The following is a 131,331-nucleotide window of genomic DNA, read 5'->3' as shown; positions in this document are numbered from 1 at the left end:
AAAATCTCCCTTGCTCTCCACACTATTCTACTTAATAAAGCAATCCTGGTGGCAGCTAAATTTGCAAAAGGAGGGGGGGGGGAAAGTTGTGTAAAAATAGCACAGATGAAATCTGAATGTATAGTTGAAGCCTGAGATCTACAGACAGGACTGGAATTGCTTCAGAACATCCTCGTCCAAGGCTATCAAAATAAAGTTGCCAATCTTCAGGCAAAATAGTAAAAAGTCCAGTAGCATCTTTAAGACTAGCCAACCTTATTGAGGCATAAGCTTTTGAGAACTACAGCTCTGCTCGTCAGATGTGTCTAACGAAGAGAGCTGTGATTCCCAAAAGCTTATGCTTCACTAAGGTTGGTTAGTCTTAAAGGTGCTACTGGACTTTTTACTATTTTGCAACTACAGACTAACATGGCTAACTCCTCTGAATCTTGAGGCAGGAGCTGGAGTTCTCCTGGAATCACAATTGATCTCCAGAGTCCAGATATCAGTTTGCCTGGAGGAAATGACAGCTTCTATGAAATCAGTAAGCTCCCTCCCTCCATTCGGGAATTTCTCAATTTGGAGTTGGTAATCCTAGAAGGGATACCATAGTTGATGGTCTTGAAAGTTGCTGAGAAGTAAACAATACTCTGCCTGTTTGCTTTCTTGCAAAGATCTTCTGCTAGGGTAACCAAAGCTCTTTCTGTCCCAAATTAGGGCGGGAGCCAATCTGGAAAAGAATTTAGATAATCTAGGTTATTATTACGGTGGTTGTTCCAGGTTGAGAAATTCCTGGAGATTCTGGGGGTTGGATTCTGCATAGGGCAGGGTTTGGGGAGGGACCCCAGTGGGGTATAATGCCATAGAGTCCACCCACCAAAGCAGCCATTTTCTCAAGGGGAACTGATCTCTATAGCTCAGAGATCAGTTGTAGTTCTGGGAGATCACCAGCTACCACCTGGAGGTTGGCAACTAGACATGGGCATGAATGGGGAAAAAAACCCCAAACAGGCTGTTTGGTGTTCATTCCCGACGACGAACACAAACAGCCGACCGGACCCGAACATGTCCCGTTACCGAACATGTTTGGTGTTCGTCGGTGCCAGAGCAGCCCCCTTAGCACGTAGAGAGCCCATATTCACTGGGAATGTGCAGCAGGCTCTTCTCCAGCCACCACACAAGTTTGGTCAAGATTGCAGTATGGATCTTGGAGTTATACATTCCCGGAGGGAGGGGGTAGAGCCCTAGCCCAACACTCCCAGAGACCTGACCAGATCAGGCACTACTAATCAGGGTGAGCCCGCAGCCAAGGTGCCCACTGAGCTTGGCCCTGGGGCCTGGCAGCAGCCCTGGAACCAGAGAGGATAGCTCCCTATCCCACCCACCACACACAGAAAAAAGCTCAGCTCCAATGCACTCTCCCTCTCTCTCTCCCAAAAGGCTATTCAGAGCTTTGTCCACTGCGGCTGAAAATGAAACCAGAACTGGGAGCGCAGTGCCCTTTTATAAGCTGAGGACTGATTGAGAAACGCAGGAGGCCTGTGATTGGCAGTCAGAACTGCCTAACAGGGTTTGCAGGGATGAGATTGGAGTTCCCATGGTGACAGAACACTCCCCTCCTCCCTCCCTCCCCCCTGGTGTCTGCTCCCACGTTACCAATTGTAACCGATTTGCAGCTCCACGCTTGGGAGGAAGACCTGCCCATCAAGCTAAGTTGGGCCTTGATTGGGGTGTCTGGGGCGACCGAGGGAGTGCAGACAGAGTTCAGGCACTCCCCCACTCCGTTGCCGAGGCAGTTGATTGAAGGCACCTGAGTGTCTAGCTTCCTGAATGGCGGCCAAGCGCAACGAACGAGGCTTGCGCCGACCGCCTGTTAGGATGGAATGGTGCATCACAAACAACCCGTTCGCGAGAAGCTGAGCGGCCTGTTCGTGGTTTTTTTCCATGCGTAATGCTGTTCGTGCCCATGTCTATTGGCAACACTAGTTATTATATTTATTCCCAGCAAATGCTTGTGCCAAAGGGCTTCCACAGGAATTTTCAATTTACAGGCAATTTAAATCAAATTAAAGCAGGACTGAAACTCCCAGCATCCAAAACAGTGGCCAGCCTCCAGACCCATTGCTTTTTAAGTAGGCTCTTGTAAAGTGGGGGATGGGCTATCTTATTGGGATTATGGCCCAATAAAAGGCCTCCAGAGGCTGAAGGCATAAGCTCTGTGGCCTTGCCTTCACATTTCTTCTTGATCTAATCCAACACAACATGTCTTCCATATTGGATGCATCATTAAAACTATTTTAATTTTTTTTTTAACCATTCTTGTATCCTAACATTCCTCCATGATTGCAGACATGAGGTTTGCTCCTCATCAGACACCCATGAGCTGGTTGAGAAAAAGTGACTTGCTTTTCACTGTCACATACAGAACCCAGCTTTATCTATCCCATGCCCCACACATGAGAGTATGGTTACCACCAGCTGGCAACAGGTAGGAGTCCAGCAGCAGGAACATGGGGAAAACCTGGACATAATGTCACACCTCTCTAGGGATCATTAAAACTTTATGGCTTTCCAAAGCAGCATGACATCTCCTATGGGTTCCTCCCAGAAGTGGTATAAAGCTGTTGCCCAATGGCAATTTCCAATTCTTTTTCCTCCTGCCAGTTGCCAGAGTTCCAATGAGCAATGCAAGCTGGGGGTTGGGAAATCTTGAGCCCCAAGAGGGCAAATGGTAAGCCTAGAGAAGAGGAATGCAACCCCTCAAGACACTTAACAAACTGTTTCTCAGTTAAAGCATTGTGATGGTTTGTATTTATGTGAGAGAGAGGACTTGGGCCTATGTGGATCTGCTGACTGTGGGCCGAAATACACAATATGTGTAACACTTGTCAGGTCAGAGGCACATAGCCCACTTGTAGTTACATGTATGACCAGAGGAACTCACCTTTAAAGCGTTCTGTTGCTCTGTGCAACAGTTGGGACATTCCCTGCATATACACTTGAAGGTACATCAAAGTTTCATGCTCATCTGGTTAGACCCCTTGCAGCTGTTGAATGTGTTGATACCACTGACTATTAGCTAAGAGGGCACAGCAGTCTTGTTCAACTTCTCCAACTACACTCTCTTCCCCTTTCCACCCCCTCCAACGCCATGCCATGAGGCAGCCTTCTGGAGAAGCAGCCCGCAAGCGTCCTTCCCTCTTTCCTCCTCCTTGCCCAGTCCAATTAAGCCTGGTGCAGTGTTCGAGTCTCAGCTGCCCACCAGAGAGGATGGGAAAGGGGAGAATGAGGATGCATTCAGAAAAGGCACAGCTGGGGGGTGTTGAATTATTATCATCAATTCCTTCCAAACCTCTCAGCCCTCTTGGAAACCCTTTTCCTCTTGAAGAAAGAGACTGCCTGGCGCTGGGGACAGAGGCAAGAAGAATCCGTTCAAAAATCTAAGAAGCTGCTGAAGTCTTCAGATCTACTGGTCCATTTTGACCCTACAAAGGAATCGATCTTGTCTTGTGATGCTTCGTCTTATGGCATAGAGGCTGTATTGTCACACAACATGGGAAATAACAAAGAACAGTCTCTAGCACTCAATAAAGCAGAGTGAGATTATTCTCAAGGGGAAAAAGAGGACCTAGCCATTATCTTTCGTGTAAAAAAAATCCCATCCTCGTTGCCAATTTTGTAATCACTCTGTGGTAATACAATAAATCGGTGTATTCACAGGAGCTGCTAAATGTCACATTGCTTTATTCTCAACTCACAGTGAATTAACACAAAAAAGGAAAGTAAGTAAGAGAACAGTCTTAGGGGTGGCGTTTTCTTCCATCCCATAATCAGGTTCCAGTTAACTCTACTATCCATTTTACTGCAGTGGTGGTGAGTGACACGGATCTCTCGACTGCTGCTGATGTATGTACTACATTCAATGGCAGTGACAGGTCTAGCTTGAATCAGAAGGACAGGATGCTGAAATGTGGATGTAACCATAGGCAGGGCTTTTTTTCTGGGAAAAGAGGTGGTGGAACTCAGTGGGTTGCCCTCGGAGAAAATGGTCACATGGCCGGTGGCCCTGCCCCCTGATCTCCAGACAGAGGGGAGTTTAGATTGCCCTCCGCACCATTTTCAAGAGGTTCCGGGACTCCGTTCCACCACGTTCCATCTGAAAAAAAGCCTGACCATAGGTGACAGGATGCTGTTACCCATGGTTAATACTCACGGCGGCTTTATTACATGGGAGTCCCAGGTCAGGGAGGCCTTCTCTCCAAGGAGTAGGAGAGAATTCAGCTTGACTTATCTTTGGGAAAGATCTAGTCCTCATGGACAGACTCACAGGCATGTGGGACGGCGTCATCAGAGACCAATGACAGGACATTTAGATCACCTCTCATCTCTTTGGGCTTTTCAATGAAGCCTATCTGCACATTCAGCAGCACAGCATTATGGGTAGAGAATTCAAGTAAGGGCAATCCTATGGGAAGTCAGTGTTGTCTAAAACCATTGAAATTGATGGCTTTAGACCAAAGTAACTGTGCAAAGGTTTGCACTAAGTCATATATATGTATGTATGTTAAAGTTGCCCTGGCAACTGGTGTGTGTGTGTGGGGGGGGGGGTGGTACTTAACCATGCCAGTTTGGTGTAGTGGTTAAGAGCAGCAGGACTGCAGTCTGGAGAACCGGGTTTGATTCCCCGCTCCTCCACTTGAAGCCAGCTGGGTGACCTTGGGTTAGTCACAGCTTCTAGGAGCTCTCTCAGCTCCACCCACCTCACAGGGTGTTTGTTGTGGGGATAATAATAAAATACTTTGTAAACCGCTCGGAGTTGACATTAAGTTGTCCTGAAGGGTGGTATAAAAATCGAATGTTATTATTATTATTACGCATTATCCTCTGTGCGCGCATGAAGCACATGAGTGCTCCCAGCTGGCATGCAATGTCACTTCCGGAAGTGATGTCATCATGCTGGCTGGCAGTGCTTGCACCGTCTGTGTGCCCAGGTTGCCAGCCAGTGGTGGGCAATCACTGGGCACCTTGCCAGCAATTGGTGGGCAGAGAGAAAGCCACCAGGAATTTACCCACCACCAGTGGGCACCTAGCCTACCAGTGGGCACTTAATGCGTCTATAAGACAGCACAAGGTCTTGGGGGTTAGCAGCCCACTGTGTGACAGGACCTAGAGAACGACTCATCTTTATTTCCTTTGTTCATTACTGGCTATTTATTTGTGGTTTCTTATTTAGTGTTGTTAATGCTGGTATGTTTCTCTAGTTTGGATTGAGTTTGGCTCTTGATTTGCATACTTTTTGGTTGGTGGCTGTGCTTTCTCAAGGCCTAGATTGACTTGACTCCCTGCTGTCCTGTTGTGGTGCCAACCAAAACATGGAGATAAGAGATGTGTCCGGGGCAGTGGCCTCACTTCCATACTTCCCTACTCCAGAGGAGTCTCTGACAAGGGTAGGGATGCCAGTCCCCCAGTGGGGATGGGGGATCCCTCGCTCCCAGCCTCCGCACCCCGCCATCACTCACCTGGCTGGTAGGGAGGGAAAGACCCTGGGGGGTGGACCCAGGAGGCAAAAAAATCTTCTGGACCAGCACACGGTACGCGTGCTCTCACGGTGGCAACACTTCCGGGAGTGTCATCATCATGCCTAGCAACAGGCATTGTGCCTGCTGTGAACGCACATTTGCTTTGCGCACATGCAACAAGACCAAGAAGGTAGGTACCAGGTCCCACTCCCTCCCATCAGGAGGGTAAGGGGACCTGGCAACTCTAGGCAAGGGACAGCCTTGCCCGGGCACCATTGAGGCAGGTAGCTCAACCAGGGGCTGTGGAGAAAGGAGCAAGGACAAGGCCACACCCAGAGGCACACCAGCAGAGGCCTCAAAACTTTGCAGGCCCTGCCTACAACTCAGGGGTGAGGGAGGGAGGGTTCAGGAGCAGAGGGTACCTGGGAGCAGGCCAAAGGAGGAGATGCACAGCACCTGGGGCCTGGGCAGGCAGAAAACCTCTGAGGAGGGTGGGGCAGGAGAAGGGCAAGCCCAGCCCTGGAGGCTATTGGCCCAGATTCCCATCACTCACTTTGGGCTATTGGCTCAGATTCCCATCACTCACTTTGACGAGAGGGTGTTAGGAGAGTCTTGGGTCAGCCCACTCCCAGGCAATCCTTTATTAGGCCAGCCCAGGGTGGCTGTCGGAGAAAAGGCCAGGCTACTCGCAAGGAGCTTTGGTAGAGGCAGTTGGTAAGACAAGGAGCAGAAGTGGGTGGACAGGCAGGGGGCGGCTGCTGCCACCACCGCTGCCACTGCCGCTGCAATAACCCCCCTCCTCTCCAGATTTTGAGGCTCCTCCATGGTTGGACTAGGAAAAGGGGGTGCTGGAAGGTGCTACAGCCCCGGACTCTGACCCAGCGTAGGGGGAGGCTGACAAGATGCAACTGAAACACGCAGGCACACAAAACAGCTTTCTCTCTCTGTGCATACGCACACATACGTGCAATGCGTGTGTATACTGCATTGTCGCTAATTAGCCAACAGAGCACTTTATAGAGAGATTTAAATGTTTTCTGGATTTCTGGATACCTGGATTAATATTGCACGTGTCATATCTCTAGTCCAGGGGTCCATGACCTTTTTGAGCAATTGGGCACCTTTGGCATTTTGAGGGAGGATGGCGAGTGGCACTGCAAAATGCTGCCACAGGAGGCAGAGCCAAGCACACACACATACACGGGGAAAGGGAATAGAAACATGCACACATAAAGAGAAGTCCAAAACACACACAGATGATGACCAATAGGGGAACGAAGGATAAAACATACACAGAGAGAAGATGCCCAAGCGGGGAAAGGGGCGCTCCACTGCTCTCTAGAACGTACTGCCCCATAGCTAAGCCATGGGTCCTGTTTACAGGAGAAGAAAATAGAGGGGTCAAGTGACAATCTAAATTGTAAAATATATTCCAAGAAGATATTTATTGTGGATGTGCCCAAAATGTAGGTTAAAAACAAGTTAAAAACATAAGGCCAGAATGGCAGGCTACAAGAATATGTTAAACATTGTAACACGTTCTCCATACGCAGATGATGATACAGTCCAAAGAGCAACACAAAGACAGACCAGACGCGTTTCAGCACTAAGGCCTTCCTCAGTGGTCAGTTGTACAATATTTGTAATCAAACACACCCACACATTCAGAAACCAATATAGAAATGCTCCTGATGCTTTATCTCTTGTATTGTGTGGTATAATACAAACAGGGCTTTTTTCAGCTGGAACGCGGTGGAATGGAGTTCCGGAACCGCTTGAAAATGGTCATGTGGCTGGTGGCCCCGCCCCCTGATCTCCAGACAGAGGGGAGTTGAGATTGCCTCGGGGCAATCTCAACTCCCCTCTGTCTGGAGATCAGGGGGCGGGGCCACCAGCCATGTGACCATTTTCTCCAAGGGCAACCCACTGAGTTCCACCACCTTTTGTCCCAGAAAAAAAGCCCTGAATACAAATGTTGCTGTAGGCCAAGGACTGCACTCACACAGTGCTGTGTTCCAATGTATATGGGTATGATTCATCAATCTGCAGCTGAAATAAAATGGCCTTTATTTCACCACATTGGAGAATCCTGCTCTGTGTATTCACGTGCTGGACTAGGGAAGAGCTACGAGTGTTTGCTTCTTGTCAAGTTTTCTATCTTTATCAATATAGGTTATAACATTGACAGGGAGGAGTTCTGTTGTATGTACATCAGAAGCTGTGAGCTCTGCACCAGAATATGCACAACATTCAAAGTAATTAAAATATGGGAGAATAATAGGTCAGCAGGTGTTGATCTTTTATTCTGAAAAAAAATTTCAAGGGTTTCTGGGTGGCCTCACTTTGAATATCACTCCAAAGAACAAATTAATACACATTCTTATAACTTCATTACATTACCTTGACTTTACTGATCTGGCCACCTGGATCCATGCCAGGGTAACATCAAGACTAGATTACTGTAACGTTCTACATGGGTCTCCCCTCAAAGTCATCTTGGAGGCTCCCGTTGGTGCAGAATGCTGCAGCTCGGTTATTACTTTAAATGTTTTTATTTATTGTGATATTTATTGTGGTTTTAAATGATGTGATCTGTCCTGAGCCTGCTTGCGGAGAGGGCAGAATAAAAGTCCAAAATAATAAATAAATAATAAATTATGAGGAGCTAGGTGGTGTGATGGTGCTGTCAAGTCATAGCTAATTTATGGTGATCTCTGGTGAGGTTTTTGTGGCAAGAGACTAACAGAGGTGGTTTGCCTGCCTCTGCAACCCTGGTCTTCATTGGGGGTCTCCCATCCAATTATTAACCAAGGCTGACCCTGCTTAGCTTCTGAGATCTGACGAGATTGGAGCATGCCAGTTGCTCCCATTCTGCAGTTGTTCCATCAGTTTGCAAGGGACAGCTCCAGGCATTTGGCATCACATAAATGCCCTTCATGGCCTTGGACAACTAACTCTAATTGCAAGGGCATTAGTTGCTCTATTGGTAGCTGCATGTGTAGGGCAGAAGCCCCTTCTCACTGTGGTGCTGATCTGAATTGGGGCCCCACAACCTTGAGAATAGAGTTCAAGCTGAGGGACACAAAAATCTCAATGGCAGCGAGGTATAAAATATTGCTTATAGTTAATTGAACTTTTCAATTTTTGTAAAAGACACTGTTTAATAGCTATTTGGAATTCTTTTATGTATGTTTAGATTTGCAAATAGTGTTTTTATAGCCAGCACTGTTTCTTTTATTCTCTCCTGTTTGCTTTTTCATTTTTGTGTTCTTGCACTAATAAAATTAATTATATAATCCAGCTTCTCAATTCTACCCTGAAACCTCTTATTTTATTTATTTACTTCGTTTACACTCTACCTTTCTCACTCAGACTCGAGGTGGATTACAAAGGCACACTAATCAAGATCAACAAATGACTCATAATACGATCAGAACCGAATCACTTTCCCCCATATTGCAGATATAGAACTTCTCATTACTGTCTGTGGTAACTATCACACATGTAAATTAGAGATGAGTGGCAACAGTTGGTATAAAAGCTAAGTTTTAAGTTAGCACATGGTTGATTGTCATTTTATGTTTATGCAGGGCTTTTTTCCAGCTGGAACGTGGTGGAACGGAGTTCCGGAAACTCTTGAAAATGGTCACATGGCTGGTGGCCCCGCCCCCTGACCTTCAGACAGGGGAGTTGAGATTGCCCTCTGTCTGGAGATCAGGGGGCAGGGCCACCAGCCATGTGACCATCTTCTTCGAGGACAACCCACCGAGTCCCACCACCTCTTTTCCCAGAAAAAAGCGCTCTGTTTATGTTTTAGTCTGATAAATAGCTTGTGCTTTGGGGGAGGAGGAGGGATGTGCCAGAACTCTTGCAAGTGTGATGGTGGGCGCAGGTATGCCACTTTGCCTTGCAGGGTAGTTGGGGTGGGGGAATCACAGTACAGGTGCTTCCTACCCTACACAGTGATCTTATGATCTTTCACCATCTGCAGGTGTGCAAGCAGAGCCCCATCCAGCATGCCTCACCTGGGGGATTTTGATGACAATGTCTGAGGAGGAGGTTAGAGTTTGGGAAGGATGTGATGTCATGTCTGGTGACACTCTAGGAATGTCTCCATATTTCACAGTAAAGACCATAAAGACATGGGGAAATTTCTTGAGCATCATTATGGAGGACATTTTCTGGCCATTATTACTTCTGCTCCTCACCTAATTGGGGTAGGGAATTGGGTCTGAGTTCAAGGGGTTACCTGCTGTGGGTGGGCAAATGGCAAGCCTAGGCAGAGCCACAGGCCTGGCCAATGCATGTGCCAGTAAGTTACCAGGCCCAGCCAGCCACCAGTCTGACAACCAGTGGGATACTGGAGGGTAGCTGTCACTGATGACATGACACCACTTCCATGAAAACCCGGAAGTGATATCATGCCTCTCTAGGAATTGCTAGAAACTCTGTGGTGAGTCTTAGAGAGGAGAGGCATCACTTCTTGGGTTCCCTGGAAGTGACATCAGGCCATCAGCCCAACAGCCATTTTTTTCTCCTTGTAGTTACAATAAACAACTGTTTTATGAAACAAGGAAACAAAGAGAGACTTTCCTCCTCAGACAAGAATTTGGGTGGCTGTGGGTAACAGTGGAAGCTTAGACAGGCTTTTTTAGCTTTTAGTTGAGATTTGAGGTCAGTGACATAAACAAGCACTCTGTGAAGGGCTCTTCCAGTCTAGTTTTCTGTGTACAGTTTCTATGACACAGAGGTCAAAGAGCAGCCTCTAGCCCAAGTAGTAAGCCCAGGGCTTTTTTTCAGCTGGAACGCGGTGGAACGGAGTTCCGGAACCTCTTGAAAATGGTCACATGGCTGGTGGCCCCGCCCCCTGATCTCCAGACAGAGGGGAGTTGAGATTGTCCTCCACGCCATGCGGCGTGGAGGGCAATCTACACTCCCCTCTGTCTGGAGATCAGGGGCGGGGCCACCAGCCATGTGACCATTTTCAATGAGGGCAACCCACTGAGTTCCACCACCTCTTTTCCCAGAAAAAAGCCTTGAGTAAGCCTGTCAGCTGTGGTGAAGTAGAGCTGAACCTTGAATGCTGAGCAACTGTCTCTGAGAAAAAGGAACAAAATCTCCCTTCAGTGTTTGGGTTTGGTAACTGAGACATCATTTTAATGCATTAACCCCCAATGGAAACTTCAACCTCTGGAGAGTGAATTTGAGAGCAGTTATACATTCCACACCAATTATGCCACATGAAACCTTTACCTTGCTTTACATCTTATTTTCTGTAAATAAATGTTTGTTGTTCATCTGCGTCTGGGTTATCAAGTCAAAATAGCTGTGAAAAGGGGGTTTATACTTACCTCACCATTATTCTTTTGGGGGAGGGGGTCACAAATAAGAACACTTTAGGGAACATAAAGCTCACATGCTACCAACCAGTTAAATAAGGATCTAGTTACCTATGCAATAAACTTGTGGGTGGTTAGGGAAGACCAACTCTACTTGTTAAATGAGTGATTGCATTCACCTTCAGAATGGTTTGAAGGAAGGGAAAAGGGCCCGTGTGTGTGTGTGTGTGTGTGTGTGTGCGCGTGCGTGAGCGTGCGCGCGCGCTCAGAGATCGCTCCTCAGAGGATTTGTTAATTTCATCTTTGTCACTGGAAAGCTCTGTCAATTTCACCTCTATAAAACTGCGTGAGATGGCAACCAGAGGGCAGTGACGAATGGAAATGGACCGGAGCTGCCTTCCAGACAGGGCTTGGACCTGAAGAAGTTATAATAGGCTGAAGTTTCCCTTCTGGCATTTCACAGCCCCTTCACACAGCTTTAGTGTATAGCAAAGTTTTTGCCCTGCTGCCGGCTCTGTCTTTTTAAACTACCCTTCCCTGCTACCATTGCATCTCCCAACACATGTTCTTCACGTGTCAGATGTCTTGGAGAGAGACTCTCATTGTTTACTCAGAATACAACTCTTAGGGGTTCCTTCCTTCTCTTTCTCTCCTCCTAAGTGCCATGAGGGCAAGATCTATTTTCTGCAATCTCTCTCCATCCAGCATTGATATGTAGCTTGAATGTTTTTCTCTATTTTTTTCTATCCGGTATGGAATTCCTTTACAGTAAAGCAACAAGCCATGTGTGAACTTTATTCCTAAAGCAGCACCCCCCTTCTATAGCACAAACCAAGCTGTATATCCCAACATTTGGGAGGATAGATGTGCCAAGAGGAGAGATGGGCACAAAACAGAACACGAACCCTAAAGAACCACGAACCGGCCTGGTTCATGGATCTCGAACTGGCGGTTCGTGGAAGCTCCTTTCCACAAACTTCCGAACTGATATGCTGGTTTGTTTAGTTTGTTTTAAAAAGAAATTCCCCTTTCCGTGCCACTGCAAAGCAGCACAGAAAGGGGCATTTAAACCCGTGGATCAGCTGCTTGTCGAGGAGATCCCTGACAAACAGCTGATCATCTAAATAGTGGGACTTGCTGCCCCACCTGCAGTTTAAATGGCCATTTCCCCGCTGCTCCCAGCTGGCCAGCCAAGCCCCACCTGCAGTTTAATGAATGAATTTATTTGCGGTCAGAGACCATTTCCTTGCTGTTTAAATGATCAGCTGCTTATCGGGGTACTCCCTGATAAGCAGCTGATCCACGGGTTTAAATGTTCCTTTGCTGCTGCTAAGCGGCATGGAAAGAAGCATTTAAACCCCACGAACTACGAACCACGAACCAGTTCACGAACTTTCCCCAGTTCGGGGAAGTCCGTGGTTCGTGAAAACGCACGAACCACAAACTGCAGTTTGTTTTTTTCGCTGTTTGTGCCCACCCCTAGCCAAGAGTAATCCTGAAACTGCAAAGGCTCTACACAGGTGTAGAGTGCTTTCCTCTCTCTACACAGTAACCCCTCAAACTACATAATTGATACTGGGGATAATATCTAGGTTTGAAGAAGTCATTTGCAGGCAGGTATAACTCAGAACTCTCCAATTTTAGTAATTTACAGAGCAATCCTAATTGGTTCTACTTAGAATCCTACTATGGTCTATTCAATGGAACCTACTCCCTGGAAAGTTTGTTTAAAAATACACTTTAAGGCACTAATTAATTGCTGTCTCCCTGATCCACACACTTGCCTCAAACACAGTTTTGAATCCTACCATGCAGTTTTATGCCCTTCTTAAGAGAACAATGTAAGTACACTATACTAATTAACTGTGTTTCAAGTCCAGTGGCACCTTGTTGACCAACAAGGTTTTCAGGGAATAAGCCTTTGGGAATTAAAGCTTCCTTTGTCAGAAAATCTCGTTGGTCTTTGAGGTGCTACTGGGCTTGAATCTTGCCTGTTCTACTGCAAACCGACATGACTACCCATCTGAAACTACACTAATTAACAGTAAAGAGGCCAGTAGCACTTTTAAGACTAACCAACTTTATTGTAGCATAAGCTTTCGAGAACCACAGCTCTCTTCGTCAGATGCATCTGACGAAGAGACCTGTGGTTCTTGAAAGCTTATGCTACAATAAAGTTGGTTAGCCTTAAAGGTGCTACAGGACTCATCACTATTTTGCAACTACAAACTAACACCACTAACTCCTCTTTATCTACACTAATTAAGTCAGCAAAAATTACACAGGAACCACACACACATCTCCACGGAATTGGATGGTGGTGCTGGTAATTTCAGGTTGGAGGAACTGAATTGCAGGCAGTTGCAACTTAGAATCCTCCCATGCTCATACCTGTGAATTGGAGACGGAAGGCAATGGCAATAATACCAGCTAAAGTATAGTTAATTTTAAGGATGTAATCCATTCTAAAGTCACAGCCCCTGCACACACACCTTCTCTCCCCTCAGTAGCATCTGGTGGGATACAACCATGACATCTCTCTGTCCAGCTGAGGAATGGCATTGGGCACTGCTCCACTGATATCCAGAGGTGGTGAGGGTCCTGGCCACCCCGCTGAAGAGTGACGGGCTCCCTAGGGGGTTGTTGTGCATCATCCTTTCACCTGCATGGTTCCCCAGCAGGATGGACGGAGCCTTCCCACCTTATCGTCTTGTCAGATGGCACCTTGACACCAGGGCTCCGTTTCTTGCAAAATGCATTGGAATGAACCAGAGATTGTTTATTGAGGAGAATCAGGAGTATAGACAGACAGAGCAACATAGTTCAGTACATTCCAGCGCAAAATACCACACTCTCGCCATATCAGTACTGAGGGTTGCTAGCCCCCTGCTACCTGGCCAGCAAGTGGAAATGGACAGGAAATGAGGGGAGGCAAGTCAGGATGCAGGCCAGGGATATGGGTACATGTGCACCCGTGTCCGGGTCCCATGATGTCATTAAGGATGCCACCTGGAAGCTATGGGTCATGCTAGAACCGATTCAGTAAAAATTGGAACCCAAACACTATGTTTTGGGTTGATACTTACTGAGTTACCCCTGGCACAACCTATTGCTTCCAGGCATAAGCTTTCAGGAACCACAGCTCTCTTCGTCAGATGTCATTCTCTCTCCAAGGCATCATCAGTTAGAAGCTCTGGTCATAGGTGCTGAGAAAGACCTCTCTGAACCTGAGACCCTGGATTGCTACTGCTGATCAGAGTAGACAGTGCTAAACTAGATTAACCAGTGGCCTGTGTGTAAGGCAGCTTCATATGTTCAGTTGTAAAATGTATGATTGTATGCCCCTCTGGAGGGGTTCCATACTCCACCCCAGGGTCAGGGTCTGACAATGGTCAGGTTTGGGGGGAAAGCCCCCTGTCATTGTGATGGGGCCCAAGATGAGTTATTTATTTATTAGGTAAAAGGTAAAGGTAGTCCCCTGTGCAAGCACTGAGTCATTACTGATCCATGGGGGATGTCGCATCACGATGTTTTCTTGGCAGACTATTTACAGGGTGGTTTGCCATCTATATTTTACCCCCAAGAAACTGGGTACTCATTTTACCGACCTCAGAAGGATGGAAGGCTGAGTCAACCTTGAGCTGGCTACCTGAACTCAGCTTCCGCCAGGATCGAACTCAGGTCGTGAGCAGAGCTTGGGCTGCAGTACTGTCACTTACCACTCTGCGCCACATCCAGTAGCAGTCATGAATTCCAGAGAGCAGAGCATCAAGAGATCTGCCAGACATTAGCTGGAACCTCTCCCAGAACCTTCTGGAAATTATTTATATACATTAGCCTCTGAGGGCAGGCCAAGCAAATTGGCCTTCTGCCCCAGCAGAGATTCTGAGTCACTGTTAGTGTTATAGAGACCACATTTGCCACAAATGTGTCCCATACTGCCTCCAAAGAACTGAGGAAATTATGCATTCACCCCATGTTGCCTGACAATAACTTTGTTGGGTAGTGAAACCCAAGGCCGCTCTGTGACGTTTATGGAGCTTGAACTCACCTGGGAATCCACATCCAACTCAATAGCTACACGCAGGGCTTTTTTTCAGCTGGAATGTGCTGGAACGGAGTTCCAGAACCTCTTGAAAATGGTCACATGGCTGGTGGCCCCGCCCCCTTATCTCCAGACAGAGGGGAGTTGAGATTGCCCTCCACGCTGCTGTGCGGCACGGAGGGCAATCTAAACTCCCCTCTGTCTGGAGATCAGGGGGCGGGGCCACCAGCCATGTGACCATTTTCTCCAAGGGCAACCCACTGAGTTCCACCACCTCTTTTTCCACAAAAAAAGCCCTGGCTACACGGAAGCATGATATAAAGGTAAATGCTCTCAGAATGGGATACGGATGCCACACTAGCCGCTATGATGTCAGTTACCTTCAAGAGAAGCTTCCTGGTCCCGTGTGAGAAATGTTGTCTCTTGACCGAACTGAGATTCCAGTCTTGGTAACTGGACACTTCCCGGATGGAGTGAAGTCACGCCCATTCCTGTGGCTGACGTGAAAAGGCTATTGGTCCTTTATACACAAGGCCCACTTCCCTGAGGGCTGAGAAGTGCTGAGAGAAGCACTTAACTGGGTTGGTTGCCTTTGGAGGAGAGCACTGAAGACCTCTGTCATTTTCTAGTATTTGCTGTTTTTACAAAGGGACCTACAAGGAATTTGTGTGGGAGGGGAAATCTCACCCCCCTGCTCACCCCCACTTCACCTTGCTCCATTCCTTGTCCCTTCCAGCATCTGAACTGCACTTTCTTTCTAGAGAGGGCAAGTCACGTCTTCCTATCCTTGATGGGTGCTCAGACAGCACCATCTCCTCACACTAAGGCCCATTGAGAAGATACAAGTGATCCTTCAGACACATGAGCATTCCTTTCGTCATGTAGGATAGACCGAGCGATAATGATCAGAATCCAACAATATTTCAGCAATAAAGTGTCTTGAATTGAACTGAAATGTTCTGTGTATCTATTTACATGTATTTCTTTATAGTCCCCCTTTCTCACTGAGTCTCAAGGCAGATTTCTCAGTGCAAGTCAATAGCTAGGACATTCAATGAACAAAACAAGGTTTGAGAAATTTAAAAACAAGTATAAATCAGAGATGAAACATTACTGAAACAAAGCACAAGTAATTAAACATGACATATTTAATGATGTGGAAACTACCCAGTAGGAGCGTATCTACATCAGCAGACCCAGTACTATAGTCTACGGTCCTTTATCAAAGGATCTCTCTGAATCATTTCATACAGCACAGCCCTGTTGTATGTGCCATCAAGTCGCCTCCAACCTATGGCAATTCTATGAATGAAAGACCTCCAAAATGTCCTGTCATTAACAGACTTGCTCAGATCCTACAAACTGGAGGACGTGGCTTCTTTTATTGAGTCCAACCATCTTGTTTTAGGTCTTCCTCTTTTCCTACTGCCTTCTACTTTTCCTAGCATTATTGACTTTTCCAGAGAATCTTCGCTTCTCATGATGTGACCAAAGTATGATAGCCTCAGTTTTGTCATTTTAGCTTCTAGGGAGAATTCAGGTTTGATTTGATCTGGTACCCACTTACTAGCTCTGTTACTTGAGTAAAAAAGCCCTCTTGAATCATTTGATTTTGCAGTTTGGGAAAATCCAGAGAGTGGGAACATTCCTGACCTTTTCAGGCAGGCCATAATATGGGAGCCAACCTGGAAGACTGGCATGTAAAGTGTGGACCTTGTCCTTTACATGTGCAATTTATGTGTGAATTGCAATTAGAACAAAGAAATCTATGTACTGTGAGCTTCCATTTTATTTGTTGTGGGAAAACAAAAACAAGGACACATTTACATGGTTTGGAGCATGTAAGTGTGTCTAAAGTCTTTTGGGAGTGTGAATACATAAACCAAAAAGACTAGTACATGAAACCATCACCTTATGAGGAGCCATCAGAGATAGTAGAGCAATTCTTCATACCAGTTTCCAGATAGATCTGAAAGGCTTCTTCACCATGTTTACAACTGCTTTACTGAGTACAGAGGGAGAAAAGAAAGTAACCAGATACTCTGACATGTCTGGACCTGAATCTCACCAAAAAAAGCCTCCCTTGGTACATCTTTATATTTTAATTGACATCTTTTATTGCTTTATACTTGACCCAAGCTTTTGGCTAAAAAGCCAGTAAAATACAGCAACCAAAATTATGTATTATGTTAGGAAAAAATACAACTCTGAAATTTCATTTCCACATGCATGAGCTATTATTTCTTGCACCGCCACATTATCCATACAAGGCAATTCCCCCACATACATTCCCAAACATTCTAATAACATGTAGAATTCAGTTGGTCAACACACCCCAGAATTACTTAGTGATAGTTTGTTCAGATGCCTTCCAGAGGCAGAAAGGTTAATAGAAGCAGAACAAGAAGGCCAAAGGTAGGACACATTTGGGCACACGGCCCAAAAGGCTGTGATTACTTTTCCAACTGAGCACTAAACCTCCCCACTTTTAACCCATGTAATATCAAAGCCATTCTTGTTCTTACCAGAGCCTGCATTCTAACAGTTTCAGGTGAGTTGCCGTGTTGGTCTGTAGTCAAAGAGCAAGATTTGGATCCAATAGCACTTTAAAGAGGAACTAGATTTCCAGGGTATGAGCTTTTGAGAATCAAAGCTCCCTTCATCAGATACCTTTGTTTGACGAAGAGAGATTTGACTCTTGAAAGCTCATTCCTTGGAAATCTAATTGATCTTTTAAGGTGCTACTAAACCCAAATTGTGTTCTTCAGTCTAACACACTGACTTCTTACGAACTGGACCAGGGAGACCCTGGCGTGCTGTCCCCCTCAGCTCCAAGTTCCTTTCCTCAGGACTCAACCTCATCTTCAGTTGCCCCCACTGACCCCTCCTCCAGGAGCCACTTGGGGCAGAACAGCAACCAAATATGTGTGTGTGGTGCCCTCAAGTCACTGCTGACTTATGGCAACCCCTGGCAGAGTTTTTATGGCAAGAGGCTATCAGAGGTGGTTTGCCAATGCCTGCCTCTGCAATCCTGGTCTTCCTTGGAGGTCTCCTAGCCAGTTACTAACCAAGGCTGACCCTGCTTAGCTTCTGAGTTCTGACCAGCTCAGGCTCACCTGGGCTACCCAGGTCAGGGCCGGCCACCCATATTAGGGCTTTTATTTTGCAATAAAAGCGGGAGACTTTATTCTTTAACCATTTGGAATTTTGTTTTTCATCTCTGTGACAAAACAGATCAAACGTGGGGCCTTCCTTCAGATTTGCCCATCCCAGGTGGGAGGCCTTGCCTGGCCCCGCGGTGTGGATTTTAAAATCTGCACTGGGGCCATGAGAGGCCAGAGGTGTCTCTGGTCGCTTTACTGCCCGAGGAGCCCACGGAGGAGCGGAGCGGATGACAGGAGCTCAGCCGCTCTGGGCGAATGACCTTCCTCCGCCCGGCGAGAGCCCTCAAGGGCTAGAGGGGAAGGCAGGCGGCGGGAGCGGGGGACGCGGCCTCTGCCCAGAAGCTGGGCCGCCTCCTCCTCCGCCACCGCCGCGGCGCCTCCCGGCCTCCCCCGTGGGGGCTCTGCGCTCGGGCCGGCCCAGCACCGGGCCCCTCTCCGTCATTTTTCCGGAGTCACCCCGGGCGGGAGGCCGAAGGTTTGAGAGGAAAGCCCCACAAAATGGCAACTCGGGAGGCTTTCTATGGGATGGAGGCTGCTCGGGAAACAGCCCTCCGCGCCCTGTGACTGACGCGCGCTCCGTCCAATCACGCGCCTGCTGCGGAAGGCTTTGGGACGGGGTGGAAAGACAGGTGGACTCTCGGAGGTGGGCCTTATTGATAACAGGCACACCTTTCTTCCAATCAAGACGCCCAGCACTGAGGCGGGGGAGTCTGTTCTCGCTGACCGAGACCTTTGCTCGGAAAGTGAGGAAGGCGGGCACGAAAGCAGTGGCACCCAATCGCATGTCGCCAAGAGGAGCACATCCCGATTGACGCGTGCTCTGCACTATGAAACACAAGAATGTCTTGATGGGCAGTTCTTCTGGCCATTCGAGCACCTCAGCTCTGTAACTCGCGCTTGATTGACACAGCAGCTGCCTAATGATCTCGAAGGAGTTTCAGGAAGCGAGCGTACAAGCCCTACGGTGGTGGGCGGGCAGTCTAAACCGCCTTAGCGTGTGCTCTCATAGCATCTTGCTGCAGGGAGGGTGAAGGAGCGCGTGACGAGAGCCCAGACTGACGGGCGCGTCGCCCAATCGCGCCCGGCCATCCGAGCGGCTTAGCCAATGGAAGCGGCGGAACGGGTTAGCGAGGGCATCGCCGCGGCCGTGGGTCAGGTAGGGTGTGAGAAGTTAGTGGCGCTGCTGCTACTGCTGCTGCTGCTGTGAGGGGACGGAGACGGCGCTTCCCCCTCCCTCCCTCCCTCCGCCCGCGGCCTCCGCTCGGATCAGCGCGCGATGCTCACGGACGGCGCGGCCGCCCCGACCCCCCGCCGGCGATGAGGAGATAGACCTGGTGACGCCCCGCGCTGCCCCGGCCGCCGCCGAGGCCTCCACGGCCGGGCCTAACCCGCTGGGCTTGCGGGCCGTGCGCCTCTTCGGGGAGGCCGGGCCTTGCGGGCCGGCGGGGCCGGCGACGACTTCGGGAGAGGCCGGCGCTGCCGCCGCCGCCGCCGCCGCCCTCGACTTCAAGCTGGCTGCCGCCGTGCTGAGGAGCGGAGGCGGCGGCGGGTCCGGCAGCGACGAGGACGAGGTGTCTGAGGTGAGCGGCAGCGACGAGGGAGGCGGGCGGGCGGGCGGGCAGAGGCGGAGGGCCGCCGTCGCGCTCCCTCCCTCCCCCCCCCCCCCCCCGCGGCCGGAGAGCGGCCCCGCCCGTGGGCTCGGAGCCTCCGCTCGGGACATAAAGGAGGGCGGAGGCCCACCCAGGCGCCCCCCCCCCCCAGCCCGGCCCGGCCGCCTCGGGGCCGCGGAGGGCCTGCCCGGCTCGGCCGCGGGAGCGCCCGGAGGCATCCCGAGTGCGGGGCCCTGCAGCGCCCCCCCCCCCCCCGCGCCCGGCTCCGTCCGGGTGATGGCGGAAGCGCCGCTCGCTGCCTGCCGGGCCTTGCCGCCGCCTCCGCCTGCCGGCCCTGCCTCGCCCGCGCTGAATGAACCCCCCGGCCCAGCGCCAGAGACACGCGCGGCGGGCGGGCGGGCGGGCGGGCGGGGGGCGACGAGCCATTCGAGGCCCTTTGACAGCTCTCGCGCGGCCTTCCTTTTGTTTTGCTGCGGGAGGCAGGCAGGCAAGGCAAGGCAAGGCAAGGCAGGCCGGCCGGGGTGGAGGTCGGGATGGGGAGGGCGGCCCTGCACGGCGCTTCCGCGGTGGCGCAAGTCAGCTGGCGCTCGGAACGAGGGCAAGGCTCGGTGTGGGAGACGCATCTGCAAGATGCCCAAGAAGTTCTGTGGGGAGGCCACCTGCCAGCTGGTCGGTTTCAGCAAAGGTGTCGCTTTCTGATTTCAAATTTAAATGGGTACCAGTGGCACTGCATCCCAATTCTTTAATTTCGGTATGGGTGTAATATATATTCATATTCTCAATGTTTTCTCAATTCCTAAACTCTTTATCTTTGACAACATCATTTGTTTACAGTAGGTGTCTAAAATATACCTTTTCCTGATCTTCTGTAAGAAATTCCTTCAGCTTTGTGGGCAAAATACTGTGCAGGATTTTTTTTAAAAAATCACTTATGATCATGTGGGCAGGTAGGCAAATAAAATATCATTGTGGACTTATTTGCAATTCTGACTTAACAGGTTTTCTGTAAACTCACTATTGATGTACTCTTAATATATACTGTGTTTTTGCATGTTGACATGTTATCTTGACATTTTTTGAAGAAGTTTATTTTAGCAACCATTATTTTTTAAAAAAATAAGAACATTATTTTATATAAGTTGAGTTTAAATGTGGATAGTTTTAAAATAGCATAAAAAGCTGCATAACTTAGCCTATAGGATGTTATTAGAATGTTGAGACTCCAGTTTTCATGGGAGGGAAAAGCACATGTAGATGTGTTTGGGAAAAAAAGATATATTTATAATTTATTTTATTCCAGGGACTTACGGCAATTAAGTTTTGAAAATATCAATCACAGTTTCAGAAGAGTGGATAATCTAACTAGTGGGTTATATGATAGAAAAACGTAATATAAACCTCAAAACTAAAACTGATCCTCCTTTATTGTAACACTTCTGCAAGACGTCAGGTCTGTTGTTCGCCATCTTTATTTTCTGGCAAGGCAAAGCTGTCTCTTAACCTGGTGTCTTTCAAAACTTCTACTTTCAGGGAATCCTTTCCATGCTGGCATGTCTGCTGAGATGCCACAGAATACAGCTGTGTTGCAGAGGATTCTGGGGGCCTGCTCTGGCACATATCAATGGCTTAACAAGATGGCCAGGCATCTTGTGCTTCATTGTGGCCCTGCGGGATCCAAAATAGAGATGAGAGTGTCAGATCTGTTTACTTAATTCTGGGTCTGTACCCATCACATAAAGTGAGTGTACGATTCTTAGAAGAGCGAGACAGTGAGGGAAATGAAACCCGCTCTACTCCCCGCAATTGCCTTTCTCCCAGTTATGCTTTTTTTTTTTTTTTTTTTTTTTTAGTATCAGCTTTTGGCTTAGGAGCCAAGGGGTAGGGAAGTGGGTTGGTCTGCCATCCTCCTGTATAGTTGGGCTGCTAAAATAAGTTTTAGAATACATCCATAGTACGCTGGGAGCCTCTTGCAGGGGGAAATTGCTAATGATGGGCGTGCTGTCTTCCAGGGATGTTTGTCTGCTGTTATTGAGCATTTCAAGGAACTCTTGTTCTCCATAAGACTTTGAAAAGTTGCTTTAAGTGTTTCCCCCCCATTCTTGCCCTTTAAGTTCATCTCCTTCCAAACAGGCTGATCCCGCAGTCTTGGTAATAAAAATACTGATCCATCAATTGCACCAAGTCTTTTGACTGACGTTAAGCATCTGCTCTAAATCAAAATACTAAGAAAACATGACTTGAATGTTAATTACATTTTAGTACACATTTGATGCTTAATGTTGAACAAATTACTCAATGCTGATCTAAAGATTTCTGTAGGTAAAGGTGCTGTGTAATGATAAGGCCAGAAAAACATGCTGGGCCTGAGGTTTTGTAAATTCAACTTTTCCAGAATATGGTAGAAGAACTACTTCTCATACAGATCGAAAGTACTTTCCTTAGAAATGTTTTTTTTTCTTCACAGCATATAGACCGAAGTATTGCCTGCATTGGGACCATATGGCAATTAAGAAACTTTGCAAAATACTTTGTCATCTGTATTAAATCACGTGGAGAAAAATTGTCTCAGGGAGAATGGAATAATTTTTTCCTTAGTCTTGAAACTTGGATTGGATAGCAAAAGTAGAATTAAAAACAGTTCAGATAATAAAGTGGTAGTGATGTGGAATAGGTAAGAACTAATTTAGGGGCATGTGTGCATATGGAGAAAAAGAGGATGCTATGAAAGGTCTTTACAGTCAGATTTATCTTAGTGAAGCTCCTGTTGCAGCATGGTGAGGGGGAGCCAAAGGAAGTTGTATATTGTAGGGACTGTGGGTCTCTGTCAGGGGAAACTGGGCTGTATACTGTTGGGGGTGGGAGTGCCACACTGTCCTTTTTTCCAGCAGGGGTGAAGATCAGGCATCCACTTGGGAGAAAGTAAAAGTGTACTTAGAAAGATGATTAATGTGAGGGGCACAACCTGCCACTGCATGTCAGGGTAGGTGTTGCCTCTGAATTTTTTTCCAGTTGTAGCTTGTTTGATGATCCGTGGTTCTCACTGAGGTTTGGGGTAAAGTGGATCTCTGTAAATGGAGCTGGTAGATCATAGGATAAATATCTGTTAACTATCCCAAATTATGATTTGGGGTACTGCTGTACTGCCTATAAATAGATCTTGACTGTGGAATTTTAGGTCTTCATATCCTAGATTTTCCTCTTGTTGCGAACATAACACTGTGATCAGTGGAGTGGATGAGCATTGCCATGGCCCTTTCAGAAATGGTCTTTTTGGTTGTAACAATAACAGCTATGATGGAAAAGTTAGGTCAAGTTGAATTTAAAAGGCATTCTAGTCTCCCACGGCTCTGTTGTTCAGTTATTTTACTGCAGTTTGCTTTCACCCCGTCATTAATGGATTAATCATTTTTAAATAGATGAGAGTCCACTTCTTTGAGCTGGGAAATACTTGCAAAAGTTCAGTGTATTTAGGTCAAGCCTGAGTTATATTCTATAGTTCTGCCAGGATCCAGCAACTAAGGCAGTGACTGTTGTTGATAGTTCTTTTGTAGCTGTCCATCAGGTTTCATCCAACTTAGATTCATAGCATTAGGATGTTCTTGGTCTGGTGTCATCTGTTACGAAGGCTGCAGCCTTTTTGATGTCTTTAAGGATAGATTACTGAAGTGCACTGAATATGAGAATGGCCCTTGAATACTCGGGTAGCTATGCACATGTAAAAGGTAGTAACTTAACTCCTGGGGCAGTAAATGATAGGAGCATGATTGGTCTTAGCGCTTGTATATCCAGTTCAAGATGTCATTTTTGACTTACCAAGCATAAGTCTGTATAATTGAAAATACATAGGTAATCTGTGAACAACAGATTTTAAAGAATCCCATAGATTAGGCAACTTGAATTATTTCAGTCCATGTGACCTGCATGTTTGAGATGCCCCACTCTCCTTTTTTGTTGTTGCTCTGATGTGTCTCCAGTTAAAGGGTCTATGAGTAGCAAGTGCTGAGAGAGACTATCCTCTGCCTGAAATCCTAGAGAGTTTCTGTCTGGGGCAGCTTCCTATGATCATACATACATCAAATGTCATCCCCTGCTCGAGGGGCATATGGAGAATGACTGTTATTCCAGCACTGCTTGGATGGTTTTCCAAGTTTCTCCTCCCCCCAGTTATGCTGGGAATGAATTTGTGGATCTTAAAATAACTCTTGAGATTTTTCTAAAAATTTAACGCAAACTTGTGTACAGAGGAGAATGCACTGAAGTAATACACAGTATGTAAGATATACTGTCAAATGCGTATAACAGAACGGTCAACCTGGTGGTCTGTGTGTATGGGAAGTTTAAATAAAAAAAGCTTCCCAATATAAATACATTTATTGATTTACATTATTTATAGTCTTCCTTTCTCACTGAGACTCAAGGCGGATTAAGTTAAAGCAATATCCTCAACAGCTGGGACATTCAGTAAACAATACCATAGAGTACAGATTGCAGAGATTTGAAAATCAGCAGAAATCTAATACAGAGCTGAAACAATGTTGAAACATAAGCAATTTGACATGACATAATAAATTATCGTGATAGACAGCGCACAGTAGTATAGTCTGCAGTTCCTATCCCTTTATTGAAGCATCTCTTTGAAGCCTGTTATAAAAGTAGTCACCTTTTTAAATAATAGTAGCTGTGAAGCCTAGCTTTGACTAAAGTGCTTTCTTCCTAGTCGCTAGAGAGAACAATATTAGTTGCCAATAGAAAGTTTCCTTCTATTATCCAGTCTTCAGACAGACTTCATTTATCCTTAAAATTCAGTTAACAAAAAATTCTTTTAACTGTGTCAAACTAATAAGGACCAATTTTGTACATATTTGGTGGTTTTGTAATTACACTGCATCAGCAAAATTTTCTTTATTACCTCAGAGTTTATGTTAGGAGCTTTAAAGCTGATGCTGATTTGAATATTTCATCCCAGTAATACATTTCCAGTACTTTGAAGGTGTTGCTGGTGAAGTCCATGTTTCTTAATCTGTTGCCATTATCAGAGACAACATATCCTGATGAACCAGTCTACCTTTGGATACAATCGTTAGCTCCAGTCCGTTTCAGAGATGCTTCTGGAATGTAAATACTGGAGAAAGTGCTGTTTTTTCTTCTAATAGATAACTTGATGAACAGCTACAAAAAACCCCTGCATTAGTAAGTCTTCAGCTGAATAATTTTGCATTTATTGTGGTAAAATGTAGGCAGTTGGGAAGATTGGTAAAAAGAATAGCGTTGCCCACATAGTACTGGGGATTGCCTCACTATGGTTAAGCCATTGGCTCAGGTTCCTTTCTTCTGGAACACAAATTCTACATAACCCTCCCCCACCTTAACCTCATTTAAGTATCCTTAACAGCAACCTTAAACTCAGCTGCCCTCAGAGCTGCAGTAAGAGGGAATCCTGTTGAGCCTTACCTTTGGCATTATAAGTAGGGCCAACTTAGTAGGAGAAGAGGTGAGGGAATATGCACTGTGAGGAGGGAGTACATTATTTCTTAGTAAGTTCCTGGTTGCATAACCATGGTTAAGCCAATTGGCATTTTTTGTCTATATTGGTTTAGAATATTCCTTTAATTATCCCACTATTATCAGTGATATTGTAGTTGTTTTTCTTTCCTCAAGTCTTATGTAAGGATTTGCCATATTGGAATGAAATGCAAGTTCTCTGGTTCAAATGCATAGCAAAATGCTAAGCTATCTGGCTGAGACTTTCAAAAACATTTATATATTCATTTCTATTTATTAAAGCATTTATACCCTGCCTTTCCAAGTAGTTCAGGGCCATGTGGTATAAAATATTTGGCTCTACCATCCTGAAGATCTTCTGCTCTTGTGGCATAATACTGAAGGCTTCAAGGTACATTAACTACCATTTTTTGGTCATTTCTGGTGACTAATTTTCATCCAGGTGTCATTTTTTGAAATAAAGGGGGGGGAATTGCCCCAAAATAAAAGAATAGCCTTGTATAACCCCCAAAATGCAATCAAAAGTACACCTTGGCAAAGTAAAGAATAAAATTGTGCCAAGTAGAAATATCGCTGATACTAAGCATGTGGTAAAGGTCATGGTAGACACTAAATAAAAACATATTCTGTGCTTTGAAACCTGCCAAATCAGTGATGTGGGGTGGAAAACTTTCCAGAAAATTTTCAAATGCTGTATTTTTCTGTGGAAAACCTTTCACTCCATGTATATAAATATAATCTATATAGTTATCGGGGCTGTTGTGCTGCAGATCAAACATGTTTGATGGACTAAATATAGAATATGAAGCCTGGGCCAGCCGCATGGATGTGGTCTAGGCGTACACTGGTATATTTGCCTTCTTTTGCTAACATTTAAATGATTAAATTGTTTATTTAAATTGGATTCTAATTTTCCTAGAAAACCCACACCACTAATAAATATCCTCTAATTCTCCTCCTCCTGCTGCAGCCCATAATACAGGGGACCACCAGGAATAGCAGTGAGGGAGGCATTGGCACCCCCCAGAGGCATGGAAATGATTGGCAGGATCCAACCCATTGTTCATATGTATTTGCCTGCATCATGCAGTCGCTAATGAATTGTATACATTCAGCAACAAAAAATAGTAAATGTTCTTACTGCATGACATTTATTGGTTAAACACATTTGTATAAGAACAATATATTTAAGCAAATATTGGGTTGTCTTGTAATCTGCATCACTGATATCTGCTGTCTCATTTTTATCTTTCTCTTCCTCCAAAATCTCAAAAGAAAAAACACTGCTTGTTTTGTTGCCTGGGGTCTTTGGCATAGGAAATACAACATTTTAAAAAGCCAGTAATAGTGGCATTACTTTTTCTTATTATCCCATAACACCTCAGGGGCACCCAGTGAAGTTGTTGCAAAATAGGATCAGGACAGACAAAAGGAAATACTTATTTACTCAGTGAGCAATTAAACAAGTTCACTGCCAGTGGAGGTAGTGATGCCACTATGAGCTTTAAAAGGGGGTTTGCACCAATTCATGCAGGAGAGGTCTATCAATGGTTGCTAGCCATGGTGACTGAAGGGAGTCTTCATCCACAGGCAGCAAACCTCTGATTGCCAGTGCAGGAGGCTGCCCTGTTTGTTTCGCCCTCTGGGGCACCTAGTTGGCCGCTGTGTGAGACAGGATGCTGTATTAATGGACCAGCAGTCTGATCCAGCAGGCCTTACTTAGGATGCTATGTACTGGCTCCTCAAAGCATGTGAAACAGTTCCACACATGTGGCTTATTCTAATCCTGCTGCCTGTTTCAGCTTTCCCCACCCCTCCATTCTGAGGCTGTTTCAAGTGAAGAGTGATTACGTGGGGGGGGGGGGGGAGGCAAATTCTTTATCTGTTCTGCTAGAATGTAGCCTTCTGTTAACGAGCCTGTTAATCTCCTGATTTCCATAGGAGTGGCTTTAAAAAAAAAGCAGACTTCAACAGTAATTGAGGTATTGTTGGGACACTATCAATGTTTAGCTTGCTTCATGTTGTGAAAATGACTCAACAATATCTACCCAATAATGGTGGTGGGGGGGAGTCATTGAAATCCAGTTCCCTTTTGTGTGTGTGTACATTATCACAGATTGTATTTTCAAATGTAGACTCCTCCAGTCAAAGGATCGTAAGGTAACAGCAGCCCCAGTTTTCAGTTAATTTTCCAGCTGTCAGTGTGTAAAACCCCAAACTCACTGCTTGAATCTGTTGAGGTAGAAAATTCGAAAAGTGCCCTTTTCAGATTCATCTGGTAATCTAGGTGCTTTTGGGGTACACATACCATATTTCAGAATTGTATCTCACAGTCAGGTGTATTAAAAAGTATCATGCTCAGATGGTGAGCGTTAACTTTCTGACATGCTTAATAGTAAAGTGGGTGGCTCGTACTAATCACAAAAACAATGAAATGAGGGCCCTCGGAGACCATGTATCATTTCTTTGTGCTTGCTCTCCCCAGATAGGTAGAAAAATGTGGCTTCCAAATCCCCCCCCCCCCCCAATAAAGGCTGACTATACTCGAGGAAGCACATACTTCTGGCAGCCAATTTTTTCCAATGACCTGAATAGAACATGATCTAATTTAAAATTTATTTTGATGCATATTTAATAAACAAAAGCCAAATTTTAAAGCGCCTTATGTCCCAACTCTAGCAAATACTTGAGCTGAAATACTTGATTAGAAAAATGTGGTTTAAATTTCATATTGAAACAAACTCAAAGCTTTATGTGGAAATGATTTTTTACCAGAATAGTACCTGCAAATTTTCAGATTTAAAAGGGGTAAACAGCTATGAAAACTGTTTACCCAAGAATTATATCACACCCAAAGAACTGTGCATGATATCTTACGGACATATTGCCCACATCTATCTCAGCGGAGTGCAACTTTCCCCCAAGGTCACTGGGTCACCTCAGTTTCATTGTCACTCTCCACGATTACTTGTGAGTTCCGTATTAGACTGGTGATTACACTAGATAAGAGGAGCCATATAAGTAACAATTATACTGTCAGATTTGATTTAACCTGCACAGCCAATTAGGTAAATGACTTTTTAAATATACTCTCACACACAGTTCCTGGCAATAGTCACTTGAAAAATATTAATTACAATTTTGAAACTGCCAAGCTTGCCTACTATTGTATTGACAATGAAATCACTGGTGATTGTTTGGAAATAGAAAATTTTCTGTGGAAAAATTTTGTGCCATCCAAATCGCTGCAGAGAACGCTTGGCCATTGAAAGTGAAGAAATCTGCTGGGGAAGGGAAATTGCCTTGCTCACGCTCTTGAAATTTTATTGGATCCTTGAGGGGAAAATATCTGAATTGTTACAGTTTCCCCATTGCTTCTGTGTGGCCCCCAGTTTGTATCATGTTTTCAATTGTATATTTAGTTCTGTAATTTCCTTTTCTTACCTACGTTCCTTATAAGCCTATGATTTGGATGGTTGGATCTCTTACAGTGCAATCCTATGGAGAGTTACTCCAGTCTAAGGCCAGTGACTTCAGTGAGCTTAGACTGGTGTAACTTACCATAGGATTGCGCTGTTAATGTGGTGGTCTCCATGTTCTGCTTTTGCTTACTCTGGCATCACTTGTAGTACAGAGAGGGTGGAACTTAAATGGGCATGGGGGGGAGTTAATCTGGTCTTTCCCGACCCAGCTTTTTTTCCTAAGCCCATTCCGAATTAAGCATGCTGGGAGTGAGGATGGAGGCAAGCCACCCACAGTTAACTTACTCTGTTGAAAGGGGATTCTTCAGGCTACTAGCACTCAGTTATGTGGGGTGAAAATTTTTCCACTGCTATATTTTTCCATGGAAAAATTTCTGCCTGTTGTCAGGGTTGTGCTGTAAATCAGTCATGTCAAATGGGCTAAGTGTGGGACATGAAGCACAGATAAACCCCCAATGCTTGTCCATGGTGAATTTGCCCCCTTTTGCTGTCTCTCTCTCTCAGTAACAATGAATAATGTAAAATGTATTACGTAAGATGCTCTTGCTTAAATTTCCAAAGCTTCTGATGAGAAATATACACTTTTAGCACACTAGTAAGTTCATGTCACGGTGTATATGGAAAGTACAGTGTGTGCTTTCCATATATTCTGGGGATGCCTGTGATACGCCTGCACAGAGTCAAATTGCAGCACCATGCTGGTCTTGACAATGGGCTATCCTCATAGTTTTTTAGGATAGAGACTACTATTTTGCTGTCTCCAACTTTATATAAGCTCACTTCTCTGCTCCATTTTTCCATGTATTTGCACTCTTCTATCCCTGGACATGTAAAATGTTTACTACTAATTGTAGCACTAAAGTGGCAGTTGCTACTAGTAGCAGCCGCCACTTTAGTGCTACAAGAGCATGAGGAGAGATAACTCCAAGCTGTTTCAGCCATGAACATCTCTCCATGGTACTGGCCAACCTATATAGACCACTGTAAGTATTAATGAGAACAGGTCTTGACATATTTTCTTTGACCCTAGGAGCCAGACTCGTTTTTCAGCCAGCAGGGTTTTGTATTTTAATTATCATAGGTTCTAGTTTTTGCTATAGATGTAAAATTTCCAGACATTTTGAAGCTGCAGGAAAAATTTGTGTTTTCTCTCCATTCCTTCAGGGAGGGGGAGGAAATTTCAGGGGGGGGACACCCTTAAACTTTTAAATCCTTTAACGTCTTCTAGATGCTTTTAACAGCACAAGTACGTAATTTATAACTCAGAATATAAAATTGTACTGCTTGGTGTATTTATGGTATTTGAAATTATAAATGTAATGGTCTTAAGCAAAATTGCAAATGTGTTTGAGCTGCAGACTGTTTGTACCCTATGCCGTGTTAGCATTTGTTATTTTAATTTTGTCATGTGAGTGACAAGAAAAAAATAAAAATTTAAAGTATGAAACAGAAAATGAATTCAGTAGTAAATGAAGGAAAGGGTATTTGAACAGTTACATGCATACAGAGACAATAGGTTGGGCTACCAGTTTTTCATAATTTCATTGTTTGTTTTAAATGCTTAACTTCCTTGAATATTGGAGCAACTTGTAAAGACATTGTCAACATATAAAACATCCCAATTAAAAGAACTTCATGCACATGAATTTTTGTGTCATATAACAAAACCTTCTGACATGAAATAAGTTTTATACTTCTAATGAGGATTTCCAAGAAACACTGTCATAAGATCATTGCAGAAAATACTAGGTGCCATGATCACCTAGTACCTGGAATTTGTCAAGTCCTGACTGAAATAATGCATGAGAAGTAACAATGTTTAAAAACATTTAACACATGTCCTTTGTAAGAGCCCCGTGGCGCAGAGTGGTAAGCTGCAGTACTGCAGCCCAAGCTCTGTTCACGACATGAGTTCGATCCTGGCGGAAGCCGGGTTCAGGTAGCCAGTTCAAGGTTGATTCAGCCTTCCATCCTTCCAAGGTCAGTAAAATGAGTACCCAGTTTCCTGGGGGTAAAGTGTAGATTACTGGGGAAGGCAATGGCAAACCACCCCGTAACAAAAAGTCTGCCAAGAAAATGTCGTGATGCGAAGTCCCCCCATGGGTCAGTAATGACTGGGTGCTTGCACAGCAGACTGCCTTTTCCTTTTATCTTTGTAATGTATTTCTGTACTTAGCCAAAGTCCAGTTGAAAAACAAAAAATGTTTTGAACCTTAGATATTAGGTAACTAACACAGACTTCCATGAATTTTAAAGACAAGCATCTAAGAACATCTAAAAACAATAATTTTTAGAATTCTGAATTTTTTGGTATATTTTCTATCCCAAGAACGTACCTTTGATGTGAGGTAAATATTAGAAATGGTCATCAGTTGTTGTATAGGGCTGTATGTCTCCAGAACATCTTTAAAGGCTTTTCTGAAGTGGTGTTTCATGGGGGGGGGGGGGTAATATTCCCTATCCCAGTTCATAAACTATATTAAAAACTACCTCATTAGCCAAATGCATAAATTCCCGGGATTGTTTTCTACTGTTTCTTCTACTGTTTAGTAGAAGAAAACTGTAAGTAATAACTTGTACTTTGGGGGCATTGTTTCCTACTATACAGGTGACTGTCCTAAGGAGAAAACATTTCAGAGCCACTTTACTCTGTATTCTGGTATTTTAGCAAAATATAGTTGAGATTAGAGATGGGCATGAACTGGAAAAACAACCAGACCATGCGGTTCATGGTTCGTTGGATTCCATGAACCTGCTCCGGTTCATGAACCAGTTCATTTGGTTCGTGAAAATGTCACATACTGGTCAGTAAATCATCACTTCCGGGTCAGCAGAAAGCCTGCAGGAAGTTCATGGTTCACGAATCAGCGGTTCGCCAGAGCCTATTTCTGATGAACCGCCACGAACTTTAGGCTGGTTTGTTTTTTGGTTTGTCACTGCAGACAGCCTGGCGCCGATCAAACAGTTGCCTAGGAAATTTATAAGCAAAAACCTGTATGTACCCAAACTATAAATGTAGGCACCTTATCCCTTGGTGATTTCTGTTCACTTAATGTTTGTTTAATAACATAACATTTGATTTATATACCGCCCTTCAGGATAAGTTAACGCCCTCTCAGAGTGGTTTGCAAAGTGTATTATTATCCTCACAGCAATCAACCTGTGATGTGGGTGGGGCTGAGAGCACCGAAGAGCTGTGACTGACCCAAGGTCACCTACCTGGCTTCAAGCGGAGGAGTGGGGAATCAAACCCGGTTCTCCACATTAGAGTCCTGCCGCTCTTCACTACTGCACCAAAATGGCTCTAAAAAAAAATCTCCATCAAAAATCTCTTGCAGTTTCTAAAAAAAGATACCTTTCAATTGCCTCCAGTTAAAAATCCTCACAGTTCTTGATGGAAGCCCCCTTACCAATGAACTTACATGAAACTGCTTTATACTGAATCAGACTATCAGTCCATCAAGGTCAGCATTGCCTACTCAGACCGGCATCGTCTCTCCAGGGTATTGGGCTGAGATCTTTCACCTCATCTACTGTCTGGTCCTTTCAACTGGAGATGTCAGGGATTGAACCTGGGACTCTGGGACCTTCTGCATGCAAAGCAAAGGCTATTCCATTGAGCCACGGCCCCTCTCCAATGCTTGTAATGCTGTCTCTGAAACCATCATTGCCATCATTTTGACGGAAACTGTTCCACAAGGGAGAAAGACTTTTAAACTGTCTTCTCCAAAATACTAGTTATCATCTAAGAACATTGTTCAAAGATAACATCTGAAGAAAACCTGTTTTCTCCCTCCATGCTTATCTGCCTCTTCTCTAAAGTGATAGTGGAAGCAGTCTGTTCTCTAAATTCATTTATGATACGTCCTGTCTCAAAGTGGCAGCACCCCTAAGTGGCCTTTTCTGATTCTGAAACATTTGATTACGTTGTGTTAGTTGCTATAGACCTTGCATTCTGTCAAGACATATTTAATATTTAGATTGGAGAGTCTGTTGAACTTCAGCTGTGCAACTTATCTCCAAGATTGCTCAAACATGTAATATTTATGGTTTAAAATCTATTTCTCATTATTGGATGGATGCTCTGGACTTGGAAATATTAATTCGGTGCCTGATAACCTTGCTAAAAATGCATCATTAGCTCTAAGAAAGTTTGTTTTTTCACCCCTGGGATGTAAGTAAAAAACACGATTTCTCTGCAGATTAGTTTTCCTTAGCCTGGAGTATGAGATGTAGTTGGGATCCAGACCATTTGTGCTCATGATGATAGCACGTATGATACCAGTGGGAAGAGTTCATGGGACCTGCATCTCCAAACAGCGCCAGTCATTGGCAAGTTCAAAGGGTTGTAGGTGATGTGAATTTTGTCTGCAATACTGGTGTAGAATGGCATGCTTTATGTTGTTCAATCTGACTGTAATCGTATTCAACTAATAGCTGGATCTGAAGTCTCATGCTTTAATATTTATCCTGAAAATTAAACCCATGAAATAGCTCTCAGATATGTAGTCCTTAGCACAACACCTCCAAATCCACCACACAGTTTTAGAATAAATTGTTAAAATTCATCAGAAATAATTAATAACGTATTTCTCTGTATAATTAATAACTTGTATTTCTCTGTATAGGTTGAGTCATTTATTTTGGACCAAGAAGATCTGGATAACCCAGTGCTCAAAACAACATCAGAGATTTTTTTGTCAAGTGCTGCTGAAGGAGCGGACCTACGAACAGTGGATCCAGAAACTCAAGCAAGACTAGAAGCCTTGCTGGAAGCAGCAGGTAGTCTTTTTCTTTTTAATTATATGATCTCTTTGAAGGGAGAGCTATTACTTAGAAGAAATATTACCACATTATGTGGTCACGCAGGAACTGGAAGCTAAAAATTGGAACAGATGGTGTTGTATCCAAGGTTCCTTGCCATCAGTGGAAAGGGTGCTTCTGCTAGTGGGGAGAGGTGGCCTGATAAATATTGTTCTTTAAATTGCCCGAAACTGGACAATTTGCCATGAAACACGTTTCTTAAAGGTAAACTTGAGTTTGTCTTATAAACGTGATAAAAGTTTTTAGAATGGTAGTATGAATAGAACATAAGAAGGTTGACATGCAACTTCATGTCTAGGTAGAAGTGACTCATAGTTGGTGGTAATATTAAGATCATGAATTGGTGTAGATAATTGGAGAAAATATACAGCATGCAAGCCAAAAATTGGAACATTTGGGAAGAGAAAAGGGAATAGAAGGGAACATGGTGCATGGAAACGTCTTAATTTCAGTTGTTGCTTTGCTTTCCATGGTTGGTGTTGTTGTTTTTCAAGCTTATTCTTCAAATTTGCCCTTAGCACAACACCTCCAACTTCACCACTCAGTTTTAGAATAAATAGTTAAAATTAATCAGAAATAATGAATTACTTGTATTTCTCTACTGTTTCCCCCTTGGAGCAGATATACTAGTTTAGAAGTTGTTTACATAATTTATACTCAGCTTGTTCTCCCTGAAACTTTTTTACATATTATTTGTGTATTAACTGTTGAAAAAATTATTCACATTTAAATAACAGACATATTTTAAAAGATGCACATTTGAACGAGTAAAACCTTGTCTTAAAAAAGCATTTCATTCATTCCAAAAAAAAAATATTCCATGGGAATTTTTTTAGTGCTACCTGCAATTTCTCATTAGAAAAAAGTCTGGGGGTGAATTTTTCTGGCCCTTCACCCCAGGCTTTCGCTTCTCTAGCTAGAGCACAGTCATTAGATGCATTTAAGGGGTGGATCCAAACTTGTTTTCTGTTGGTATAGGGCATTTTTGCCGGTGGCAGAAGGGGAGATTCACTCTCCCTTTGTCTCTAGGAGCTTAGAGGCTGTTGGGTGGAGGGGAGAGGCTTCCTTTAGTTAGCAGAGCTGTGTTGACAGTACTTTGGATCCAACTGTGGTGGCAATGAGGAGGGGATGGGGGAAGGAGATGATAGAGACTTCTGGTGCAACCGTCCTGTGGACGTATAGCTGTCCCCACACTCTGGCTTCTCCTTTTTGGTTGTTTAAACCCCTCTCACCTGCCCACAGTAAAAAGGGACCCAGGAGGAGGTGGCGATGAGGGGCAAAAGTGACTTGGGCAGGAGTGACAGCCCCTGAGAAGGAGCTGGGGAACATGGCGGCAAACGGGCCGACAGACTTCAGCTCCTGGCTGCCTGAGCCTCTGCCCAGCAGCTGCAGGAAACTGCACCAGCACTCCACTGGTCCTGTGGTGGCTGGAATGCAGCCACACCTGTCTCCACCACAGGAGAGTGGGAAGAGTGTGGAGCCCAGCACCTCCTGATGAAGCCTCAGTGGATGCAGGACGAGGAGGGGTTGGAGAGGCATGAGTGACAGACCGGCAGTCTGTTGCCTTTTTTTGTTCCCCAGGCTGGAGGGTAAGAGGGGGCTAGAAGCTACGGGGGATTGGCTGCCCTCATGGTGGGAGTATGCCAGGGGTGCAATAAAAGGGAGGCATCTCAGTCAGGCTGGGAAAGAGAAGGCTAGCATGGACTGACAGGCAGTGTGCCACTTTCCAGCAGGCTAAAAGAGAAACAAGGTGGAGCAATCCTCTTTTCTGCCCAATTTTGAGGCTGGGGGAAGCACTCCCTGAGAATCCAGCAAGATAGTGGAGGGGCAGCAAGATGGGATAGTAAAAGTGGCAGCTCACATGCACCAATTTGGGGGGGGGCGCATTTTTCAGATTCAGGTATCAGGAATCCAGTAAATATCAGTATTCTACATATTTGGGTCCAAAAATACTGATGTAGTATTTGAATCCAGGTTTTTGGAAATTTGAATATATCTACCACGTATGAGAGAATTGTCATTATTGGACAGAGTTGCCCCTCCCCTTTCCTCAAGCCCCACCCCCACCCCCGCAAAGCAAAGGAAAATTGTGCCTTGCCTTCCTCCTGCTGCCAGGTTGATTCTGCTGTGATTCTCTGGTTCTGTTGGGTTTTGTTAATTATTTTTGGAAACCTTGTTACTCTTCTTGTGTTTATCTTGACTTCTTTGCCCTGGAGACAGCATTGGATTTTCCCCAGCACCAGGCTTCCAAGCCGGGGGGGGGGGGGCTGTTCAGAGGCCCTTAGAATTGGACCCGTTGATCCAATCTTTTTGAAACTTGAGGGGTCTTGAGAGGACAGCCAGCCTTCACTGTGCTGCAGTTTTGGTGTTTGCTTAAAAATGGCTAGCCCCCTGGAAAGATTCCCCCATAGGGAATAATAGACCTCGATATTTCCAAATATATTCAGAATTAATGGGAAGCTAGTACCAGTCTGTGTGAGAATCCTGGATTTGATTAGGATTCCTGAATATACCCTAAAAATTAAAAAAACCCACCTGTTTAAGCTTACGCAGTTATTCACAGCCACCAAATCCCTGTCTGAGCAGGAAAGTATTCCTTTCCGTTTCTTGAGATGTGGCTGGGTCACCCCCTCCTCACCAGTGGAGTTCCAGGGGCTCTGTCTGACAGTGGAATTTACATGAGGCTTAAATCACCAGGATGGGTTTAGAGCCCTGGGGGATAGGCAGGACTTTGGGGACACCATTTATGGTGTCTTCTTTTTTGTGTTTGCTGCAACAAACTCTTTTCCTAATCAGGTGCAAAATTCAGTAAGCTAATTAAAATAATTACATAAAAGAAGACTTAAAATTCGTCCACCAATGTATTCTAACCTTCCTTTCAGATTAACATAAAATAGGCCTTGTGTGATGATTTAGTACCTATATTTCTTTTAATTTGCTTAGCTCTTCTAAGGAATTTAAATTTCCTTCTCTAGCATAATTTGGAAGCTTCACAGATATTACTGCGCCCCGTGGCGCAGAGTAGTAAGCTGCACTACTGTAGCCCAAGCTCTGCTCACGACCTGAGTTCGATCCTGGTGGAAGCCGGGTTCAGGTACCCGGCTCAAGGTTGACTCAGCCTTCCATCCTTCTGAGGTCGGTAAAATGAGTACCCAGTTTCCTGGGGGTAAAGTGTAGATGACTGGGGAAGGCAATGGCAAACCACCCCATAAAAAGTCTGCCAAGAAAACGTCGTGGTGCGACGTCCCCCCATGGGTCAGTAATGACTTGGTGCTTGCACAGGGGACTACCTTTACCTTTACTCTACCAGAATTTGTTAGAAATTAAATAATGTTTTGTCTGTATTTCATTGCAAGCAGTTGTGTGGCTGCGGTTAAACTTCTTGCTGCAGTAGTTCCTGCCTGTTGAATAAAAGTATGTTTTCAGTTGAAGTGCATCAGATCTGCGTGACCAGGGGAATACAGCGGTTGGAGCAAAATTCTAGCAGTGTGCATGGTGTTTCTGTGAACAAGTGTCCTTTAAGTCAAGTTCATATGGTAGTCTTCAGATGAGATTGTGTAAAAATATAATCTAACAAAGGAAACATTTTTTTATGCTCTCATGGCATTGTCATAAAAAAAAATTCTGGGAAATTGCACTAGAATTAAGGAAACCTATGCTGTAACATTTTGTTTTGACTGTTAGACATTTAGCTTTCAAGGGTAAATGTCTCTCACCTGTCAGTTTGCATCCAGTGAATTTGTCTGTTTCTCTCAGTTTCTGTTCTATGATTTAAGGCTTACATTAGATTTTAATGTTCCTTTATCTGAGATGGAACACTGCACTGCAGTAGGGAGAGCTTGTAGAGAGCCCAATTTCCCCTTCTTTTAACAGGACACCCTTCCCCCCTACTGATACCTCCTTGCAATTTGTTTTTTTTTTCTTCTTCCTTATTTCAAAAGTGCCTTTCCTTGTAGCATGTGGAAAGGGCTGGGGATGGGAGGAAATGTAGTGCTCAGCTCTGCTCTCCTTCCTAGATGAGCTGTGGGCAGCACGTCTGCAGGGGTACTCTTCCTGCAACCAGTGTAATGAGCTAGCTGGTTTAAGAAGCTTTTTCCTCATTGGGGGAAAATATGGGAAACACATGCAGGAATTGGGCATGGTGTCAAGGGAATGCTCTTCCAAACAAATGAGGACATCTTATTGACCACATAGGGGGAAATCCCTGTGGGGAAGCAGCCTGGGTTTGCATTTTTGTCTATGTTGCAAAGCTCTTATTTAGGTTAGAATATTTTTAATTACATTAGCTGTCTTGAAGGGAAGGATAAAATTAAACAACATAGTAAACAAGCACTTCCACTGTCCAGAAACATCAGTGTCAGAAAATGCATTTTCCTGATCCCAAGTGCCCTCTGAAGTCTTCAGGTATGGATGGAGACCAAGAATGAGGAAACAAGGCATACCTCTTGGAGGAGCGAATTTCAGAGCTTAGGTGCAATGACAGCAAAAGCCCCGTTCTGCTTTCTCACCTATCTCACACCTGTCAGCATGAACACAGACCTTGGATTACAAATACGGATGAAAGTCCTTCAGATACCCTGGTCTGGACCAGCACAATGAGTTGAGCTGAGAAATATATTGGAAGTCAATGAAGATGGTATGCATATTCTCCATTGTGGCAGCTTTGGTGCTACAGTCTGTGTCTGTTGCAGTTCCTGCCCTGTTTTTAAAGTCAGTCCCTCAAAGAGTATATTATAGCAGTCCAATCTGTATGTCCCTGTGGCATGTGGAAGAGGGCATGTCAGCCCTCCAGAAACAGGACACTTGCTGAAGAACTCGCTGAAACTGGAGAAGTCACCTTTAGCTATCTTTTGTACCTGGGTGTCCAAGGGCAAGAATCACTCCCCAGCTATACTGTTACTATTATTATCATCTATCTCTAAAATGAGGAAATACTAGCCTCTGTTGTGAGAAGTTACACTTACCTATCTACATCTTTTTTCCCTTGCACAGATTTAAACTTGAAAGGTTCATGACACAATGAACCTCTGCCTTACTCCTCTGCCCCTTAATTAATAATCCCAGTTTGATCTCTGTATGTCTGAAGAGAGGAAGAAAATTGATTCATTTGAAATGTAGTGCTGGAGGAGGGTTTTGCGGATACCATGGACAGCCAAAAAGACAAATAAGTGGGTTCTAGATCAAATCAAGCCTGAATTGTCCCTAGAAGCTAGTGACAAAATTGAGGGTATCGTACTTTGGTTGCATCATGAGAAGACAAGCTAGGAGAAGACAGCTAGGAAAAGCTGAAGGCAGTAGGAAAAGAGGAAGACTTAAAATGAGATGGCTGGACTCCATAAAAGAAGCCACGTCCTCCAGGACATTTTGGAGGTCTCTCATTCATAGGATCGCCATAGGTCAGAGGTGACTCGACGGCACATGACACACACGTGTCTGAAGAAGTGAATGTGACTCATGAAAGCTTGTAAGAATTAATATTGTTAGTCTTTAATGTTCCACTGAAGATGTAAAATTCCCAGAAATTCCAGGAACCCTCCCCCCCCCCCCGAAATATGGGGAAAGATTCAAACATGCAGTACTTTATTTAGGATATTTCTGTGCTGCCTCTTCAGAGTCCTGCTTGACATGCTTACAGTGAAAATCACCTGAATATGAAAAAGAAGCTATTAAAAAGTATTTTCCTGTCAGACCTATTTAGTTGAACAGCAAAAGGCATCATTTATAACTTAGCATATAAATTTATATAAACTTGGCACATTTATGGAACTTAAAATTATAAATATCTTCTATTTTCTATTAGAAAAATTGCAAGTATACTCAATACCTGAGAAAGAGTTGTAATCTGCTGCATTCTTTGTTACTGTATACCTTTAATTATTGCTATCTGAGAGGTAATAAAAATAAAACTGAAGGTAGAAGAAAAATTCTGTAATAAAGAAAAACATTAAATTGGACAGAAGCTTTCTCATAGTCACAGGACATAAGACTGCCAGCATGTAACTTCATGAAGACGCTGAGCTCTTTAACAATACGCTATCATTTAACATATATTTATAGTGCATTAATTGTTGCCAAAATTACTACATTTAAACAAAAAATCTTGAAACCATCATATGTCTAGAGTATGAGCGGTTTTTTTTTTAGTGTTCCCTCTAATTTCTCAGTTTTTCCATTGGAAAAATAGAAAGTCCTCAAACTTTTTCATGTTATACATTTAGAGTGTGAAGACCATTGCCTTAAGGATTCTACTTGTTTCTGAAAAAGGAGTTTCTCATCTCAGAGCAGTTTCTTTTCATTGCTCCTTAAATTTACTCTTTGGGAGAAAAAGGCTTTGGAGGGGGGATGCATATATTTTTCCTATTTCTCTTTTTTTTTGGCTCCTCACATATTTAATAGCCACTGGACTTTTATTTTGGTAGAGTAGGCTCACCTCAACTCATTCTCTGGCTTAGCTGAAAAGGAAAAATAGGGTCAGATGTTGTCAACATGCTGTTGAATCTGCATTCAGAATGGTCAGATGACCTCTTCTGGTAGCTTTATGTAGATACTTTTAATGACATGAAGGAGGAAAATGAACGATGAGAAACTTCATAAGACAAGTTCAACAAAGAAAACCAAGAGTTTCCTGTTGCTATTATCTGGTATCTTCCAACTAATAAGGACTGGAATTACTGCGAAGCATCGCTTCCCAATTCTAGTCAAGGAGCTTCAGCAGAATGCTGTGGTCACTGGTATCTGATTTTACTGAGAGATCCAACAGCACATTAATTTGTCTCTCTCCTGGCAGCAGTTACCAATCAGGGTAACCAAAGTCTCCATCCAAAAAGTGGGTCTGATAGCTATTTGAAATGGATTTAGGTAATCAGTTTCATCAAGTTGTCTAAGGGTGATCTTCCTCCCTCTCGAGCTCTTGCTTGAAAGAGGGAAATTGGAGACTGGCCTGTTTTCTAGGGGAATTAGATCCAATATAGGTTTTATAGGTCTGATATGGCCACTTAGGGTAAATTCTAAACTTGTCAAATTGCATGCTGCACTTCTAGTAATGATTGATGTTGATAGGGCAGGAAGATCTCCTAAACTTGTCTTGAAAGAAGAGAATAACAATTACATGATCAAATAGAGAGCAGGGTGTTTAAAAGTGAAACATTTTCACAGTTTTATGATGATTTCTCTCCACTCCAGTGACTGAAAAATAGGTGCATGTAGTAACGTAAGTTGAGGACTTGAATGATAAATTGTTTTCCAGAAGACGGGGGTAAATTAAAAACAAGGTTTGTAATAAGGTTTGAGTTGAAAAGCACTTTGAATTTTTTAAAAAAATTCTTCTATGACAATTACAAATGTCCTGGGTGAATGGGTTTAAATTACCAAACAAAAAGGCTTTATGTAAATCAAACTTCAATTTTTATATACTTAAGAAAATGCATGCTAACTGGTTTTATAGTTATAGCTATAAAATCAATTGATTTAGAACTAAATGAAGCTTTTATTCAGTCTTGGAGGGGTCACCATGCGTTTCTTAAACACTTAATAATTTTACTGTTTTAAAAACAATATGCAGTGTGTTGTTTACTTTTACGTAACTTAATGCTAATGAGCCCAAGTAAAATCTCTCTTTCATCCCATAGCCATGACAGGTTTTGTAGGCATGTGCATGCTGGAGTCAGTACTAAGTGGAGCAGCTTCTTTCCATAGTTTCTTCCTGTTTGAGTTGGTCATAACTGCCCAGCCCTTGCCCCATAAAAAAGTAATTAATTTCTGCTAGAAGCCAGGGTGGTTGTAGTTGCTGGACAGAACAGTGTTCTCCATGAGATGGAAGAGAAATGTCAGTGTTCTTTTCCTGACTGAGAGGTAACCCTAAACATTTATAGTTAGGATGCCAACACAAATTGCAGGGATGAGAAGTTAAAAGCATAAAATAGTAAAAAGTCTGCCTTGTATATCAGTGAACAGTCTGTGGTGGCTCATCCTTCCCCTCTATGAAGCCTCAATAGAAGTACATGAAATATTTGTGCTGTGTGATGGTTGGCAAAGATACTTTCTGCACAGTTTTTTCTTTGGAAAGAAAAGTAGGTGTTCATAAAGGAACATAAATTCTGTTAAGAGATTCAATAGAAATTCTAAGTTTAGCTTGGTTATCTTGATGCTGACCATCTGCTATGACTGCAAGCATCTCCAGGCAGGGAAGACTGGCCTGCTCCTATTTAACATAAATGTTTTTTAAACCAGTGTTTAAAAATAGTTGCTGTTTCATGCCATTAAAATAGTTTTGAAATGTTTTTAGAAAAATGCATAAAAATACCCCATCTAGGAAATATATAATAACTATATATGTATGTATATATAAGAAAACAGACATTAAATAACTAATTGATCTACACACAACCCTCTTTGTACAGACACTTCTTGCTTAACATTCTCTTAAGTAAATCTAACTCCAGTAAGAAATTAATAGATATCATTTGCTTTCAAATTCTTCTTGTTCTTTAATTTTCTTTCCCACAGAGGCTTATACATAGCAATCTTGTTCATCATAATCTGTGTAGCCAGATATCAGTCCCAAGTAGGTAGTCTTGCTTCTAAAACCTGGCCATTAAATTTCTGGCTAAAATTAGCAAATTTTAAACTACATATTTAGTTGTCCTTAACTGTTCTTGTGAATTTTCTAATAGGAACATAATTACATTGAGTCAAAAATCCAGTTTTATTTCAGATTGTGTGTCGTTTTCTGAATGTTTTTGCCATGGTATATTGCCAGCAAATTTGAAAAAAAGATCCAGGAGCATTTTACATCTGCAGGGTAAAATAGAACTTCCCCAATATTTTTTTTAACCTCAAGGAGTGTAATGCTGTCTGTATGAAGGGGGGGGGGGGATCTCCACTGAAGCAACAGCAAGCAAAATAGCACGAGGTTCCCAAAGAGGAGTCACAATATTGATCAATGGGTCATTTTCCTGTTTGATTTGATAGACTGTATCTAAACCAAATGTTGTGCTAATGGAAGAAGAGGGGCAGTTCCTGCCATTTCCCTCTTCTCACGGCAAGCCCCCTTTATGTCATTTTGTGGAAGATGAGTGGGTTGCCAAGAGAGGAGAGAGGAAAGTTCCTTCTCACTGTCAGAAAATTTTGTTTGGCTCCATGTATGAGTGTCCTCTGAGAAGATATCTTGTTACCAGAGGTTCCCTCAACCATTGCTCATATTTTATTACTTCCTAAATAAATTAACAGAGTAATGAGCGGACTGAACGTATATATATCTTTTATCTGGTGACACTAACAGAGAGACTTGGGATGTATTTTTGAACAATTTTTTTGACTGTAGACTTGTGTTGCTCTTCCGTGCAAAAGCTGAAGAAAACTGTTCACTCTGTTAATACATTTATAGAAGCCTTGCCTACATGCCTCTTATAACGGGGCACCAGCTCAGAACAGTTTATACTTAAGGTTTCAGGATTTAGTAAGATGCTTATAAGACTTTATTGCTACAATAACATGGCTATCCCTCTGGAATTTGTCCAAGTTACAGTAATTCATTATAATTGTTGTTAGAGTTGATGACATCAAGTCATAATGTTGCAGTATTTGAAATTAACAAAATATCAGATCTGCTGATTAAAAAAGATTTCATTTTAATAAAATTAATGCTTTAAAAATACTTGACGAAACCTTTTTTTGACTGATCAAATAACCAGCCTTAAGGGGAATATGGTAGAATAGATTTTTACATGTTTGAATTCATGTTTTCTGGGCACAATCTAAGGTGCTGTTTGTGATTTCAAGTTAAAAGCTCTCCTAAATTACTATTAACCATGGGTAATGTGAACATATAGTTCCCTGACAGCTAGACCCTAACTAAAGTTAGCGGAAACATCAGTGCAAACGTAACCCTAACTGCAATGACGTCCAGAGGTGGATAAATGGAAGGGAACCTCTGTGGGGAGAGTTTTGTGGGTTGAACTTTTGGGGATAGGTCCAGAGGCCAAGAGTACACATTTGAAAGGAGCGTTATAGTTGCCTTCTTGTTGCAGTCGCAACCACTTGAAACTAGATTGTCTTCTCCCCTATTGTGAAACAAACATGACATCACTCACATTACAATAGATGCGCTGAATTGATACTGATGGAACAAGTTTTGGCCTTGGATTCCTGAAGGTGTCTGGGGATTCCTAATATGTTTTCCTTCATCTAGGTGTATGCAACAGAATTAGCCTGAAGAAGTGATCCCTTCTATATGTGCTGCCCTTAATTATTCGGATTTCTCATTGCTTAGGTACAAAGCCAAATCATTTTCTTTGCTAGGGTGTGAGCAGCCTAATCTCTCTGGCAGACATTGGCAGATTGGCAGTTGTTGCAACTAAGCAAATTAGTTTCAAAGGATCAATACTGCAAATAACTAGTACAGTGGGCATTGAAGCTGTTTAGGTGCTAACTCGTACACACAGAAAATGAGGCTTTAAACTTTGGATTTTACAAACCACTGGTGTTTGACACATCTTTGGTAGTTTGTGGCCAAATGAGGATTTTTCGTCAAAACATTTGTGGTAATAATAATAACAATAACATTCGATTTATATGCTGCCCTTCAAGACAACTTAACACCCACTCAGAACAGTTTACAAAGTGTGTTGTTATTATCCGCATAATGATCACCCTGTGAGGTGGATGGGGCTGAGAGAGTTCCTAGAAGCTGTGACTGACCCAAGGTCACCCAGCTGGCTTCAGGTGGAGGAGTGGGGAATCAAACCCGGCTCTCCAGATTAGAGTCCTGCTGCTCTTAACCACTGTACCAAGCTGGCTCTCAGAGCAAAGTGTCAGACTCTATATTCTGAACGCATCTTTACCATGGTTATGCCCTTTTGTCTTATTCTTTCTTTTACTCTTCTTTCCCCTTCCTGTCAGTTCTCACCAAGCACATAGTATTAATTTTGTACCTTTCAGATTCAAACTTATTTGTAGGATATTCTTAAGAGTAGTGTGATAGGTGGCTTGGGGAATTTCAAGTTCAGAGCACTGCTGAACTGTGAAACTTGTAGGGTAGTCCTGGAATCACTATCTTTGATCCCCTTCTCGGTTTTCCTGATGTGGTTAAAATATTAGAAGGAGGTCTTGGACTAGCATGTCTCATGTGGTTGGTTGGCTTCATAGGCAGCTCTAATCCTTCCATATTCATTCATTTAAATAGATATTTCTTGTCCTTTCCCCAAAAGGTTCAAGGCAATTCACTGAAGAACATCAATTTTTAACCATAACAATAAAAATACTTTTTAAAAAACCATAACCTAATAACATTTCCTAATCCATCCCAGAAATCCAGTCCCACACTACTATACACTACAAACTCTAGTTTTCAGTGTTGGGAAAAGACCTTGGGAAAAGTGTTGGTAAACTGTCTTGCGTTTCTTTCTACAGATCAGCTAAAGATCAGCTCTTTTCCTCCTCTGATAAGCTATTCCACAGTAGCGGTGTTACAGCCAAGAAAGTGCAGACTTGTGCAGAGGGGGATCAGGTGGGAGTGTATCGGGTGGGAGTGGGGGAAAATGGTAGTTGGCTGATTAGAGGAATGTAACTGGTATATGGTTCATATAGGGAGAGACAATCCTTCAGTATGCGGGCCCTAGGTCATGAAAGGTTTTCAAAGGTAAGAACAAGCAGCTTAAACAAAGCTTGGAAACAAATGGGCAATCACTGTAGTTGCTTCAACTCAAGTATAGTATGGGTGTGGTTGCCAGCTGACCCCAGACTGTAATCAGATAGCAGAAACTGGTTTCTCAGTTGTCTTTAAGGGCAGCCCTGTATGGAGCATGCTAAAGTAATGTGGATCAACGCATCCAGGTTGAGAGCTCTCAAGATGCTACCGAGGGAATGAAACAGCTCTAACCTGCTTTTCTGCAATCTGGTTCTAAATGCATCAGGAGTTTACTCCGGTCTTTTCCATGTGGTCTACTTACAGATCATTTCCTTCTAAAACATCAGCCTGACTAGGCAGTGTCACCTCCATTTTGTCGTTAAGTTTCAGCTTGTTCTGTTCTAGCCACTTGACCAGATCCTTGAAGTGCCCATTCAGAACTGAGGCAGTTACTAAATCAGTTTCCAAAAGTGGAGCTGAATGTTATCATTACAGTTACATCAGGAAACTAATGATTGTTTGGTTATTTTGATTATCAGGTGGAGAGTGCCCTCAAGTCATAGTTGACTTGTGGCAACCCCCGGTGGGGTTTCCATGGCAAGAAACTAACAGAGGTGGTTTGCCATTGCCTGCCTCTGCAACCTTGGTGTTCGCTGGAGGTCTCCCATCCAATTACTAACCAAGGCCAACCCTGCTTAATTTCTGAGATCTGATGAGATCAGGCTCACCTGGGCTGTCCAGGTTAGGGTATATTTAGATAATTATGAAATCATTGTGAGGTGAACTATCTCCAGTTTAATAGGTTAATCATTCATATTTGGACAGTTTTTTACTCTACTTTATTAGAAGGAGAAAAAATTGTTTGTTTCGATTTTTATTCCACCCTCCTGCACTGGCAGGCTCAGGGCGGATTACATTACAATAAAACTTACATTTAATGATTTAAAACAACAATATCAAATAGTACAATGTAAATATTAAAAAGGTACAAGAAAGCAGTACAGAAATATTCAATCAATCTGCCACCCAACTGTCACTTAAAAAGTTACTTTAAAAGGTAGATGGTGGATGCCTCTAGTAGGGAGGGATACGTTCTCCTCTATTTGGCCAGTGGGGGCCCAGGACCAAAAAGGCAGGCCTCTCTGGGGCCAGGGACCACTAATAGTTGTTTGTCACTTGATTGGAGCATCCTCTGGGGCACATATAGGGATAGGTGGTCCCGCAGATATGCTGGTCCCAGTCCGCATAGGGCTTTATAGGTGAGTACCAAAACCTTGAATTTGACTTCGTACTCTACTGGCAACCAATACAGCTGGCGCAATACTGGTGTTATATGTGCACTACTAGGCACTTCAGTGATGACACGTGCCGCTGCATTTTGGATCAGCTGCAACCGCCGGATCAGACTCAAGGGAAGCCCCGCATAGAGTGTGTTACAGTAATCTAACCTAAAGGTGACCATTGCCTGAATCACTGTCATTAAATCGTGGGTCGAAAGATAAGGGGCAAGCAGCCTGGTCTGTCAAAGATGGAAAAAAGAAGACCTGGCAACTGCTGCAACCTGAGCCTCCATTTTCAAGGAGGCATCTAGGATCACCCTCAGGCTCCTGACTCTCGGAACTGCCGTGAGCAATGCCCCATCGAGAGCTGGAAATCTGGAGCCCCGAATCCACGCACCTGCAACTCACGTACAGAATCTCTGTCTTCATGCGGTTTAATTTCAGCCGACTCTGCTTCAACCATCCAGTCATGTCTTCAAAAGCACGTTCCAGGACATCTGGGGCCGAGCCAGGCCAGCCGTCCATCAACAAATATAACTGGGTGTCATCAGCATATTGGTGACACCCAAGTCTGAAACTCCGCACCAGCTGGGTGAGGGGGTGCATATAGATATTAAACAATAATGGGGAGAGTATTGCCCCCTGCAACACACTACATACCAGTGGGTGACAGGATGACAACTTCTCCCCCAGTGCCACCCTTTGTCCCCAGCTGTGGAGAAAGAAGATGAGCCACTGTAGTGCTGTCTCTTGTATCCCCACATCGGTGAGGTGCTGGGTCAAAAGATCATAATCGACTGTATTGAACGCTGCCGAAAGATCCAACTGAGTCTTCAGGATTGTGTGGTCTGACTACGGTACTAACTCTATTGCATCCAGAACCACATTCATCCCCATCCTGAAGATCTAATCCAGCTTGTGGCTTGCTTTATGTGTAGGGGCCGATACAAATTGGGAAAGTCCCAGTGCTGCCATGGCCCAACACCAGGTCCGCAGCCTGCCCAGAGGCGACATCATCGACGTGGACATGGAAATCCTCCAGGATGATCAGCCTGGGGTACTCCAATGCCCACTCCACCACCACCTCTAGCAGGCGTGACAAGATATCTGCTGGTGCGCTAAGCAGTTGGTACATCAAACAGATAGCCAGATTTTCCTCGGCACTCCACACTAGTACCACACAATCAATGCTAGAGTTCTCAGGGACTGGGAACGGCCTGAAGGAGAAAGCCTCTCGAGTAAGGATTGCCACCCCTCCCCCCTGGCCTCCCGTTTGGGACTGATGGAGGACTGAGTACCCCGGGGGTGGTCAGTTCTCACAAGGCGACCATTTCGCCTTCCCTCATCCAGGTCTTGGTCATGGATGTGTCTCGGGGTGGGACGTAGGTTAGAAGGGCACTGAGCCTCTCCATATCTCTGTGACCATCTCATCTTAGACCACATCCCACCGCTATATCTCCTTTATCCCCAGAGGACTGGATCCCTGGCCTCATCCTGACAAACCTCCCTGAATCCACCATCATCCTATTACAGCATCCCACCAGCAACAGGAAATAACACCAGCTCTAATCTGATATATTCCATATGATGACATCTACAAAATATTATCCACACCGTATAATAGGCGACTTATAAATCCAAGGGTAATTTTAGTTCCCATAGTCCAAATGGCTTGATTCCCAGTCAGTACAAATTGCCCCAATCACCCCACCCCCTTCCACTCCAATTTAATCCCCAGTTCCAATGTTATAATTCAATTTTATAATACTTCAATTTTCAGCAAAAATTCATTTTTATTTTATGTTCCTATATCCATTTATTTTAGGTGAATTTCTCTAGAGATTGTCTATATTTAAGGCCACAACTAGAACTAACAATTGGTACAATCAGCAACCCTCTAATTCCGGGAGCAATAAATCAATTCCTTCATAAGCTGTCAATTCATAAATAAATCAACTCTCACCAGTTCATCAGTAACATCTCCAATGTATAAACATCCCAAATCCTATTCCCTTATTTACATTAATTTACAATCAAATATTAAATATCCAAATAAAGTGAGCCAATTCCAAAGGTCTGATGACTCTAAGACCCCTAATATTGTCACCTGGTTATACTGTAGGCCCAGGAGACATTAACAATATAGCATATGTATTCTTGTATTTGCTTAAACTTCCATGTTTGTTAACTAACATGATGAAACAAAATATCTTTCTAAAAAACTTAGACTGACTATATCAGCCAAGTCCACATGACAAACTTAGAATACGGTCCATCTTCATTTTGGGAAAAGAAAAACGTTCCTGCTTTATCAGGTCCCAAACTATTTTTTCAATTTAGAATGGATGAGCCCAAAGGAAGAGAATATTCTTTTTATGCCAGCAGAAGACGTTACTGCTGTTAAAAGTGAAGTTATTACTTCAACAATCTCTAAATCCAAGTGCCTAAGTGACTTCTACCAGTTCACTGGTGTGACTTTCTTTAAAACATCATCAGAAAACATATTTTTCTTGAATGGTTCCCCCTTAGCTCTGAATTTTTTTTATAGTTGGTATTAGGGATAGATGATTGCTGGATACCCATGTCATAGCTAACTTCTCTTCTTGAGCACTTGAGGTTTGACCCTGGTACTGGATATTGACAATATTTATGAGAAAATGAGCTGGAGATAGTGCTTGTCTCATTCTTTTTTTAATACTTGCGATTTGATTCGGTTATTGCACAGTTCTGTTTTTAAGGGGTCACTCAATTCCTTCCAAATTTCTACAGTATCAGCATTAAACCGCTTTTTTCTGTATGTTGTGTAAAGTTTCAGACATGGGTTTCAGGCTACTTAGTGTATGTTTAGCATTTCTCTTCAGCTGAATGTTGCTGTGACAGAGCCATCTATTTTCTCTTGGTTTTGTTCACATACTGTCATCAGAATAGGCCAGATCTTGATATACTTCTCAAAGGAGTCCACTACAGAGTTCCATCTAACATCTTGTGAATGAGTTTGCTTAGTTCTACCCGTTCTTTTCAGAGCAGCTGCTGCAGAATGATTGTTATGGAAGTATTTAACAATTTTAACATTAGCCTTTATTTCTGGAATGCTGAAGTCTTTGGCTAGGAGGTTCATCACATCAGCACTGCAATCATACTGTTACTAGCTTGGTATTCGCTTCATTTTTTTTTCATCTTGGATACATTTTACATCGCAGAATACTTACAAGAAGCGGTAGCAAAAGCTATAATAAAATGTGAACAAAAATTCAAATGGCTAGTATGCAGCTTGGTCACAGACAATGTTCCAGTCGGTACTGATGAAGACTGGATTGTATCAATGGGCTGTCCTGTCGCAGCAGATGGCTTCGCTGCCGGTTTTCTGGGACCTTTAAGGACTTTTTCCTATAAAGACGCCTACAGTCAGGCTGCCCTGTCCAACCTTGCCTTGTGAGTAAATATTTGACAGTGTTGGCAGGCAGATACATTATGCCCCTCTCCGAGGCACAAAAGGCAAAGATCATGTTCATCAGTGTGAGTCATCTTGGTCTCACATTGAGAGCACTTCTTGAATAACGATTTTGACGAAGAAGACGACGTAACTGGAACACTCCTAACTACTAAGACAAAGCTACACTAGAACCTCCCTCGACCACAGCTTTTGGGTAGAGCGGCAGCAGATGCAGCACTTTTCTTGCCATTTGCAAACAGCAAGAAGAGTGCTGCTTTGAGCTTCATGAGTATTTTTACCCAATGGGAGGGGGAAGGAGGGGGTTGTAGTGACTCACTACCCCCCCCCCAATCGAGTAAAAACAGACGGGAAGCTCAAAAAAGCAGCACTTATCATTTGAAAATGGCAGGAAAAGTGCTGCTTTCAAGTTTCCCACTGCCTTTCTTTACTCAATGGGAAGAGGAGGGAACCCCCTCCTCCCCCCTCCCATTGGTTAAAAACAGGTGGCGGGGAAGCTCAAAGCAGCACTTTTCTTGGTCGGCTTTGAGCTTCAGTGTGCTCCATAAAGATTCAGGTTTTTTACTACTACTACTACTATTACTATTATTATTATTATTATCCCGCCCTCCCCGCAAGCGGGCTCAGGGTGGGTTACAACAGAAGATAAAATATACAAGACATACAATGGGAAGGGGGAGGAGTAAAAACCTCGAATCTTTATGGAGCGCACCAAAGTGGTTTAAATACCCTGGATTCAGGTTATTTCGGATTGTTTTCCTGCTTCAGCTTTACTGAAGTGGGAAACCCGAATCTTTCTCGGGAACACACCCCTACTTATTTCATGATAAAAATGTTGGGCTATAATATATCTTAAATAGAAAACTTATCTCTAGATAGATTTTATTTATTTTAATTGTGATTTTTATCTTCCTTGTGTTCACATCTCTCTTCTGGACAGTTCCACAGCTGCTATGTTTTTGTGTATATATGAACTCTGCTATTTCAGAGAAAGTTATGAATCATATTAGAGATTGGTAAATGCCTTGGAATATTTTTCCATGCTGAAGGACAGATTGGAATTCAGCATATGCAATTGAAATGAGCAGAGATCCACAAACTTGGCTTGGCCTTTGTAGATGGCCAAAATTTGTTGTCAGTACTGATCTTGTCCCCCCCCCCCCCCAAAAGGAGAAATGAAGTCATGCCCCTGACACCATGCTGAGCTTGGGAGGTGCTTGGAATGCCTCCAAGGTTCAGTACAGTGCTGGGAGTAAGCTGACATTTCTTCCCTAGCTTTGAGCTGAGGGATATCTTTAGTATTGAACCTTGAAAAGACATCTTGCTTCCTTCAGTTCCCTTCCAAGTCTGCATGAGGTGCAAGATTATCTCCCCTTCTCCTGGCTCACGGGAGGGGGACAGGGTCTTGCCAGAGTGGTTGGCTCAGTGTTCTTATAAATTGAGGTATAAGAGATCTGAACAAAAGTTGTGATAATCTAAGACAGGTTTTAGGGCTGTTATATATGTTTAAGTTAAAGTCTTATGTGTCTTAGATGCTAATTTTAAATCACTAAAAGAATATCTGCTACTTGCTGGCTTATTTGTGGTTGAATTTTAATAGCTGTATCATGATAAAAAGTGGGTTTACATGCCTGTTTGCTTTCGCTCTGATTTCAGTGTATATAACTATGCTTGAGTTACCTGCTTCTGAAATAGACAAATCTAAGGCCAAATGATATAGAGGGGGGAAAAATTGCACATATGGGAAATTGATTTCCCTGCTGCCATTCCTCTCCCCTCTTGAAGTCCCTTTTTACCCTAGAAAGTTAATTACTGGGCTCTAAGGTTCTGTGTAGATGAATAGCCAGACAGGTCTGGGCAGTTTTCAGGAGGAGAGGGAAGTGAGATTACCCTCCCCCTTTTGAGACACCCTACTGATGGAACAGAGAGGTGGATGCGATTTTAGCCTCCCCCCGCTCCGTACTGCAGCATCTTCTTGATCTGTGCAGCTGTTTACCTTAGGAACCATCTTTCCCGTGATCAAGAGACTACAAGTGGGACTCCTATTGGCAGCTCCTTGGATACAAGACATTAGCTAGAAAATTTTGGTACACATCTCCTTAATAGGAAAGTTAGGATGGTGCATCCGTGGCATTGCATAAACAAATATCAAGTCTATTTTTCTTTTAAAAAGAGACGTTGGGGTAAATGTCAAGCTGTATCAAGTAGTGCAGTACAGATTTTAGAGTGGTGTTTTAACTTAATGCACGATAGAGTATCTAGAATTTATCTGAGTATATTAAGCTGTTGCAACATAGCATAATTTAGATAGCATGTGAACAGCGCGTACTGTCCCTGGCATCTAAATCTACATCTGATTCCAATTTGTTTTTCAAATTTGTCTGTAAATTGATGCCATCTTTAACTAAAACAATTGAAGCCTCAAAGGTTCATTCCAATTAACCTTTTCATCCTTGTATTTCCTACTTCAGGATGATTTTTACAAAAAAATAAAAATAGAGGAGTTGGAATTAAGGGCATGTAATAAAAATTGTTAAGACCTAAAGCTAGCTTTGCTTTTTCAGTGTTACAATTAAACTTCTTGTAGAGACAAAGGTGCTTCTAATTTCATGGCATGTTTGCGACTGACTACTTTTAACTAATATTGCATGTGGCTGAATTTTAAAATAGTCTCTTTGCATTTTTTGTGTGGTTTTCGTACTAACCTCAACATACGCTGAAGGAATTGGTAAATTGTCCACTGCCGATGGTAAAGCCTTCGCAGATCCTGAAGTGCTCCGAAGATTGACTTCTTCCGTCAGCTGTGCATTGGATGAAGCTGCTGCTGCGTTGACGCGGATGAGAGCAGAGAACAATCACAATGCGGGACAAGTGGACAAGTATGTATTGAGTTTGTGTGTGTACCTTGCTTTGGTTATATCTACTTGAAAAGCTGGACACGAGGGCTAAATATTTTGAGTACCTCTTGTGACTGGTGCTCTTAATTTCAGTGGTTCATAAAGCACCATTGGCAGTCCTAGGTCTTTATTTCAGAAGTATAGTCCAGAAGTATAAACGGCTGACCACTTGTGGCCATGCTGACCACTGAATGAAACTTTAATAAAATGTTTAATAATAAAGATGAAGATTTGAGTGGGCCATTCAGTGCCATAACCTGGAAATTATTTCATAGTTCCTAAAAGTGCTCCTGAATGATGATGTGTTCATATTATGAATATTATGTTGCTGTTAACACGTGGCTGTGAAATAAAGCAACTTGGGCCACGCACTGTGCTCTGATAGGTGCAATAAAAGTGGGCATTGTACAGTCAATATTGTACTGTGTAGTTGTACCAAAAGCTTGGGCCCAGTTCATCAAAGATGGTGTGATGACGTAGAACATTCACGAACATTCCAACAATTTGGGTAGGTTTTCAACAACAAAACTCACAGATCACTGAGGGAAAAGAAAGTTCAGCTGGGATGAAACCTTCATACAGATCTTAGCGACAGGAAGACTGAGTCAGAAACAATCCAGAAAGTAAGAGAAGGTGAGAGACCAGAAAACGACAGGCAGTGGTGGTTGAAGAAGAGAGATGGAGACAAGCAATGTGCTGATAAAGGGGAACCAGAAGGAAAGGAGCAAGTGGAGGACCCCATTAAACAATGAAGCATTTCTTGCCACTGACCAACTTGTCAGAAAAAGCAACAAAATGCTGTTAAAGGGTCCTAGGGCATGGAGCCAGCGGGGTATGATGGCAGGGCCTGAATTTCATGTGTCGCTTGGAACTGATGAACCAGTCATTTGGCTGCAGGCTTCCAGTATAGAAAACTGCTTGAATAACAGACAAATGAGTTACTAGTGCTGGTCTTGTTATATAGTGACTTTTAGTAGTTTTCTCAGTAAAGAATGGGAAAAAATACAGTTTTCCTATGCTATGAATTTCCAGTGTGCCAGATTAGGGAATGCTTTTTATTGCCCAGTATATTTTCCTACCCTTCTGGGCACTGTTCTATCTCTTTGCCATACCTAGGTTTTCATCCTCTCTATTATTCTCAGTTCTTACTTGTATACTGATTGGTAGGAAGAACATGAGGCCAGGCTTTATTTTATAAACTGCTTAAATACTCTGTTGGACTACTTTACAATTCAGGAGTTATATAGCAGATGCATATCTAGTGAGCATTAACATTTAACTTGGTTACAGCTACTATATTCATAGCCACAGATGAGATTTGAATCTCGATCGAAAGCTAAACTTTAAAGACTTTGAATATCAAGACCTGTGTGTCATGTTTTATAAGCATCTACCATTCTTCACAATAATGGAAAAAATGCACGTCATCGGTTGGCATACAGGGAAGAAATATTCTCTCTCTAAATTCTAGCAGATTTCTCTTTATATTGTAGTTACTTAGAAGATATCAATCCTTGAGTCGTTATTAAATTCTCTCCTCATTCCTGCATGTGCAGTAATCTGGAAAATATTTTCCATCTCTTGCAGCATTTGAATAAAATGTTAATTTAAAAAAATGCTTCCCATGACTCCAGGAATATCATTGTACCAAACCTACATCATTTTAAAACCTTGATCCTACCCTCTTCACTTGTAGTGCAATCACGGCTTCATTATGCCTCTACCTTCACCACAAGTTTTTTCACTCCCTCTGTCATCTATTTATCATCCACCTCTCTCTCTACCTCTGCCCCTCTCTACCCGCTCTTTCTCTCTCTGTCCTGGGAGCTACCACATAGCTATATAGAAATCAAGCTCAAAACCCTCCTTATTTCTTCTCCGAATGGAAACTTTTTTAAGGCTTTATAGCTCTTCAGTTTTGTCACTTGGAATGGCAGGTTCTCCAGATGATCCTACTTGAATTCTTCAAATAAATGCCACATTTCCTGGTTCAAGCATTCTCTTCCTGTCAAAAGGGAGCAAGGAAGGAGCATGCAGGTCGGTTGGCCTCTCCTTAGAAAGAACCTAAGTAGGAAAATACTGTCTGAGCAGGTCCAGAATTTTACATTGCAGATTTTTCCCTCTTTGTATGCCTTGTATAGAGCAGCATTCTTTTTCATGAACCCCTTTATTAAGGACACTGTCCTTTTAAGTTTAAAAGTTGTATGCAAGTAATAGTTTTTAGTTAATGGCAAGTTGTAATAATAACATTCCATTTATATACTGCCCTTCAGGACTACTTAATGCCCACTCAGAGCAGTTTACAAAGTATGTTATCATTAGCCTCACAACAGCAATCACCCTGAGAGAGCTCCAAGAAGCTATGACTGACCCAAGGTCACCCAGCTGGCTCCAAGCGGAGGAATGGGGCATCAAACCCTGTTCTCCAGATTAGAGTCCCATCGTTCTTAACCGCTACAGCAAACTGGCTCTCATTTGTGGTACTTCTGTCAAATGTTTTCCATATGCATTTATTGTATGTCTTTTCTTCCAGTCGCAGTTTGGCAGAAGCATGCTCAGACGGGGATGTAAATGCAGTCCGGAAACTACTGGATGAAGGAAGAAGTGTAAATGAACACACGGAGGAAGGGGAGAGTCTCCTTTGTTTGGCGTGTTCAGCTGGCTATTATGAGTTGGCACAAGTGAGTGGGCGGGCAGTAGTCAGCTAAAATGTTCCTCTGCGCTCTGGAAACGAGAGGCCTTTTACATATAAATCATTTTAGCTCTTTTACTTTTTCTGTGCAAAGGGAAAACTTAGGTTTGCCTGTAGGCATAATACAAATATGTGGCATCCCTAAAACATCCATATTGGTACTCTCAAGTTGAAATTTGTAGCAAGTCCAGAAGTAACTTTCATGCTGACAACGGACAATTCATTTAAAGTATCGAAACAAACTATTACAGTTTATTCTGCTTAGGTTTTTTAAAAGGCTTTATTTGGACAATATCGAACTGTAAAAGTAAAGTTGTGAAGGACACGCACCAAACTGAAGGTTTGGTTTATATTAATGTTTGAATTCTTGCAGCATCACTGAATGAAGATCAATTTTTGATGGCTGTTTGCTAGAGCTAATTTTGCATGATGTTAGCTCGATACCTGCGATTGGGATGGAAATTGTTAAGATGCACCCAAGCTTGCCTTGGGTTCCTCCCACTGGACAATTCAGTGCTATTTGGCAGGGAGGGTTTGTCCTACTCAACGTGTGTCTTTGTCTTCTGAGTGATGTCAGATGGGAGTGATGTCATCGCACAGGCCGCAGGAGTGTTCCTGCACTTCACATTGGGCTGATTCTTAAAGAGTTGGCCTGGGGCTCAGATCAGCCTGGTGCAAAGCATGGGATCACTTCTGCAGTCTGTGCGATGACATCACTTCTGGAAGTGACATCACACCACGCTGGGAACAGGCCCTGGGCGACCCATTCCCCGGTCTTTTCCTCTTGAGTTGTGGCAGGGGGTGGAGGGTGGGATAAAGGGATCTCGTGCCCCCACCGAGGGACTGGCAACCCTAGCTGGCAGGATACAAAATTGGCTTCCCAGTGGAACTGACCTTAAGAATAATGGTTTTACTGGTTTTTACAGAAGTGAATTGGCTCTGTTTATGGGAATGCAAATTACCACCTGTGTGGTGGATGCCATTTTGCTGTTCTCCTACCTGCCCACCCCGAGGCTGGCTCTTGTTCCCTCAGCTGGCTCCACTGCACAGAGAGGTCTGCAGTGGTTTTCTAGAGGCAGCAGCAGTTCTCAAGAACGAACTTACCATTTCTGTTTAGCTTCTTCTCCTGCTTGCATAAATATGCTCTAATTTTGGTCATGTTATGCAGCTCTTACAAGAATTCTAAGGGCCTCTTTAAATATTGGAGCAACAAAATCTGGGAAAATAAGTGTTAAAACTTGATTCTGCATCTGTTTTGTGCCAAAGATGGTTATGGGCAGTGAGTTGGAGGCAAATGATTGTTTAAATTATTGTAGAAACCTAGCAATTTGGAAGAAATTCTGGTTGAAAAAATGAGCTGGGAATGAGCTATGTAAATATGGATCATCCGAGTTATAATACTTGCTTCTGTATTTGGTAATCAACATTTTTAGTAGTAATAGTAATAACAGTAATAGCAACAACAACAACAAGTATTATTAAGAAGTAATAATAAGTATTATTCCACCTGGTGGGAGCCAGGTTCTGGTAACCGGCTCAAGGTTGACTCAGCCTTCCATCCTTCTGAGGTCGGCCAAACGAGTACCCAGCTTCCTGGGGGTAAAGTGTAGATGACTGGGGAAGGCAATGGCAAACCACCCCGTAACAAAGTCTGCCAAGAAAACGTTGTGATGCGATGTCCCCCCATGGGTCAGTAATGACTTGGTGCTTGCACAGGGGACTACCTTTACCTTTAAGTAATCAAGTCAGCCTTCACTGTTGCCTCTCACATAAGTGTGACAGTGGTATTCCTTGCTAATCTCTTCATAAGGGGGGGGGCTGCTTCTTGGAGCCTTCTTTCCTCCATTGATAAGGCTTGAAAGAGAGAGGGCAGTGAGGACAAACAAGTGCGGCAAGTTCAGGAGGTGGGTGTTTCAGAAGAGAGATCTTGGCTGAAGACCTGGACTGGGAGACACTTTCCTCTTCCTTCCTAGAATTTGTCCTTCTCCTCTTTAAGAGGTAGCCTGGTTAACTGGATTAAACTAGTTCAGGCCACGTTTGCCTTTGTTTGTAGGAGAGACTAAAGATAGAAGGAGAAGCTGATGTGCTTGAACTGACTAGATTTTCTCACATGCACTTATTGAATCTTGAGATTAGCCACCTCTTGTTGCCATAGCACAGCATTGTTGTGGTTTCTAGCCCCTCCCCCTCTTGGTGTGAAGGCTGAGAGATGGGGGCAAAGAAGATAGATGGGTGCAAATGCAGTTCCCACAATGCTCTGCTTTTCCTCCCTTGGACTTGGTGTGGAAGTGGCAGGAGGGCGCAGGCAGATGCAGTTTGCTACTCGTCTGCTAGCTGGGGCAGTTTCTGCACACCCCACACAGGTGGCCAATTGAACAGCTGTAAGTTTTCCACATAGCTTTGGGTTAATGATCTCCCCCTATTTCACTGTCACATTGTTTTCAACGTTGGTATCCCCTCTCCTTTGTCATAGATAGTCTTGTCATTGCGTCCTCTGCCTCCCTTCCAACTTCTGTGTTTTGTAAGCCTTTTGAGCAGGGATCGTGTTCTGTTCAGTGCCTACCACTAGGCATTGCACAGAACACAGAAAAATAATATTTTTGTTTGAATCTCTTGATTCTTTGCCTTCACTGGGAGAATTACTAAGGTGACTCTTTTAAAGGTAAAAGATCAGTAAAGGCGAATGATAACCTTAAATCTTAAGTGAGATGCTGTTATATTTACGCAGGTGTTGCTTGCCATGCATGCCAATGTTGAAGACCGAGGGAATAAAGGAGACATAACCCCACTCATGGCAGCAGCCAGTGGTGGCTACGTGGACATTGTGAAATTGCTGCTTGTTCATTGTGCTGATGTCAATGCCCAGTCTTCCACAGGTAAGTACACTTAAAGGCAATGAAAATATGTGGATGCAAATTGTAAGCATTTTGAGAAACGATGGACTCTTGTGAGAAATAAATACAGATCAATTGCATTAGGTTGGCGTATGTGGCTTTCCCTTAAGCAAATGCTTGGATGAACCTAGGTAGAGAGACAGGGTTAGTGTTAATGTCCCCTTTAAAAAAAAAAAAGCATTTAATGCCTCCTTATAACTGTTGGATGGAAATGAACTATCTGAGCATTAACTTAAGCTGCTGCAAAAGCTATTTTGTGTGTTAAAAATATTTTTTGAAATAATCACCCATTAAATAGCTTACTGAGATAACAGTTCACTAATTTTCAAGTATTTTAACATGTTTTCCACATTTGAAGATGCCGAGAAAATGCTGTCTGTAGAAGCTAGATTAATAGGGTTCTTAAGCTGGTTTGGCAGGTAGAGTTGGTACATAAACTATTAGCTCAGGTGCCAGTCCGCCGAGCCATATCTAAAAGCATGGGCGAGTAACAGAGCGCACTGAGGTCTGTGTCCTCCTGTTGCATGGAAGAAGCATAAGAGGAAGGGGCTCAGTGAATCTGCTAGAACTGGGAGCAGAATGACAGAAGTGTTCTGGGGGCAAGTTTCAAAGTATATTAATTTGCTAGTATCTTGAACAAGCAAGTTCAAGCAAGCCCTTATCTCCTGAGAAAGTATGTTCTGGAAGAGTATATGTCGAAGATAAGATTCTTGGACCTCAAGAAACTAAGTTCCTTTGCTTCCTTTGCTTCAACCATAAGGATCAACTGTGATTTTGAGCTTTGCCGCTTAATGTTTACCAGTATTTATTAAAATCGTAGTGATGCTGGCTCTTAACAATAGCTCTTCAAATGTACACATCTTGTATGGAGTGAAGGGTTGTAAATACATCCACTTGCCCTGTGTTGTCCTAGCCTGGTGAGACTTTTTGTTTGGCCCTTGTGTAGGTCCCGTCTGTGTGATCTGTACCCCTCAATATTATGGTGTGCAGATTGCCCAGGCAATTCAAAGGCGTGTTGGGTTCTGTGCTCTTTGTAAACTTTGTGAGGAGTAAACTGGCTGACCCCTGTGCAGATGCTGTGGGGGTATTCCTACAGGCAGGGTAGTTTACTTAATGTACTTGGGAAGCTCCCCGAGAGCAGAAAAACATGACTCTGTAAAACAATTGAAAGGAGTGGTGGGGGAGCTTATTGTATCCTGGAGGGGATGTTTTTGAGGGTAGAGTGGGGATTCCTAAGTATTTCTCCCCACTACTTGTGAAAACAAGTCAAGGCATAGGTCAGGAGATGAACTGGTGGAAACTCATTTCCCCATGGTCAGGAGGGCATGAAAATTTAAGCTAGGGTAAACACTTATTAGTGTTTAAGGTACTTCAAGGCTCTTGTGTGTTTTTGTTGAAATATGGCTGTTAGTCTAATTTCACAGTGCTACTGTAACCAGTTTGGTGTAGTGGTTAAGAGCACAGGAATCTAATCAGGAGAACCAGGTTTGATTCCCCACTCCTCCGCTTGAAGCCAGCTGGGTGACCTTGGGTCAGTCATAGCTTCTTGGAGCTCTCTCAGCCCCACCCACCTCACAGGGTGATTATTGTTGTGGGGATAATAACACCATACTTTGTAAAGTGCTCTGAGTGGGCATTAAGTTGTCCTGAAGGGTGGCATGTAAATGGAATGTTGTTGTTGTTGTTAAATGGCACCTCAGTTTTACCTGTCAGGTGGGGTGACACCAGTAAGAATTACAGTATAAAATTGATAATCCTGATGATCAAGTGACAGAGGTTAGAAAATGGGTGAACATTTGGATCCTGCATTAATGTGTTTAAGCCTCTGCTTTGTTCGAGTGAGACAGGACTGCAGAAGTAACCATTGCATATTTTCTCCTTTTAGGCAACACGGCACTCACTTATGCCTGCGCTGGGGGATTTGTTGACATTGTCAAAGTGCTGTTGAAAGCAGGAGCTAATATTGAAGATCATAATGAAAATGGACATACACCTTTAATGGAGGCAGCCAGTGCTGGTCATGTAGAGGTTGCAAGAGTGCTTCTGGAATACGGGGCAGGAATCAACACTCACTCCAATGAGTTCAAGGAAAGTGCCCTGACACTGGCATGTTATAAAGGTAAGGCCCGTGGAGTGATTACAGGGAAGGCATGTGACCGCATAGAATGCTGGTCACACTGCAGAACATTACATGGCATGTAATTATTTCCATACTAATGTCTATGGAAATTCGTACCTGAACAGATGTAAAAAATAACAACGAATAAACTACGCAAGAGGAGCAGTTAATATGTGCATTGGCTTGGTGGGGGGAATTTATCCAGGTTCTGTTCTTTTTTTATTGAAGGTATACATGGCCTTGACTATAATTGCAGAGCAAATAATTGAACTCGTATTTTGGAGTAAAAAGTGTTGTTGGTCTCTTTGGTACTTTAGTATGATTACAACTTCAGTCTTACAACTGATAACAGGACAATAGTATTTTGATACCCTGAAGGAATTTATCAGAGTAAAATTCACCAGCTGAATATTTGAGATGCTTATTTCTGCAGTGGCAAAATATTTGATAAAGCAAAACCAGGTATTTTAGTAATGGTAGACAAAAAGTTAGCCCTTATCTGGATAATCCAGACAAGCCTGATCTCAGAAGTTAAGCAGGGTCGGTCTTGGTTAGACCTGCAAAGAAGACCAGGGTTGCTGTGCAGACACAGGCAATGACAAACCACCTTTGTTAGTCTCTTGCTGTAACAACTCCAGCAGGGGTTGTCATAAGTCGCCTACAACTTAACAGCACTTTCCACTACCACCAGACAAAAGGCCACCTTAAGTTCTCGGCTGAAACCTTACATTTTCTAGCCCCTGCTCTAGCCTAAGAAGGCTTGCATGCAACTTGTGATGAAGAAAACAAAAACCATCACTAATAATAAGTGAATGACACAGCCATAAAACCAGAAAAAACAATAAAACAGCAGATTAAACTGTTAACTTGGCATAATAGTATAAAAGGAAGAGAAAAGCAAAATCCAAAAATAAAAAAAATGTGGAGAAGTGTATTGAGTAAAAGTGCAAGAGAATAGAAATGTGTTCACCTGAATCTCTTTAGGGAAGGAAATCCACTGATGTGGTGCTAACTACACAGGTGTCCCTTACTGTCAGAGGAGAATGGCCGCTCTAGAAGATCTTAACTGACTAGGAAGCATGTATAAGAACAATTGATTCTTTAAGTATTCTGGGCTGTATAGGGGTTTAAAAGCAGTAATAAGCTCTTTTGACCCTAGTAACAAAACTGCAGCCAGTGTAGGTTTTTTATTACTGGCAGCATGTGTCATCTAGCACCATCCAGCAATCATATTGCTTGTGATTGGGAGCTTCTGTTAGTGCAGTATAGTCTTCAAGGACAGCCTCACATAAAACATACTGCATTCGTTCAAATGGGTTGTGGTCAGGGAATGGTTAATTGTGGCTAAATCTTGCCTGTGTGGAGGAAAGGCAGCTGATAGTCTACCCAGGTCTGGGCAGTGGTAATGCAAGTCATCGAAAGACTTGAGCCTTATCTTTACCATCTGGTGTATCTTTAAAATTCTGAAAGATTTAACAGGTCTTTATGCAAATCTCCCATGGAAAATATTTCAGGTCGTATGCTTTCTAGATGTAAATTTTATTATTGCAAATGCATCATAATAACCTATCCCGGCTAGATCTGATAATAAGGTATTCAGCCGTATTTTGGGGGATCCTTACACTTGGCTCTTTGTATGCAAGAGGTTCTCTTTGCTTCTGTGGAGGGAAACAACTCTATACTGTAGTTGCAGCTGCATTTTGCCTTTGCAGTTTCCATTGACTGTGTAATCTCTGTACATCAGAGTGTGCTAAAGCTATCCATGAAAGCCATTGATTCACTCCTTTCAAATCACAAGGCACCATAATGGTGATGATGTTTTAAAATTTTAGTAGTGTGACAATGTGGGTCAGGTTTAGTGGTTTTCTTAAGTGCCTTGCAACTGACCATGGGAAAGATCCCCGAAATATTTCCACTCGCTGGTTGTATGATTCAGATGCCACCCCTAGCTGTATGGGAGTTGTTCTCATACAATTTCAGGGATATCTAAAGACCAACAAATTAGAGAATATGAGGAAAATTTAATTTACTTAAAAAATTAGCAGTACATACATTAAGCTGTTTGGGTGTTGGGATTGCTCATTAGGCTTTAATCTGTTTGTTTTAAAGGTCACTTAGATATGGTTCGTTTCCTGCTTGAAGCTGGAGCTGATCAAGAGCACAAAACAGATGAGATGCACACAGCTTTAATGGAGGCTTGCATGGTAAGTGACCACTGGAACAGATGTGTGTTCAGAGATTTGGGGAAGAAATTTTCCACTTCAGAATGGAAAACTTTCTTTAAAGAATAAGAATTAATAAAATTAATAATAATGAATGGATGTTTTTGCCAGTACAATATTAAGTAAGCTTGGCAGTTTCAAAATTGTAATTAGTGTTTGCCAGGTGATGATCTCTGAGAATTGTGTTGGAGGAGAGTACCTGAATGTTTTAATTTTTTGTAAACTAGGAGATGGGGAGATAAAACCACAAATACGTATAATAATCCAAATGAAAGATGAATCCACATGATTGGTGATTACAATATCTCTTCCTCCATATGAGAGAAACATAAATAAGAATTTTAGGTTTGAATTGATCTGCTCAGCTAATCAGATATGGAACCTAAGAAGTAAGGCTTGGGTGAGGTGCTCCAGTGATCCCTCTTGATGGAAGTTAAATTCTGTTCAAGTAGACTGGGGGTCCCCTGCCTTTTTGAGCCTGTGGTCACCTTTAGACATCTGACTCTGTACGGTGGTCATAGCCACAAAATGGCTCCCACAGGAGGCAAAACCAGCAACAAAAATACTTGCTGCAGCTTACCTTCGGTCACGCAGTGAAGATTCCTGTATTGTAGTGGATGCAGCTGCCAAAGCAGCGTTTTTTTCAAATCTGCACAGCCAGCCAGTATTCCAGTGGCTGTGCAAAAGCCCCATCTGCCTCCATCCACTTTCTAAAAACTCGTGGGAGGTGCCAGGAAAGGTGTTGGTGGGTGTTGTGGTGCCCCTAGGCACTAACAGAAATAGACAAATGGACAGCCATGTCCACTGCATATCATGAAAAGTTCTTTGAGTGTACTAAAATTAGTGCATCAGTAGTTTTCAGTACTTTCAGTGTTTTATTAAAAATGTAAACTATGGTTGGGAAGCTGATGATACATTGCCTTTAAATTTTTGCAAGTGTTATTCCAGTAAAATAATATCTAAGTAATGAGTCTAAAAGCTGTATTGAAGTAGTTCTGAAGAGATTGGGACTTCATTCTTGTAGTTCCATGTTAATTAGAAACAAGTAGCAGTTGGCTTATATTCTGAGCTAGCAAAAATACCTGTTCTTGTGATGGTGAGAGGCCTCTACAGGGGAGGATTTTTATTGCAGGGTCCTCCTGGGATGAGATACAAATGCCCACCTGAATCGGTGATGGACTGGATTCCCAGTGTTGAGGAGCTGTGTTAGTCTCGAAGGTGCCACAAGGCAAAATAATGTGTTGTATGTGTGAATTGATATAATAACCCATCTAATAAAAATTTTAAATTAAAAAAAAAAGGTGCCACAAGGCTTTTGTTTAGTTTTGGCAGATCAGAGTAACACAGCTGCCCCTCTAAATGCTTTCTGTCTGAGTTATATTCAAACAGTGGTTCAAACAGTAGTACAATGAAAACGAAAGGTTTAGAGAACTCAATTTTATTGCATTTTAATCTGAACATATCCTAGTTTTTAATTTTCTAATGGTGCTGAGTTCCTTTTGAATATTTGTGCCATTTCCTTCATTAGCTGTGCTTTTCTTTAATAGGATGGGCATGTAGAAGTAGCTCGTTTGTTGTTGGATAGTGGTGCTCAAGTAAACATGCCTGCTGATTCATTTGAATCTCCACTGACGCTTGCTGCTTGTGGTGGACATGTGGAGCTCGCAGCTCTGTTGATAGAAAGGGGAGCAAATCTTGAGGAAGTTAATGATGAAGGCTACACTCCACTGATGGAAGCAGCTCGGGAAGGCCACGAGGAGATGGTGGCTTTGCTACTGGCACAAGGTAAGAGAACAGTTTTGCTTCTGTTGTAACTTACGGCATTAATCTTGTCCTTTTGCTACCTCCCATTTTAACTGCCCATCCCTTGGCAGGGGAGATGGAATTTTTTGTTCACCAGCTTTCTCCTGTGGATCTGTATGCTAGTGTCTTCTTGGAGCTGTGTGGCTGAGGCAGTCAACTGAGAGGGGAAGTGGTTGTGTGTCTCATCACCCATGGTCTGGCAAGGAAACATCTGTGGCAATCCAGATAGGTCGTAAAGCTGCTACTTCTGCACAGATGACTTCTGTATGCTAGCAGTGCTGCTTAGGGCCATGTCCTGTGGTATGGAATACTAGTTTCTTGGTGTTCTGATTTGTCAGCTTTGTTTGGTTTGGTTTAGAGTCCAAGTGTAGTGGCAGACAAGGGTCTGGGGGACTCAAGTTCAAATTTCTGCCCTGCCATTGAAGCTTGCCGTGGGACCTTGGGCCAGCCATGTACTCTTGGGGTTGTGAGGAGAGGAAAATAATGTTAAGCCAATTTGGGTCCCCATTGGGGGAAAGGTGAGGTATAAACACAGTATAAATGAAGTAAATAAATTATAGGCAGGTTGGCTGAGAGCAGGGAAGAGAGAGATGGTTATTATGATGTTGGCTGATTGGAATAAAGCATTTACAGTTCTCTGTAGGATCTGCTGTGGGATCGTGCATGGCTTGTAAGAGATCTGGCTTTGTTGATGTGGTGCACAGGCATGGGAGGTGTGGTGGTGGGAGGAATGTTAATTTTGAGCAGTGAAGGGTGTGATATTCTGGCGCTCATCATTTGTACAGACTCCAGCCCTCCCGGAGAGGTGCAGTTGCAAGATAAACCACTGATATCTGCACCTCACTATTGATGTTGTACAGTGTCAGTTTTTTCACAAAAGGGACAAAAATCTTCTACAATTCATGACTTGCTTCTGGAAGACTTTGTTGACCTTTTATGACTACTCAGGACTTTTTTTCTGGGAAAAGAGGTGGGGGAACTCAGTGGGTTGCCCTCAGAGAAAATGGTCACATGGCTGGTGGCCCCGCCCCCTGATCTCCAGACAGAGGGGAGTTGAGATTGCCAGCACAGAGGGCAATCTCAACTCCCCTCTGTCTGGAGATCAGGGGGCGGGGCCACCAGCCATGTGACCATTTTCAAGAGGTTCCAGAACTCTGTTCCACCGCGTTTCAGCTGAAAAAAAGCCCTGTGACTACCTGGCTGGAGGAGACTGGTAATACCGTCTTATCTCAGTTAACCCCAGCTGAATATGTGGTCCTTCAACTTTAAACTGTTGGGTGGGTGATGGTCGCTATCACCCTTTGTGAGTTTTTCTTTTTGCACAGAATCCTGATGCAAACACAGTGACTGGCATTGATTTATGTACCTCAGTTTGGATCCAAGGAATAGGTTATTTATTTAGAAGATTTATATCCCGCTTTTCATTACAGTCAGGGCCACCAAGGCAGCTAACAGCTAAAAACAGAATAGTATAAAAACACATCATGGAAGAAACTAAAAACTATAACTAAAACACACACATACACAGAAATATACGTTCACAAATACAAGCACACACTCACACAGAGAGAGACATCAATTAAAACCATAGGGCAGAGTGGAGAGATTATTGAGGGAACTCCAGGCAAAATTTAAAAAGGCTTCGCCCTTTGGCTGAAGGGGACAGACAAATCTATCTAGGGAAGGAGTTCCACGTTCTCGATGCCATGACTGAATAGCTCCCTGCTTAACAAAAGAAGGCGGAGATACCTGAAGCAGGGCCTCAGAAGATGATCATAGCAGTCAGGTGGGTTTGAATGGGAGTAGGCAGGGGGGAAATTTGGGGTGGGGGGTGGGGAGATGGACAGAATTTGGTTCTGTGTCCCATGACTCCCTTGCACGTGCAGAACTCTGGAGATCATGGGAAGCAGAATGGAATCTGAACTGCTGGGAAATGACCGTGCGGAAAGGCCAATGTATTCTGCTGTACTCTGTTAGATCAACTGGAAAGTGGAGTGGGTGTGAAGGAGTGGTTCTCCTTATCTGTATGTTGCTGGAGTGTCTGAATTGATTCCCTGGGAGTTACAGAGTGCTCCAGAAGTCTGTCCTTTCCCTGTGTCATTTGGCCACTTAATGCGATCATTCCTAGCTTTGGTGTTTGTCAACAACATGCTGAATGAGACCACACCCTCTGTTTTATTAAATAAGTCTCCAGAACTAACTGTGACTGGCATAGCCTGTTACTCCAGTGCTGCGTTCCCATTTAAGAAAGAACAAACTGAAGCTTGAATCCAGGCAAGAGAGAGCTGATAAAAAGTTGATAGTTTAAAGGAAGGGATATTGCCAACTTTGGATGGAGCAGCTCTGCAATCAGTAGATCACGTAAAGATTTTAGGGGTGTTAGGTTTCTGGACTGAGCTGTAGGTTGTTGTTTCCTTGGTAGCAGTTGGTACGCTCTGTAGCAGAACAGCCCCACTGACCCACAGGCACTGCTCCATCCCATCCTCCAAGGTGCCTGGGCACCACTGGCCATCTGAGTCTCCACCTGACAACACACCATTTCCCCATCTTTTCCAACCCTTGGAGGGGTTCCCTCTCCCTCTATCAGTACCACTGCCACCAGTCAGCCTTTGTAGGAATTGCCCACTCAGAGAACCAGTGCTTCCAGCTTCCATTCCCTGCGCTGCTGTTCAGAGGCCCTCCCTCATGCATGCGCCTCCTGCTAACCAGCGTCTCGTTACCACAGGGACAGTTTACTGCACTTGTGCACCACTGAAGGATTAGAGCCAGAGGAGTAGTGGTCTGTACTTTTGGTCTGTAGTACCAAAAGTAGTAATTTGCTAACTGACTGCCCTCCTTCTCTTGGCACCTGTTTTAAATAGTGTGTTTGAATGGTGGAGGTCTGTGTGGTACAGAAAACAACTGCTAGCATTCAAAATTGTAATGCATTTATTAAGAAGAAAATGTCCACATGCCCAGAAACACATTGAGCAAGGAATCCAAATAAAAAGTGTAAACTTGTAATTCCTCTGTCCCTCACTCTGTATATGCCCTCTCTGGTCTTATCATAAGGCAATCTCTTTAACTTAGAATTTACTGTGTTCTAAAAGCTTCCCATTACTTGGGGTCTTTGTCTAGGCTGGCAGCCCTCTTTGGAATCAGGCAAAGAGACCCTCCCCCTCCATGCCAAGGGCTTTCATCTTCTCTGTTTGCTCCACACACCCCATGAGTCAAAGAAGCCTTTCCTGAAATCTTTAGGAAGATATCTTTCTCATCTTAAATCTCCCAAGCTCTGTCCTCTTCTAGATATAAACATCGAACTGGAGGTATGAGCTGACCAATTTGTTGTCTTTGGCCAAGGAGCTCATCAGCATTTCTAAAGCATCACTGAATGAAGCTGGAGAAAACTAACTTCCCCCCTTCTGCTTTTCCTTTGCTAAGAAAAAGAAAATTTTTTTAAATTTTTATTTTATTTATTTATATTTCGATTTATATGCCGCCCATCCCAGGGGCTCTGGGCGGTGAACAGTTAAAATTGATAAAAACAAGAACTAAAATCAATATACAAACAATAAAACAAATTAACAAAGTGCAGTGGTGGGGAGAACCCTCCCCCACCACAAAGGTGGGAGGCCGACATGGCACCGCCCCCTTCAACCACCGAAGGCCTGGCGGAACAGCTCTGTCTTACAGGCCCGGCAGAACGATAATATGTCCCTCTGGGCCCGGGTTTCCATTGACAGAGCGTTCCACCAGGCTGGGGCCAGGACTGAAAAGGCCCTGGCACTGGTTGAAGCGAGGCGGGCTTCCTTAGGGCCGGGGACTACAAGTAAATATTTATTCGCTGATCGAAGCGATCTCCAGGGAACGTACAGGGAGAGGCGGTCCCGAAGATATGCCGGTCCCAACCCGCTGACTAAATTTAAAGGTGAAGGTTTCATACAGCCCAAATCTCCAGATGAAAACACATTTCTCAATGTTCCTTATATTATGGGGGGCAGTGTATAAATAAATATGATTGTGGTATTAACTTTGCTCACAAAATAGTCCAGCATTGCTAATTCTAGTAACCTTTGTATTGGAGATAATTATCCAGATTTCAAGATGAGTATGTTTCACATTGGTTAAATGAAGTTACAAGTGAAGATGTCAGTCTTTAGGAAGATAACTTCCTCATCATGAAGTTGAAGCCTATAAGGATGCTAGTAATTTTATTTAATCTTCTCATTTGTTTTGTAGGTGCTAATATCAATGCACAGACAGAAGAGACACAAGAGACTGCACTAACTTTGGCGTGTTGTGGAGGTTTTTCAGAAGTAGCTGACTTCCTCATTAAAGCAGGAGCCGACATAGAACTTGGCTGTTCTACACCTTTGATGGAAGCAGCACAGGAGGGCCACTTAGAGCTGGTGAAATACTTACTAGCTGCAGGTATGTTTATTAGCTGTAAGGGATGGCTGGTTACAGAAGATGTACAATTTATAGCTGGAGAAGCAAGTGGAGTCCGCAAGGCTCAGATTTCTAGCCTGTATGGCTGGTGGGGTAAGCTTAAATGGTGATGGTAGTTTCTGTGTGTGTCTGATAGAGCAAAACAAAATTTGAGGGTTTTATAAAATTAAGTGTTGAGGGTAATTATAAAAATCTTACATATTTAAATATATGGTCTCTATCTTCCCCTTTCCTTTTTTTAATTGCACCAAATATAATGCATACCTGCTTATCACTCAAAATGTTGGTGAAGCCTCTACAAATATCTGTCAGATTTACAAAGGCAGTTTGACGTAGTGGTTAATCTGGAGAACCGGGTTTGATTCCCCACTCCTCCACTTGTAGCCAGCTGGGTGACCTTAGATCAGTCACAGCTCTCTTGGAGCTCTCTCAGCCCCACCCACCTCACAGGATGATTGTTGTTGTGGGGATAATGATAACATGCTTTGTAAACCGCTCAAAGTGGGTGTGAAGTCATATTTGGCTGAGTGCCAGCAGGTGTCGTCCTTCTTCCATCTAAGACCACCACTTCTTCTGGGGCTGCCCTCAGCCATCTGCTATGCCCATATACGGACTCCCAATATTTGTTTAAATAGCCTGTTCCTGGACTATTTTAATGACTTTTAAAAATTATTATTGATTTTATGGGTTTTTTTTACTTTTAATGCATTTTTTAATGTTGTTAGCCACCCTGAGCCCATCTGTGGGAGGGTGGGGTATAAATCAAATAAATAAATATAATAAATAAATCTTGAAGGGTGGTGTATAAATTGAATGTTGTTGTTGTTGTTGTTATTAAAGGATTAATAAAAGATTATTGGGACATTTTCTGTAGCCCTGGCTATGATAATTTCTTAACCATTCTGGACAGTTATTTTGTAGCCAGTGGTATAAAGTTGCCTGTTTTGTAGAATGAAAATAACAGTTTGCCTCATAACAGATAACATTGTTTGCTTCAGAATGTGCTCCCAGGTGTACTTTGGCTCTGTATTTCCTGAACAGTAGCCTGGTTTCAAAACAGAGAAAATTTACAGAAGCAGTTTGATATGTAATAGGCATTCTGGATCCTGACAAGCTTTATAGACAGGGCATGCCTTCTGTCACTTGGGCATGCCTAATTCATGTCTTTTGTCAATTTGGCCATACTGACACTCAGCAAATGATGATTGGTGAGCAAGTTTGAATACGTTGTGAGAATAATTCAATACTCTTCAACAGGCGCTAATGTTCATGCTACAACTGCAACAGGAGACACTGCTTTGACTTATGCCTGTGAAAATGGACATACTGATGTTGCAGATGTTCTGCTTCAAGCTGGTGCAGATTTAGTAAGACTTTAAGCTCTTTAAAATATTTTAAACGTAACAGAATCATCCCTCCCCCCACCGAAACCAAGTAAGCATTGTCAGCTACCTCGGGCATGGGACAGGGTTATTCTTCTTAATGCTTGCAAGGTTGCACTTGTAACTTCTTTTGGGTCCCAAGACAGCTTTGTGGATACTTACAGCCACCTCTAGGTAAGACCATCCTCTGTGCACTAACTAGTGCTGTGCATATATGTACCTTGGCATGGCACTGGCACACCAGATCAGAAAGGGAATCTCTATAGTAGCACTAATGCTGGTGCTATAAGATTTGAGATGGGATTAGTACCACCTTCTGGTGGTAACACCAGACATGCCCTGAAGCTCCACCTTACTGGCTCTAGCAGCAGAACACCATATTGAGTTTTTAGTCAGATCAGTGATCGCTTTCTGAATTACAGTTTCTTCATAATGTTTCTAAACAGGAACATGAATCTGAAGGCGGAAGGACACCACTAATGAAGGCTGCAAGAGCAGGTCATCTATGCACTGTACAATTTCTCATTAGCAAAGGTTAGTAGCAGCAGCTGAAGACACGGCTATCTGGAGTGTTATGCATAAAGAATCTGTTTTACTTTATGGCAACTTTCATTTCTATGTTTAATCTTGGATTTTTAAATACATAATTACAAAAGAAGATGTAATCTGATGCAACAGTGAACTTAGAGTCAAGAAGTCCCACATTCAGTCAAAATCATAGAGAGATTAGCCATTACAAGATGGCATTTTCTCTGCCCATTTATTAATTTCCACAACATCCAGTACTTTCTGTAGTCATCCTGTAATAGCCAGAAGTGAAAACTCCTTTGGCAGCAGCTAACAGGTTTTGAGACAACAGTTTTATTAATATTTGAAATTGTCTAAATAAATCAAAAATAAGATTAGTGAAAAAACAGAACCAAATTTTAGCCTTACTACTATCTTCTGGTATAAACAGGCACAATTTTAGCCTAGTGGAAAACTACACCAGACATAATAGAAATGTATGAGATCTCTTTGACAGTTCCAGCTTTTAAAGTTAAGAGCTAACCATCCGTGTCATTCAGAAATTAGATAATAGTGATTGATGAAAGCTGTCTAATTGACGTATAAATACTCTGCAGCAGGTATCTGTTTCCACCCTGCCTAAGTTGCTAGCCTAGAGATAAATATAAGAATACATTTGTACAATTGCAAGCCTTCCCTTTGCTTTCAGCACATTTTGTAGCAAGCCTTCACTCATTAACATTTTGTAACTGCCAGCCATTCAAACAAAACAGCTATTGAAAGCACAAAATACCCAGATCTTAATGTTGCCCAATGTTAAAGCTTTCTCATTCCAAGTATGTTACCATGGCTCACCATGAAATAAAATGTTTGCATTGTTTCTCCCGTTGGGAGAAATTCCCTAATATATCATCTGAATTTAATTTTGCTTCCTTTGATATCACATACTCATCTTTGTCCTTTTAGTACAGAGAGTCTTGTAGGGGCTTCTCTGTTCTCTGGGCAGTCTTATCAATCTTGTTTTCATAGCTGGGATTCTTGCAGGAGTCAATTCTATCAATTCTAAGCTGCATTGCAAGAGTGCTTGTCCTGTTACTAGGAATCTCAGCTGCACCATCGTTCCCACGACTGTTCCCACTCATTATTTTACACATCATCACATTGATCTCATCGACTGGACTCCACATTCTCAAGACTCGCTGTCCCATCCACTTCTCACACCTACATCACCAGCTGCTATGGTTGAAACACCACTGGGTGTGACTATCGTTCCAGGGGCTGTTCACCATTTGTTGCGTCCAGTGTTAGTTCATTCCCCTAGTTGTAGACATTCCTAACCTGCCTCCAGCACAGCCTGTTGTGCATCATCCTCATCATGCTCATGTCACGAGTCTTCAGCTTCTGCCCACTCTGGACATGAGGACTGTTCCTACCCTTCCAGTGTCATAGTATCGGGCACATCCTCATCTAGTGTCCTCTGTAGCTCCATAAGCTTTCACCTAGTGAAGATGTTAAGTACTACTTTGAACAAGCTGTGTTAATCAGGCTGTCTCCCTAGTAATCAGATCTAGTATTCAGTTTCATGGATGATGGCTGTCAGACACCCATGTTGCTCCACATACTTCTGGTCTTACTGAAGTTTCTAAAAGTGAAGTCACCCTCTATCCCAGTTATTTCTAGAAGGGGAGAGAATCTATAGCAACATCAACAAGAAGTATACAACTTTTTGTTAAGCATATGCTCTGTCAAACTTTGTTGTCAGTGCATCTCGAGGCAAGGGCAAGCCACCCAGTCTGCTTCCACTGATAAGGAAGGCAGAACACTTGAATGGAATGGGAAGAAAGGTTTATGTGTCTGCTGCCATGTCTGTCAAGGTGACTATCTACATTGTGTGCACAGCAAGGTACTAGCATTAACGTTGGGAGAAGATCTCACCAGTACTAGACCATCTTCAGAATAAAAGTAAAACAGATGTCGGTTGTTCTTAATTGCCAGCTGTGGACGGGTCCCCCACATTGAGGAAAGGGTACACTTTACTGTGGCCTGGAAGTCCAGAGGGCTTGGCTCAGACTGAAATCCTCATTACCATGAGGGTTAAAAATGAGGATAAACTGTAGATCGTGCCTGAGGAAACTTACTCCTTGTATCTGTTGTCCACGTCTTGTGAGATTTGCTGGAGCTGATCTCCATGAAGGTCTTCAGTATCATCCTGAGGGGGCAGATTAAGGCACATATATTTAACTACGGGGTCCAACATTAAGTGGCACATTCAGAGGTTATTGTCCATGGCATCAAAGGAACGAACTGTAGTTCTTCCAGTGTCCCATTAGAAAAAATGTACTGAATACTTATCTCTTTCCTTTGAGATTCATTACAGACTGGGCACTTTGGCTTCATCTTTGGCATTTGAAAGTGTCTTGTCAACTGTGGATGGAGGGTGTCCTGACTAGAGATGGGCACGAACAGAAAAAAAAACCCCCAAACATGATGTTCATTGTTTGTTGCCATCCATGAACAGGGACTCACGAACAACCACGAACATGGCCCTGTTCATGAACATGTTCGTGGTTGGCTGTTCATGGGGGCCAGCAGGCCCTCCTCCAGCCATCATCCAAGTTTGGTCACCACTCCCAGAAACCTGACCTGAGCTGGCACCAGGAAAGGTACCAATAATAAATAATAGCTTGGCCCTAGAGCTTGGCAGCAGCCCTGGAACTTGAAAGGGTAGATCTCTGTCCTACCACACACAAAGAAAATTCAAGCTCCAATGCACTCATCAAAATGCCAACAGCAGCTGTCTCTCCCTCTCCACTGTCTGCAAAGCCAGAACTGGGAGCCCCCCTCCCCCCTGGTCTTTGCTCCCTTGTAACAAATTTGGAGCTCCACACTTGAAAGGAAGACCTGCCTAGCAAGCTAAATTGGGCTTAGATTGGAGTTTCCAAGGCAACAACAGAAGTTCAGACAGAGTTCAGACAATCCCTGCTTAAGTTGCCAAGAGAATTGATTGTAGGTGCCAGACTGTCTGGCTTGACGAACAGGAACGACACTAACGAACGAGGCTTGCAATGACCACCTGTTAGTTTAGAATGGGGCCTCACAAATAGCTTGTTCATGAACAGCAGATCGGGCTGTTCGTGGCTTTTTTTCCCTTCGTATTGCTGTTCATGCCCATCTCTAGTCCTGACTACCAGCCATCCCTACCATGCAGATTATTTCATTGCATATGATTGGGTTATTAGTTCTTTAGTTAAAGTAGATCTGATCATCAGCTAAAACAAGCCAGTGCTAATTCATCAGATGAAGGAGATTCTCAGTTCATCAGATGGGGAAAAAATGAACACTGGGTTAAATTAAATCAACAGTTTCCCAAATAAAGTAACTCCTTAGACATTTCTCTCATAATTCTTCAAACCAATTTTTCCCTGCTAAAAATACCATATATTCTGCCTGCTGTATCTTTTGTTAGCAAATGGGTTTGCCAAAGAAGTGGGCCTTTGTGGTAGCATTGTGTTGGAGGAAATGTCCCAAGTCCGTTTTCAAAGTTTGAGGTGGTGGTGGTGGTGGTGGTCCCACTTAGACTCCAGAGTTCCAAGAACAGAACCTACCATTCAGCTATATTGATTGACAGGAATGTTCTACAAAAAGGAAGGAGTTAATGCAGGTTCTTTACATCCATTGGTGTCATCCCTTTTTAGAACTTGGTTTGAGTGAGATGAGCTTACTTTGAGAATTCATAATGCTTGGTATTTAAAGTTGTTTTCCTATGAGCTCAAAGTGCTTCATTTCCATTTTCTCAATTGTTAATCTAGATTATTGTTGGGGAGTTGGAAGCTGAGAGGCAGGAGCTTGCCCTAAGATTGGTGGTTGAACTGGTGTAACAGTGTCCCTTTGTCCTATTATAAAACACCGAGGTGAATCCTGCATGCTAGGGATTTGTCAGCGGAGCAGGGCTTCCTTGCCTCCCTCTTCTTGCTGCAATCTCAACCCCCCCCCCAAATGCTTCTCTTGGAAGATGGGGTCCCCCACATATAGCCGGGTAGGGGGTTGGAGTTCTTCTGCAGGAGAGGAATGGACAGTGGAAACTTGTGCTGCATACATAGCAACTATTGGGAAAACAGTATTTTAATAACATTGTATGAGGATAATAAGTATAGTGGTTCTCAGTTGCTTACCCTCCAGAGTTATCGTCTGCTTTTTATACAGAATTTGGAAACTTAAGATTTCCATGGAACTTCCCCTTAATTATGTTTTTTTCTTGATAGGTGCCAATGTTAATCGGGCTACAGCTAATAATGACCACACAGTTGTATCGCTGGCATGTGCTGGGGGCCATCTTGCTGTTGTTGAGCTGCTTTTAGCTCATGGTGCAGACCCTACCCATCGTCTTAAGGTATTCCAAGACATTCAGTTTGAGATTATGTATATTTTTAATTGTCTGTAGGGGCCAGAAATGCCCCAGCTACAGAGGTGACCTTGTAGTAAAATTTGAGGCATCCGCTTTGCACACTGCATGGACCACAAATACTTCAAATGTGTGTTCCAGGATGGCTCAACAATGCTCATTGAAGCTGCAAAGGGTGGGCATACAAACGTCGTTTCCTACTTACTGGATTACCCAAACAATGTTCTGTCAGTCCCAACTACAGACATGTCTCAGCTCACGCCGCCATCTCAGGATCAGTCTCAGGTAAGCTGCAAAGCTTTTTTTTAATTATAGCAAAGGGAAAACATTTTCATTTTTGTGTGTTTACATATGAAAAGCATGATTGGAAGATAACTTGACTGAAATTCAATAAACTGTTGGCTGTTTACAGAAAACAGCAAAAACAGAATTGTCACCTGGAGGAGCCCTTGAAGATTTAGCCCAGGGTTCTTTGAAAAACAACCCTCTCTTTCAGCTTCTAGTGTTTAATCAGACCCTAAGTTTCGTGCAGCAGCTCAACCTTTGTATGTTTAATGCAGTGCTGAGATAATGTCATACATTGAGATCCAAAGTTAAGCACTTCAAATTCCTATATGTTTCAGTAGGTGAGAGTTGGACACATCTCCTGTGAAACCAACCAGACTTCAAAATGCTGGTGCTTAGTATTGTAATATCCATTTCTCCTTTCACCAGAGTATCGTTTTCCTTAAAGAGTGTAGTGTCATTCTGCATGTGATATTTTAAAATTCAGAATTTCATCTTAAAATCTGTTTAGTCTTAAAATTAGTGAAGATACGTTGGAGCATGTGTTTAATGCAATGCACATTTTGAGATAGGGTGAGAATGTTCAAAACACTTTCCACCAAGTTGTGATCCTTAACCTCGCTGACATGAGTTTTTTCCCTCTGAGTTGACTTTGCAGGTTCCACGTGTACCAATGCATACACTTGCCATGGTTGTACCTCCCCAGGAACCTGACAGAACTCCTCAAGAGAACCCTCCTGCACTTTTGAGTCTCCCCAAAGGTTAGTATACAGCTGTTTTTAAAATTACATGGTATGTTACGTATGTAGGGCATGGGAAGGGCTTGGAAATTGATACTGTGTTGTTCAGTCTGTTTTAGGCCGTCGCAGTGAGCTTTGAAAACACATTGATAGCAATCTTGAAAACTGCTCAGACTCATGACATAGCTCAGCAGCAGTTTTCTTTTCTGCCCCCGCCCTCCCAGACACATAAATACCTTATGCCATATCGCAAAATGGGCTTGAAATGCCTCACACCATCAAAGCATTTTGTCACATTTAACGGGAAAAGGAGTATCTTTAGAATCTATTTGGTCGTTTTAAAGCTTTGCTCCAGAGACATATGGAGCTGATGGGATGTTTACATTTGTGGGAAATTACTTAATTTCTTAACTTTGAGCTCTGCTCCTGTCTTTTCCTATTGTGTCTGCAGCACAATGTACTTACTTCCTTCATTGACATTATGGATTGTAAATCAAGGCAAATTTTAAACATTTTGCAAAATTCTAAGAACCAACCTTAATTTTAGAGATTCCTGTTAGAATTAATATACAGGCAGTCTTTAAAGCCAAGAGGCATACTGAATTGCTGTTGGATTGCCGTATGTGGCGGGTAGATTGTATGTTTTACAAGCCTCTTAAGTCTTGTAGTAGACTTCCCCCAGTTCATCATTCGCAGCCACAATATACATGAGTAATCCTACTTGAATTTCTGAGGGTTTATTATTTTGTTTTCAGAGTTTGTTCTAAAACCAGTGGATTTAATTGAGTAAGGCTGTGTAATCTCATTTAAATAACAGATTACTCAAGGTGGGAATTGAAATGAGCTGGGCCAGAAGTGACAAAGCATGCAAAATTGCGCTTCATGTGCATTGTTGCCAGAAGTATCGTAGCTGCTGTGCAGGACATAGACTTCCCCATGGGTTTTTCATTTGACCTGCAGCCCTGTGCTCTGCATCCTGCTTTGCTCCTGTGGATCTCCAGCCTTCAGTATTACTGGGAAAGATGTGTTGACAAGCAGTTCTCTTGATCCAGCCACTTGTTTGTCTAGATTTAAAGAACGCTTACTGCAGGTTTAAATAGTGCTTGCTTCGATGCACGGGCACGCTGCTATACTGTTCACTACAAAGATATTTGGACCGTTTAGAACATCAACTTAAAAAACCATTTGCTTAATTGTACTGCACTGATTAGTGGCTCTTGTATTCATTCCCTGCTCAGTTGCCTACAATATTGATAGGCCTCAAAACTGATAGGCCTCAGATTTCAAATAAGTATATATTTCTTAAACGTCTGATAGACATAAGAAAATTGGTAAAATTTCTGCAGTGGGATCTCTTATGCATCACAGTGGCTCAGCTATATGCAAATCAAAGTTCGTTAGCTTCTTCTGTACTGTTTCAACTTAAGGAAATAGAGCCTTTGCAGCCCATTTTAATATTTGATTTATTGATTGGCTTAAACATTAATCTACCACTTTTAACAATTCCCGGGTTGCAAGGCATATGAATATATAAAAATACAAAATAAGCCACATGCAACATAACCAGTCAGTGACAGGAAAAATAACACAGCAGCCATATTAAAAAATAAGCAGTAGCCTGCTGTGCTCATCCTCCGTTCTCCATAGCCGCATCCACAATTTCTTGATCATAGTGGAATGGTCAAAATGTCTTTTTAATAGAGTAGTAACACATTATAGGACAAATCAGAACCTGTGGCTGATGCAGAAAACACTAGTGTGTGGTTGGCAGGACATTACGTTCTGGCATACACAGAACTGATTTAGAATTGAAAAACTGAACTTATTTGAGCAAGCATGTTAGGAAGCCAAAGAGAAGGTCTTGAACCTGCTCTAATTATTTTATTTAACATGCCCTGACAAATTGCGTAAGAGACATTATATGTTTCTTGGTGTAGTGGTTAAGAGCAGCAGGACTCTAATCTGGAGAACTGAGTTTGATTCCCCACTCCTCCACTTGAAGCCAGCTGGGTGACCTTGGGTCAGTCACAGCTTCTAGGAACTCTCTCAGCCCCACCCATCTCACAGGGGTTTTTGTTGTGGGGATAAAAATAACATACTTTGTAAACAGCTCTGAGTGGGCGTTAAGTTGTCCTGAAGGGCTGTATATAAATCGAATGTTGTTGTTGTTGGGTTAGCCATAAGGAAGGCACCTCTAACACATCCTGTGTGGGAGACCTCAATATACAAACGATACAATACTGAAACAAGAAGGGAGGCTGTGTATGTATCTTTTGTAATATCAGTTGTCCTGTTTTGAATGTAGAAGAGTTGAAAGTAGGAAAAGAACAAAGTAGCTGCACTAAGGGGTCATGAACAAACCTTTTTTTTGTTCAAGATGGTTCTGACCTCCACTTGTTGCTGGCTTGGATGCTGCCTCCCTCCTCCCCTTGTGTGTGATGCACAACCAAAACCTTCCTACTTTGGGAGTCTTGAATGAAACGCAGATTTGCCATAACATCTGAATGCAGATAGATGGGAGTTGGTGTACTGGTTTGTGAGGAGGAAGTGAATTCCTGCACTGGATATTATGACAAATTGGAGTTTTTGCACAAGTCTTTCCAAAAGGAGAACATTTTCAATAGCATACTTCATACAAGGGGTAGAAGGAGGGAGCATATGAGAAGACCAACCAACAGAATTGCCCAAGCCAGGTTGATTTGTGAGATCTGAGTGCAGCCATTCTCGTGTCCAGAAAATTGGTGCAATAACTTTCTCTTGCTCTTCATTGAAGAAAATATTGGTTTGCTAATAGGTAGCTCTGTAGATACCAGGAAATTATCTAAAAACAGATGAATTAAGAACTAAGTATTACGAGATGTGTATCTGATCTGTGTAGGCCCCCTACCTGTTTACCAGGAAATTATCTAAAAACAGATGAATTAAGAACTAAGTATTACGAGATGTGTATCTGATCTGTGTAGGCCCCCTACCTGTTCATCCATAATGATTTAAAAAAATGTGTTCATGCTCCCTTCCCTGAAAGTGGTAGTGAATGAATTTGAGCAGAAGTGCGGGATACGTATATTTCTTTTTTCTAGCTTTTGGAAAGATGCATAAGGGATACATGTAGGTTGGTAGTGGCCACTTTCTCCCATTTGTTTGAACTTTCTGAGATTCTAACTGAAGAGAATATATGATGAGGAAAGGAATAAAAGGAATATTAAACCATAACAAATTTAAGTGTTAATGTAATAAAACAAAGTGACTAGGAAGGCCATATTTTTTTTCTCATTTTGTATTTTTTCCTTTGTTCTGTGTACACTTGTATACCTTTGATAAACCCACAACTGTATTTGTTGATGTATTTTTAAATGGTCATTGCAAAATGAGACTAGGTGTCCTGAATTGAATGGATTACTGTAAATGGGGACGGGGAAGAGTTTTTCTAATACTATATTGCTCCAGAGAAAGTGTCCAACTTGTGATACTGGAATAGCCTTTATTAGTGGATGTGTTACTAAAATTCAACTACCCAGAACTGTTAACAATTAATTTAAGAAATCAAAAGTTTTGGAACAAGATGAACATAAGAACATGAAGAAAGCCGTGGTCCATCTAGTCTAGCGTCCTGTTTCACACAGTGGCCAGAACAGTTGCCCTGGGGGGCCAGCAGGCAGGACACGGGGGCCTTCCTAGCAGTGGCATTCAAAGCTTTGCTGTTTCTGCAGGTGGATGTCCCGTTAACTGGTCATGGCCAGTAGCCCTTGATGGACCTCTTTCCCCACGGATCAGGATCATTCTCCCTTACAGAGCCACCTATGTTCATATCTGTACCTATATTCACCGGCATTGAATTCATGATTTAATTATTCACTGAGTAAAGAAGGATTTCCTTTTGTCTGTTTTGAACCTCTGTTGCCCATCACCTTCAGTGGGTTCTACTGTTCTACCCGGGCCTCAATTAGTATAGTTTTCAGTAGTTTCCAGGCATCCTGAATGGATTTGACTTTTAATTCTCCCCTTTTGCTTCCTTCTGACAAGTTCCCTCATTTTTGTAAATATCCTTCTTTTGAAATCAAATATGATTATTTTGAACTTTGGGGGCCACTTTCCATTGACATGAATTCTAAACTTTATAGCACTGTGGTCAGTATTCCCAATTGGTGCAACATCTGTATCTCACAGAACCAAGCCAAATCCTCTAAACCTCTAGTCAGCCAACTGCTCCAGTACATGGTGCTAAGGTGTCTAGAAATCTTGTTTCTGCTGCATGACTTGAGCACATACTTACCCAGTCATTGCGAGGATAGGTGAAGTTACTCAGTATTACATTTCCCACTGTCTCCAAATGGAGAGAGCTCTAGTCTGCTTAAAACAAGTGACCTGATCACATCCTCTAATCAAATGTTCAGAGCATTCAAAAAGAAAATAGACAGCTAATCCAATGAAACACACACACACACACACACACACACACACACACACACACACACACACACACAAACTATCAAACAAAAGATATGGTGGAAGTGTGTTAAATACATTAATCATCCTATACTTTTTTGATTAAAAAGAAGCAGATACATTTTTGCTGCATTAAAGCATGCCAGGAATTTAAGAGTACTTAGAATTCTTGAAGTACATTCTACAGCAAGATCTCATGGCTGATTTTTTTTTATAAGCAGTAATTAGTAAGACCATTAAAGAATATGGTTGAGAAAGCCACACCACAAGTGGTGGCAGTGGTTTGAGTGTTGTACTGGGATGACTAGGCTCAATTCCCTTGCTCACCCGTGGAAGCCTTCCAGATGACCTTGGACCCATCACAGTCTCTCAGCCTCATCTACCTTTCCAAGGTGGTGGTTGAGAGGACTGAGTGGAGGGGGGGACCTGTGTGAAAAGCTGCTTTGGGTCCCTGATCAGGGAGAAAAGTGGGATATAGATTTAAAAATATATAAGTAACAGGGCCACTCACAGATAGGGGAGGATTTCAGTGCCTACTCAGGGGAATTCACATGTGTATACATATAGAAAAGTACAAGTTTGTAAATCAATAGAAGGGAGAACCAAAGAAATCTACCTAAAAGGAATGGAATTTTTTCCAAAACCAATGGGATATTGAGTCACTTGTTTACTGCAAGAAAGGGGCGGGTGGAGGAATATTTTAAGAACAAAAATTTAGGGAGCGATTTTGAGAGTGGGATCCCCTCCCTCCATGGGCATTGTTCTTCATAAGCCTCTAGCTTGTGAATTGCAGTGTTCTATTCTTTTTAATTTAAGAAAGCAATGTAGACGAAACAATATCTAAAACAGTAGGAAGACCTTAAAATAACGCAGAAATCAGATAAATTTCTGCTTAATGTAAACATTCTCTTATATTTTAATCCAAGCTTTTAAGATCTAGACCTCAGTGTTGGCAGTGCAAAGGAATGAAAATATCTTAATACAGATAAAATTTGCAAAAGTGTTTACTTTTGATATGAGAGCAATAAATGTTGTGCTATGCTGATACTTTTAATTGATTTTTGGTAGATTAGCTGATTAATCCTTTCATTGGTCAGTGGTTGGCTGACAATTATTAAAGATCTTAACAGCAAGAAATGGTAATTGCCTTTAATTGGAAGATAGTCTCAGACAATAGTTACAAAATGTGTTAAAGCAGTTGCACTAAAACTTAAATGTCTCTGAAGAGGCAACCAAGAGTGATCTGATTTGTTTGTTCTGCGGTCTGTTATATCTACATTAATCAAGAATTTGGAAAGTCTCTTCATTAACATTTTTGTTTTGGCAAGGTCCCCTGCAGGTGGGGCTAGTATCCGCATAAGAATATTGGAAACCATGCTTTTCAGATTGCTGACACGTTTTGCATCTCGTGCCTGGACAATCCGAGGAGATGGAGGAATACCATTTATTGGAATTCTTCAGATCAGGACAGACTATATTCTGAGATGCAGCAACTCAAGTACTCTTTGGTTTGGTGCTGAAATAATAGAACGATTCGGTCTGAGACTCTAGGAGGTCACTTGTGACTTCATTGGCTCCCACGAACGATACAACTTGGACATTTTACAGTGGCTTGGAAACGCATTACTATGTTGATGCCAGTTGTCACCTTGAGTCCTGTTGTGTTTTTCTGGGGAACAGATGTTGCTTTATCTTTTCTTTAAAAGAGATATACGTCTGATTTTTTTTCATAAACTGCTCTTTTGAGATCTTGGAAAATATTATAGGGGATGCTTGTGCTATGTTGATCACATCAGAGGTTTTGCTATTCTTAATGTGTTTGTGACATGGCTACAAGAATTTACAGAACCACCCTTAAGTGTTTCTGTGCATTCATGTGAAGATGCTAAAAGGTGTTACTGTACAATTGTTTATTGCTATAAAACGTTGATTTGCACTATCCCATCACACATACACACACACCTCCAGTTTATACATCTCTTTTTAAAAAAAAAAAATTACTGGCATCAAAACAACTATTTACATGAAATACGTAAGCTAATCTACAGTTTATACATCTCTTGGTAAACAATGCATTGACTTGATGTATTGTCGAAGGCTTTCACAGTGACACTGAGAGATCTCTGTCTTTTGGTGCTACACCTCTGAAGATGCCAGTCAGCTGCTGGCAAAACATCAGGAACTACAATGCCAAGACCATGGCTATACAGCCCGGAAAATCCACAACAACCAATGCATTGACTGTTTAAAAAGGTCAAGTACATTGGTCTCACCAATATGTTGCTGGCCCACAAGTTGCTCGTCTCCTTTCAGTCCTTCTTAGTCTCTCATCTTTCTGGTAGTCTACTGTGCACCCAAATGTGGATGCCAGTGAACTAATAGACTGAATTGGGACATGTAAGAAATAATGGTAGTCAGCAGGCCCTGTGACTTGGGAGCAGATTTGTCTGTTGCTGGCATTAAATCTCCAGTTGTCTCAGAAGTGTAGTCAGAGGTATGATGCTCCCTGATGCGTTGTTTTACCTGTGACTTCAAATTGTGAAGCCACGTGCTTTATGTAAGCTTCATAGGTGGAAGACAATGGCCCCTTCCCTTTTTGTTTTAATTCAGATCTGGGCACATCATACCTTTCAATAAACTGCCTGGGGATATTCTTGCTAGTTCCCCATTGTCTTGGAGCCTCAAATCGAGCTAATTCCAGTTCATGAAGTCTGAAATGGCTTCAGCCCCTGATGTCCCACAGAAAATTTTAGCTCTACCAAAAATATTCTTATTTTGTCTGATTACTACATCAGGCCACCAAGAGCATACTGATTAACCTATCCAAAAGCATGGAACTCTTTTTTCTTGGGGAATTGCCAGACCCTGAATTTGGAGACCCTTTCCAAAGCGTTGCAGGATTTATTGGAGCTGGCTTTTTAATTGCAGGCTAAAGTTTTGTTGTGTGAAGCTTTAAAACACATATTGTTTGATTTTATTGGAATATTCAATATTACGTACACCAAGCCATAGGGAAAAGGTAGGCTAGACGCTCATATTTATTTGTATTACTGGAGCAATGGAGTCAGCTGCCTAGGGATATGGTGGGTTCCCCCCGATTGGCAGTCTTCAAGGAGCATCTGGACAAATTCTTGTCGGGGATGCTTTAGGCTGTTCCTGCATTGGGCAGGGGGTTGGACTAGATGGTCTGTAAGGGCTTCCAACTCTGATTCTATGATGTGATACTTTTTTGCAATAAAATATCTAATATTTTTGCTGTTAAATAGGCACTTTTGGTCTTTTAAAGTAAGCATAACCATCACACCTTTAACACGTGTGTCAGGCCATTTTTTTTCTAGTGCTTGCATACTTGAAAGGTTTATTGACAATTACTGAGACTTCAGGATTCATAGCAAGGGATTAAAGTTAAGGGGGCAGTATGTTCAGGTTTCATAAAAGATGCTAGATGAATGGGAACTCTGATATGACTTTCCATTGGAAGGCCAACAAACCTTGTTTTAGTACATGAGGTCATTCCAAGGAAAAATAACGTTATGGGGAATGGTCTTCAGGATTTCAGTCTCAGGATTCACTGGTCAGCAAGTGTGTGACATCAGTCATGTGACAGGAAGAGAGGGTGCTAGAGTTACAGCCTCACCATTATCAGGGCCAGGATTGTGGACTGCAGACGAAGAGAGATGGGAACAGCAACGCAAACCAAAGTGCCAACAGTAAATTATTCAAATAGAGGAGAAGCCAACAGCCAGAGCCATAGAAGAATCTTCTCCACTGCCAAACACCTTGTCTTGCTGATCTGCTGCTTACTTTAGTGTGCTTGTAAAGAAAACAAGCAGCTGTGGTGCCTTTGCTCTCTCTGCATGTGCACTAACAGCAGGTCCTTCCCAAAGAAGCCGTCTAGTGACTCTGGAGGGACACGATGACCCGGTGATTCACTGAGTGATCCAACCCATGGGTTTGAGGACCGCTCTTTTAGGGGTACATCTTGCTTCCTTCTGTCTATTTGCTTTTTGTTTCTGTTGCTTCAGCATGTTTTTCTGAAGACTCGGTTATGAAAATTAGTATTTATTCTGGTGACGAGTTTGAGAAAAATACTGATCATAAAAATGACATACAGTAAATCAGTAAATCTTAAGTATTATGTTTACCTATGTAATTGTGTATACACTTTTTCTTTTACCAGCAATTTTTTTTAAAAAGCTCCATACTATATAATACCGACAGTATAACTCCATTAGCACTTAAGAAAAACATGGCATCATGGCTTGTTGATTAGTGTGAAGGGGAAGGTTTAAAAATGTTGTGTTTTCCACAAGACCATTATGAACACCCAGCATCCAATTTTTTTAGCTATACCGTATTCCTTCCTATAACATTTTTCTTTTTTAAAAACACATTTCAGATGAAAATGAGTTCGGCTCAGTTGCTGTTTTTCATTCTGAATTCCATATCCTGGAATTCTGTTCACAAGGGTGTGATTGTGGTCAAACAGTGCGCTAGTTTCTTTACCAACTCAGAAAAAGGAAGTCCAGTTACAGCTGGGTAGATTTGAAGCAACTATGAGGTAGTATTGGGGGGCAGGGGCAAGGGCTGAAGCTGCTATCAGTGTTGCTGCAAGTATATTGGGGCAGCTTCACATATGATAGTGGCCAGTGAGTTGAAATGTGTTAGAGGAAGCATATGTATTGACTGTGTGAATAAGCCCTTCATATAGGCTTCTGGGAAAACCTGGTCATTCAGACATTACCTGGTATGTTGTTTCCTTACAAAGGTAATTAGACTTGTATAACAAAAGTAACTTGTGCTGCATTATTATGAATTGCCCTTTTGTATGGGTTTATAGAAAGCCTTTGCAGTTTGAGAGAGAAGCACACCAAGGAATACTGTAGTGGTTAAGATAATAGAGCAGAGGTCCCCAGCCTTTTTTACCCAGCAGGCACTTTTGAAATTCTGACACAGGGTGACGGGTGCAACCACAAAATATCTGCCACAGGAGGTGGAAGCAACCACAGAATGTCAGGGTCCTGCATAACTCTTAATAACAAGTAACTTTTCAACATTTCAGGCAGAAGCTCTATTTAACTGGGTGCCTTTAAAATTAACATATTATTAACATTAAAATTTTTACATACACACAAAATAGGTATACCTATTAAGCTAGCTATGAAACCCCACATCTGGCAGCATGTGTCTTCATTTTGCAGGAATCTAATGCACTTCTGCAAAAGGAAAAGGGGAAAAATGCCACTTCTCATGGTTATCCCTTTACACGAGCCTTTCTCCCATGAGCCTGGCCACTTTTAACCTGCGCTAGTATAACAATGACAGTTGGTGCTGAAGAGCTGGTGAGAGCTCCTTGCACGTGTAAGAGAGATTCTAGCCAGTTTTGACAGGAACATAAACCATTTTTTAAATGTAAGCAAAACTTGATGCAGTGATGTTACCAATTTCTGCCTGAATTAATACAAAATACATTAAAACTGGGAAGATCTTGTGACATCAATAGAAAGTCCAGTTAGGTGTGTTAGCCCTGCAACCCCAGTGGGGTTTAATCAGAATGCAGCTCTGTTGTGCTTTTGGAATATCACTCCACCTTTTGCATAAAGCCGCTCCATTATACCATAAGCATCAAAGGTTGAGTGCCCTGCCTGGCCCTGCTCACTTTCTAAAAATACTTGGCAGCTGCTAGGAAAGGTGCTGGCAGGTGCCACGGCACTCATGGGCACCACACTGGGGCCCCCTGTAATAGAATTTCAGACAACTTCTGCATTAGACGTCTAGTGGGGCATTGACCAATTTTGAGAACCTTTAATTTTCTGGCCTTGCACTTTTTTGTGTAGGGTTGCTAAAATATATTGAAAACTGGGAAACATTTTGAAGATTTGGAAAATTAACCATTAAAAGCTTCTCTTGTTAGTTAGGTTATAATTTCTGAGCCTCCGTTACTCCTCTTGTACCTTAATGGCAATAGAAGAAAAATGTAAACTAAAGCTTTAGGAATCAAAGAAAGTGAAAAGGGAATCTGGGACTATCCCTTGGGACAAAGAAGCACATCTTTGGTTTTGCTTGAAGCTGTGAACAAAAAGGGTTTACTTTCATACTACAGCTTAGTATAATTCCATTGGTGTTACACTTGTGAGTGACTTCTCCAATTCAAAGTGAACTGCGGCTTTTATACTTTAGAACATGTCACTGATCAGCTTTTTTGGTGTCTTTGGTGATCCCAGGAGGCTTCCCCAAGTTACATCATAATTGGTTATAGTCTCAGATACAGGGGAAAATGAGAATTAGCAGAGCTCAAAATGCTAGAAGGGTTACTGTTCATATCAAGATAGTTATGCCACTTTTACTGTTAAGAGTAAACACTTTTGTAGAAATTTGGCTGTTGCATACCTAAGAATCCATGCTGCTGTTTTCTTGTAGCTTTATTACTGTAATGATGAAGCAGTGAGCAGCTTTGAGAGCATGCACCAGACTCAGTTAATGCGGAGTCAGATCACACTGAATTTTAAAGCTGGTGGTTATGAACTAAATTTGTCTCAGATTGCTAGAATACTTCGCATTCCATAATACAATTTTGACTCTTGAATCGAGGAAAGATGAAATCCCTTTTGAAATTGTATATTTGGCTGTGAAATAAAAATAAAATACTGTGCCTTAGCAGTGTCTTTTTTTCAATGCTACTTTTTTGGATATAAACATTAGACATTTGTTCCTGAATACCAACACTGAATTTGGACTTCTGCACAGCTTTCAATCCAGGATAATTTTGATTTGTTGAGGTGTGGATATAGGGGGCAATTTCTTGCTAGATTAGTTTTGGGAAGCATGTACATCTTCGAGCTGCTTAAGGGAACAGTGCTCTATTATGGCAAACACACTCTTCATTTTAATAAATGTTTTTAGTATATTTGCACTGGGAGGGCCATGATACTGGGAAGAGTTAACTGTTGGTAGTTTTGTGTTGCATTTCTAGGTGACCACTCCCAGCAGTAAAGGGAGTATACATATACGCACATACTGAATGTTCTGTAATTTAGGCCTTCAGTGTTCACCAATATTGTTCAGAGTTTCATTTGCTTTTGCCTACTAGAAACATTTTTAGCTACTGTAAATATATCAATATGGCTCTCTGTTCACAGTCCAAATTTCTTGGGAGCCACTGTCTAAGGACAATCTTCAGTCTTGAATTTTGAAATAGTTGTATTATAGCTGAAGATAGGATCCACGTTTAAAATTCCTCTTCTGTCTTGTGCTGTCTATCTTGATACCAAGTGTAGGCTGTAATCATGTTATCTTAATGTGATTTGACACTGTGCAACATTAGTTATCAAAGTTTGGGGTGGGAAAAGAGTGGGGAGGTATGGGTTAACTTCAGCATGGCATTTTTTCAAACATTTTTCATGTGCTTAGGTACATCCAAGCAGAAGTCAACTTCCCTTCAGGTAGCAGATCAGGACCTACTGTCACCTTTTCACCCATACCAGCCTTTGGAATGTATAGTAGAAGAGACTGAAGGCAAGCTGAATGAACTTGGACAGAGAATTAGTGCTATTGAAAAAGCACAGCTTAAATCATTGGAGTTAATTCAAGGTGAACCTTTGAATAAAGATAAAATTGAAGAACTCAAAAAGAACAGAGAAGAACAAGTACAGAAGAAGAAGAAAATATTGAAGGAGCTGCAGAAGGTGGAGAGGCAGTTGCAGATGAAAACACAACAGCAATTTACCAAAGAATATTTGGAGACCAAAGGTCAGACTGAGACGCCCCTTTCTCAGCAGCAGCAGTGCCCACACACAGGTGTCCTCCCAGAAGTGGAAGGAAATGAAAGTCTTCCTATGGATAACTTTTCTGGGTTATCTCAGGTTGACAGTGTCCTGTGTAAAGATGAGCAGCAGCAGTCTCCACCATCTCCTGAGCAAACTGAGTTTGCCCCTCTTCAGCCTTTGTCAACACAGTGTAATTTTTCAAGTAACGTAGGTTGTAATGGGACAGATTCTTTCCAACTTCGCAAAGTCTTAGGTAATCAGCAAAATGTAGGACAGCAGCAGCCAATTGCTGGACATGGGCAGGGGCTGTTAGTTCAAGAACCAGACGGATTAATGGTTGCCACTCCAGCACAGACGCTTACCGACACTCTTGATGACCTGATAGCAGGTGGGTTGAGAAATAATACATTTTCTTGCATTACTGTGTGTGCTCAGTTTCCTTTGCTCTCAACTCCTATGACAAGGCAGTTTTCCCTGGTGCAAATACTTTATGGATATTTCTTAGCATGCTTAATGTTGGCGTTCATATATAAATTCCCAAGTGTTTTGGGTTGCTTTATCAAAGGCAAAATATTTAAATCTTTTTGTTTTATTGAACTCTTATGTCATCCACCCTGTCTAAGGTGTCACTAGACCTCATGTTTTATCTTAACTTTCTGACATAATTTTGTGTTGTGATAATTTTTACGGAAAGTCTGGTCATGGGAATCCACAGTGTTAGCATGTATGAAATCCTATGATTATAGAGCTGTTTAGCCAGTGGCCTCAACGCAAGGCGTTGGCTGTGTGCAGATCCTTCGTTGAGCTCCTGACTAGGTAGCGCTCTTGTGGAGGTTCCGTATGAGGGCTGCCCACATGGCTGCCACAATGTGGGTGAGTTTGAGGACGCCTTGGTAGCTTAAATACACCAACAAGCTTATTGAAATGCAACTTTTGTACTTAACCTAATTTTTTCTCTTGAGTTTTCCTACAGCTTAGACCTATTAGAACAGGAGATGAGCAGTGCTGGTAGCTCCTTCTCCCGCTCCCTCAGTTAATGGGTTGGGCCAGTGCATTGGGAAGTAGATTTATCTTGGTAACACAAACACTATGTTATACCAGCAACCGTCAGTCTTGCTGAGTCCCTTTTTTTTTGATAACTCAAATTATAGTGGTTGATCAGAGGTTTGCTTTTTGTACTGGGTTATATATGCCCACATACACAGGTGGAAACTTTCACATATCAGCTGTATTTTAGTTGCAGAGGAATTGGTGCAGATGAAAACAAGAAGGGTCTGAAGGATTTCTCCTGAAGGACCCTCTGCGGTGCTTGCCACGCAATTGGGCTGGCTTCTTTTATTTTCTTTGCCATCTTTGGCAGAGGATCAGTGTTACTTCCCCATATGGTTTTGCCTTTTAGGGTGAAATATACTGCTGTGGCATTCCTTCCTATGGCAAGAACCCCAGGTAACTGAAGAGGATTTTGATATACTGAAATTAGTATCGATACACCTCAAGTCTGAAAAAAAACCCAGTGTTTTGTGTTGTTGAATCGAATACTGGCTTTGTGTTAGGTACTGGAAATATCCTGTATTCCTAAATTTGATGGAAAAAATACAAAACATGGCCTCTTCTGAGACAAAGTGGTAGTGTGTGCTTTATTAAATGGTAAATTATTGCTGGAAGGTGCATGTATCTTTTTGAAAACAGGTTTAGGGCTAAATTTTGAAGAGGTTATATGCAGGAAAGAGATTTGTGTGGTTATTAAAACTAAGCCCGGAGTACCTTTGTACAGACACAATTGTAATTTTCAGACACTAGCGTTTGTATTATTACTCCAGGCCTAGATAATGCTTTCTCATGAAGAAAGGATGTTTATGAAGTCGGTGGATTGATCGATCTGGTTGGTAGCTCCATTCAGTGACCTGTTTTCACTGCTTTATGTTTAAGGTGTTGGATTTCCCAGCGGTACAGGAGAGGCCTGGATGTGGCATTCTCCTTTCTCAGCATTTGTATAAAGCCTCAAAGGAATAATGTCTAAGCAGTCTGTGCCATAGTAAGCTTATGAAATGCTAGGGCTGCTTTAACAGTAGCAGGCCCAATCTGGTTGTTCATATAGGCTGTTGACGTGGTGCACAGAGTACTTGCCGTCAGGAGAAATATGTGTTGTTAGCCTCTGGTTACCTGTTAATCCCTCAGCACTGCTAAAATTAAGTATAGAAGCAACTGCTAAAGAACTACTTAGGCTTCAGTTGTATAAAAATGAGAAAACACAGGAATTGAACTGAGCTGGAAAAGAAGCAGCAGATTTCATTAGTATAGGAATATTTAGGAATTGTTTTGGACATAAGAGGTCTTAATTGAATCTCCTTTTACTGAAGTAGTATATTAAGTTTGTGGGGAAATGATACTTTTGGGGGAGAGAGTTAAATATTTAGCTTTCTGACACTTCCAGAACATTTTGCATCTCTCTACTTCACATTTGTCTATGCGAAAATGAGCTGGGAAAGTTAAAAATGGCATGAAGGGAGGGATCTCTATGCTTATGTCTCTAACTCCCCCCCCCGCACACACACACCCCAAAAATTTGAGAACAGATATTCCACTGTGGCCCAAGTGACAAACTCACACATTTAAGGAATATTTTCGCAGTTCTTTCTATTACGCTGCTCGTTTTTTCATACTCCAATAAGAAGCCTGCAGCATTCTTTGTGAGGCAGGTAGGCATTTTGTTCAAAGTGTTATGAAAAATCCTATTTCATTATGGTAGATGTTTTCAATGGAACTGCTTTTCCAAAGGAAAATAAGTCCCCAAACTTTAGCTTGCTAAAACTATATTCGATGTGGTTGGCTAAGATGTTAGAGAGAGAATCCCATCAATAGAAAATGGCTAGTGCAGGAAGTTGACATACCAGCAGCTTGAACCAGAAGGGCCCCAAAGGTTTCTGCGTTGTTTGACTCTGCTGTCTTCTCACACTGCTGAAGATGTGGAGAGAAGGAACAAGGAGAACAGGATGCTCTCAGCACCGTGTGAGAATTTGGAGGACTGGGGGTGGGGGGGAGATAGTATAAATAGGGGAATAGGGTTGGCTGGGAAAAGGGAGCATGTAAAATACTACTAGGAGTTGAGTGTAAGGAGGCTGTGAAAACCTTGTGTGCAAAGCTTCGCAGTTTTCTGTTTGCCATACATAAGTTTTTTTTCTTGGAGAGGGCCAGGAGGATTGTAACTGTGTTCCCAGCATGACAGGAAGCTTTTTTATATATAGATATGGTACAGCTACAGGCAGTGAATCCCAAGGCCCGTAAGTTAGAACTTTAAGTGAAAAGCTCCATTCCCAAGCACCCATTTTGCAGTGGATTCTTACCAGACTTCACATTAGGTGGTTTTCTGTCTTTGATAATATTCTGGTAGAAGATTCTGGATTTCTCAGCAGTGGGTGTGTATAGATAGCCCTCCTAACCTGGGTGTGAAAGCATATTTTTTACAGATTTTTTAAAAAGGAAAATCTGCATATTGAACAGTTTTTAATACCACTAAATATTAACCGACCTTTTTTAAAATGGGGAAAATTTAACAGGTTTTTTTTTAAAAAATGGGAGGGAAGGGAGGATTTCTTGTAATAAATTGCATAGCAGTGGGTTTCAGCCCCTGCCACCAGTCACCTTCCGAATAACCATTTATAGGAAATCAGCAGTCAGCCTTGCAGCTACTGAATCAAGCTATGTCCTTTACCTTCTGCCTGCTCAATAAACACCCGGGTATAGTTCTGCACACCCAGTCATGTGTTTATCTCAGTGCCGGCCTCCCTGTAGCGGGAGCCTTACTCTGGCATGTCTGTTTTACCAGGAGAATAGATTTGCTGCTCCAGCATGTATTTTTGTGGCAGGTCATGATCTCAAATGATGATCATCCTGTGTCCATATGCCTTCCCCAACCCTGATGCTTTAAAAATAACAAAATCCTATGACATGTGAATCACAGGAGTGCGGACAAGTTGTCATATTTATACACTTTATAAATATAAAACAATTACGACAAAAGACAAGAAATTGTTTTATTTCTTATACAGGCTTTAAAGCATGCTTGTTTTCCTTACATCTTGAGTCAAGAGTCAGCATGGCGTAGTGGATAGAGTGTTGGACTAGGATCTGGAGAGACCTGAGTTTGAATCCCCACTTCTGCCACGGAAGCTTGCTGGGTGATCCTGAGCCTGTCACAAACTCTCAGCCTGGCCTACTTCACAGGGTGGTTGTTGTGGGAAAGTGGAGGAGAGGAGAACGATGTTCTAAATCACTCCCAGCAGAGGAGAAAAGTGGGGTATAAATGCAAATGCATCAAATAACAGTCACTTTTGTCCATAGTCTCAGTGGAGAGGGGTATCTGTTCCTATTAGCAGAAGTTTCGCCATTTGTGGAAGGAACTTGTAGCTACTAAATATGCTCTGCAGTACATTGAGTTGGTAGCGTTTTATAGTTCCAGAATCCACTGGTGAGATAGCACTAGCATTCTATGTGGACAGACGTCAACCTCTTTAGAAATGGATTTTTCTTTGCATTGTTTAATGCATATAATGGTTGGATTTCGTGTTCGTATAATAGTTGTTTCATCAGTATCCTTCTGAGGTCAGTAACTGTTAATCCCAGTGGTTTACAGGATGTGATACAGCCAAAGCCATACTCTTGTTGAATAGCTCAGAAGTCCTGTGCACTGCTGCCCCTTCCTCGCAAATTCCTTCTCAAAAGACTAGCTTTCTAGGATACCCAGCCCCCACACTTACTCCTTATCCCAAACTGTAACAGTGTACATATATTTAATCTCGCATTTCCCATTCCTTCCCTCTTGTCTTCTTTTTGACGATAGATGAGCTTAGGAGCAGTAGTCCTTCCTGGGTTTTGTTTTGCTTATTTTGTAAAATGCTATATATTGTGATGGAGCTGCATACATATAAATACGAATATTGCAGCTTTCTTCTGGGCACATGAACAGAAGCCAGCATTGAGTTGCTTCAGCTGATCCTTTGTGATTTGGGTTGTGTCTCTACCTACATCAGTCATGGGTACACCTTACATATTTCTACTTTTAAAACTAGAAGCACCCAATTCATTTAGTCCACCAGTGATTGAGACGTCCTCTGTGTCCGAATGCTTTACCCGGGAGATGGGCAGGCTTTTAGTTGCCTTAATTTTGTTGAGACTACTGACTGGTTTGTTACACTGTTGGGGAAGGGGTAGACAAATCTCAGTTTATTTCGAGGTTTGTGACATCTAAAACACTCACTACATCTTCAGCACCATAAATCTGATATGCACGATGGCTCCTCTTTCCCACTCAGTGTGCAAATTAAATGATTTGGCAATTTGAAATGTAAACAAGCCATTTCAAGGGTGTTTTATAAATCACAGAAGTCAGTTTTGAGATCATCTCCTTAATTTGACTTCTCAGGTAACAGAAACAACGTTTTCTGCTTTGGTGATGGGATATGACACTGAAATGTTTTCAAATATTTTTACAGTGGCACAGCTGGACTGAACATCTTTTTCCAAATCCAATATAAGTTAGAAATTCTTAGAGTGAATTGAGGAAAAACTTGCAGAAGTACTGTTCTGTGTTCTGCCTGTGTTTTCCACACTGGGTTGTCTCATAACAACATAGACTGTTGTGTAGAAGAGTGAGAGGTAGGAGGAAACAGCAGGTTTTCAACTTTTTAAAAACAGTTATATTGTTAAACCGGTGTCAGCTGCTCTTTTTGGTGCCCCATCTAATCAGACCTTACATTATTTGGTGTAAGGAGTTTGTATGAAACTCAAAACAACCATCTTAGTCTTTTAGTGCTCAGACAAAAATTGACATGGTTGCATTTTCTTGTGTAAAATCAAGTTTACTCTTCACCCTTTGAAATCCTTCTGTTGCTTATCCATCTTGAATAAGGCCTATTCTCTGTACAGTTTTCCATGCTGAATCTTTAAATTAATACAGAAATTAAAGCATATTGGCACAATTTGCCTTTGTTCTTAGGTTAGTTTCTCATATATAGAACATATTCAGAATAGTGTGTAGTGACCAATAATGGGCATTTTTGTCTTAAATGTAAAATGTTAGTATTCAGGTAAGCAGTCAACATGGTCATTTCGGTATCATTTGATTGCTAGGTTTTGTTTCAAGTGTTCTGTGTTAATCCAACAACAAAACAGTTGAGGCTAAACTAGATTTAGCCTCCAAAGATGTAAGCTGCCTATATGTAAAGTTTAAAGTCAAGAAAATGCTTATAATGATGATGTGTTTTTTCATAAAAACTCAGATATAACACAGATATCAGTCAGCAGACACTAATAAAAATTCTTGGTAGGTGAAGTAACCTATCTGTAAGTTGACCTTCGTTGATCATAGGTTGCCTGTCTTCTGCATATCCTTGCTGAATTCCTTCAAAGCAGAAGAATTGGGTCATGCCATTAATTTAATATTTGTGATTCATGTCCTGTACATGATGACACTTCGTCCAATTTCTGGCTTATTTTTCACTTACACATGAAGCTATTCTACCAAGTCCAGCTAGCCCAGCAGTTTCTTCAGTGACTGGTGGTAGCTTTCTAGCATCTCAAGCAGAGAAGAGTCTTTCTCAATACCTGCAACCTTAGATCTTTTAACTGAAGATTTCAGGAATTGAACCTGGGACCTATTCTGTGCAAATCATGTGCTCTGCCGCTGAATTATGGCCCCTTACAAATTATCTAATAATAATTGGTTTATTAGGAAGTTGACTTGTGGTTGCTCAAGTGCATTATCCCAAATCTGAACATATTTCTCAATTTCAAGAATGCATCTGTGAACTCCCTTTAGGGCAGCAAGTGAAAGTTTACTCTTTCAAGCAATGTCTGCTGTAATCAGTGTCTGAAGGTCACTTTAGATTTTGTGCTTAGTGTATGGCACTACTATATCTTTAAAGTTGGGGGGGCATCCATTTTTGAATGTTTTTATAAGGGACATGTTCTATATTTTCCATGTGCACTCTTCACCTTTGTTGAGGGGTGCATGTGTTTTATATTTGAGCATTGGTCCCAGAATGCAAAATTGTAAAGTAAGAATTGGCCCTAAGTGTTTCTAAAACGGGGGCATCATTTTCTATTTTCTTGGCAATTCATGATTAAATAATTAGTAGGACATAATCTGCTCTCTGAGAAAGGAGCTATTCATGCAGCAGATAACATTTTATTTTTTTTCCAGCTGTTAATAGCAGAGTTCCCACTGGCTCCAGTTCCTCAAATGCTACAGAATCGCCTACGCCTGAGCCCTGTTCACAAACACTCAATGTATCTTCTCAGTCGGTGCTCCCCACATACCCTTCCGTTGACATTGACGCGCATGTGAGTAATTATAACTTGGCTAAGTTTTCATAAACATTTCAATAACATAATGGAAAGCAGTAATAGATATTGTTTTGTCCTAAAATTAAAATATGTCTTTCCCATTAAGACTGAGAGTAACCATGATACCGCGCTGACTCTTGCTTGTGCTGGCGGACACGAAGAACTCGTCTCTGTGTTGATAGCACGAGGTGCCAGTATAGAACACAGAGACAAGAAAGGTAAGCTTTCTAAGCACTACTACCTCTCTGTGGTTTTATTAGTCCATCAGAGTTTCCGTAACTTCTTAGCTGCTGAAGTTCTTGTTTTTCCTGGCTTTGCAACAGAATGACAAGTGTGGGAGAGTTTGATTCTTCTTACTATATGAGACTAGAAGCAATAATTGAAGATGGTGGATTTCGCACCCCTTTGGGCACAGACTTGTTTCTTTAAAATGTTTAGGCCCTGACTCTCAGCAGTTTGCATACAAGATGGTGTCCAGCAACAGTTAATAATACAAAATGATCCAGAAACAGGTATAAAGACTTGTAACAAGCAAACACTAAAACCATTGTTAAGATCAGTAAAAATACAATTGCAATAACAACAAAATAGAACTGGTGTGAAAACCCATGAATAGCAGCATGAATTTAAACAGATTTTCTGCTTTATTTTACCTCTGCCATCTTCAGACTCTTTATTTTCTGGCTCTTAAAGTATCAGTCTTTTTCCTTTCAGTAGCTCTTACGTTTTTTACTTTTGCTCCCTAAAATAGCTTCTAATGTGATCATTTCTGTTAGGTTTCACGCCGCTGATTTTAGCTGCAACGGCTGGACATGTTGGCGTGGTGGAAATCCTTCTAGACAAAGGTGGGGATATAGAAGCACAGTCTGAACGTACTAAGGACACTCCACTCTCATTAGCATGTTCTGGTGGACGCCAAGAGGTAAATGTTTCTCATCTTTGGTGGGTTTGGCATGCAGTTATGTTAAACGTCGTGATCTTATGTTGGGTGAACTTTTAGAAGTCCAGTATGTTTCCCTATTTCCGTTCAGCATTCCACTGCACATTATTACATTATGTATACCGTATGCTAGAAATATCTATTTTTTGTGTTGATTAATAGTGGTAGACATGTCTCCAGCTTTCTTTATAGTAGTTCTTAGGGTATATTTAATATTCAGTAGATACTTAACTTGTTTCTGTAGAAATTTATAAGAACAACGTTCGATTTATATACCGCCCTTCAGGACAACTTAACACCCACTCAGAGTGGTTTACAAAATGTGTCATTATTATCCGCACAACAAAACACCCTGTGAGGTGGGTGGGGCTGAGAGAGCTCCAGAGAGCCGTGACTAGCCCAAGGTCACCCAGCTGGCTTCAAGTGAAGGAGTGGGGAATCAAAACCGGCTCTCCAGATTAGAGTCCCGTGCTCTTAACCACTACACCAAACAAAGTACATAGTCTTTAGAATAGTTCTTAAATACATAAATGCTCCCTTTAAAGTTATTCATGAAAGTTATTGTCAGGTTGCTAGAAAATCATTGGCAGTTGAGGGGAAAAGAAACTGAAATAGGATAAAAATGCTTTTATCCTATCCAGGCGTACCAGAAATTATGTAACATCTGTGCATTACTTACATTACCTGTCCTTCAAAATTATGTGTAAAGTTTTGTTGCATTAAACCATTAAACCGACACATTTTGGATGCTATGCATGTACATCCCGTTCCAAAGTTGCATTCAGTTCATAGATGCAGAACAGAGGTGTCCAGTCTTGCTCAGCCATCCATTGTAAATTCTGCACAATATCAGATGTATGAGAACAGGACCTTAGTCTGTTTCCTATTTTTGTATCTGGTGTGTGTGTGTGTGTGTGTGTGTGTGTGTGTGTGTGTGTGTGTGTGTGTGTGTGTCTCGGTATATGTTTCTTCCAGTTTTACAAGAAAGGTTTCTAACTCATAAAATAGGGCATGGGCATGCAAATAATTTGGGATGAGTCGATAAGACTTGCATGCTGACTAAGTAAAATAATAATAATTGGTGCCAAGTGCAGTGCTGCTGTCATCTTTGTATACCATTGTATGATGATGGCTAGCAGCAGGTTCTTTGTATACGTATGAAGCAATAGGCATGATGCTACAGAAGAACTTGGGTGCTCTAGCCTGAGCTTTTGCTCTTCCTGGCAATCGGTTATGCACAAAACGATTGGGGTGCTTGTTGATTCTGCCCAGTGCTGGAGGCCATTGCCTTATCCTCTTCACACTGTTGTATGTCTCAGGTGGTTGACTTGCTGCTGGCACGTGGAGCAAACAAAGAGCACAGGAACGTGTCTGATTATACACCTCTAAGTCTTGCTGCATCGGGGGGATACGTGAACATTATAAAGATACTTCTTAATGCTGGAGCGGAAATTAATTCAAGGTAACAGGCTGTGTTCTGGTTCGGCTCAAGATGGGTGATTTGCATTTCATCTTTACTATCCTTAAATATTGCTACCAGTGGGGGTTTTTAAGGCCTATAGAGGGATCTGTTAAACCGTCCTGCTTTATTGATACTGTTCAGTAGAGCAGGTACTGGTGACAAATGTATGGCGTATTCTCTGTCTTAATTTTATAATTTTAAAATGTCATGATTTAGTAGTGGTACCTGCTAGTTTGTAAAGTTTGGGGTTTTTTTTTACATCCTGCCTGCTTTAGATGGCTTTTATATATGTCCTATTTTTTCTCCAGTTTTTTAAAAAATATTATTTTTAAAAATATGCATCTTCCTGTGAAAATACTTATTTCTTTGACCGTTAACCATGTTTGTCAGTCATAACTATTATTTCATCACTGTAGGACTGGGAGTAAACTAGGCATTTCTCCTCTGATGTTGGCGGCTATGAATGGCCATGTTCCTGCAGTGAAGCTGTTGCTTGATATGGGCTCAGATATTAATGCTCAGATTGAAACCAATAGGAACACAGCTCTCACCCTAGCCTGCTTCCAAGGCCGAGCAGAGGTGGTCAGTTTGCTTTTGGACAGAAAAGCCAACGTTGAACACAGGGCAAAGGTAAGCAGACAGGCAAACATTTCCATTTCCTCCCAAGAAAGTTGTGGTTTTAAGGACCAGGCAGTGCAGATCTGGCGACCTCAGCCTGCTTTACTGATCAGAAAACGAACCAGCCCAGCTAATACTGTTGGGTCATCAGTGGGCAGGTCAGAGCATTTCTTAAGCATTGTTGCTATACTTTGAATAACATGCCATTATTCAAGACGTGACACTTGGGATATACTGATTTCAGCAGCATGGGTTTGACTAGAGCATTGATGGATCAGAAGCCACAAGTGAGTTGAGTCCTGTCCTAAGCCAAACTACACTTTAGTGGCTTCATCTTTCACTTAGATTTTTTAAAGTAAAAAGAGAGTAGAGTTCATTGCTGGATACAAGTGAAGAGAGGTCACGTGTATCTTGAAGTTCCATCTGCCAAAATTAAGGAGGTATCTGTGCCCTAAATTCCTGATGACCCAAAAGAGAGATGGACACACAGAGTAAAAATTAAATGTGGGTAGTCCTGTAAGGTTCCTGGATTGCAGGTGGGTCCTGGGACTGAATAGGATAACGGCTAGTACTGTAGTCTGGAGGTCAGTGAATGCGGAGAGGGTTTGCCAGCTGGGAGTGGCAAAGCCTTAGGTGGAACAGACGGGCAAAGAAACACATCTTAATTCAATTTGCCAGGTTGAAGGGCTGGCTAGGAGGGTCAGCCATGTGTGGACCTATGCTGAACTAGGCCCTACAAGTGTACCAGAGTTCTAGTGAGGCATATGTGCAGTAGCTGCACATTGTTGTAACAGATTCCAAACTCTGTGCTGCTATTCAGCAACCAAAGTTGTTTGGGATGTATATTGTTCAATTTTATACTAATTTTATACTTTTCAAATTGTGTACACAGAAACAGTGCTTAAGATTTTAAGAGAATATATTGAGTTTTAATAATAAAGCATACATTGGAAGTGAAAAACTGCAGCATCTACTTTACTCAGAATAAATTGGCCATAAATGTGTGAATTCATTTTCAGATGCTGTAATTTTATTCCAAGCTTGCTCTTTGTAGAGCTGCTTAAATCTGCTGTGGGGGTGGGGGAGCTGTTGTTGCAAAGAACAATGAAACATCAAGAGAAGTTTTCATTAGATAGCACAGCAGCACTGAATGATAAAGAGAACTTGATACAGAGTATTATGTGATGGGAATGACAATTTTGTAGGGCCCAGAAGAATCTTTCTGCTGATCCTTTGGTATGGTCTGTCTTGGTAGTCTCCAGCCTCAAAACTTATTTTCTCTGGCATAGGAGGATTGCAAAGGGGCTGTACAATAAGTCCTGTGCTGTCTCCTAGCTAATAATAATTTTGAAATCATGTTTAGAATTGTTTTCTATAGACGTGATTCAAACACATTCTCTTAAACAGACTGGGCTCACCCCTCTGATGGAAGCTGCTTCTGGGGGATATGCAGAAGTTGGAAGAGTTCTTCTTGATAAAGGAGCAGATGTCAATGCTCCTCCCGTGCCTTCCTCAAGAGATACTGCTTTAACAATTGCAGCAGATAAAGGCCACTACAAGTTCTGTGAGCTCCTGATTAATCGGTATGGAGTTTCCTGTCGTTCTTTGTTGTTGTTCTTCGCCATCTATGTACATAGCACTTTTCAGAGTAACGGGCAAAACTCAGGCTAGTCCCTGCCCTAAAAAACTTACCAGTCCTTGGCAAATCCTGTTTAACTCTTGTGATGGTGAGAGATGTTCTGAAGCTATTGATACTCGATATTTGACTGATGTCTGCAAGCAAGTTGCGTTTCTGTTTCTGCCTCAATTACTTGTCATCTGCAATTGTATTCTAACTCCTTTCAGGGGAGCACATATTGATGTTCGGAACAAGAAAGGAAACACACCGCTCTGGCTGGCAGCAAATGGTGGCCACCTTGATGTAGTGCAGCTGCTCGTGCAGGCAGGAGCTGATGTGGATGCCGCAGATAATCGTAAAATCACGCCCCTTATGTCAGCATTTCGTAAGGTAAGTGGGTAGAACTTGTTCTGAAAGTGAAGGTTCGGCACATTTTCTTCAGCTACTTCGTCCTTTGGAAGGAACTCTTCCTTTGTTTAACTTCTCTTGAGGCTGGGCAGTTGGGCTGAAGCGCAGAGGTTTGAGATGGCCATCCTAATGCTTGAAGAACATTTGAAGAAGCAGCTGCAGTTGGCCAAAAGTGCTTTTCCTTACAGCCTCATGCAGAGTTTGCTAATGCAGACTGCTTATGGTTATTCTGTGACTAGGAAAAACCCTTGCCCTGTTCATATTCTGTATCTCAGCCCAGACAAAGGAAAACAGATTCTGGGACTGAGATTTGTTGCAAATTAAATCTTAGCCCTCTGAGATCTGTGTACTGAAGTAAGCAGCTAGGGGAATTCCCTTGAGGAAGAGGACTTTCTAGGAAGTCGCAACCAATGGGGTCAAGGGGAGCTTGAAAATTGCAGGACCCCATAAAGATACCATGAAGGAAAATGATGCACTGGTGGCGATAAAAAGTTGTGAAGAATTTTTTTCTTGCCCCACCAAGGATCTCTGGGAAAGGCAGGATTATCTTCTGAGGCTGTTGAGTCACCTTTCCCACAGGATCAATAGGACATCACATGCTGCAGTCTCTGCCAGGCATCCCCCTTTGCCATCAGAAACAGACATTAGCAAACTACTATTTTACATCATTTCTGATTTATTGATTTTGAAGAAACAAAGAACTATGCTTGGCGCCGAAAGCTCATTGCCACTACTGGAAATCTTAAGGCTTGCTCTCTGGTTAAGTTTCTCTCAACATTTCCCTCACATTTCCAAGCATTTCTTTGCAGCCATGAAGACACGACAATTTCAAAAAGCAAGCAAAGAAACTTAGATTACCAACAAGCTTAAGTATTGTGTTTTTGATGCACTTCTGCAGAAGTGTAGTAAATACACAGCCCTGAATGTACGTTTCCAGATGCTGAAGAAATACAGGAGATAACACTGTTTATCATACTTGCTTTCAAATGATTTTGAGCATCTGACAGGTCTAAATAGGTCTTTGTCTTATGCAGCATGGCAAGGCTAATGCTACATTTTAGCTGAGATTATCTACTCCTATTTAATACGGATCCCCTTGGTTTTAAAGTGGCGTATATAACTGTTGCAAATTTTAGCTGCTTTTCTGAACAGATTAAATTGGAAAATTGTTTTCCCCCCCCCCCCTTTTCTGCTTCAGGGCCATGTGAGAGTAGTTCAGTTTTTGGTGAAAGAAGTGAACCAGTTTCCTTCAGACATTGAATGCATGAGGTACATAGCGACGATAACTGACAAGGTAAGTTCCAGGAAGAGCTTTAGTCTGTTCTCAAGTAATGTAGTTAACTACACACAGCACATTGAAGTGCTTGATGGCAGATCAGATGTTGAGTGGCAAGCACTGATTTAAACATGCCTAAAAAGCAGCGTGTGATAGGAACCACAGGTTCCTATCCACCACAGGTAACTGTAGCTAACAGCAGCTTTGGAAATTAGAACTAGTACTTTTTTGTGTGCTCTGCTGCTAGCATGAAAAAGCACTTTTACAATTGCAATATGATTATTTGTAACTGTTGTCTTGGCGGCCTATCAAAAACCATTTAAGTAAGAACGGTGTGGGAATGGAGACCTTTGTTTAGCACAAACAATATTGTTTGCATGATTTGTGGTTTGTGCAGCCACGTTCCACCCATCAGTAACAAGTGTGCTACCTGAGAGTAGTCTTACATTGATGATATCCGAAAATTATTTTGAGTGCCTTGCTTCTTCAAGTTTTGTTTTAAAAGAGTGGTGATAAATGCAGAATAAATTACTGCCTGAATTGATGCTGAGAGGCCCTCAGTGTTCTGTGAATGCCCGTGGGCAGTTGAAAACTGATGTATTTGTGCAGAGTCACCAAATGACTGCCTGAATATTGCAGTTGGGAGGGATGGCGCACTGATGCTCAACAGCAAGTTATCTGTTCAGGGACAAGACCAGATTTAAACATGCAGAAGCAGCAGCATGTGGTCTGAAGGCAAATAACGCATTTCCTGCGTGTACAGACAACTCCATTCAATGGAAGTCTGAAATGCAACCCTTCTTCTTGACATGCTGGATGTCAACCACAAAGACTGTTCATGGGAAAGAATTCAAACATGTATTTCCCCCAAAACCATTTGGAATCTGACACGCATGTAGCACGCTCTATATTTAACCCTTTTTTTAAAAGTTTCTGCTAATCCAGCATGAAAGTCATTTTCTGATTTTTGGAATGCCATGATTCCAAAATGAGTAGGTGGACGTCTGGCTGCTGGAAGATATTTTAGTTGCAGCAGGCAGCTCTGCCAGTACTAAGCCCCCTATTTCAACATTTGTTTACATTTTCAGGTCAGTTAATAAAGGTATAAACATTTGCTTTAATATGTGTATCTTTTAGAATATTTTAGGTCATCCTGATCACTTACTGTAATTTCAGAATGTTGCATAATTCAGTATCTACAAAAACATTCTCCAAATGCAGTATCTGTGCATGTACATGAAGTATTCTAAGTGTCTAAAAGATGTCAAGGGTGGTTCCCATAACATAGTCGCTCTCTTATACAGGATTTGTTAAAAAAATGTCACCAGTGTGTGGAAACCATTGTGAAGGCCAAGGACCAACAAGCTGCTGAAGCAAACAAGAATGCCAGCATCCTGCTGAAAGAGCTAGATTTGGAAAAGGTAAGAGGGAGGGCTGCAGTTCCACAGACATTGAAGTGGCTCACCCCTCTCACTGAGCCGTCCTCCGTCACATGATAAAGTAGCTACAAGAGGGAAGATGAAATAATCATCATATGAAGAGATCTTTTCTGGAGTCATCTTCTGTTCCATGCCTGACCCCATTTAGGCTAAATAGAGCTGAGAAGCCATGTGTGTATACATGTGCGTGCACACACACATCCCCCTCTCTTTCTGAGTTAGAGAAGGGCCGTTGAACTTTTTCTTCTTCCTCCCTTCTCTGGATACTTTATGATTGTAGTAGTAAGGCAGAATCCCAGAGAATTGAAGAGGAGGTGGGTGGGTTAACAGACTTCTGAGTAGTCAAAGTAAAAGAAATGGGTAGTAGAAAATGATTCATGCACACATGTATACAATCAAAATTCCTATGTGCTTACTAAAATGTGCTTTAAAGTAGGTCACGGAGAGCAGATATAGATATTGGCATCCAGTTGCCTTAACGAACTACAGTGTCGAGTTAAATTATTTCTTAGAGGTATTAGAGAAACAAAACTTGTTTCTGATAGACAGCCAGATACACTGCTAGATGGGGCTGTGGTGCTGATAGCAAGCTAGCAGTTAAGGAGCTCATTCTGCCCCTTCAGAAGTTAGCCATCCTTGTACTAAGGCATTAGAACATGTATCCTCTTCCCAGAGGATCTGTCTGCCAGGACTCACAAACTGAAGAGAGCATGAACTGTTTAATTATAGTTTTTTATAAGCTAAGAAGAAACGTCAGCATTAGCTTTTTGTAGGACAAAGAACAATGTTGTCTTGTGTGATAAATGACATGCTAGTTTGGGGGTTCATTGGTTTCTGAACCAAGAAAAAATACAATAGTAAAATTTTGAATCTGGTAAATAATGTGCTAAGTCTGTTCTACTGTCATACCACTACAACTGTCAAATATTAAATAAAAATTCTTAGGTTTGACGTTGGCATACAATAATGACTCCATACAAAATGAGATTAAAATACAGATAGGAGCAGAGCAACAGTGCAGCAAAACCAGTACAGAATATTACTTATCAGGGCGTATAACCATGGCACTGTAGAGAAACTTAGCTACTATTTCAGTTATTTCCCCATCTGGGTTGTCAAGGCATACAATCATTAAACAGTAGTTTGTTTTTACACAGTCCCGAGAAGAGAGCAGGAAGCAGGCTCTTGCAGCAAAAAGAGAGAAGAGGAAGGAGAAGAGAAAGAAGAAGAAAGAGGAGCAGAAAAGAAAACAGGAGGAAGATGAAGAGAACAAACCTAAGGAAACATTAGAGCTGCAAGAAGATGAAGATGAAGAAGAGAATGATGAGGATGGTAAGGAACTCCTTTGCCCCCTCAAATTCCTACTTAACAAGCAAAAAGTTTGGTTAGATGACTGAATTTTCTACACGTAAAACTTTTGTGTGGGAATTTAGCACTTATCCAAATTGCAATGGTTACCAGTGTATTGTCGAAGGCTTTCATGGCTGGAGAACATTATTTGCAGATTTTCTGGGCTGCACGGCTGTGGTCTTGGTATTGTAGTTCCTGACGTTTTGCCAGCAGCTGACTGGCCTCTTCAGAGGTGTAGCACCGAAAGACAGAGATCTCTCAGTGTCAATATGTAGAGAAGATGTTAGCAGGTAATTTATATCTACTCAGGAAGGTGGGTTTGGGCTGAGTCATCCTGTAAGAGTTTCCCAGGGTGTAGAATGCTGATGGGGGGAAGCTTCACTGTATCCTGAGGAGGTTCTTTTGCATATGGATTGGTGGTTGATATGCTAATCTTATCTGCAGGGCTATTGTAAGATGTAGAGTATTTTGTTAGTCTGGTGTTTTTCAGGACTGGAAGCCATACCCTATTCATTCTTAAACACTCTTCTTTCCTGTTGAAATTGTGTTTATGCTTATGAATTTCAGTGGCTTCCCTGTGCAATCTGACAAAGTAGTTGGATGTGTTGTCCAGTATTTTAGTGTCCTGGAATAAGATACTGTGTCCTGTTTGAGTTAGGCTATGTTCAGCCACTGCTGATTTTTCAGGTGGGCCAAGTCTGCAGTGTCTTTCATGTTCTTTTATTCTTGTCTGGATGCTACGCTGTGTGGTCCCGCAAGGGGAGGAACGCCATCAAGACCCTCAGTGCGGATCCAGACATCATTATTCTACCAGCTGACAAAGGCAATGCCACAGTGATCATGAAAACAGAAGAATACAAAAGGAAGATTAAGGAACTTCTGGACCCTTCCACATCTAAAAAACTAAAACGAGATGCAACCTGCAAAATCACCAGGCTAACAAACGCCCTGATCAGGAATTCCTCACTTCATCCCGACATGCACAGAAAACTGTGCAAGACAGAAGCACATCCACCACGACTTTATGGACTCCCTAAAATTCATAAGGATTCAGTCCCACTCAGACCCATCGTGAGTGCCATTGGTTCACCGACATATGAATTAGCTAAACATCTGGCCGATCTTCTACAGGACCACATCGGAAAAACCACATCTTACATCAAAGATTCAGCACATTTCATCAACAAAATCAGTCCTCTGAAACTCAATCCACAGGACATACTCGTCAGTTTTGATGTTGTATCCCTTTTTACTAAGGTTCCGGTAAAAGACACAATCGCACTTATTAATCAGATTTTTCCAGAGGATGTAACAGCCTTATTTCATCACTGTCTGACAACCAGTTACTTCCAAGGGGATAACAAATTCTGTTAACAAATGGATGGGATGGCCATGGGAAGCCCTCTCAGCTTGGTTATAGCAAACTTTTACATGGAAGTATTTTGTTAGTCTGGTGTTTTTCAGGACTGGAAACCATGCTCTATTCATTCTTAAACTCTCTTCTTTCCTGTTGAAATTGTGCTTATGCTTATGAGTTTCAATGGCTTCCCTGTGCAATCTGAAAAACACCAGACTAACAAAATACTCTACATCTTACAATAGCCCTGCAGATAAGATTAGCATATCAACCACCAATCCATATGCAAAAGAACCTCCTCAGGATACAGTGAAGTTTCCCCCATTAGCATTTCACACCCTGGGAAACTCTTACAGGATGACTCAGCCCAAACCCACCTTTCTGAGTAGATATAAATTACCTGCTAACATCTTTTCCACCCATTAACACTAAGAGATCTCTGTCTTTCGGTGCTACACCTCTGAAGATGCCAGTCACCGCTGCTGGCGAAACGTCAGGAACTACAATGCCCAGACCACAGCCATACAGCCCAGAAAATCTACAACAACTAAGATTACCAGTGTATTGTAAAGACATTGTGTAGGGGAAGTACGTGTTCTTCAGGTTGTCTGACTATCCCAGTTCACTGTTTCCCTTGCCACTGGGTAAGAAGCAGCCCCAAGCAATGTATAAGCATGCACAGCAGCTATCATGCCACCACGGTAATGGAAAACCGCAACCTATATAATCGTTTTTCTAAACTCTTTCCTTGAAGCTTTTAGCTTAACTTTTTATTCATCATTCCCAACTGAAAATGGATCTTAGGTTCATAGGCTGAATTTGCTCAAGCTCAGCCCTTGTTACTCTTATCTGCCTCTCCTGTCGTTGTGACTTTCTTTTTGTCAAAATTAAAACTGTAAACTCCTTGCATCTTGCCCAGATCATTTCTCTTAACAGTATAGTTAGTGAACAGAAGAAAACCAAGTAGCACTTCCTAAAAGTGACATGATTAAAATAAAGGTAATCCATTACCATTCAAATAATTAATGAAATACTTTTAAAATGGATTAGGCTTCTAACATTCTTGTTAGTTTAATGCGTTGGACGTGACGACAGGCTACAGGTCTGAAACATGCGGTTCTGGCTTATAACACTGAGTGTTCGTTTTTTGTTTCAGTGGATCAAGAAGTTCCTTTAGAGCCTCCAAGTGCAACTACAACTACGACTATTGGAATATCAGCAACATCAGCTACTTTCACAAATGTGTTTGGAAAGAAAAGGGCCAATGTGGTGACAACTCCCAGCACAAACAGAAAAAACAAGAAGAATAAAACAAAAGACACTCCTCAAAACGTGCAGATAATTTTACCAGACCAGCATATAAGTCTAGCACAGCAAAAAGCAGATAAAAATAAAATCAATGGTGAGCCACGGGGTGGTAGTGCTGGTGGGAACAGCGATTCTGACAACTTAGACAGCACAGATTGCAACAGCGAGAGTAGCAGTGGTGGTAAAAGCCAAGAACTGAACTTCACGATGGACATGCACTCTTCAGGCGACAGAAGATATGCCTCTGCGCTCCTCCCTTCTCAGGAAGACAAGACCAATGCCTCGGCTTCTAAAGTGCAAACCAGGTAGTTCTTGAGCTTGTTTCTTGCCTTGTCCTAGTTAAAGTTACTCATGGAGATGCTGCATGCTAATTTGAGAGCCTTTGTCAGTCTCTGGCCCTGGCTTGTTAGAATGGGTGTTCAGCACTGCTTCACGTATCCAACTGTGCTTGTGGTATATTTTTGTGCAGCTTTTGAATGAGCCTGAACCAAGATTGTCACCTATTGTTGACTCTTTAGTGTCTTTGTAGATAATAACAACAACAAGAACAACAACAACATTCGATTTATATACCACTCTTCAGGGTGGCTTAATGCCCACTCAGAGCGGTTTACAAAGTATGTCACTATTATCCCCACAACAAAACACCCTGTGAAGTGGGTGGGGTGAGAGAGCTCCAGAAACCTGTGACTAGCCCAAGATCACCCAGCTGGTTTCAAGTGGGGAATCAAACCCGGTTCTCCAGATTAGAGTCCCACGCTCTTAACCACTACACCAAACTGGCTCCCAGTTTTGCTGTGCCAGATGTAACATCCTTGATAAAAGTTGGTTGTCGAACAAATGAAGCCATATCTTTAAATCTCCATGACAAGGTATTCTGATGAAAATCATGATGGGCACTTGCTGTCTTTACTGACTTGCTGATGTTGCTTGTTTCTGTCCTGTGACTTCTCTGGTCTCTGGATAAACCAAATACAATACTTTGGTCAGATATGCCTGTACACCAAATTTTCTATCAGGCTGCGTATTGTTAAGTATTTTATTTCCTGTCTCATCCCATAGGGTTCTCAAGTTGAAAATACATGTTTTGAAGATGATCATTTAAGTAAAATGGTACTTCTGATTTCATGGGAAGCAGTTTTTTTAGAGAGATCTAATTGTGTGTGTTGCTGTGAACCTTTGCTTTGTGTTGCAGCTTCAGCTCTTGTAGCTGATGAAAAACTATCCACCACCCCCTGGTTTGCCCTTAACTAATGCAACTGCAAAAGCAAAAGAAAAGAAATATTTGCCATTTACCAAGAAAAAGTGCCCCCCCCCCCTAATTAAGCATTAGAAGGGCAGTGTTCCTAGTAAGAAGACGACATACTCCTGGTTCTGCACTGCTTGATCCTTTTGGATATTGGTTTGTGCCTGTTGAGCACTTTAAAAATCCTGCTAACATATGAGCCTTTGAACCAATCCCCATTATCAGTTAACTGTTTATTGTTTGATGGAGGATAACAAATGCAGTGTTTGGAGAAGAGCTTGTTTTGGCAGCTTACTAATTTCTCCCTACTAATCAATCCCACTTTATTCCTAGACTTGAAGGTGAAGCAAATCCAAATTCGTTATCGGCAACTTACAAGTCTGTGTCCCTGCCTTTGACGTCTCCAAACATAAAGCTGAATCTGACGAGTCCAAAACGAGGACAGAAAAGAGAAGAGGGCTGGAAAGAAGTTGTGAGAAGGTAAGTTTGATGAAATGAAGTCTGATCTTTTATGAGCATATGAAATGATGATCTAGTTGATGTCAAATTAGAATTGAGGCCCAGGGGAGTAGCAAACAAGGTGGATGAATATTGATGGGAGATTGGGAGAGCTTGCTTGTGTATGGAACAGTGCAGAGAGAGAATTTTTACTAGATTTAATATTTAATGCTTATTTATTTAAAACCTTTGTAAGCCCGTCTACCCACTGCTGGAGCATAGGTTTTATGTGTTGTGGAACTTCAGAGCAAGAGCAGTTCTCTTGCTCCTGCACTCTCCCCTCCCAGCCAAAGAAAGATTGGTGCAATTGGGCTTTTTCACAGTAAATCGATCACACTGTAAGATCATGCATGGTAGCAGAAGTTATGTGAGCCTGAAGCTCCTTTTTGCGATCCACCAGTTGTAAAACCAGTATGGGGTTGTGTGTAAAAGAGGACTACAGTTTTCTTCTAGCACCTGTGTCTGCCTTATGGCATCTGTACAATCACTCAAACATATTCTGTACTAGAGCAGAAGGTAACTCGAGAAATTTCTGTAGCTCTAGCCCAAGAATGGGCATTTGCATTTCTTCAAAAGCACTCCTTAGATTATGACCTATATGTTATTTCACCTCAGTTCATGACCCATCAGTGATTCCAGCCAGCAATCTACATTTACTACACTGATGGACAGATCTCTAAAGTGCATCAAAGCATAACATTCCACCTCAAGATCCCGATTGACATGTTCTTAGGGAAATGGGGAACCCCATCTGCCAACCTTGCATATAGAGTTCCACAGAAGTTGATTGCACATAAATTGTTTTTTGTGTGTGTGTGTTATGTGTCATCAAGTCGCCTCCAACCTAGGGTGACCCTATGAATGAAAGACCTCCAGAACATCCTATCATTAACAGACTTGCTCAGATCTTACAAACTGGAGGACGTGGCTTCTTTTATTGAGTCCAGCCATCTTGTTTTAGGTCTTCCTCTTTTCCTACTGCCTTCTACTTTTCCTGAGAATCTTGTCTTCTCATAATGTGACCACAGTATGATAGCTTCAGTCTTGTCATTTTAGCTTCTAGGGAGAATTCAGGCTTGATTTGATCTAGAACCCGCTTATTTGTCTTTTTGGCCATCCAGGTATCTGCAAAACTCTCCTCCAGCACCACATGTCAAATGAATCAATTTTCTTTCTGTCAGCTTTCTCCACTGTCCAACTTTCACATCCATACATCGTAATGGGGGATACTATTGTTTGGATTATCTTGATCTTGGTCCCCAGAGAGACATCTTCAAGGATCTTACCCTTAAAGCTGCTCTGCCAAGTCTCCCTCTCCTGACTTCCTCGTTGCAGTCTCCATGTTGGTTGATGGCCAAGGAATAGAAAATCTTGGACAATTTCAATCTCCTCATTGTCAACTTTAAAATTATGTAACTCCTCTCAGTAGTCATTTTGTCTTCTTGATGTTCAGATGTAATCTGAAACATCTGAAAGCATCAGATAATGCTTTCTCCTTTAACCATCATCAGTAGTTGTTTTGAGTCTTCACTATTTTCTATTTTCTGCCAGTAACGTGGTGTCGTGCAATCTCAGGTTGTTAATGTTCCTTAACATTTCACTGCCGCTCCTTCTAGATTTAATCCAGTTTTCTTTATGATATGCTCTTCATAGAGGTTGAACAGGTAGGGAGATAATATGCATCCTTGTCTGACACCCTTGCTAGTTGTAAACCAGTTGTAAACCACAGGCAATATGGTGATGCAATTTTATATAATAAGCAGACAGTACATCTTGATATTCAGGCATTTGCCACAGCATCTTACAGCCATACACCTCCCAGGTCTAGAAAACATGAAAGCAGATGTACTCGGCAGAGGAGGTGCTCTGGAGCATATAAATAACAACAACAACATTTGATTTATATACTGCCCTTCAGGACAACTTATTGCCCACTCAGCAGTTTATGAAGTATGTTATTATTATCCCCACAACAAACACCCTGTGAGGTGGGTGGGGCTGAGAGAGCTCCAGAGAGCTGTGACTAGCCCAAGGTCACCCAGCTGGCTTCAGGCAGAGGAGTGGGGAATCAAACCCAGCTCTCCAGATTAGAGTCCCACACTTTTAACCACTACACCAAACTGGCTCTCTTAAATGATCTCTTTAACTTGAAGTATCTCAACAGTCTCTCCAGGATCGAGACTCCTATGCACAGATTATGTTGCCATATGCAACGACAAAAAACACATTCATATGTTAGCGGAGAAGTGAAAAACACCTTCATGGGTGATACACTCCTCCACTGGTGGATGAAAACACCGTACATATGCTTGGTGCTTCCCTCTGTATGCTGTGTACGAAGGAAAATCGCTGTAAACAAAAGCATCTGGCAACCATCGTTCTGATTATTTCAATAGCGCAAGGCTGGTATCTCCATATTCTGCTGCACCCAGAGGGCCTTCTCCCAGGTGAACAGAAGTAACCTCCCTCACACGTGCTGTAATACTGAAGTTAATGCCGTGGAAATTCATCTATAACTACATCTGTGCCTCCTGTATAGGTTTTTGCTTAACTTCTGGAAGCCTTCCCCTGAAGATGTTTCTCTAGCTATTCTGTTTGGTATGATTTTTCTGCAGTCACTATATCTATTTTTAATGTATGCATTACGTTTTTACCCATAGTATTTGAGGCTTTCTCCTCTTTGCTGCCATGTGGATTGGTCTCAGCTAAGCCATGCACAGGCTTTGTAACCTGTCATTATTTTCTGTCATAATTAAGATTTCTAAAGGGGCATCACCCAGTTTCACTCCTGGTTCCTACGTGAAGCCTCTGGGAAACCCGTCGAACCGACGATGACCGTGGACTCCTCTTGTTCAAGACGGCTTTCTGGGTAGTATCAACTGGCTGTCAGTGCATCAGAGCCAAAGTGTCTACCACATTGCCCACTTTTCTGAAAGGAGAACCCACCATGTGTAGCTTGGAAAGTGGCAACCTGGTCAACAGCATCGGTCTTCATTTTCTGTTACGCCCTTGACATTCAAGCCTGGCAAGATGCTTCTTCTGGCCAGGCTGTCTAGCACTTCAAATATTCCTAATGTTGGTACCAGCATTCTCTGCCCTGTTGCTCAGCTTGCTAATTGACCGTATGTGGGATTACACAGACCATGAAGAAAAACAAGTCATTTAAATGTAATTGATGTTCATATAGTGGATATCTGTGCAGTCTCATAACCTGTCCTCCTTAATAATATCACATTTAATGATACTACATTTTTGGCTTGATAGAGGACTGAAGCAAGACTTAGCCCCTCTACTTTTCAGTTTGTATCTGAATGACCTTGCAACTGCCCTCTCTTCAGCAGAATTTCCCCGTCCATATTTATCCTCAAAGGCACTAACCTTACTTCTCTACACAGATGATGCTATCCTTATGTCCTACACTCAGGTTGGACTGAGAAGACTTCTAAGCCGTTTTTCAAAATACTGTAAACATGAAGAGCTTAAGATCAACTATTCAAAATCAAAGGTCTTCTCTAAATCCAAGAGAATTATCCCTTCGGTCTGGAGAACAGATGGTATTCCATTAGAACAGGTCTCTACATTTCCATACCTGAGTGTGGTCTTTGATCCTCATTTCAACTGGCAATCCCATTTCGAATTTGCAATAAATAAAACCAAACCTTCTGCGTCAGCCATCGAACACTTCTTCTTCTCTAAGGGAGGCAGATATATCCCAGGGGTCTGCATGTGTTCAATGTGAAAACCATTCCGCAGCTCCTTTATGAGACTTCAGTATGGATTCTCTGGGTGAATGAGAACCTACATTACCCACTTTTGCCATTTTCTGAGATGTATTACAGGAACCCCAAAATGTATAGCTAGGATAGCCTTAAGATTAGAATTGAGCTAGAGCTCTATCAAAGCCCAAAGCCTGGTTGCGTGCATTTAAACATAGGCTAAAGGTCCTTTTCTCTGCTAAGAACAAAGGTCTGCTCTACAAGCTAAATCAAAACCAATTCCACTAGCACTAAATGCAAGAAATAGACAAGAAACTAGTCTCGGCCTACCAAGGGATGACATACTGAGACTTGGGAAAGGCGAATTTTTACTAATTATCAAGAAATGCATAAAAGATCTAGATTACTCTAGCTTAGTTACATGAGCTCAGAGAGTATGCTCCATCCAGTTCTTTGGCATCCTTCTACCTCCTACCATTCCAGCCTACGCTAAACACCTCACAATTCCTCATTACTGTAGAGCATTTATGCTTGCGTGCCTAAATGTAGTCCTCAGCAGTCCTATATGGGAAATACTGTAATTTATCTTACTCAGATAGACTCTGCCAATGCATTTTGGAAAAGGTTGATTCCTATCCCATATGATATTGGAAAGCCCCATTATAAATTTTATTGCGAATTATGGATTGGCCATATTTTAACCAATTTACCTACCAGTGTATCAAAAGATAATATATTCCCCTATCTGTTGGTGGATAGAGACCCAAGGACTACGTTGGCTGTGGCCAAGTAACTCTCCACCATATTTTCCTTAAAGAAATAGACTCCTTATCCGCTGCTCAAGATCATTGGATGAAAGGAGCTTGAAAGGAAAGGATATCACGTAACCTGTAGTACTCTTGAGAGCTAGCAAAGGTATGATACGCTCCATAAGTAAGGTCATTTAAGCACCAGTTCTTGAGCTAGAGTTCTAGAACTTTCTGTAATTGTTGTCAACACCAGAGCAGAATCCATGTCTGTCTGCACAGATGATCTCTTGTAGAATATCGGTTACTGGGAAGCTCTCTCTCTTAAATAGGCATTTTTTTTAGTTTATACAGTTTATAGTTTAGTGTATACAGAGTTGAATCCAGCCAAATTTTCACTCACATTCCTATTTCCCCTCCTTACTACAGCCCCATTCATATTACTTTGGTCAATACAGGTCCTGTAATCCCCAGCATAACTTTTATGGTGGGCTAAAAGGAACTCTCCTCCCTTTTTACCAGTGAAAAAGCTGTTTGGGTCTAGTTTGCAGTGCTTCTTAATATAGGAAGTTGATGTAAATCTGAGCTATGGATTTTCAGTATTTCTAACACTTAAATATTGTCCAGGTCACTGAAAATTTTAATTTGTAGAATCTTTCATGTCTCCTTATAGAATATCTAAAAATGTATACTTCCAGAGTTTTCTTCCTCCTTTGTGTCATGTTACAGTGTTTTAACTGGCCCTTCTGTAGCCTCTGGTATTTTTATGTTCCTCTCAGGTCAGTCTTTATTTATTTAATTGATTATACCCCATCGTTCTTCCCAATGGGGACCCAAAGAGGTTTATATCATTATCCTTGCCTCCTTTATCCTCCCAACAGCTTTGTGAGGTAGGTTAGGCTGAGTGTGTGTGACTGGTCCAAGGCCACCGCTGCACCACACCGAGTTTCAGTCTACACTTTAGTCTCACTGAGGATGTGATACAGAAGAGTTAAGTACATTTAAATCCTGTTGAAATTGATGTTACTCTGATGTCAGCATAGGCTAAGTGTGCTATTGAATTGTTCCTAAGATTGGTTTCTTTGTTAAACTTAACATGTTGGTTTTTTCAGACTTGCTAGCAGTTTTAAACAATTCTTGTGGGGAAAAAATTAGCCTTTAGCTCAGGGGATAGATAATCTGGAAGGGCTGCTTCATTTGTAGAGCTAAGCACGTGTGGGATCAGGCAGTGTCTGGTACAAGATGGCTCCAAAACCTTGTGCACAGCTTTTTGAGCCCTTGTAGGAAGTATGGGATTGGAGGGAATGAGGAGAGCCTTTGCTTGCCTCTTTACCAGTTGGCAAGGAGATGTGAAAATTTGTTCTGTTCACTTAACAATGCAAATACCTCTTCTAACAACGCGAATGTCTCTTGACAGGCAAGTAGGCAGAGTTTTGAAAGATCCTTCTCCTAGCAGCACTCTGCAGTCGACACCAATTGAACAATTTCAGCTGCAAAGAGGAGGGCGCTGCTGTTCAGGAGCAAAAAGGTACTTGCAGGGGATTTTCCCCTGAGTTATTAAGAGGTGGATGTGATGGCATGTAGAATCTGCAGGTGAGGTGGTGATTGGGGTCAAAGTATTGTTTAGAGCTTCTTAGGGCAGAGAACGGCACTCTGAATAGTGCATGCGGGTGGTTAGTTTGGGATAACTGAGCTGAAGATAAGAAAATCCGTGACTGGAAGAGAATAGGGAACTGGGAAATTGGGGGGCTGCTAAGAATAATCTAGGGGTTGTCATGATTTTTAAGGAAAGCAACAACAGTGCTCAAAACATATATATATATAGAGAGAGAGAGAGAGATAATTATATATGTTATAATGCTGTGGTAAGTCTCTGTAAAATAATAATAAGAAACGCTTGGTTATTTGTACTGGTTATTTGTAAAGGTTATTTATTCCTATTTTTTTTAAGTAATATCTTTTGTATAACAATTTTTTATTGATCAAGGGGTAGGGAAAAAAGACTAACCAAAGTGGTCGTGGCAGTATTTTAAAGGTGTGTGCAATCAAGAGATTGTCCTACCTCGAGCGTTTTCTGGAGGCCCTTTTGAATTTACTTTAGTTGTAGCTCTCAATTTATTCATCACAAATAAGCCATAAAACCAAAAAACTCTTGGTTTGAAATAAGGAACCATAGCTGATATTCATTGGTGGGGTCTGTGTCAGTGAAAGTGTGACACCGTTGCTTATATATATGTAAACCTTGCCTTGTACGGAAAACCTTCCTTGTAGGAACAGTTCTCTCCTTCTTTGATGGAGGAGGGTGTCCTGAAGGCAGGTTACTGTTCCCATTGGCTCTAGTGAGCAGGGCTTACCGCTATATTCTCTTATCAAGTAATTCAGTATGTCATATGCCTATGTGTACAGCTACTAAGAGAGCTTTCAGAATGGTTTTAAACCTATATTAACAAATCAGTGTGACTGCCAGTAGTACAGAAGGAAGAGGCTCCTTCTATGAGATAATAGCAATTAAGGTGGTATTAATTTAGAATTATTGTTCCCAAATTAAATGAAGACACTTGCCCAGACCAGCATATAGGTAATGATTATCCTACCATTCTGCTTAGCAAAGTCTGGGGCCAGCCCCCAACTTAAATGGCTCTTCTACTGGGGCCTGAGTTACTAAGAAGAAATGTTCTCAATTGTATTGTGGAAGGACTTGAAAAGAATTCATAGAGTATCAGCAAAAAAACCTGTAACTTGTTGCCATTGGATATGTTGCTTTGATAAACATCTGTCTACAGATGTGCATATTATAGTGATATAAATCTGTGTAATAAAAGTACAAAAATCGTCTGTAATTTACATGCTTATCATTTAGGTCAAAAAAACTCTCTGTCCCAGCATCTGTTGTGTCTCGAATAATGGGCAGAGGCGGGTGCAACATCACAGCAATCCAGGATGTCACTGGTGCTCATATTGACGTGGACAAGCAAAAAGATAAAAATGGAGAGAGAATGATCACAATAAGGTAATGCTTAAATATCCTGTTTCTAAGATGTTGTATTGAGCTGAGACTTGAATTCCAGAGGTGACGCCTCCTTCTCTGTTTCAGAGGTGGAACAGAATCAACGAGGTATGCAGTACAGCTTATTAATGCCCTTATTCAAGATCCTGCAAAGGAACTGGAAGATTTAATTCCTAAAACGCACATAAGAACACCGGCTTCCAGTACCAAATCAATCCACTCAAATTTTTCATCTGGCGTCAGTACTGCTTCAGCTTCAAACAAAAACTCGTTTCCTCTTGGAGCACCATCTCTTGTCACTTCTCAGTCATCAACGCTCTCTACTTTCCAGTCTGCTAACAAATTAAACAAGAATGTCCCAGCAAACGTGCGCTCTTCCTTTCCAGTCTCTCTTCCTTTAGCTTATTCGCATCCTCACTTTGCCTTACTGGCTGCCCAAACTATGCAACAAATTCGTCACCCTCGCTTACCTATGGCCCAGTTTGGAGGAACGTTTTCAACCTCTCCGAATACTTGGGGACCATTCCCAGTGAGGCCAGTTAATCCAGGCAGCACAAATAGCTCTCCAAAGCATAACAGTACAAGTCGCGTAGGTAACCAGAATGGCAATATTTTGCAGTCTGAGTCTACGGGTTTAACGGCTTCTAGTTGTCCTGGTACCGCCCCTTCGGTAGTCACGTCCTCCCAGCCGCTGTGTGTGACAAGTAACCGGACTCCTTCATCGGTCAGAAAGCAGTTGTTTGCTTGCGTTCCTAAAACCAGTACCATGACGACAGCAATCTCAACTGTGACAACGACATGTAGCACACTGCCTTCAGCTTCACCGGCATCTGAAAATACTGGGCATGTTCCCACAACATTTCTGCCCGCAAGCGTTCCACAGGCCCAGCCATCTGCACTTAAGACCGACGCTGTTCCTTCTGTCTCGGCTCCCAAAGAAAAGGCATCAACGCCAGAACAATCGATTGGAAATACATGTGTGCCATCAGTTGCTGTCAGTGGCAATATCTCAGCTAACAGCAATCCGGGCGTCCTAGAAACGGGCACATCCAGCAGTCCTGCACCTCCGAATAATGTCCAAGAGGAGGCACTGCCAACCAGTATGTCTGACTTGAGTCCTCCCATATCTATGCCTTTTTCTTCCAGTTCAGAACCCACTCCATTGAGCTTAGCTTCGCCTAGATCAGTTGCTACAGATAATCAGGACAATAATAACTTACCTCAGTTAGCTGTACCAGCACCCCGAGTTTCTCACAGAATGCAGCCTAGAGGTTCATTTTATTCAGTGGTACCAAATGCAAACCTCCATCAAGAACCTCACTCTATTTTTGTTACAAACGCCGTTCCTTTAACGCCTTCTCAAGGTCCACCTCCGGCAGTCCAGCTCTCATCGCCCATGAACGTTATGAACGGTTCTCAGATGCACATTAACCCTGCAAACAAATCCTTGCCTCCTACCTTTGGGCCAGCAACGCTCTTCAATCACTTTAGTAGTCTTTTTGATAGCAACCAGGTGCCAGCTAATCAAGGGTGGGGAGACTGTCCACTGTCCACGAGAGCAGCCGCAGACCCGTCTTTTACTGTCCAGTCTACGTTTTTGAGTAACTCTGTGCAGGGGCATATGGAGAACGTGCATTCTGATAATTCCAAGGCACCTGGATTCCGGCCTCCTCCTCAGAGGGTTTCAACTAGTCCTGTAGGTGAGTTGCCAGGGTCCTATGTGAGAAATGAGGTGGTCGTGTTGCTTGCACAGCTGGTTTCTCTTCACTCTCAGAAAACTGTTTCTGTGATCTTGGCCCAAGGGGATCAGAGAACAGAAATTGTGGATGCCCTTTGGCTGTTTTAAGTAGCCACTTGGCATTTTCTCCACTATTTGGCGTGGATTAATATTATTGAGGGGGATTTTAGCACAGTACATACACTTGCCTTTCTGAATGCTTAACTTTCTTTACTGTCTTTTGAAAGAATCTTCCTTAACAGCGTCCTGCCAGTATTTTGGCAATTTGAATTGGTACTTAATATAAGTTGTATTCAGAGGCTCGTGTGTATTCAGCATGGTGCTCTTTGAAAATCCCATCATTTTATGTGTAGGCAGGGCTTTTTTTCACGGGGAACGTGGTGGAATGGAGTTCCGGAACCTCTTGAAAATGGTCATATGTCTGGTGGCCCCGCCCCCTGATCTCCAGCCAGAGGGGAGTTGAGATTGCCCTCCTCCCCTCTGTCTGGAGATCAGGGGGCGGGGCCACCAGCCATGTGACCATTTTCTCCGAGGGCAACCCACTGAGTTCCATCACCTCTTTTCCCAGAAAAAAAGCCCTGTGTGTAGGTATTGTATTTCTGATGCAGAATTCTGAAAAATGTACTGACAATCCTTTATGGAGATCTTGGAATACATTTTAATGCATGTTTGATTCACACTTCAGTTGTATCTTACAAGATGAGATAACAGCTGTAACATTCCTTGATCATGTTAGCTATAGTCAGAAGTCATAAAGAAAGCTCATATTAAAACAAAGAAAAGCATTCCAAATCTCACACAAATATGCTAACATCATTGATCCAAGTTGTATGGAGTGATCATTGGACCCCCTCCAGGACTGCATTTCCACCATTACAAAAGCAATAAAACATTAATTACTATTAAAAGAAAAAAGTCTATCAGCACCAAAAAATAAGCAAATGCAACAACCATCAAAGTAGGTATTCAGGAAAGACTATTAACGGCGAATAAAAGTAGCTTTAAAATACAAATAAATATAAACAAAATATACACAGCAAAGTTCAGTAGGATATCCAAGTAAGTATCCAGATATCCAAATAATAAATATCCAAAGAAGTAAATATAGCTACATGATCTGTATCCTGTTGCAGAGTGTCTTCATGTGCTGATGGAACATTCTGCCCTTAGCTGAACAGGTGGGCAGGATACAGCCTGTTACCTTCATCTGGCACTGAGAGCTCAGCAGGTTTGCTGCCAAATGGGATTTTTGGAAGGTGCGAGTTTTTAAACCATACTACTGCAACTTGACTCTGAGGCTTTTTTAGTAGATGACGGGAATACTAGAACCTTAGAGATTTTGTAGGCCTTTCAGTACCATTAAACACAGCTAACTCTGTTGAACCACCAACATGATCTTTTATTTGGGAGCAATGTCATGTTAATGTGTCTGTCGTCGCCTGACTGGCAGTTTTAAGAAAGACTAGATTTAGAGGATTGCTCCTTTAAATTCTATAAGCTTTTCTGTGGACTATTTGTCTGCCCCAGATTTAAATTGAATCCAGGTAACATGTAAATGGGGGAGGGGGGTTCTGGCATTCGGTTACATCCAGCTTTGAGCTTGTCTTAACAGGGCGGTGATGACCTGAAGTGCCTTTTGTCAGCTGTCCCCTAGCTGGAGACAGATACGTAGTTGCTGTCCTCCATGCATTTGTAATCTTGATGTCTGGTTACTGTAGCCTTTGTGTGGCTCCACTTGAAATGTGTTTGGAATCTTCATGTCATGCAAATTGCAGTGGCTTGTCTTATGATTTGGGGAGTGAGTTGGCAGGAGCGTTTAAGACCTTTGTGAAGGCATCTCTACTAGTGACCCATGAGTTTCAAAGCTCTGCTGACGACCTTTAGAGGCATGGTCCCGCTGCATTTTAGAGAGCACTTCTTAGTTAACAGCCTTTTTGGAGGGGGTTTCAGGATTTTCTTCTTTTTTACATCTTTGGTCGCTGGCTGGGGACCAGTGAGCCATGCGTGGGGCAGAACAGGACTTCTCAGCTGCACTTCTGGGTTCTTTGGGGTTCTTTCAGCAGAGCCTGTCATACATTAATGTTATGATCTGCCTTTTTTTTGTACGTTCAAGGTAACTAACAGAAAACTGCACAAAATAATTGGTATATAGCGGGGATTGGCAACTGATTCTTTAATGAGAGCTGCTTCTGAGAAATGAAAAATAATCCCAAATGACACCCTGCCACACTGACAAACACACACCCACACACACACCACAACATGTTACCAAATTCTACTCTGTCCTATAAACAGGAGTAGGAGGAGTCCCAAAAAAACAAACTGTCAACTAAGCAGCAGAGGAAAAAAATTAACTCTTTAAAAAAAAAAAAAGCCTGTGGCAGACTATAACCATCCAGAAGAAAACAGAGGGAATGGGCTCTTTCTACGTTGTAAGCACTTAGTGTTTGGCTGAGGTCTACAGCAGGATTGACAGATGGAAGACTTTCCTTGGTCATTCTGCAATGCTGAAGCCTTTGGGTTAGAACGATGTGTTATGATGAGGTGTTTGAAAAAGCGGTTTGGAATATCCCCAGGTTCATTTAAATCAGGATTAGCAATAGTGTTGTGTAATGTTGAACTATATTAGACGTTAGTGAAGGAAATTTGTTGTTTAAAGAATAGATGGTCTATATGATCCTCTATCCTGATTCCTTAACTAGGTGCTTGAATTCTGCGTATTTTAGAACTTTGCTTATACTTACCCAATAATGTTTTATTTCAGCATCAACCCTCTACATTTTTATGATGTAGTTTAAAGATTATTCTTTAAATTAATCTGAGAACCAGTTAATCATAGGTGCAATCTCTTAATCTGTCAGCACTATCCAGTTTCTACCTTTATGACTGATTGAAAACTGGATTGTTACTCAGCCTGCTCACGTTTATAATCAAATTCTGACATTGTGTTCTTGTCCTGTTCTGGGGCTTCTGTTGAAAGGAAATTTAGCAAACTTATAAAAGTCCAATTTTGTTAAAGCCCACCAAAATGCTCAGAAAACTATTTTTTCCTCTACAGTGCTTCACCATGGTCATGACAGCATTTTCCGCATTAATAAAAGGTGTGATTCTAAAGGTAATTTGACCTTCCACACTGGCAGGGATTTTCTTTCAGAAACGTTAACTCATATAATATAGTAGAGGCCAGATTAATCTGCTGTGTCAGTGAGTCTTACACTCTGACCCGAAGACCACATGTTGTCCTTTATGCATTTCACAGTGGTCCCAGAAATTCCAAAGACAGCCATGGAAAAGAGTGCAAGGCTTTGCACTCTAGAGGTAATCTGCTTTTCAATATATGTTTCAACTTATGCTGAAAACAAGATTTCCTAATTAGCATGGCAACAGTATGCGGAGGAGCTGGTTCGTACATGCGTTCCATCATTTGACTGTGACATCGAATGATGACTTGTATGTATAAATGTAACATCAGAGAGGACTTTTCTTTTTCCTAACTTTGCTTCAAATAGTGCCTTTTCAATGAAGCTGGCTTATACCTTCAAGTACACACAAATCAAAAGATGTACGTCCATGTGTAACCAAAGGCAGAAGACACGCTCTGCTATTCAGGTGGTTCTCCCCCACAACAAACCTGTTAGAGTTGTGATTTGAGAACGTTGTAACAGCAGAGTTTTTAATTTGGAAGCCTTTCAGCCAACCACACCAGGTGGGCACGCAAAGGAGAATAGTTGGCCTCAGTTACAGCAGCACGTAAGAACATATTCGGAAATATTATTCTGATTGCGCTTGCTTGCTGTGAAGCTGTTTCCCTGCATTGAATTGTGGTGGTCAGGTCACTACACATATTGGACCAGACTGATATTACTTTGCCCCATCCTGAAGATAATTATGTGAATAACCTTGCTTTCTTGGAATACTGTAGTGTGGTTTTGACCACACGTTCAGTAAGATAGAACGAGTTTCCCCATCTTGGCCTACGGACAGAGTATCTACACATGTGCCTTTTGCTCTCTCAAATGTAGATATGAAAAGTATAGAAACAGAGGATGTAAAGGCTTATCCCAGATTGTCTGGAAACATATGATCTAGCCCATCTAGCCTCAGTGGTTTGGAAGACATGCCAGCCTTAGCTCTTCTGAGGGCAGTGTTTTGAGAAACCAGGGAAGGCCGTTTCCCATTGGGGTTCCTAGATGGCTGGTGGCACCACGTGTAGTCCTTTATGCATTTCACAGTGGTCCCAGAAATTCCAAAGACAGCCATGGAAAAGGCACATTAGAGGCACTTTTCAACAGCTGCCACTGGAGGATGGGCAAGCCCTGCTGAGCAGCAGGCTTTGCGTCGGCATCCATCCACTTCAGTATCCACCCCCCATATACACACTGTCTTTTGCAGCCTCTGCACTCCTGTCGTGGCTCCTGCATGGTGGTTGGGAGGCCACAGAGAAGCCTCCCCAGAGAAGTAAAACCACCATGGCAACCAGGAAAAGTGCAAGCTAGCCAAAGTGAGTGAGGCTGGGTTTTACTCTTGTCTTCTCCGTGGCCAGCTTGCTCTTCTCTGGCTGCCTTAGCAGTCTCCATCCCTCCCCTGAGCTGCTATGCCTCATGCTGAGGCAAGAGCAGGAGGCAGAGAGGGAAGTCCCCTCCCTTCAGATGCACAAGAGCTGGCTGAGGTTCCCCAGTGGTGGGGAAATACAATCTGATACGTCCCGAGGTTTACTGTTTACGGTTATGTTTAATACATATTTAATAGTTTTATCTTGCCTTATTGTGTTTGGAGTGGCGGCCAGAGCATACAAGAGTCATGTGGCTCTCCACAAGTAGCACGGGTGAAGCGAGTACCGCTGATGTTGCCCTTTTTATAAAATGGTGGGTGGTGTCCCATCTCATGGTCATAAACCTCCAAATGAGGGCGGGGAGGTTGTCTTCTTGAGGCTAGTTGGATATCAAGGTTTGTTTTTCTGATACCGTGAATTCATTTTCTCAGACACAGTTGTATTAATTTCAGGCTTACCTTCTCTAGATCCATCTGGCAGCTCCTCAAACTCCTCTTCAGCACCTATGGCAGGTTTTTCAGCAAACATTCAAGGAGCACGGGTTTATCTTCAAGGGCCAGCACCGGTTGGGACTCCCAGCTTTAACAGACAGCATTTTTCACCACATCCTTGGACAAGTGCTACAAATTCATGTAGGAGCTTTGTGAGATTGTCTGACTCACTGTTACTCTGGACCATTTTGCTGGTGCCGTGGTACTAAATCCAGGACACTTGTTTTGTGCAGCAGCTAGGGAAACTGAGGCAACTTGAAAACATAGGGAACTAATGAACTCATTAAATAGTTAGTAAGAATATGGTAACATTTATGTACTTGTTGCTTCAATTTATTATATCATAAGAACTTTAAAAATAGCAAACTAGTCATGGTACACGTCTGTGTCTCCCCCCTCCCCCTTAACCACCAGCACCCTTGAGAGCCTTTGAGCAGAAGAACAGTGTGTGCAGGAAGGGCTGCTTTGCCTTTCTTCTCACTGCTTTTCCATGCAGAGTCCTTTTCCACCTGCATTTTTCCTGCAGAGACGGGAAAGGTGATGGGTTGCATGCATGTGAACTGCATTTTTGTTCAAATTTACTCTCAAAACTGCTTTTTAGTTTAAGAACAAGTTGAGGGGAACGATGCATGCATGTCTTATTTTGTTCGGATCTAAAACTTTGAATGACTCTTTAAACATATGAGTTTCCTCCCCTTAAGCTGAGGTATATACATGATGAGTTGGATTCAGCCAGCTCTTCCCCTGGTAAAAGTGGGAGGAGAAGGTCCCTTTTGATGACCCTCAAAAGTGCTTTATTGGGGACCAGGGAACCTGCATGGACAAAAACCTTATGGGACAGGAGCTGTAGTAAGGAGAGGAAAAGTAAGATTGGGTGAAAAAGCTGGCTGGATCCATTACGAACCTTAGCTGTATTCTTAACATTTTCTTGCATGTAAGTCTGGTTGAATAACATGGGACTTCTGAGTAGACCTGCTGAGGCTTGCTTCCTTAGAAATTGAAAGCTTTTGCACTTGAAGCCTGTGAAAGCCCCAGCTTTATATTGTGAGAATTGTGATCACTCCTTTTCCTCTAGGCAGAGAAAGTTAAGACACAGGAAGAGCTCCTGCTAGCTGCCTCCCTTCATCAATTGTTTCTTTTTCGTTGGTGGCTGATTTTTCCTAGAGTTGAGAGGGAATAGAGAAGGAGAACTAGCTAAGTGGCTCTTAGATTGAGCCATATATTTGTGGTCATTTATTTCCTAAGAGGAAAAAATGCACCTCTCCTGGCTGATGTTCAGTCATGCAGAAACGTTCTTCTATAATCATCTTCAAACTGAACGTGACCTTAATGTCTGGCCATGGAGCCGTCCGATCAACATGTCTGTGTGGAATAAGTTCAGGACACTTGAAGAGCCAATAGAAATCCCAAGGAGCTACGACTGGATGCTCCATCGTGGAGAGGAATCACCCCCCCACACGCGCACACACCTAGAACCAAGATATTTTCTCATTTCAGAGAAATTAAAATTCTATTCTCACTTTTACAAACACATCAATACAAAAAATAATTTATTTGGTAGAGTAAGGTATACTGAATTAAAAACTTCTGGTGAAGTCTTGTTTCAGCTCCCTTGTGTCACTCCTTAAAGCAGTGCTTGAGGAAAGTGTGCATTTCATATGTAATAAAGCAAGAGAACTGTTTTTTCATCAGGTGAATCTCCTATTCCATCAGTTTCCTCGGGATCATCTTCGCCCCTTTCAGCTGCTTCTGCACCTTCAACTTTGGGCCAGGCAAAAGCAGGGAGCTCGAATCAAGATCGAAAGGTGCCTCCACCTATTGGGACAGAGAGACTGGCTAGAATTAGACAAGGAGGTTCTGTCACCCCTACTCCCTTGGGAACCAACTTCACGGCCCCTGTTGGACACAGCGGTATCTGGTCGTTTGGTGTTAACAACGTGTCAGGTGAGTGAGTTTCACTGGACAGGATGATCATTCGAAATGAGTAAGAATTTGTGGAATAGACAGGAGAGTAGAAGAGAGAATGGAAACATACTGAAAGGAATACTGTCGACCTGAGTTCTTCTTGAGCAGTGCATTAATGTCCCATTGTTAAGCTAGAAATGGTTTAAATGGCGCTTTAAGCATTATGTTTCTGTATAGTCTTCTTCCTGGCATCCACATGAGAGTTAAAGCAAGCACCTTCCACAAAAGAATCTGGTCATATCAGATGTGGCCCTAAACGAGGGGATTATTCCTCAGTAGTAGACCTAATAATGGAAAGGGAAACTGTTCAGATGTAAAGAGTTGAGCTGAATGGTGGGAAGCATAGAGATGAGGTGAGAGTGAGCAAAAGATGGATGCGGATGCAGCGTGAAACGAAGCATGGTGGAGCATGGAAAGCAGGGGGAAGATGAGGAGAGCTGGTGAGGAGAGAAACCTCTAAATGAGGTTGATGTAATTCTTCACTGTTATAGTAGGAAGGAAGGGTGGTGTGTGGTGACAATTGGGAAGTTTAAACTTCCAAGAGAAATTGAAGAAGTTTTATACAAGAAGACCGTTCCAGAAGGAATGAACAGTGTACTGGCTGAAAAGTGGTATTAGCAAGAGATAAAGGGTGTATATTGAAGATGCTGAAATGGAAATGGTAGCAGGAGGATTGCATGCCTGAGAGACCCTACTGGAGCTTTTCTTCCAAGTTTCTGTGCATCATTTTCTACAGTTGAAGGGGCAAATGTTTAAGACAGTGTCTAGCAGTGAGAATTGCCTCAGTGAAATCAGTTTCATCTGCTGGCATGGGGCTCTCTTGCTCAAAAGTCCCAGCCAGAATCTCCAGGATAGAAAAGGCTAGTGGTCTGTTGGAGGAAATGGGTATGTTTTTGACTCGAGATGCCAGCAAAACATCCAAGGGGAGAAGAGGTAGAAAGACAGAGGTTACTCTCACGCTTGAGAGATGATCCAGGGATGGTTTGTACGATCAATTCAAACGTTCAGAGAGTGCAGTTTCCATCTTTGTATCTGGTCGTTTGGACTTCGGATGGATTGAACTAAATCAAGAAGCAGCTGAGGATACTTTAACTTCCTAATGCCTGTGAAATGAATTTTGTGTTCATCATTGATCTCTAAACAAGTACCATTGTCTTTCTAGAAGGCTTGTCAGGTTGGTCCCAGCCTGTCATGGGAAACCATCCAGTGCATCAGCAGTTATCGGACCCAGGCACCTTTTCCCAGCATCAGCCAATGGAGAGAGATGACTCTGGAATAGTGGCTCCCTCAAACATTTTCCAGCAGCCCATGCCAAACAGCTTTGTGGATTTCTCTAAAGTATGTTTTCAAAAGTGTACCTATTTTAGAAGTGAGAGAGAGAGAGAGAGAGAGAGTTGTGCAGTGGTTAGGGCGCTGCGCTAGGTGTTGTTGAAGCCAGGATTCAGATCCCCACAACACACAGCTTTGAAGCAGATCAAGTGACATCTCTCTTAACTCAGACTCCTCCCCCCCCCCCAGTTTTGTTAGGATAAAATGGGGGTGGGGGGTTCTTTGTGAACTCCTTGGAGCACCATGAGGAACAGTGGTATAAAAACATGAGCACAACCTAAAATTTCCCTCTTAGCTAAGGGCTAATTTGTTCTTCTACCCTCCAAGTGCATTTGGGCACAGGGCTATTTATCTAGCATATATTGAGCTTTGTTGCTGCAAATGAAGGGTAGTGTGTTGGCCTTTTCCTCCATAAACATCAAGGCATTTCAGTTTTGTACCATTCCTTCCAGAATTGCACACTTAGGTTTCTCTGGAGAAAATAATTGTTTGGTATCTTATCAGTGATAACCGTTTATTTCAGTGTTATGGCAATATAATTTCAACTATTGATAAGTGGGTGGGATTACCAATTACTGCAGCCGTCAGAAATTCTAGTACAATAACCAGATCAGTTGTTAGTGAGGGGGAAGATAATATATTTCAAGGGGGAAAGAAATTTTTGCTTCATGTAAACGTGAGCAAACTTCCGTCCTTTATTGGGTAGAATTATGAAGGCGTTCACAAATACTTCAATACCTGCCATAATAATTGCATGGAGGAAGCCAGGTGGGTGCTTCGTAGAAGGCGAGTTTCCATCCCAGAAGGCTCTCAGGTTTTGTGTTTAAACAAGATGCCAGGATGCACAGGTGCACGTCTCTGCTTTAGAACTTAGTGCTGATGAAATTTTGCTGTACACCCATTTCCTTTTTCTGATTTAGGGCCTACCAATTTCCATGTACGGAGGCACTATCATACCTTCTCATCCTCAGCTAGCTGATGGACCAGGTGGCCCTCTCTTCAACGGACTGCATACTCCAGATCCAGCATGGAATCCCATGATAAAGGTTGTCCAAAACTCAACAGAATGTACTGATGCTCAGCAGGTGCAGTAATCCCTTTTTTTTTTTTTTTAAGTTTCCAGTTTTTGCCTTAAGCAGTAAAATTATACAACAGGCTTCTGGTTTTTCAGATCTCATGTTATGTTTTCCTAGACAATTTTATTTTAGGTGTAGCATGCCTACCCTCTGTCGCCAGTGGAATTGCATGGTATCTCCCCAAAAGTACTGAAAATTTATATATCATTGTTAGCAATCCTGTACCACCCCATTCTTCATGTGTTCTTAAATACTGGGGTCAGTTGTGTCCCATTGTTTTAGCACCCCCCTCTTACTTCCTTAAAAAACTAAGGGAAACCTCACAACACTATTGGATTATAATTGACTCTGCTGGAAAAATGGCAGCGTAACGCGCGCGCACGCACACACACACACCCTGACACACTGAATTTTCTTGTTATCATGACGACGCTCCATTGTACAACAGATTTTGACTAGACGTACCCAGGAGTCAGTTAGAACTCCAGTGTAAAACTTCAGTTACTGATATACAAACCCATCTTAATATTCTTTGTATGACACTTAAGTGGAATGTGAAGCTTCCTTGCCAAGTTGTTTGTGTCGGCTGAAGAGAGACATTAGTTCTTATGGTAGTTTGCTAAATTGGTGCAGCGAAGGCCTCTGCTGCTTGCAGACTGAAGTGGGATCACATTGAGGGTTCCCCGAAAGTTGCTGCTTTTTAAGCCAAGATTGGTTTTGCAGCCAGATTTCCCTAAGTTTTTAAGGACAGAGTGGGAGATAACTTATTAGAAGTCTTGACAGCACTAACGTTTGAATGCAGCTGACGGGTAAAAGGCTGCTTGAATTATGCTGTTACGCTGTTAGGGTTTTAATCAGAGTACCTAAAAATAACACTACATTTATAATACTAAGCAGAGGTTATGATTGAGAGGGGTCAGCTCAGTCTCAGTAGATTTACTGTTGGGCTTTAGTGTTTACATGATGAGATACTATTGACCCCAGTAGCTTTGTGTTGGCTCTGTATTTCTTTTCAACAAATAATAAAGTAATTTTATGTTAAACTGGAGTCATTTTTCAAACCAAAAAAGTTTTTTTCAGAGGTGGCTTATTTGGAGTATATCTGTCTGCAGTCGCTAATTAATACAGTAGGTTTTTAAGGGGGAAACCAGAGCTTTCTGAGTTCATTGTTCAGGTGAGAGGCTTGAACCTTGAAATGGCTTAATTTCAAGAGCTTGTGGTTCTTCTCAAAAGAGGACACAGCTAAATGTATGTTTGTGGATTCTGCCTTGACAGCAGGGACAGCTGCATGTGAGGACAAGATTTTTTAAAATTTGTTCGTCACTTCTTTATTGGAACCAGGCTTTAGCCAGACCTAAAGATTTTGGTCCTGTTAATTTTATTTGAAACCTTCAGCTTTTTCTAGTGGTATGTAAGCTATACCCTGAAATTTAACTTCCTATATTTGATGCTTCTTCCACTGTAGATTTGGCCTGGCACCTGGGCACCTCATATTGGAAACATGCACCTCAAATACGTCAACTGATTTAGGAGGGCCTACCTCTTTTTAAGCCTTGTTTGGAGAAACCTATGATCTTGGAAGAACCTGGGAATTTTTTTAATGTGCCTAACTAAGCAATTTTTTTCTGTGGGCTGTAACAAGAGAAACTTGTTCGCCTGTTGTATAAGAACAAATTGAGTTACCTATTCAACTGATTCTGTTCTCCAGTTAGTTTAGCCATTTTGAACTCGATCGGATGAACCTAGTGCTTTTGGCTAAACACTACTGAATGCTACTTGTATGCAGCAGAGAACTAGATGATTACATGATTTCAACCTTTTAGGGTGGTAAATACATGTATAATTGTTTACATACTTAAAAGGAAAAAACGTTGAGTAAATTTCATGTCGTATAGTGGCTCTACTTTATGTAGCCTGTATTAATGTGAAATATTTACCTGAATATTCAATAAAAAGATGAACATTAAGTTGTGTGTGGCAATCTTAAGACGAAATACAACAGATTGTTACTTAATGGTAGTGCACTGTGGTAGTTCTCATTTCTGAGAATTACAAGATCATTCCTTTGAATAGATACACTTAATATATTTAATATGTTCAGAATCTGAGAAATTTCCCTCTAAATGCCATTTCTACCACAATTAACTTGTTTGGGTACCCCCTAGAAACAGACAGATTGAAATAAGGCTGAAGGGCAGGTCACCATTCTAGCTAGCTAACCACTATTCAAAAAACCTGAGGTTGTTTCTGTATCCGCCATCAGGTACATTTAGAGCCAAAACTCAAGCATCCTGAGAGTATCTTGCTTATTTCAGAGCTAAATTCTGATCACTGTGGCAAAACACAATTAGTTTTTATCATGTTAGTGCCTTTTTAAAAAGTACTTCAGTAGCCAAAACAAAGTGGAATTTTATTGCACTTTTTTCATTTATTAACATTGGCATCCTAGCTTGGAAGATGGGAGGGCATCCTTATGATGAGATTGATCCCTTGAAGATAAGCATAGATGGCAGGAAACAGAAGTACAGCTCAGAGCTGGTATCTGGTACCCTTAGCCTTCTGGGAAGAAGGGGACCATGGCACCTCTTAGCAAAATGAAAAACCATGATTAAACCAAATGGAACATGTAGGTCCCCCTAAAATGCTAAGAGCAGAAGGAAAATGAGGTCATCCTTACATTCACAGCTGGAGATTAATTTCAAGGACTATGTAAAGAATCAGTGAAAGCCTCATTAGGATAGGTTGCTGTTCTTAACATTTATTGGTGCAACTACATTCATTCATCAGTCTTTGCGTGTGAGAGATACTGATACTTCTATCATTCTAGAGATTAAGAACAGTTTGTCAGCCACTGAAGCTGCTCCAGAGTTCTCATCTTCCCTTCCACTCTTCCCTGTTTAGCCAATTGATCTTGGATCCAGTTGGTCTAAAACCAGAGCATGCTAGAATCAGCCTCGTTTTACAAAATGTAATGTAATGTTTGCCTTTGGATCCCACTCCCATTCTCCACACCCAGGGTATGCTTTGCACCCGTTAAGCTTTCAGTGCAAATGGATTGGATTTTCTCATGCTGATTCCCAAGCAGCATTACCCAAGACCGAGCTCCTCTTTTAGAACAGCGGACAGCAAACATTCACTCCTAAGAACTTCTGCATATTCTGAATGGCATTTGTTATACAAAGCAGAGCTTGCTCATCAACACCCCTTGAGTCTGTTAGCTAAACAACAAAAACAAGACCAGCTCAGAATATAAAGCTCATGCACATCAGTTTTCCCTCCATGGCCAATGCTGTTCACGCCACTTGTGGCTTAATCAGATTAGAATCCTCCACCTTGACTCATCTATCCTCTGATAGCAATGGTGGGTCTCTCTCTCTTGCTACAACGGAAGTGTGGATGGGTGATAGGAATTTATCTTTGGCCATCTGTTTCCAGGCACCAGG

At 42.2% G+C, this 131,331-nt stretch overlaps 1 protein-coding gene across 1 annotated transcript; it reads left to right on the top strand.

Annotated features, from left to right (window-relative positions):
- The first annotated feature begins 19,235 nt into the window (after positions 1 to 19,235).
- Positions 19,236 to 129,855, top strand: ANKHD1 (ankyrin repeat and KH domain containing 1). The gene is given in 36 exon segments (XM_054985433.1): positions 19,236 to 19,352; positions 19,354 to 19,626; positions 33,269 to 33,422; positions 52,544 to 52,700; positions 55,252 to 55,399; positions 58,139 to 58,286; positions 60,190 to 60,423; positions 62,533 to 62,627; positions 64,193 to 64,430; positions 68,667 to 68,858; positions 70,134 to 70,243; positions 70,705 to 70,792; positions 75,028 to 75,155; positions 75,309 to 75,452; positions 76,111 to 76,213; positions 88,049 to 88,792; positions 95,606 to 95,745; positions 95,855 to 95,966; positions 96,525 to 96,670; positions 98,008 to 98,150; positions 98,567 to 98,780; positions 100,176 to 100,351; positions 100,614 to 100,776; positions 101,993 to 102,088; positions 103,375 to 103,491; positions 104,667 to 104,841; positions 107,373 to 107,829; positions 109,104 to 109,250; positions 115,148 to 115,258; positions 116,591 to 116,740; positions 116,825 to 118,437; positions 123,480 to 123,659; positions 125,211 to 125,462; positions 126,646 to 126,821; positions 127,733 to 127,897; positions 129,354 to 129,855. Coding segments are annotated over 36 exon segments (7,779 nt in total). The 5' UTR covers positions 19,236 to 19,322; the 3' UTR covers positions 129,414 to 129,855.
- Positions 129,856 to 131,331: the final 1,476 nt, after the last annotated feature.

Source organism: Eublepharis macularius, chromosome 7 (assembly GCF_028583425.1).
Source record: "Eublepharis macularius isolate TG4126 chromosome 7, MPM_Emac_v1.0, whole genome shotgun sequence".
In the NCBI taxonomy this organism is placed as follows: domain Eukaryota; kingdom Metazoa; phylum Chordata; class Lepidosauria; order Squamata; family Eublepharidae; genus Eublepharis; species Eublepharis macularius.
This window is presented reverse-complemented; position numbering and strand designations above follow the sequence as displayed.